Source organism: Ascaphus truei, chromosome 6 (assembly GCF_040206685.1).
Source record: "Ascaphus truei isolate aAscTru1 chromosome 6, aAscTru1.hap1, whole genome shotgun sequence".
NCBI lineage: Eukaryota > Metazoa > Chordata > Amphibia > Anura > Ascaphidae > Ascaphus > Ascaphus truei.
The window spans coordinates 66,612,036-66,754,658 of NC_134488.1; the positions used below are offsets into that span (position 1 = coordinate 66,612,036).

Consider the following 142,623-nt stretch of genomic DNA (forward strand, 5'->3'; position numbering starts at 1 on the left):
AGAAGCGGTTCGCACTCTATCAGACAATAAGGCAATTGTAATCAAAGCAGCTGATAAGGGGGGAGGACTAGTCATTATGGACACCAGTTACTATAAAGAAGAGTCATATAGGATTCTCAGTGATGTCGCCACTTATAGTAAACTAGGTAAGAATCCAACAGAACAGTTAAAAAATGAATTAGTAGTGATGGCCAATAGGGGTTTTGAGGATGAAGTAATCACTAAAAAGGAGTTAGACTTCATATTAGTAGAAGAACCTAGAATACCAGTATTCTATTTCATCCCCAAACTCCATAAAGACCCCATTAAACCTCCGGGGAGACCGATCATTTCGGGGATCGGTTCCCTCACATCAAACTTATCACAGTTTCTTGATTACATCCTACAGAGATATGTAGTACAGATCCGTTCCTATCTTAGGGATACCACTCGTGTTGAATATTATCAAAGAACTCACTTGGGATACCAATCTCATCTGGGTAACATGTGATGTGGTATCCCTTTATACCATCATCGAACACGAAACAGGACTCAGGGCCATTAAACTTACTTTGGAGAAAGATAGAAAAGTAGATGAGAAGCGGAGATCATTTGTCCTGGAGGGGATTAGGTACATCCTTCAGCATAATTATTTTAGCCATGAGGGCGAGTTCTTTCTCCAGACGCGCGGCACCGCGATGGGCACCAGGTTTGCACCAAGTTACGCGAATATTTTCATGGACATGTGGGAACAGGACCACATTTGGGGAGACAACCCATTTGGTGCAAACCTGGTGCTCTGAAAAAGATATATCGATGATGTGCTGTGCGTCTGGAGAGGCACCCCAGACACTTTAGCCCTTTTTTTAATCTATCTCAACCAAAACCCATACAATATTAGGTTCACTTCAAGTAGTGATCCAACAGTTATTAATTTCCTTGACCTCACCTTGTACATAGAAGATGGGGTGGTGCATACTAAAACGTATCACAAAGAGGTTGACGCCAATACGTACATATTGGCGTCTAGCCATCACCACCCCAAGTAGATTGACAATATCCCACAAGGTCAGGCATTACGAATAAAAATGAACTGTTCCCAGAAGCATATTTATGACCAACAAATATTTGAATTAAAAGACAAATTTAGGGAGTGTGATTATAATCCGTTTAAGGTCAATAAAGCTATTGCAAGGGTTAATAATGTAGATAGAACTGCACTAGTTAGTATGGGTAAGAAAAATAAGAAAGATAAAGAGGGAGAATTCATACCCTTTATTACTAGGTATAATAGTATGGCTCCTGAGATAATGACATTTTTTTAAAAAACATTGGGGAATTCTCCAGCGAGATCCCATTTTGAAATCTGTACTACCATCTCACCCGCAAATTGTGTATAAGAAGGCTAGGAACCTAAAAGACTCTCTAGCACCTAGTTGCCCCTTAGGTGGACCCAAACAGGGTAACAGTACATGGTTGGGTGATTTGAAAGGATACTTTACATGCGGCAAGTGTATTGGTTGTAATTACAGCAAAAAAGGTGACAAGTTCCATTCCACAGTCACCAACAAAACTTATGTAATTAACACCTTCATTAGCTGTAGAAGTACGTATTGTGTCTACTTATTACAATGTCCCTGCGGTCTCCAATACGTGGGGAGAACAGGGAGACACTCAAACGTAGGCTAGCCGAGCACGTGTACAATATTAAAATAGGGTTTGAAAATCACAGTGTCTCTAACCATTTTAAAATAGTCCACGGCCAGAACCCTGAAGGATTAATATGTAAAGGGATAGAGTGCCCTAAAATTAACTGGAGGGGAGGTGACAGACTTAGGAATTTGTCCAGAAGGGAAAGCTTCTGGATATATACACTAAGGACACTGACACCTAAAGGCTTAAACATAGAGTTCGATCTAGCCTCCTTCCTAAGGGATTAAATCACTCTTTATCAACTATGCATTTAATATCTTTATGTACTATCTGTTCCATTATACAAGCCAATAAATCCCAGGGTTAATCTCTTTTGACTTGTACTAATGTAAAACATCTGTATTAATTAATTCTATTGTGTTTTAATATGTATATGCAATGTAATTTGATACCAAGGGTTTAATTACTTCTTGGAGGTATAAATAGGGCATATCGGCAGTAGCTCCTTATCCTTTGAAAAAGTGACGTCCCCACGTCACAAAACGCGTTAGGGGGGAGGAGTTCTAGAGGCACCGTCTGCAGAGGAGGTTCCCAGTTGTTTGAACGGCGCTCAGGCAGTGACGTCAGCGGGACCAGCGCCGGAACACACCAGGGAGGGCGAAGAGAGTCCTGGGCACTGAGTTGCTGCTGAGAGGAGCCATACCGCTGTACTTGATTTGCGGCAAGCAAAAGGGATACCTTAGCAAGCTGCGGACGGCATCCTAGTATTGCACGTGTTACTGCATCCATATGTGAGTTTGCATTTGGCTGTTTTTATATATTTTAATAAATTGTTTTGTACTATCCACACTATCTTGCTGTATTCTCTCCTTATCATGCCTTCCGAATATCTACTTGGGAGAGGCTAAAGAAGAGGAGGATTGAGAAGATTCGCGTGGGATTCGTGATCACAGCAAGGAAGAGGTTAAAGCACAGATCCTTCAACTGAAAGTTACAAGATTTATCTTGTAAGTAGTTACACGGTGGTCGTACTGTCCTGTATGTATCTGTCCAGATATACGGCGCAATTTATGTTTTTTCTTTAACCCTTTATTAGGGGGACTAATGAATTAAACTGCAATCGTCATTTTGGTTGGGAACATCATTTGGACATTTAAAGGACTGCATTGTATGGACACTTTCAACTTTATTAAGCGCCAGGTATCCCATATGGTTTTTGTAAGCATTTAGGATAGATTGTAGGGGAGACAGGTGAGAGGCAGGAAGGCCGGACAGCAGGAGGTCACAGTAATCGAGACGGGAGAGAATGAGGGCCTGTGTCAGAGTTTTAGCAGTCAAGCAACAGAGGAAAGGGCATATCTGTGAGGATCGGGCGCAAGCTCCGCTCCAGAGTTTGATTCTGACTTGCTGCAGGCTTTCCTCATCAGCTCCTGCTGTGTGCACTCTGCACACCAACTAATCAACACTGTGGTTTCACTTTCAGCGTCTGCTGAACAGCTGTTCACCTATTGGCTGTTTCACCCTTTATAAGCTCAGTCTTTGCCTCTGCAATGTGGCTGAGCATAGCACTTTGTTTCTTGTGACGTTGTGCTGGTCGCAAGCACTCTGTTATTTCTAGTCCTGCCTTGCTTTGCCCTGTCTGTTCTGCCTTGCAGTTTCACCTGAACCTGGACCACGGATTAAGCCACTATTCTACCATTTCCTGTCCTCGACCTCGGCTACGTGACCTCTACTATCCTCCTATCTCCAACCCCTGACCACGGCGAGTATACCTACTACCCGACTTCTTCTACCCTGATCCGGTGCACGACTACGAACCTGCACACCGGATGTGGCCGCTCGGCTCCGGGTTGGTGTTTACCAACCCCCACCTCAGTCTCGCGGTCCTGTCTTGTTTGTGGCGAGCACTCGTTACAGTATCTTTGTAATATTGCTGAGGAAAAAGCGACAGGTTTTAGATACGTTCTGAATGTGAGAGGAGAATGTGAGAGAGGAGTCGAGTGTGACCCCTAGGCAGCGTGCTTGCTCTACTGGGTGTATGATAGTACTTCCAAAAGAAATGTGGAAGGTGGTAGTAGGGCCAGGTTTGGGAAGAAATATGAGGAGCTCTGTTTTTGACATGTTAAGTTTAAGGCGGCAGAGGGCCATCCAGGATGAGATCGCAGAGAGACATTCAGAAAATTTGGTCTGTACTGACGGTTTAAGGTCAGGTGTTGAAAAGTAAATTTGTATGTCGTCAGCATAGTGCTGATATTTGAACCCAAGAGATGTGATTAGATCACCTAGAGAGAGTGTGTACAGAGAAAAGAGGGAGGTCCCAGGACAGAGCCCTGGGATATCCCCATAGAGAGATCGATAAAGGAGGGAGGAGGTGTTAGCAGAAGAGACACTGAAAGTATGATGGGAGAGGTAAAAGGAGATCCAGGATAGAGCTTTGTTACGAATACCAAGAGTATGGAGAATGTGAAGAAGAAGAGGGTGGTCCACAGTATCAAATCCTGCAGAGACGTCAAGTAATATGAGCAGAGTGTAATGACCACTGTCTTTGGCAGCATGGAGGTCATTAGTTATTTTAGTGAGGGCTGTTTCAGTGGAGTGAGCAGTGTGGAAGCCAGATTGTAGAGGGTCTAGGAGAGGATAGGTGGTGAGAAAATGGAGCAAGTGAGAGAATAAAAGCCGTTCAAGGAGTTTAGAGGCAAAAGGCAGGGGGGAGACAGGCCAATAGTTAGAAAGACAGATAGGATCAAGCTTGCTGTTTTTGAGTAATGGTATGACTGTTGCATGTTTGAAGGAGGAGGGAAAGGTACCAGAGTAGAGGGAGGAGTTAAAAATGTGTGTGAGCATAGGGATTATAGTAGGAGCAAGAAGGCCAAGTAACTAGAAACAAATATAAAAGAATATAAAAAATGATATATTGGATGAAGTGGAACAGATCCCAGGGGTTTTAGCTTCTTCAGATGGAATAACTAGTTCCAGGAAGATTCTAAAATATAAAAAACAGAAACGCATGCCTCATAGGGTAATTCAATTTATTAAATTAGTGCTTTTAGAGAAACCATAAAAATGCATGCACACTGACAAGTGTAGTAGTTTAAAACGCAGTTTGTAAAACCTGATACAGGTGCAGATCAGCAGAACACGCCGGTACCGGAGTCCTCATGTGTCGCCGGAGCAATAATGGTACAATCTCATCAGCAGACACACAACATGGGCATAGCTGGCAGTCGCGGAGGGATCCGTAGTTCTGTTTCCACAGTGCTTCCTGGCACAAGCAGGCAATAGTGCTGAACTCCATGTTCGCTATTGGGCGAGGGGCTAGTCACAGCGTGTAACTGATGTCTCTACAGAATAATGTCCACTGAAATCAACCCGTGGTGAAATAGGAGATCCAGAGCACTACGGATTTTTGCAAAATAAATTTATTCTTTCAGTGGCACACACAATATTTCGAACTGCACAGAGTTCTTTCTCAAGTGACGGGCAAAGAAAAGATCAGAAAGTACAATATAAATAGTCCCAAGTAAAGTGATTAATTCAAAACCTCCCCTCTGTTATCCCATGTGATTCCAATAATGTCCTGATTGCTCTTCCGCATTGTTGAAAATGTCTGTATGGTGATTGACTGGGTGACGTCAGAACGCTGGGCGTTTTTCCTCTGCGACTACTGATTGGTGCTTGTCAGGCTTGTGTCTGGGCTGTGTACTTACGCATGTCACCTTGGTTGCTCTCTTCTCGTGAGAGTACTACTATGGTGACGTCACGTTCGACACAAAGTGTTGCTGCCTTGGCTTGAGTCTCTAGTTCCCTCTGTTTTCGCAGATGCGCTGGGCTAGTGCTGGGATGCTTACAACTCTGGGTGCTGGAGGGGGGGATACTCTGTGCCCAGGACATACTTGAAAACGAGAGGTAACTCTCAATGTATTACTTCCTGGTAAAATATTTTATAAATAAATAAATATTACTGCTGTCACGTTGGTTGTTGAGCTCCATGCAAAGAAGAGATGTATGCAATCAATAAAGGGCTCACATTGTGCTGTGAACACATCTCTATTGTGTCTATTATTTAAACCTATTAATGGGTCTTAAAGGTAATAACTAAATTAAAAATGCTAACTAAGTTAAAAAATGGAAGCAAAATCTAATACTAGCTATGGTACCAACCTTAACTGGACAGTTAGTAGAACTATATCTTGAACAGCAGCTTGTAGGTGCACTGTGAATAAGGCCGAGTTCAGGGTGCTTACTACACGACGTGCGATAGGAATCTCACTCACGAATTTCCAGTAAAAATGCGCATGCAGATAAATTCAAGTCAAATGTGTTGGTGTGTTGGCGTCTCTGTGGGTCTACGCAGTTCAGGCGCGGGCGCTCCGGTGTCAGTGTATAGTACTCCTGAGGAAGCGATCTGGTCTCGTGAAACGCGTTGAGTGACTGTCATTGCGCTGGACTGAGAGGTGTTTCTCTGGGGGAGTTGTGCGCCGTGCATGCGCAGGTGAAGTGGCGCATTGGAGTCTTTGGAGCAAGCTGAGCGCTCTGACGAGCGATCGCGGTACAACACGTGGTGCGCTTGTGTGCGTCATCACGCAAGCCGGCCCCGCTGGGAAACCCAGAAGCAGAGGAGAGCCCCGTGTAAAAGTCTGGCACTATACGCTGACACCGGAGCGCCCGCGCCTGAACTACGTAGACCCACAGAGACGCCAACACACCAGCACATTTGACTTGAATTTATCTACATGCGCATTTTTATTGGAAATTCGTGAGTGAGATTCGTATCATTTTTATTGGTATTATATTAAATGTCTTACGTTATTGTGCCATGAGAGTTTTTCTTTCTCTTCCCTCAATCCATGTTATTTCTGTTCGGACATCAATCATTCTCCATTCTTGGAGCTAAGTATATGCTCTTTTTTTGGATGATCTATTTATCTAATATCAATTTTATATTAGATTCAGTTAAGTACTGTATGTGTAAATTACATTCTTGGAAGACTTAAATTGTACAACATTTTTTCATTGCACTCTAACGCTCATAATACTGATGCAAAGTTTTATACAAACTGTGTGGCACCTAGCACAGATATAGTTAATTATACTTTTGTACTTGTGAGCCTTTTCAATGGGTATTATTTTAGGATTAGACTTATATCTACTGGTTATAGGCTTACTCCGGGGCTCCGCCGTCTGTCCGGGACTGTTAGAACACGGTCTTTTAGGGTAGGTTAAATGACGAGGCGTAACGTGCTGTTCCTTTAAACAGGCTACTGCCTGGTTTATTCAGTTCCAGGCACTGAGACTGCCACACGGAATACAAAATAATACATAAGCAAACACAACCCTGCTCACCTGAGCAATAACTTAACTAAGGTTTTCCCTGACTGGGGTTGGAGCGGCTTATCCACTTCCAACAACAAAAATAAGGAACTTTGCAGTTTTAGAAAAAAGGAACAGAATGATTTAACCTGTTTGGGGAGAGGCGTTTCCCCTCTCTGCTTCCAGAAGCCTTCCTGCCTCCAGGCTCTTGGGGAGAGAGGGAAGAGGAACCAGGAAATCAACCTTAAATACCTGATTTCTAACTAGCAGGACAGGCGACAGAAATCAGGCAGCAGACAAACTCTGGTCTGGATCCCTCATCCCTCAGTTCCAGCACTTGCCAAACTGTGGGATGGAGTGCAGGCATTCTGAGGCTGCACTTTTCAGCCTAAACAGGATAGAAACTGTTCAGTATCCTGGGAGCCCTATATATGGAATTTATTACCAACCCCTGGTTTCTGTCACAGCACATATGTCTCCAGCTTCTGTAGCCATCTAGAGCGCTCTGTCGCAGTTACTTCCTACTTCCGCGTCCCACTGCAGGACCGCAATATAGAACTCGTGGGTGCTACGGCAGCCTTCTGAGTCCAACTGGGTGCACGTACCGACAGGGAACAACGCGTTTCGGAAAAACTTTCCATCGTCAGGTTCCTGCCGGTGACGTGCTACTCATTCATTATTTATAACGTGTGCAATTGGTTATAACTTGCGCAATTAGATAGTGAAACAGATGTATTATAGGCGCCAATATGATAAAGGATATATCACACCAAATGCAGGGCCAAGGTGAGGCTCAGGATAGATGAGTTGTACTTGAAAAAGAAGAAGACAAAAATACAAAACATAGCGTGATACTGTAGGTATATAGGACGAACAACATACAATACTAAAAACTAACAGCTGAGATCAAGGTGAAAATTATCAAAATACATTTAATAAAACATTTAATCAATTACTATGACAATGGACATAAGAAAAATAAAAAATAAAAATACACAGACTGATAAAATGACCAAATGGTTAATGGTGAGGACCACCTCACTGCGACACCGGGTGAACTGCCCACTCACCGGACGAAAGATGGTAACGAGCGGTGGATAATTTAGAGAGTATCCCCTCTCAGCTGCTCAAACAGCTACTGCACCGGAACGGATCTGCAGAGGAGGCGCTGCACACGCCAGCCAGCGTGTGTGTGTGTGCTCTCACTGCCTGCTCGCGGGATGGATGCCGTGCAGATGATGGAGATTTCTCAGCAGCAGATTCGTCTGTCAGGATTATCAGCTGATTCGCCTCCAGGTCGACTCACGGGAGCAGCGGCAGTCTCGACGTCACTTTTGGGGGTCCTTGCAAGCCACCCTACGCGTTTCGAAAGCGATCTGCTTTCTTCCTCAGGGGTTATGCAAGAGTGTCCGTTAGTGTCCCTTAAATAGGTGTCTCAATCATTTTTTTCTCATTTCACCTGTAGCACGCTCGCACATGCGCAGTCAATGTTTCAAAATAGTCAATCAAGTTCGAATTGCACATGCGCAGGTGCTGCTATCTATTGAAAGTCAATGCTTTTCATAATATACACAACAAATGTATGCAAACTGATCTCAGCTGGACAAATAATTATAAAATAAGGAATGTATATATAGCCATTCTTAAAACAAGTGATATATAGCTAATGTGAAGTGAAAAAATGTGATGTATAAAGAAATAATAAAATAATAAATAAATAATTACTAAAAAATATATATATATAATACATTAATTATCTTTTATTTAAATATATAACTGTGATAGTGTAGTTATTATAAAATATCAAAAACTACTAGATAAATATATTTTATATTTTGTTAAGTGTGTGATACTTTGTGTATAATAATATATTCTTAGTGATATAATTTTAAATAATGAAATATAATATTAATATACAAAATCTAACGTGGTGGTGTGTATGTGTAGTAATAAGTCCCCTATATCATAAAGGGGTATTGGCATGCTTAGGCAATATATATAAAATTAAACATGTTACATAAAAGCATTATAACCTATATACCATATACAGTAAATTCTATATTTGATCAGTTATAACCCAAACATTATACATGGAAAATTAAAAAATTAAAAAATTAATTAATTAAAAAACAACCTGGATAAACTTCACGGAAAATCAAGTTACCAAAAAATGTTTCAAATCGAAGTCAACGTTGAGGCCCAATGGGGATAGGGTACGGAGTTCATATATCAAATAGGATTCCCTCCTCCCCAATAGGCTCACAACGTTTCCTCCTCTCCAATTTGGAGTAATGGTTTCGATAGCCTTGCATTTTAAACCTATAGGATTTTGTGCGTGCACCTGGAGAAAATGATGTGACACGTTGTGCGTAGTTAACCCTCTCTTAATGTTATATATATGCTCATATAGACGTCTTTGGACAGATCTAGTAGTCATACCCACATATTGCAGACCACATGGACATTCGAGCAAATAAACTACAAAAGAACTTTTGCAAGTGATGTGATGTTTAATGGAATAATTTTTTGAAGTGTTATTGGATGTAAAATTGGAAGATTTAATACTATATTTGCACGCAGTACACCTATTACATGGGAAATACCCCTTATATGTGACTTCATTACGTGGAGTGGCCTGTAAAATTGGACAGCTTGGAGCTAATTTACGTCCGATGTTGGGGGCTCTAGTGAATATAATCTGTGGTTGTTCAGGCAAAATGCCCTCTATCTCCTTGTCTTTTTTTAGAATGGGCCAATATTTTTTAAAGATTTTACGTATATTTGGTGCCATTTGGTTGTATTTTGTAACAAAGGCTAAGTTAGCAGAATTGTTCTTTTGTTTATTTTTATATTTCAATAGGCTGGATCTCTCCATTTTTGCAACTTCCATGATTGTGTTGTCTAGATCTTTAGAGGGATATTCCCTTTCCAAAAAAATTTTCTTCAGAATTTCTGCTTGAATATGAAAAGTTTCAACACTAGAGCTATTTCGTTTTAGTCTGATAAATTGACCCTTGGGTATATTTTTAACCCAACTAGGGTTATGGTGACTGCGTGCATGTAGATAATTGTTTGCTTGTACCGGTTTGAAATTTGTGCTGGTTTCTATGTTATTATTTTTAATTGAGATATTCAGATCTAAATATTCTATTGAGGAAGGGCTGGAATTGAAAGTGAATCCAAGATTGTAATTGTTACTATTCATATAGGTTTTGAACTCTTCTAATTGTGACAAAGTACCAGACCAAATAAAAATAATATCATCTATGTAGCGTCGCCATAGGACCAAATTTGCTCCATAGGGACAGCTGGACCAAATATGGTGTTTTTCCCAGCTGCCCATAAATAGATTTGCGTAACTTGGAGCAAACTTGGTACCCATGGCGGTGCCACATATCTGTAAAAAATAATCCTTATTGAAATGAAAAAAATTGTGAGTGAGTATAAATTTTATACCTGCAACAATAAATGAATTTAATTCTGCAGATACAGATGGATCATTATTTAGTGTTTCTGAAATGGCAGCCAACCCTTGATCATGTTTGATGACAGTATATAATGAATTGACATCAGCCGTTACAAAGTGATAATGAGGATGCCACTGAATGTCTTGGAGGGTCTGCAATATGTGGGTAGTGTCTCGTACATATGAGGGCAACTGCACAACGTATGGTTGTAATTTATTGTCTATATATTGGGATAAATGAGATGTTAGGGACTGTATACCCGATATTATTGGACGGCCGGGGGGAAATTTTAAACTTTTGTGTATTTTTGGTATTATATAAAACAAGGGTATACGGGGATGTATGTTATATAGAAAATCAAATTCGTGTTTTGTAATGATATTCTGATTTAAACCTATTGATAAAAAATTATAAAGTAACTTTTGATAATGTATAGTGGGGTCAGAGGGGAGGGGTTGGTAAGTGGACAAATCTCCCAAAATTCTCAAGGATTCTTTAATGTAATAGGACTTGTCCATAATTACCAACCCCCCCCCCCCCCCCTTATCAGCCGGTTTGATGATGATAGCATCATTTTCTCCAAGTGCACGCAGAGTATTTTTATCATCTATACTCAGGTTATCATGTTTTATCTTAAAATTACGGCTTTGCGTTTCCAGGTCGTCCGTGACCATGTTTGCAAAGGTGTCAACGAAAGGCCCGCTAACAAATTTGGGGAAAAACGTGGATGGATTTTTAAAAGTTTTATTAACTGGAGTAGTTGTTGAAATAGGCAAATTACTACTAGTGTCTGCTTTGGACAACGCATCTCTGAGGAAATATTTTTTAAGGCACAGTTTCCGTATGTACCTTTGGACGTCTATATAGAGTGTAAAACTATCTGGGCCCGTAACTGGTGCGAATGATAAACCCTTGGATAGTACTTTACTTTCCTTATCGGAAATGGGGTAATTGCTAATATTAAAGATGTTATTAAATGTTGTTTTAGATTTTAATGTTTTGTTACCTTTTCCATTCTTTCGCCCTCCTCTCGTTCCTCTAAGGTGTTTTTTCTTTTTTTGTTGTGTGATTCCCTTGTAGAACTCTCTTTTCCCAATAGGTCCCTTATTGCTTCCTTGGCGTTTTTTGGGTCCCTGGATTGTCTCCAATCTAAAAAAGAGAATGTGGCCCTCTCTTCCTCTCGACTAGATGTGGCTGTATGGCGTTCTTTATCTAAATCAATAAGTGGTTGGTATTTGTTATGATGGTTATATTGATCAAAGACATTTTCCATCTCTTTCTCTAATTGATTTAATGATGGCATGGGGGGAGCTACAACGTTAGACTTAGTAGGTTGGTTAGCCACATTGGTTTTGTGCTGCATAGAAATTTTTCTTTGTGGTTTTGGGGACACAAATTGTACCGGCTCAGTAGAGTTTTGTCTGAGACTAGAGACACTTTTTCTATAATTTGATGGTATTTTATGAGAATAATCCTTTGGATATTTCTCCTTGGTAGATTTGCATCTCTCAAAATCTTGTTTTGGTTTTTTCCAATTTCTATAGCAGCCTGTGGCGTAATCAACTTTGTCGCGTTGGAACTTAATTTGTTTTGAGGTAATGGTGTCCTTTTGGAGTTTATCCATTTTGTTCTTAATTCGAGTTTCTAATACAGGTAACTCACTGTGATCTTTATATTTCTCAAAATAACCCTTCATGTCATTTATTTCTTTGTCTAAAGTCTCCAGACAAACTTTGCGTTTTGAAATTAGCAGACGCATCAGTTCAAAAGAACAGTTGTCAAGGATGCGATTCCATTCAAGAATAAATGATTCACTCTGAAAATCAGTAGTGGGTTTTTTGAATAGCCTTAAACCTCGTGGTATACGTTTTTGTTCCATATATTTTTCAATTGTAATCGCATCCCACAACTGTTTATTTTCATTGATAAGCAGTTTTTCCAATTGGTCTGCCATTTCTTGTATATCAGTTTGAGCATTGTCTGCCACAATAGGAACATTCTCCTCAGAAAATATACGATTAATATCAATGTTTCTACTGACTCGCTGAGCGAACAGTAGAGACATATTATCACTAGAAAGCAGCTCACTTAAGGGGAAAGAACAATTGGAAACACAGAGCAGGTGAGCGCTAACTAGATGGTAAAAACACCCTATGTAAATACAAGGTAAAACCTTGCAAAGTAGATTGGACTCTTTGCAGGGGCTGCCTACATACTAAAACTGACCCCCTGGTCAGAATGAAATACAAAGTGAAACAGATGTATTATAGGCGCCATATGGTTATAACTTGCGCAATTAGCTACATGTGTGTGAACGCCAATCCTGCTTGTTATTTGCTGATTGGCAACAAGTAAAAGTATATGCGATATGATAGTCCCTTTATTGATGTTAAAATTATACTGCATATATTGAAGCTGATTAAAAGTATTGATACTGAAAATGACTCGTTGTGTAAACTCTTTTCTTTCTTATTTAAAGACAGTGATGCTTACTCCAAAGCCCAAAGCTCTTATTATATTGCATCAGAAAAACGCTCTTGTAGTAATCTGTCAAACTTAAACACACATTAGACCAGTATAATATATGGTGAAGTCAGAGGCTGCTATATGATAAGCCTGCTTACTAGAAAACTCTCATCAACATAGCTAGTTGTAGTTAGAAACGGACATGCATGTAGATGATCAGGTGAATACCTGATAAGTGAATGTCTCCTTCGGAACAAGGCAGTAATAAATGGCTCTCCCCAAGGAGACACATACAAAAAAATCTAAGTTATCGTAATATGCAACTGACCTCTCTAATAAGGCCTCTGGCATGGTCAGCAATTGGGCGCTGACCCGTGCTGAGGCGTGCTGCTGCTCGGCAGTGAGCCCCTGCAGCCGCAATGAGAGCGGCTTTAGCTAGGGGCTCGCGCATGCTTCTGCACGCTTGCGGAAGCGTGTGTCTTAACAAATGTTACGTTTCTGAGCTCGCCGGAGCGCAGGGCCGGTCACGTGAGCCGTTCGCCCAATGAGGGCGAACCAGCTCCGTGACGTCACAGCCCCCCCCCCTCCCCGACACGCCCCCGGACGGCGCGGTCTAAGGCCAGGGAAAGCACCCGCTTTCCCTCAGCCTCCGCATGCCACAGCACGGCTGAAGTCTGTATGGACTCAGCCTAAGGCCTCGTTCAGGGTGCCAGAGGCAAAAGTTGGAGGGCGGGCGTTCGCGTGTGCGAGCGGCAGTCTGCTGGGCGATGTGTGCACATCATCAAGGGGGCGGGGCTACAGACAGCAGCTTAGGGATCGGTGTTGCTGTCTTGAAAATCATTCTCAAGAATGATTTCATTGGCTGCCGAGGTCCCAGTGACGCTGCTGCAGCTTCAAAAAACAACTTGGGTTGTTAGGCCTCGTTCAGGGTGCAGGCTTCGGAGGGAGGGCGTGCTGCCGTGCGAGCTGCCATGGGACACAATGTTTTCAAATTGAATATTGGTTGTCAGGGTAGCAGCTGCCCTGTCTCCGAAGTACGGAGTTGACGCTGGCTACAGTTTCAATAAACAACCCAAGTCGTTTTTTGAAGCTGCAGCAGCGTCACTGGTACCTCGGCAGCCAATTAAATCATTCTTGAGAATGATTTCAAGACAGCAACACCGATCCCTAAGCTGCTGTCTGTAGCCCCGCCCCCTCCCCGCCTCCTCAACTCCTGAAAAAGTCAGCTGGGGAGGATGAAGACACATCGCCCAGCAGGCTGCCGCCCGCCCTCGCGAACGCCCGGCCTCCAACTCCTGCCTCTGGCAACCTGAACGAGGCCTTATTGAAACTGTAGCCAGCGTCAACTCCGTACTTCAGAGACAGGGCAGCTGCTACCCTGACAACCACAATTCACTTTCAATACATTGTTTCGGATGGCCGCCCCCACGTAAGCACGCCCTCCCTCCGAAGCCGGCACCCTGAACGAGGCCTAACGCTCATAATACTGATGCAAAGTTTTATACAAATGGTAAAACAGACGGCACACGCCATCTAGTGGATATAAGCTAGAAATACAGCAAAGTACAACACAGTTGACTAACCTTAGAGTGACACTATATTGCTGTATCATGACTGTGAGATATCTACACCATTACTCTATATTGCTGTATCATGACTGAGATAGATAAAACCATTAGATAGACAACTTACTGATATATGTCGGAATATCATAACCTTACATGCTAGGTGAATACATACAGGAGGTAAAACCGTCACTCATGACAAGAATACATTCCAGAGTGCCCAAAAGTACAAGAATTAATAAAAATTCATGAACTGATAAAACGACGCAAGTCTTGTCACCGAAAAGTGTAATCGGTATATAATCAGATCTAAAAAAGAAGGAGAACAACAACTTCAAGGTATGCTCATAGCACAAAAATATAAAAAATATATTAAAGGAAACTATTTAAAAAAACTATTTAAAACTCATTAGGAAAGGAATAGATACACATATATGCTACAAATGGCACTAGCTCAGATGGAGGCCCCAATGTCAATGTTGAGACCTAATGGAGACAGAGTCTTCAATTTAAAGTTCCAATAGGTCTCTCTTCGTGCCAACCTAGTGAGTTTATCTCCTCCTCTCCAATTTTGAGGAACCACCTCGATGGCCCTATAATTCAAGCCTTTGGGATTGCTGTTGTGTTTTAAAAATAAATGCTTTGACACATTGTGGGTCATAAGTGCCCTCCTAATATTGACCATGTGCTCCAGTATGCGGACTCTCAGTGGTCTACTAGTACGTCCAACATACCGGAGTCCACATGGTCACTGCAGCAGATACACAATAAAGGTAGAGCGACAGTTAATAAATTGGTCTGTTTTAAAATTCTCCCGTTACTGTTGATTTAAAATTGCTTTTCTCATTTGAACCCTGTATGCATGCTTTGCATGACAGACATTTGAAGAAACCTATCGGTTTGGGTAGCCATGTAACATTATTGGTTTCCCCTGTTCTTTTAAAAACGCCGGGTGCTAACTTGTTTTTAACATTAGCTGCCTTTCTAAATATTAACATTGGGTATTCATGCAAATGTTCCTTTAAATAGGATCCTTCTGCAGGAGTTGCCAATATTTCCTTATTATGGCCTGAGTTTAATTTGAACCCTGATTATATTTTGTGATTAAAGGGATTACATAATCACCACTCCTATCTCTGGGCTTGGTTTTCAGAATATCTGCTCTCTCAAGAGCACTGGTCTTCCTAATTGCTTACTTCAATGACCCATTGTCATAGTTCTTTTCTAAAAACCTCTCTTTTAATATTGCAGATTGTTCCTTAAATACAGATATATCGGTGCAATTTCTCCGTATTCTCCAGAATTAACCCGGTGGAATATTTTCCATATTTTACTTGCCATATAAAAATACATTATCTATGTATCTTCGTCAGAGGACCAGGTCTGCGCCAAATGGATGGGTGGACCATATATGGTCTCTTTCCCAAATGTCCATAAAAAAATGGCATAACTTGGCGCAAACCTGGTCCCCATGACCGTCCCGCACTTCTGAAGGTAATAGCTCCCATCAAAATTAAAAACATTATATTCAAGAACAAATGAAATGCAATCTAACAGAAACACTCTCTGTTCATCCACAATATCTGAATTGCCACTCAAAATCCTGCTGATGGCTTCGTATCCATCTCTACAGTTAATACATGTGTAAAGTGATGTTACATCACAGGTACCTAACATGTAGTTATTATCCCAATTTACCTCTGCCAACATATTGAGAACTTCTGTGGTATCTCTGAGATAGGACCTCATCCCCACAACATAGGTCTGAAGAAAGGTGTCGATGTATTCAGACAAGTTGGACGTAAGAGATCCTAGCCCAAAGATAATGGGTCTGCCTGGTGGCATAGTCATGCTCTTGTGGATCTTGGGTAGGAAATAGAAGATAGCCACAATCGGGTGTTTGTTATTTAAAAATGAAAATTCCTTTTATTTTAAAATACCCAAGGTCCTGCCTCACTCTTCTAAGAGATAGTTGTCAATGTCCATCACAACCACCCCTCCGCCCTTATTTGCTTGCTTAAAAATTATTGTTTTGTCATCAGTTAGTGTCTTTAGAGCTAACTTTTCTTTGATACTGAGGTTATCTCTAAATTTCTTATGTTTTATAGTTGTTAGTTTATCAAAATCCTCTTGTATCATCTGCTGAAAGATTTCTATGTGGAGTCCTTTACATCCACTCGGATAGAACTTTGATTTTGGTTTTAAAATCGAATGTTTAAAATGATCCTCTCTGGCTGCGTTCATGTTGGTATTCTGACTATTGGTTAAAATGTCTCTACTGAGGGCGTCTTTATTTAAAAAGAACCTCTTTATTGTCAACTGTCTTACATATTTATTGGCATCTATATAAAGATTAAAGACATCAGGGCCTTTCGCTGGGACAAAGTTTAGGCCTTTCGATATTAACCTGCATTCACCCTCATTGAATGATCTTTTGCTTTGGTTAAAAATATTTGTTATTTCATTTTTCTTTTTTGTTTGGTCAGTTGTGTGTGATCGTCTTCCTCCTCGCTTTCCTCTAACGGTCTTTTTTTGGGTCTGGTGTCGGGTGAATTTAGTTCCGACCTTTCCCCCAATAGTGAGAACTGATTTTGTGTTAAAAATAGGGAGGGAGGGGGGGGGGGGGCGGGAAGGCTGATCTAAAAAAACAAAACAAGGATGGTTAATCGTTGTATGTCTCTCCCAAGGTGGACTGTTATTAATGTTTCTCCTCTCTCTGGTACCACCTGGTGGTGTCCTTTTCCTCTCTCTGTTCATAATATTCATTACGCGGTGGGGTCTTTGCAATATGACTCCACTCCTCATCTCTGTGAGTTCTGTGGTGCCCTCTTTCCTCATCCCTTACGTATTCCTTAGTATCCTTTCTATGATACCTCTCATTCTCAGATTTGTGATAGTAAGAGGACTGTGCGTGACAGGAAGCAAGATCCTGGTTGGCAGCAGTTTTGCTGTGATAGGGGATGTAGAAAGAGTTCCCAATGTGATTCCCCTGGACCTCATTGGGAATTGGCGTTTCCCGACATGTGGGGCCAATAGAGTACCTGATGTCCGGGATTGCCACAGTACAGACAGAGACCGGTGTTGTGTCTACGCTGTTTCTCGCTGGAAGACAACTTGTTAGCCCCAAGTTGCATAGGCTCTGGAATCTCTGGTGGAAGAGGTTCAGCTGAAATGGCCAGGAAAGAAGGAACCCTCGAAGTAAGCTGCCGATGACGGGATCTTTCAGTTCTCCTCTCCTGCAGACTTTGATCGACGCGAATACATATGGCGATGAGTTCCTCGAGATTGGTGGGACGTTCATGTGCAGCGAGCTCATCCTTTAAAGTCTCCGTAAGGCCTTGCCAGAAGGCAGCTGCTAACATCTCGTTGTTCCATCCGGTCTCGGCGGCAATAGAGCGGGACTCCAAACCGTGTCTGGTGACGGATCGACTACCCTGAAAAATGTGAAAAAGGGAAGAAGGGGCAGTTACCTTATGACCAGGCGTATCAAAGACTCTTTGGAATTCCCGGGTAAACTGTCTGATATCCTGAGTGAGATCCAATCTTTGCTCCCAGACGGGAGAAGCGCAGGCCAGGGCATCGTCGGTGAGTAGCGATATAATGTACGCTACCTTAGATCTTGGCGAAATTAATCGAGAAGGCATTAGTTCGAACTGTATGAAACATTGATTCAGGAAACCCCTGCACCCATGGGGTCACCACCATATCGGTTGGGTGTGGGAAGTCAGGGTACAGATGAAGGAGACATAGGCATAGAAGCAATAGTTGCAGCACAAGGCCCCAAAGGGACAGGACTAGGAGAAGGGGTTTGTACCCGGTCAGTAAGGGACATGAGATGCTGGTGCAATAATTCCATGCGTTGGTCATTCTGTTCAAAGTATTTTTCAATTTTGGAGAACATGCTGGCGTGCGTGCTAAAGATTCGCCCCACCTCAGCGGAGTCCAAGTTTGCGGGGCTGAGCATACTGTAACGATGTGCTCACCACAAACAAGGCGTGACCGCAAAGCCGAGGTGGGGATTTGATAAAACGCCAACCCACAGCCAATCCCAAGGCGTCTGGAGTGTAGATTGGTCGGGGTAGGAGAGGTCAGGATGGTCAGTGATACTTGCCGAGGTCTGGATTGGAGAGGTACGGATCGTTGAAGGTACTTTAGCCAAGGTCAGGATTGGAGAGGTGCGAATCGTCGTTGGTAAGCCGGGGTCAGGAGCGTAGAAGTGCGGAATCCAAAAAGCAAGCATGGTCAGGCAAAACAGGACAAGATCAGGCAAAGGTCAGACAGGAGGCTAGGACTGTAGTGAACATAGCGCACAAACAAGAGATTATGCTCAGCCAATGTGCCAGAGGGAAGGCTGAGCATATAAAGCAAGGTAGTCCAATGAAAATGCAGCATACTCACGAGTATGCTTGGCTTTGGTTGGCTGGAGTGTATGAACACAGGTGTACCAGTTATGCAGAGGAGTGAGGAAGCTTCGGCGCGCATGCTGTGCATAGCGGGTGCGCGCTGCGTGACGGTGATGTCACCGCGCGAGCGTAGCCTGGAGGTGGGACCAGCGGGGACGGCATTTAGTGCCGAGTGTGATCCATGCGTCCCCTTAGATGGAACGCTGGCATTCGCCGGCCCGCGAGATGTGCTGCAGTAGGCAGATGAAGCGGGACACCCGATCGCGGGTCTGTGTAGGCTGGGAGCGCGCCGGGGGGAATGGCCAATCACGGATCCTCACAGTACCCCCTCCCCCCCTTTCAGGAGCGACCTCCGGGCGACTCCAGGAAGGTTTGTGAGGCTATCTCTGGTGGAAGAGTCGTAGGAGTCTGGGAGCATGGAGACGGTGGTGAAGAATCTAAGACCGTTCCTCAGGTCCGAAACCTTTTTAGTGCACTATGTACTGGGTCGATCCTCTGGAGACCCTGGAGGTCCAGGATGGACTGTACCTCGTAATCCTGTTGGCCCTGGACGAGGAGGGGAGGTGGAGGCGAGGACGAGTCGGAGAAATGGGGATTCAGAATAACCGGTTTCAAGAGGGAGACGTGGAACACAGAGGGTATCCTCATAGATGGAGGGAGGCGTAGTCGGTATGCAACCAGGTTGATTTTCTCTGTGATAGTAAATGGACCTAAGAATCTGGGGGCCAGTTTCAGCATAGGAACCTTGAGCTTGACATTCTTAGATGACAACCATACCTTGTCTCCTGGGTTAAACTCTTGGGTCTTTCTTCAGTGACGATCCGCCTGTGCTTTTTGTCTGGTAGTTGCCGTCTTGAGGTTCTCTTGGATCCTTTTCCACAGACTTTGAAGGCTATGGATTCTGTCATCTGCTGCTGGTACCCCAGAAGTGGGAGTAGAGATGGGTAGAGGCAATGGGTGAAATCCATAATTAATGAAGAAGGGCGACTCTGTGGTGGATTCATTGCGCAAATTGTTATGCAGGAACTCGGCCCAGGGAAGGAGCTCAGACGAGTGGTCTTGAGTGTCCGAGATGAAACACCGGATATTTTGCTCCAGACTGATTGGTAAGCTGGCCCGCGAGATGTGCTGCAGGAGGCAAACGAAGTGGGACACCCGATCGCGGGTCTGGGTAGGCTGGGAGCACAAATCATGGATCCTCACACGCCAGAACAAATATGTGTACCTTGATGTGCTGAAGAAACGTCCTCCTTGGCGCTGGTCCGCAGAGTGATGAATTATAGGGATACAACCAAAAATAAATCAGTTTAAACCTTCTAATACATCTACTAAAACAAAATCACCACTTGTGCATTATGTGATAACATAATCATATATAGACAAGTGCTTAAGGAAATTGCCCTTTTGAATCCTTGCCAGGACTGACATAGGGAAAGAAGTAGATAATGCACACTATTAAAGCAAACTAACTATGGTGATACCAAAATGAATGGAAATACACCTGAAGACCAAGAATGGCAATGCTATAACATGAATACTTAGCTCCAAATGTCAGGGTAGGTGCCCATGAGCATGGAAAGATGGTATGGATTATGTAGAAAAAACAAAAATAATCCTCATGGTACAATAACGTACAACAATTTATTACAACATAAAATAGAGAATTTAGTGGACTCTCACTCACGAATTACCCATAAACTTCATTATCCTATATCACTATTCATCATAATCACTCTGAGGACCAGCGCCAAGGAGGACTTTTCTTCAGCACATTACTGAAAAGGATTTTGGACAATCCAGGAGTCACACCGGCTGCAGGACTTCGGTCACCTAAGGTGTTTTTTTCATTAATATTTGGACACTGGTTCATTTCCATGATTGTTACTTCCTGTTTGAATTTAGCACTAAGTTCTGTAATTTTCCCATGTGTACCTTCATGATGCTGCCCATAGTGTGCGTGCGATCAAGCGCGATGGCGCGGACGTTTTTTCGCGAGACAATTTTGTGTGTGGCGCGACGGCCGGGTCACGTGTTTCAGCCAATAATGGCGAACTGCTCAGGGGACGTCACGGCCATGCCTCCCAGTCGCCGCAAACCTCAGTTTAGGTTTTGCGCGAGCGACAGGCGCACGGCCACTATTAACGCGGACTAATGCCGTGCTCATCACTAATTCCCAGTGTAAGGAGAGGAATGGAACAGTATTCATCAGTGTGTCAGCACTAACAAGCTGAGGGGAGCTCATACCCATAGCATGGGAGGAGAGTATAAGGAGGTGTGGGCATGGGGGGGAGGGGGGTATAAGGGAGTAGTGGGCCTGGGGGGAGTTTAAGCGGACAATGGGCTGGAGGGGGGGGGGTTAAAAGGGGGTAATGGGCCTGGGGGGTTTAAGGGGGTAATGAGCCTGGTGGGGTATAAGGAGGGAATGAGCCTGGTGGGGTATAAGGAGGTAATGAGCCTCGTGGGGTATAAAGGGGTAATGGGCCTGGGGGGACATAAGGGGGTAATGGAACTGGGGGGCATTGTGACGATAGCTTTGTGACAGGCTATTAATAATACACACCAAAAATATAACTGGGTTGAACTGAACGAGGCTTAGATATGATAAAATATAATTTATTCCTTGAAAAAGGTGAACACACGAGATATACAAATAACAGACAAAATATGGACACTTACATAAATGTTAGGACAAGAAAGCCATCAGGATACAGGATGGGCCCTTTCTTCCATAATTCAGGTTCAGGTGTGGACATCACGACAATGCATGAAGACAATTGAGTAAGGGTTGACTCTGGCTTATATACCATTTCAGCCCTTTACTCTTAACCCTAGGCGCCGAGCTGGCTAGGAAAATCTCTTTGAAGGTGATTTTAAGTGTGAAGTATGCCACTCACAAACCACTCAACTTCCTTTGTTCCTGACCCTAGTATAAACAATCAGGGCAGTTACCTTCTGATCACCGGGCTATGCTAAATCTTCAGGATGCTCTTCCTGCCCTATTAGCATAGCAGATGGAGTCTGCATTTTCAGAGCAGATCCAAAATCCCATATACACTTTAATATCTTCACATATTAATAAGTTCCGTTCTGGTGGGTCCAGTGGGTCGAAATCTGCCAGTTTTTAATGCCTACAGTGACCCTACATATTGGCCAAATTTCAACTCTCTGCGACCTCCAGAACCGGAGATACAGAAATGCACTTTAACACATTTTTAAAATACAGGATTCTTCCCTTTAAAAAATGAATCTCTGCTTTTCACTCTTTCCCCATTGAAATCAACGGGGTCCGCCGCCATAGCGTTGAATGGCGGTCTCCACCGTTGCCATCAATGGGGTTTCCCGCCATAGGCTTTCAATGGAGAAACCGCCGCCATTGAAGTCTATGGGAAAAAAACACAAATCTTTACATTCGCCCACACTCCATCTGGTTGGTCGGAGAGGGCTGGGAAGGGTCATGCATAAAAGCCGGAACCTTGGCTACATGCCACCCAAATCCCATTCCTCTGGTCATTCCAGAACCGGAGATATGGACTTACATTTTTCATCGTTTCACACTTAGTCGTTTTTACGCCACGCGGCTTTTCCCCATTGGAATCAATGGCCGGCGCCGCCATTGACAATGCATGGCGCACGCCGCCATTAGATTCAATGGGACCTCCGCTCCGCCATTGAAGTCAATGGCGCGACCCTCCTTCTCCGCTCGACCACTTACGGGGGTCTCTCATTCCTGGACCCGGTGTGGATCGTGTGTGGGGGTTCCTAGGAGCTAGGGGCAAAAAGTACTTTATTCCCAGGGGCCCTAGAACCTAAGATTCTCATGCCAATTGTCTTTGAACTTGACCGAAGTGATTAAACTCTTTTCAAGGACATTGTATCCGCTTTTGCGGTCTGCGGTTTGGATGGCTGCCAACCTGTTCCTCGAGGCCGGCGTTGAGGAATCTCCATTGAAGTCAATGAGCCCATTGACTTACAATGGGAAACCGCCGCTCCTCTCGGACGCCACCTGCTGGTCGTCGCTGGAAAACAGGTCCAAAAACACTACTTCTGCCATTAGAACGCATGGAGGCTCAATGGCGACCTATGGAAAGCTGCAAAATGGAGCCTGAAAAGGCGGGAAAAGGGAACAAAGGGCTATAATAACTAAATTAACATTAACCCCTTCCCTCCCGCATCAACCCTAGTGTATGTGTGAGTGCAAACACCAGGATGAGACATTACATTTATACAGTGGAATAAACATTTGGATACTGAAGCAAGGTAAAAAAACACATTACTGGACCTCAGTCCAGTTAACCCCTTGCTTCCCAGGTGAGAGTAGGGGGTGGCCAAATGGGGTGTAACCCTTTAATCCCAGGCCAAATCCCCTCTCTCTTGACAGGCATATAAGGGGATAATGGGCCTGGGGGGCCGGGAGTTTAAAGGGATAATGGTCTGGAGTAGGGAGATTACAAGAGGGTAATAGGCCTGGGGTGAGGGTATAATGGGGTAATAGGCCTGGGGGAGTATACAAAGTTAATGGGGCTGGGGAGAAAGTATAAGGAGGTAATGGGCATGGGGGTAATGGGCCTGGGGGGGGTTCTAAGAGGGTAAAGGGTCCGGGGGTATAGGGCCTGGGGGGGAAATAAGGGGGTAATGGGCTTACCTGGAGCCCTCTGATGGGCCTGCTGGAGGCCCCTGAAAGGGGTGACCATGCTGGAGAAAATGCGTGCGCCAAACGGGAGGGCCTTACAGGCCAACAAAGGGGAGGGCCCTACAGGCCCCCGGATTGGTAATGTGCAGCCCTTCTGAGTTATATCATGTTGCCTACATTAAAAATATCCCTGTTAAAAAAAACGGATCGGGCTAAAATGTTTTTTAGGCTCCCATTTCTTCTAAAGGTCATTCTAGGACATGGGTAGCCAGCTCTAGTCCTTTAGGGCCCCCAACCAGTCAGGTTTTACGGATATCCCTGCTGTCTGCACAGGTGGCTCAATGGGTCACCTGTGCTGAAGTAAGGATATCTTTAAAACGTGACCTGTTGGTGGCCCTTGAGGAATTGAGTTTGTCACTCCTGTCCTAGGGTTTGGAGTTACGAGTATCTGTAAAACTACGTCCCTTTGTAAAATTCCCCAATGTTTCCTAAGAATTTTTTTAATGTGATTTGCTGCATAATTGTACACTGTAATAAATGCAATTCCATGCTATTGAGGTGTCTGTTTTGTTTCACTTATTACTAAAAGGCTTTCCCTTTAAAGGGCAGCTGTTCTCCTGTAAGACTCTACAGTTAGATCTTGTGTATAGTTCCTATCCTGACATTTCTGTTTCAAAAGATTAGACTGTTTCACAAAACGAGTTGTTTTTTGCTTGTTTTAATTATTCCGAATCCTCTATTGGTAATACTGTACCTACTGTTGGCATTTAAACAGCCATTCCAGTCTGCAGCCTTTCTAAAAATGTTAGTGTGGATTTTACTATCATCAACATTGTTTTAATTTGGGTCCCAGAGCCTCAGTGCAGGAAGAACAATTTCACAAGGTGAAGAGCGCATGCAGCTTCTGTTACAAGCTCACACCTAAAGCTGATGATTTAAATGTAGAACACACAACACTCGGTATTTAGAAAAACAATCTGTGGCAGCAGAACCCAGCACAAAGAAAAACAGACATAAGCACAATGGCACCGAAAGTGTATTTTGACATTGACTGGAATAATACATTAAAGAGAAGCACACGAGATGTGATGTAATTATGCTTTGTACATCTGTGAGAAGGTGAGAACTGATACACAGTAAAGGCTGGTTGGTCCAATAAAATGTCGCATACAACATATTGTTTCCCACACTATATTATTGTTGGACAGAGCACCGTATGGTTTGTTATCTGCTGCTGTGCTGCTCTAAATAGATTTACTTATCCCAACCTACCCAGGATGCACACGGCTCCAGTCATTCCAAGAATGCGGGAACGATAGGGGTAACCTGTGACCACAGACCCACACAGTGGCTCTGGAGAGGGAGTCCAACCCTGCCCTATAGAATGTCAAGCAGCTTCCTCAGTCATCACAGGCTCAGCTCTCTTCGCTTTCCTCTCTCCCCGCAGGCACCGCTCTCCTCGCTTTCCTCTCTCCACACAGGCGCCGCTCTCCTCAGGCTCCACTCTCCTTGCTCCACTCTCCCCCCCCCCCGCAGGCTCTGCCCTCCTCAGGCTCTGTCCTCCTCAGGCTCCGCTCTCCTCAGGCTCCACTCTCCTCAGGCTCCGCGCTCCTCGCTTTCCTCTCTCCTCGCAGGCGCCACTCTCTCCACAGGCTCTTCTCTCCGCTCTCCCCGCAGGCTCTGCTCTCCTCAGGCTCCACTCTCCTTGCTCTCCTTTCTCGCCGCAGGCTCCGCTCTCCTCAGGCTCCACTCTCCTTTCTCCCCACAGGCTCCGCTCTCCTCTCACTCTCCTCAGGCCCCGCTATCCCCTCATTCTGGAGGGATCTCAGGCATTCACAGAACTTGCCACACACAGTGTAATTCCGAGCGAGGTGAGGAACAGCCCGAAAACAGCTTCTGAAAATAGTGAGTGAGGATTGAAAGCAGAATCTTCATCACACACTGCACCAACACTAACCAATTGTGTTCATATAGTGTTGACATGTACAGAGCTAAGTCCACTAAGTTATTTTCTGGATACAGTGACCTCCCAAAAATCATGAGGTGGGAGTGAGTTTCCTACATTACAAAGAGGGTGGTCCTGCTCATTGAAGTGGTTAGTAGCATCACTGATTACTTACCTCGCCCTCCGATGTCCTCGCCGAGAATCCTCCCTGTCACCAGTGTAAACACCAAGGCCAGAGAGTTACAGAGAGGGACAGCCAGGGACAGCTCTACGAAAATAAGAGATAAGCAGGGAGTGATCCTCCTCACTGTGCTAACACCCCAGAGAGGAGGGGCTCAGCACAGGGTCCTACCTGCAGAGGCCAACGTCATGTAGAACACCACCGAGCCACTCTGGTTCAGCAGGAACGGGATCACATACTGAGGAACAGGAAAAGGTCACAACATCACACGGCAGACAATGCGCTGCCTGTTCTAGATTTATATTACTCTGTTCAGAGAAGTTACAGATACAAGCCCATATTTACTAACCAGTTTTATACCATAAGACAGCGGTGCACAAACTGGGGGTGCTAGATTGTCTGGGGGGGGGGGGGGGCGCGGTAGTTGCAGAGGTCCCGTGCTCTCCTCCCAGCCATTTAAATTAAATGCCGGGGGATCGCCCGAGGCCTCTATACACTTACCTTCCCCTCCAGCGACGCGTAGTCCTGGTAACCCAAATTATGCCACGGGGTCACGAGATGTCACGTTACCATGACGCCGGGGTCTGCAGGGGGGGCGTGAGGCGCCGAGGAGAGCAGACAGGGGTGCACGCGTGGAAAAGTTTGCACACCGCTGCCATAAGACATCTTCCGGGATAGACGTGAATTGGCTGTATGGTGTCTTCCAGCACAGAAAGGTGCTTTATGGCAGAAGATTGCTTAGTAAATATGGCCCATAATGGTATCTGGGTTATCTACACATTGCTTTGCATTGTGCTGCTCGCCCCTCTGTGTGTTATAAGAGATATATCACTCTGTGTGCTATAGAGATAATGTTTGGTATATCATAGATATATATATAGATATATAATATTCTGTGTGTTATCTACATATTGCTTTAAAATATGTATTTAAGCAGCAAAAAAGTTTGTTATTAAAAGACCACATGCTGGCCCTGCTGAGTAGACCGGTTCCAGATATCCCAGGGCCGCCTCTAAGATGATTACCTATATGCTCTCTGCCACCAGATGCTGCATAGCAGCCTTCTGAAAAAAAACCAGGATGTTCCAACTATAAATATTGTCCAACGAAGGATCTGGCATGTTTCCTTAATGGAAAAACGTACTGCCTTCCTAAGAAAAAATGTTCATAAATACACCCTGGTGTGGGAGTCCTGGTTCATCTCTGAGGGCAGACGAGGTGGGAGCATGGAGATTTGAAGCCACCTTCGGGTGTGTCAGAGGCATGGAGGCGACTCTCTGGATAGCCACATAGCGGATCTGTTGAGCTGTACGTAGTGACCACCCTGCCTCCTTTTTTTGTTGTTTTGTTATTAGTTTATCCGGTGTCGTATATGATTACGCTGGATATATCATTGTATTTTATATCCCACTTGTTTTTTTTCTTCCTTTTTGTACCCCATCAAAAACTGTGAAGTTATTTAAAAAATAAAATAAAAAAAAGTTGCTAGATATGGATTATAACATTGTCAGCTCCTTTCCTGTGTGCGCAATACGTAATTATGGGCAGTGGTCGACAAATCACCAAAAAATCTACTCGCCGAACAAAAAAATCTACTCACCACCTAGTACCACACGTGTGCTGCTTGAGCCAATAGGAGCTCGCCACAATGTTAAATCCACTCGCCCATGGCGAGCAAATGTATAGGTTTGTCGAACACTGATTATGGGTAATATTCTATTTTTCTGCGCTGCATTATAAGTGACAATAATATAATCCATCTGACCCTCCTTGTGCACAAAGGGTCTCAATGTCCCCAGCCGCCCGGGTCTCACCCTGTAATTGGAGATTAGGAACCTGGCCTCAGAAAGCAGCTGCTGCAGGCGCCTCTCCTCCTTCACCCCCTCCAGACCCTCAGCTCCCCTCCTCAGGAATGGGTTGGTGGCTCCCCAGAGTACTGACACCAGAAGCAGCGAGCAGAGATCCCCTGCAGGGAGACACTGGGTGAGAGGAGAGACACTGCAGCAACACACACCAGGGGAGAGGAGCGACACTCTGCAGGAACAGAGATCGGGGTGAGGGGAAGGAGAGATCTGCAGAAACACAAGGCAGAGGAGCGATGCTCTGAAGTAACAGAGCATGGGTGCAGGATCAGTGTGATGCTCTGTAGGTCTTGACAGGGTGGTGGTTTAATAAGTGATACTCTTTACAGTTGGGAGGAAGTGTTGCTCTGCAGGGTAGTGGTTTGGGTGAGACATACCATCCAATTGTACTATTTAGCAGGCACTCTGCTTATTTTTTTTTAATGTCCTGTACCTGAAATCAGCTGTAGCTATTGTACCTATTTCTGCCCATGTGTGAGAGCCAAGTAGTGCTGCACTGCCTGCCTCCCATTTATTGAAGCTCGGAACCTTCAGCTAATTGTAGCAGCTTGGAGATCAAAGGCTGGTTTGACTAATAAACAGTGAGTTATGGGGAAATCACTACTATTGTATGTATATATTCGTATATATATATAAATACATTGAGAAATACACTGGTTTTATTGGTAAAATAATCCTTGTATATATTATAAGTGTTATGGTGCCTTACAATAGGACAAAGGACAACCAAAGCCTATAAATAAACAACGTTAAAAATAAAAAAACAAGAGTGAACAAGTGTTAAAATAACTGGCTATACACCAGCACAGGCGGAGGAGTAGGGCAGGTCTAACCTAGTTTACGTAAGCACTACAGAAGGGATCCAGAACCGATCTGAGTACATACCCTGCTGGGTGGAGGGGAGTGAAGTATAGGGACCCGCACAGACTCCGACTGCAAAACTCCACAGGAACAGTCACACGTGACCTCTGCGCGTTTCGCACGTAGTGCTTCGTCAGGAGGTCACGTGATGACGCTGTCCCTGGAGTTTAAGTAGAGAGCCGCAGCCAATGAATCTAACACTCAGCGAAGAAATACATACAGCTGTGATCAAATGGCCGTGCAATTGCGTCTCCTGAAGTATACATGAAAAGTTAAAAATACAATTCAAAAATGGATTTAAGCACTAATTAAAGTGACTGTGTCCTGTGTGTGTAACAAGGAGTAACTATTTAAACCTCTAAACATATTATAAAACACATACTAAAAACTATCATATGCACATCACATTAAAAGGATAAAACACACACACATATATATATATATATATATATATATATATATACATATATATATATATAGGAAAACCAGAGAACCCAATATTGATGGTCAACTAATGAATTATACTTTAAGGAAGGGAACCAATTCTATATAATCATTTAAACCATGTGGATGTCTAGTTTGCATGGTATAAATCCAAAATGGTTCCCTTCTACTTAAACGTAATTCTCTATTGCCTAAGCGCTTGTCTGCAATGATAACGTCAATGCCCATAAAAGAAATACCACCTGGGTCACATTGATGGCAATCTTTGAAATGTTTTAAAAGGTGGGTTAAGGGTATCGGTTCCGGATCCCTTCTGTAGTGCTTACGTGAACTAGGTTTGACCTGCCCTACTCCTCCGCCCGTGCTGGTGTATAGCCAGTTATTTTAACACTTGTTCACCCTTGTTTTTTGATTTTTAGCGTTGTTTATTTATAGGCTTTGGTTGTCCTTTGTCCTATTGTATTTTAAACATTAAAGGTTTCATTGTCCCTTAGAGCGCCTGCCTGTCACTTGTTTTTTCTTGCTTGTGAGCTCCTTTGCGGGAGCTCACCTTTTCAGGGGGTGTGTGGAGTCCCCCAGACTGACGGCTGCAAGAGGGACTATTTACAGTGATATCCCCAGCGAGAAGCGACACTTCTGCTCCGTTATGGTGCCTTCATAGGAAGCGCTCGCATGTAAACTCCTGTATACTACAATGCCAGAAGAACTATGTGTACATGTTCTCAATGTTGGAGGGTCTGGTGAAATGCTCTGCAGGTGGGGGTGACATGCTCTGAGGGGTAAGATACTGTAAAGATGCACTTACAGGCAGACACCATGACAACAGCCCCGCGTTACTTCCGCCTCCGAGAACCATGGAGAGGACTTGCAAGCTCAGCTCTATCACCCCGACTTCCGTTGCCGCTTCCGGTCTCTTCCTGCACGCGCCCCTGATCCGCGACCATGGTGAGTGACACATTGGGGTCCCGAATTCTGTGACACGGACCCCCCCATAGCCTGATCCCTGCCCCCCACCTATGTACCGTTAGTATGTTACATCCCCACGGCTCACCCGTCTCTCTCTCCCCCCCGTCCCCCAGAGACCCATCCTACTGCAGGGCCACGAGCGAGCCATCACCCAGATCAAGTACAACCGGGACGGGGACCTGATCTTCACTGTCGCCAAGGACCCGGTGAGTAGCCGCTCCCACACAGCCACACTGCACTGGCTCCCAGTACCAGCTGTGTGTTACCGTACGGAAACATGCGTGGAGCCTTGTGTATATATTATTGGATATACCTGGGGGTTATTAATTCAACTGCGATCTGCACTTCCTCCGTGTATTGCTGTGAGTCTGTTTTAGATCTGTGTGACAATGTAAATATATTGGTGTATGTGCATCGTTGTGTAGCTCGCAGGGTCTCTGTTTCACATCATGTGCTACTTCTGTCTCCAGGTGGTTAACGTTTGGTATTCTGTGAACGGGGAGCGCCTCGGGACATACAACGGGCATACCGGAGCTGTGTGGTGTGTGGACGTTGACTGTATCCTTCTCAGCCGGGACAGGGGCGTCACCCTGCCTGTGTGGTAATCGGTGTTTGGGGTAATGGGAGGGACTGAAAGGGGCACAAGGAAGCAATGTCTTAACCCTCAAGTAGTCATTATTATTTATACGGTGCAAACATATTCTGTAGCACAGTACAATGGGGAGACAATAAAAATATTAACATACAATGGTACAAACGGGTGTACAGCACGCACCTTGTCATGCAAGTGTTCAGCTTGTGTACTATTGGTACACACAGGGATAGGCACAACTCCTCTGGTACTGATGGCATCAAGTGCCCTCACTCTTAGGTCTATCTGTATTTTATCCCCGTCATATGCTGTGATTCTTAACTGCACCCCAAGGGGATACGCGTCATGTGCTCTCTGGATCTGCTGATAACTCATGCAGGCTGTGGGACTGTGAGACAGGTCAGTACTACAAGCAGCTTTGTCGTGCGCCCCATCCCATCCTTTCTCCTAGCTGCCTCCTGTGCTCACCTTCCATGCACTTCCAGGGAAGCAGCTGGCTCTGCTGGAAACAAACTCGGCCGTGAGGAGCTGCGGCTTTGACTTCGGAGGGAACATTATCATGTTCTCCACTGACAAACAGATGGGGTATCAGTGCTTCGTGAACTTCATTGACCTGCGCGACCCCAACCAGATCGGTGAGGACGGGTCTGGGTAACACCTCAGTGCCGGGTGGGGTATTAGGGGATCTTACACGTTTAACTAAAGACCCTACATGATACTACGGATCCTCTATGGACGTTTCTCTTTGCTCCGCTCTGTGACTGTCCCTTTGATGTGCCTTCTGCTTTCATCATCATATTCCCTTTTCCGACTGCCTCCCCTGCTCCCGTTGTGACTGTACCTTTTATTCTATCTGCCCTCTGCCTTTTTTCTCTCTGGACATGACATTTGTCACATGTCCCTGCTGTGGATCACTTTTTTGACCCCTTGAGTACATGGCTATATGCACTACACCATGTGTCTCTCTGGCAGTATATTGGTGAACCTCAGGCTTGAGCTCTCCCCCCTCCCTCCCGTAGAAAATAACGAGCCGTACATAAAGATTACGTGCAACGAATCCAAGATAACGAGCGCCGTTTGGGGGCCGCTGGGGGATTACATCATCGCAGGTCATGAGAACGGAGAGCTGCACCACTACAGTGCCAAGGTGAGATTACAGGGAAGACAGAAAGTGAGGGGGGGAGTTACATCAGTGCGGCAAACTCCAACTGCCCACCCAGTCTGCGATCCCTGGAGTGTTTTCATTGCTGTGCTCGTCATGCACATACTTTACCTCTCATAGATAAAGGGTCACATTTACTAAATGGTGGAAGTCTGGTCTGTAATGCATTAGATAGCGTCGTACAGAATAGGACTGAGTCTGTGTAGTGCACTGTTTTTCAATGGGTTCCTAGTAACCCTTGGGTTCCCCCGGTATCCCTATAGGGTTCCCTGCAATTTTCAGGTCATTTGAAAATTGTACCAAATACAGAAGGATTTACAATGCATCGGATCTCAGACACGCTATTAGAGAGGGTCGGGGTTCCTTACAATGCATCTGATCTCAGACGCGCAATTAGAGAGGGTTGGGGTTCCTTACAATGCATCTGATTTCGGACGCGCTATTAGAGAGGGTTGGGGTTCCTTACAATGCATCTGATCTCAGACGTGCAATTAGAGAGGGTTGGGGTTCCTTACAATGCATCTGATCTCAGACACGCTATTAGAGGTTTGGGGTTCCTTACAATGCATCTGATCTCAGACGCACTATTAGAGAGGGTTGGGGTTCCTTACAATGCATCTGATCTCTGACACGCTATTAGAGAGGGTTGGGGTTCCTTACAATGCATCTGATCTCTGACGTGCTATTAGAGAGGGTTGGGGTTCCTTACAATGCATCTGATCTCAGACGCGCAATTAGAGAGGGTTGGGGTTCCTTACAATGCATCTGATTTCGGACGCGCTATTAGAGAGTTTTCTTAGAATTTCATATATGGTTTCTTAACCAAAAAAAGTTGAAAACCACTGGTGTAGTGTTTCACCCTTCAGGCTCCTGCAGCAAAAGTTTGGTGCTCTGCAATGTAGTCCGGGGATTTGTATTAGGGGAGGGGACAGATGTGCCACCTGCAGTGTCCTGATTCCCCCTGACCTTGTCCTCCCCAGTCCGGTGAGATCATCAACACCGTCAAAGAACATACGAAACAGGTCAACGACATTCAGACATCCCATGACATGACGATGTTCATCACAGCATCTAAGGACAACACTGCCAAAGTGAGGGGGGATGGGGCTGGGGGACTTTTTTTTATATCTACCAGAAGAGCAGGCAAGACATGGGGAGGGGTCTTTAATCTACTGGAGCAGGATGGGTGGGAGGAGTAGGAAGGGGGTGGCTTTTAACCTCAGAGATGAAATAGTTTTAGTTTGCTCCTGTGGTGGGAGGTTGGCATAGAAATGTATCTGCCCCAGAGGCATTGATGCAGAATCTGAGCTGTGTTGTCTCTGCAGCTCTTTGACAGCTCATCACTAGAACATCAGAAAACCTTCCGCACAGAGAGACCGGTCAACTCTGCTGCACTGTCTCCCAACGACGACCACGTAAGGATAAGTGTGCGCCTGCCTCTGTGTGCAGAGCACATGACTGTTGTTCATGTGAAGAGGTTCTCTTGCTGCCTTCTGACATTTACCTTCTGCATGCAGGTAGTTCTGGGAGGAGGTCAGGAAGCCATGGATGTGACGACGACGTCAACCAGAATCGGCAAATTCGAGGCTAGGTGAGCTAGGTCACCCCAAAATAATCTCCATACTCCACCTACTGGGCCCATACATATTGTCCTCCTCCCCCCCCCCCCCCCCCTCACCCCCCCCCTCACAGCCAGGATCCTAAAGCCTACTCGCTCTTCTCCCCTATCTATCTTCTACAGGTTCTTCCACGTGGCTGTTGAGGAGGAGTTTGGGAGGGTGAAAGGTCATTTCGGACCCATTAACAGCTTGGCGTACCACCCCGACGGCAAGAGGTGAGTGTGAATGAAGTGAGCAGGCTCTGAGCTCCCTGTGTTACTTGTGCCATGTCTCAGCCTCTGTCTTTCTCTCTCCACAGTTACAGCAGCGGTGGTGAGGATGGATACGTGCGGATACATCCCTTTGATCAGCAATACTTCGACTTTGAGTTTGAATGCTGAGCAGGCTGACACATACACACCAAATGTTAGATGCACATACACCATGCATTACACATACTGCTTATACAGATCCCACAGACCCTATACGTAGGACACATTACACAGATCTAAAATAACCGTCGGGTTGTGATACACTTTACTGTAACAACCCAAGGCTTCCTCTTAAGCTCGGAGTATGTCGAGCTCCCCACAGCTCAGCCAGTCTGTGTACAAGGAAGCCTCATGTCTGTCTAGTGCAAGATTTTACTACCTGCAGAGATACCGGACTTCTCAACCTACAGCTGTTCAATACAACACAGCCAAAACCGTGCAGGATACCACAAGCAGACACAAGATACAACGCCCGTACAAGCAGACGCAAGATACAACGCCCGTGCATGAAAGGAGAGGTTCTCCCAGTGTCCCCTCCTTTTTGAGATCACACAAAACATTTACAACTTGAGAAATAAACATTTAATTCATAAATCTGTGAGCTTCTTTAGTTGTAATGTCCGCACCATCGGCATCTCCCCTTCTCCTGTGTAGCTCCCTCTGAGCAGCCAGGGGCAGTTGAATGTATCTGGGATACACCTCTCCCTCAGGATTGATGTGTCTGAGAGTCGCTGAGGTTCACCCTTCCCGCGAGCTCCACCATCCTCTCCCAGGCCAGCTCTGTATGTTCAGGGGGCCGCAAGTACCGAAGGAAGAAACCTGAGCGGAAAACAGCAGGAGATGGGAAACCCAGCTAGATCTCGTCCACGGCGCCCTCTGCCAGCCTGCGCTCTTCCACGGCGCCCTCTGCCAGCCTGCGCTCTTCCACGGCGCCCTCTGCCAGCCTGCGCTCTTCCACGGCGCCCTCTGCCAGCCTGCGCTCTTCCACGGCGCCCTCTGCCAGCCTGCGCTCTTCCACGGCGCCCTCCCGCTGCCAGCCCGCGCTTTTCCACGACACCCTCCCGTTGCCAGCCTGCACTCTTCCACGGCGCCCTCTCGCTGCCAGCCCATGCTTTTCCACGGCGCCCTCCCGATGCCAGCCCATGCTTTTCCACGGCGCCCTCCCGCTGCCAGCCCATGCTTTTCCACAGCGCCCTCCCGCTGTCAGCCTGCGCTTTTCCACGGCGCCCTCCCACAGCAACTTTTAAAATATATTTACTCTGCCACCCATATTCGCAGAGACGGACACTTTGTCCTGACCCCAATCAAAATCAGATGGTTGCAAACAGATCCTTTACTGCAGGAAAACTAAAAACCTCCAGTCATGCTGTCGGCACTCTCCTGCCCCTCAGCACCTCTGCTCTCACCTTCCCACAGCTGTAAGCTCTGCGGTTCCACAGACGGCCAGATGACCAGCGGGTTCGGTTCATATAGAGGGTTCAGCAGCTGCTGACACTCCGTGGGATCATTCAGGAAATCCCAGAGGGAATGAGTCATTTCCCGCACCTCATACAGACACCTGGGGGTAGAGACACGTGTAAGGCTGACCCTCCTCTCAGCCATTGCACTCTGTTTATCACCTGTTCTTCAATCCCCCTGCCCTTCACACTCCAGTGAACCCCTACTCTCACACTTTGCAACCCCGGCCTCTCCAGTGCTCCTCACTCCCGTCTCTGGATCGCCCCCCCCCCCATTCTCTCTTCTCACCTCTCTAATGCCCCCCACTACCCAGATCTGCCCCCCCCCCGCTATCCCCTCACCTCTCTGTATACTCCTCGCTCTCCCTGTCCCTATACCCCCCACTCTCCCCCTCACCTTTCTCTCTGCATCTCCTCCCCTCTATATCCCACTCCACTGTCCCTCACCTCTCTGTATCTCCCCGCTCTCATCTCTGTTTCTGTATACCCCTCGCTCCCCCCTCACCTCTCTCTCTCATTGTTGCACAAGAAGGTCCCATACTCAGAGCTGTAAGCGTGAGCCGCCAGCCTACACAGGAAGCGCTCGTTAAATTCCAACGATCGTGGGAACTGGTGCCCGATCTGCCAGCAGCAATCCAAGAACAGCAAGAAGAGCGGGGCCTCGTGTCGTGGCCGGTCACGTGACCACGCAGAATGGGCACATCGCAGCAGGAATGGGTGACCACCCTGCAACGAGCAGAGAGGGTACCGATAACTGAAACTCTCTGGAAATACTGTGGCCCATAACTAGAGTGTAAGCTCTGCAGAGCAGGACACTGAGCGCGGTGCAGGGCAGGACACTGAGCGCGGTGCAGGGCAGGACACTGAGCGCTGTGCAGGGCAGGACACTGAGCGCGGTGCAGGGCAGGACACTGAGCGCGGTGCAGGGCAGGACACTGAGCGCGGTGCAGGGCAGGACACTGAGCGCGGTGCAGGGCAGGACACTGAGCGCGGTGCAGGGCAGGACACAGCGCTGTGCAGGGCAGGACGCTGAGCGCGGTGCAGGGCAGGACACTGAGCGCGGTGCAGGGCAGGACTCTGAGCGCGGTGCAGGGCAGGACACTGAGCGCTGTGCAGGGCAGGACACTGAACGCTGTGCAGGACACTGAGCGCGGTGCAGGGCAGGACACTGAGCGCTGTGCAGGGCAGGACACTGAGCGCGGTGCAGGGCAGGACACTGAGCGCTGTGCAGGGCAGGACACTGAGCGCTGTGCAGGGCAGGACACTGAGCGCGGTGCAGGGCAGGGCACTGAGCGCTGTGCAGGGCACTGAACGCTCTGCAGGGCAGGACACTGAGCGCGGTGCAGGGCAGGACTCTGAGCGCGGTGCAGGGCAGGACACTGAGCGCGGTGCAGGGCAGGACACTGAGCGCGGTGCAGGGCAGGACACTGAGCGCTGTGCAGGGCAGGACACTGAGCGCTGTGCAGGGCACTGAACGCTCTGCAGGGCAGGACACTGAGCGCGGTGCAGGGCAGGACTCTGAGCGCGGTGCAGGGCAGGACACTGAGCGCGGTGCAGGGCAGGACACTGAGCGCTGTGCAGGGCACTGAACGCTCTGCAGGGCAGGACACTGAGCGCTGTGCAGGGCAGGGCACTGAGCGCTGTGCAGGGCACTGAACGCTCTGCAGGGCAGGACACTGAGCGCGGTGCAGGGCAGGACACTGAGCGCTGTGCAGGGCAGGACACTGAGTGCGGTGCAGGGCAGGACACTGAGCGCTGTGCAGGGCAGGACACTGAACGCTCTGCAGGGCAGGACACTGAGTGCGGTGCAGGGCAGGACACTGAGCGCGGTGCAGGGCACTGAACGCTCTGCAGGGCAGGACACTGAGCGCGGTGCAGGGCAGGACACTGAGCGCGGTGCAGGGCAGGACACTGAGCGCTGTGCAGGGCAGGACACTGAGCGCTGTGCAGGGCAGGACACTGAGCGCGGTGCAGGGCAGGACACTGAGCGCTGTGCAGGGCAGGACACTGAGCGCTGTGCAGGGCAGGACACTGAACGCTGTGCAGGGCAGGACACTGAGCGCGGTGCAGGGCAGGACACTGAGCGCTGTGCAGGGCAGGACACTGAGCGCTGTGCAGGGCAGGACACTGAGCGCGGTGCAGGGCAGGACACTGAGCGCTGTGCAGGGCAGGACACTGAGCGCGGTGCAGGGCAGGACACTGAGTGCGGTGCAGGGCAGGACACTGAGCGCGGTGCAGGGCAGGACACTGAGCGCTGTGCAGGGCAGGACACTGAGTGCGGTGCAGGGCAGGACACTGAGCGCTGTGCAGGGCAGGACACTGAACGCTCTGCAGGGCAGGACACTGAGTGCGGTGCAGGGCAGGACACTGAGCGCGGTGCAGGGCACTGAACGCTCTGCAGGGCAGGACACTGAGCGCGGTGCAGGGCAGGACACTGAGCGCTGTGCAGGGCAGGACACTGAACGCTCTGCAGGGCAGGACACTGAGCGCGGTGCAGGGCAGGACACTGAGCGCTGTGCAGGGCAGGACACTGAACGCTGTGCAGGGCAGGACACTGAGCGCGGTGCAGGGCAGGACACTGAGCGCTGTGCAGGGCAGGACACTGAGCGCTGTGCAGGGCAGGACACTGAGCGCTGTGCAGGGCAGGACACTGAGCGCGGTGCAGGGCAGGGCACTGAACGCTCTGCAGGGCAGGACACTGAGCGCTGTGCAGGGCAGGACTCTGAGCGCGGTGCAGGGCAGGACACTGAGCGCGGTGCAGGGCAGGACACTGAGCGCTGTGCAGGGCAGGACACTGAGCGCTGTGCAGGGCAGGACACTGAGCGCGGTGCAGGGCAGGGCACTGAACGCTCTGCAGGGCAGGACACTGAGCGCGGTGCAGGGCAGGACACTGAGCGCTGTGCAGGGCAGGACACTGAGCGCTGTGCAGGGCAGGACACTGAGCGCGGTGCAGGGCAGGGCACTGAGCGCGGTGCAGGGCAGGACACTGAGCGCGGTGCAGGGCCGGGCACTGAACGCTCTGCAGGGCAGGACACTGAGCGCTGTGCAGGGCAGGACTCTGAGCGCGGTGCAGGGCAGGACACTGAGCGCGGTGCAGGGCAGGACACTGAGCGCTGTGCAGGGCAGGACACTGAGCGCTGTGCAGGGCAGGACACTGAGCGCGGTGCAGGGCAGGGCACTGAACGCTCTGCAGGGCAGGGCACTGAGCGCTGTGCAGGGCAGGACACTGAGCGCTGTGCAGGGCAGGACACTGAGCGCGGTGCAGGGCAGGACACTGAGCGCGGTGCAGGGCAGGTCACTGAGCGCGGTGCAGGGCAGGACACTGAGCGCTGTGCAGGGCAGGACACTGAGCGCTGTGCAGGGCAGGACACTGAGCGCGGTGCAGGGCAGGACACTGAACGCGGTGCAGGGCAGGACACTGAGCGCGGTGCAGGGCAGGACACTGAGCGCTGTGCAGGGCAGGACACTGAGCGCGGTGCAGGGCAGGACACTGAGCGCGGTGCAGGGCAGGACACTGAGCGCGGTGCAGGGCACTGAACGCTCTGCAGGGCAGGACACTGAGCGCTCTGCAGGGCAGGACACTGAGCGCGGTGCAGGGCACTGAACGCTCTGCAGGGCAGGACACTGAGCGCTCTGCAGGGCAGGACACTGAGCGCTCTGCAGGGCAGGACACTGAGCGCGGTGCAGGGCAGGACACTGAACGCTTGTGATTCTGCCACACACAGCTGCCCAGTGCCAAAATTATCACGAAAAAAAACGAGCTTAACCTTATTCATTGCTCTGTCAGAGGGCACTAAGGCACTCGGGACGTGGGATACATTAAAACAATTAGGCCGGGGTAGCTTATGGCGGTAAAGCACACACAATGTGGGTACTAAGGAGCAATAAGACATTCATAAGGCAAGTACCCGTGTGCAATAAGCTGCAATAATGCATTACCCCCCCCCCCCTTTAATATGTGCCTCAATACAATCCACACAATGATAAGTCATTAGCTAAGTTGCCGATCGATCCGTTCTCCTGTGAAAAATTGGTGAAGATTCAGCTCGGGGGTTGGCTAAATGGCTGTCAGTGCAGCAGAAGAGGACCAAAGATGCAAAGTTCTGTGGGGAAGATCATGTGACCAGGCAGTCACTAGATACAACTGGTGCACTGCTAGACAGAGTTCAGAGCTCAAAAAGGGCTGTGTCAGATCCTATTTCAGAAGAGGAAGGGGATGTGACTTTGTTAAATGGTTGCTATAGAAACAAATTCTTGTTACATTATAATAAACACAAAATGACATTGAGTTGTTTAAAAAAATGCTACAAGTATTTTCTCATAGTACAGAACTGATATATTTATTTAAAAAAAAAAAAAAAAAACATGTAGGAAGGATATTGCTTGGTCTGCAGCTTTAATATGCAATATAACAACAGGAAGTGTGATACTTTTGGGCAATAGGGCACACATTAGCTCATGGTAAAAGGGAATCCACCGCCTTCAGGCCCTTATTACATTGTGACTTGTTATCCCAGCGTGTGTTACCTGCAGCCACTCGCGCTCAATCAAGTCCTGGAAACCAGCTAGTGTGCGGCAATCTGGGGACAGGACGAGCTGTGAGAGGGATGTCACCAGCAGTGTGTTGTCTGTTCCCTGCTCCCCATGCACCAGCACGCACGCTCCCTCCCTGCAAGAACATCGACACTAGGGGGGTTAGTGTGGGGACCTGCACTGACCTCAGATTCACTTCTCCCTGTTACACAGAGATTATTACTGGAATGGAGGATTTGCTCCATGAGAAGACTCTGGTTCTGTCCTCTCTTCCACAGCAAAGCTACAGGCGTTAGGTTTCCACTTCAAAGGACACAAGCAACGTCTTGTTCTATATCTGCATGTCCTGCACGCAACCCCTCTCTACCCTCTTCCTGTGTGCTCCCCCATTACCTCTCAATGTACTCACCCCCTCTACCACTCTATATTATTTTTTTCTGCTCTTCCCCCTCACAGTCTATTCTTACCTCTCTCCTAGGGTGACCAGATTTTCAAAATGAAAAACCGGGACACAATAAAAAATTATTTATAAAACAAATTACATCACGTGACGCACCCCGTTGCCATGACGAGACACTGCCGTCAGGCTGTGACATGTTGCCATGACAATGTGGCATCACGTGATGCCTCGGCACCATAATGCATCCCGTTGGTGGGGGCTGCAGTGTGTCTGTGTGTATATAAATAATGAAGACATTAATTAAAATTAAAATAATTAACAAATTAAAATTAAAAACATAATTAATTGACAAATTAAAATTAAATAAAAAAATGTAGGCATTCATTAAAATGTTAAGACTTTTAAAAATGTGACATTCCTGACCTTGTGTGTATATTACACTTTTCAAAATAGGGTCTCTTGCTCTCCTCGTGGCACTCAGTGACATCACTGCCATGCAGGGCCGCAGACAGCTTTTCCTGGGCCCGGGAACAACGTTTCCACCGGGGCCCCCTACCCACGTTTCGGCTGCCTTGCGAGAACCCCCCCTTTTCATACACCAACTCACGCTCACCCCACCTCACACTCCACAGTCACCCATTCCTTCCACCCCCCCTCTCTCTTACACCCCCACCCACATGTATTTTTCTCCCCTCCCCACACTCATCCTCCCTCCTCAATATACATGCACACACAGTGACACGCACACACAGTGACACACACACACACACACACACACACACACACACACACACACACACACACACACACACACACACACACACACACACACACACACACACACACACACACACAGCCCCTCCCCTCATACTTCCCTCTCCTCTCCTCATACCTGCCCCCTCATACTTCCCCCTCTTACCTCCCCCAACTCTCCATATACCTCGCCTCCTCTCCTCTCCTCGTAACTTCTGCTCCTCATACCTCTCCCTCCCCATCCTTTCCTCATACCTACCATCTTCCACCTCATATCTCCCTCCTCCTTATATCTCCTCATACCTTCCCCATCCCTCGCCCATCCCTTCTCATATCTGCCCCTCCTCATACCTTCCCCGCCCCTCCTCATACTTTCCCCGCCCCTCCTCATACCTTCCCCGCCCCTCCTCATACCTCCCCCTCCCTGAGGATAAGGAACTTCTAAGTTTTAAGGGTAGGGAAAGGGGAAAGGGAAAGGGGAATGGAGGCTCCCGCATCAGCTAGTAAAAATGGTAATGTGAATGAGGTAACTCACAGACTGGTGCAATAGAGGATATATATGGTTAACAACATAGACGAACAGGAAAGATCCTCCTAGAATGCACTCAGAAAGGTAAGTCAACGTGATATGGTTGATAATATTAAAAAAACCTTTTAATCACACATATAGTAAAACATCTTGTATAGAGGGAAATGGCAGAAAGTAATCCACGACCAGTCCCTATTGACAAACCAAGAAACAATCTTCCCAAATAAATACACGGGAGATAATGAGGTATGACACTACACCGCCAATATGTGGGCTAGAGAGCTCCCAGTAGTAATCACAGTGTAACTTCAGACTAGAAAATCTGTTCTATAAAGCAGATAATCTATTGTCAAAAAATCAGCACACCTAAATAAATGGTATGCTGATGCTGGATCTGAAGAGGTGTGTTAATAGGCAGTTAGTAGGTCAGAAATAAGTACCTACATGGATACATATAGACCACAAAGTATATAGGTGTATGTCTGCTCCTGAACGGGGTGAAATCAACATATAATGTGGAAGATAATACACACAACATTAAAAATATCTAAAACCACATACATAGCTAGTTGCTGCGTGGCTTGATGGTGTTTGACTTTGCATAGGGCAGGCACAAAATGTGCTCAACTGATGCCCTGAGGCACGGTTCTGAGACCGTATCCAGTTATAGCCTCAGAAAAGTAACGGTCATAAAATGCAAAGGTCACTAAATAACACTAAGTGGAACTTGCCAATGCTTTGCTAGTAATATAAAGCAAATACAGAAGGACTGAACCATAGTACATTAGCATAGTGTAATGTCGCCAGATATATATATATATTGTTATACCCTAATTGTGTCGGCGGCATTAACCCCCTGATAGTAGAATGATCAAGGGGTAGCCTGTCAGGGAGTGTACTATAATGCTTACAACTCCGCGGTGTAAGTAACCGCTCTCAATAGCAACTGACTGGCTAACCATAATATCTACTTAGCTTGGGGGAGAAAGGCTGTGGTCTGTTCCTGCGTCTCTCATTCCAACAGTGTGTAGATTGAGGGCAGGGTGCCGGGACAGGGAATTACAGCCTGCATGTTCAGCTGCTGCAACCGCGCCGGTCTCGTCCCACTGCTGGGAGGCGTCCGCTCAGCGTGATGACGTCACCACGTACCGCTGACCTCTGACCTGACGTACGTTTCGCGCATGCTCGCGCTTTTTCAAAGGTACCTGCCCGCAGTCAACGAGCACTTAAATAGCTCATGGTTGTCATGACAGCCTGCGGGGGAGTGTCTACCCCGGGCTGTTAGCTGGATACACTGCCGCACTCTCTGACCTGCGGCATGTGAAGTGTATAAATAAAAGTCTAATATGCTTAGTGATAGACTGCTGTTGTAGCAGATTAAGCACATACAGTAGCACCAATCAATGTAAATGCAGGCATACGTGAATGCTGTAGTTGTATGCACAGAATGTACATAGAAGAGTGGTAAACAGATAATGCCCCAACCTCCATAAACACATCAGTGGTCTAGATCAATGAGAGAGGGGGGGGGGCAGTAGTAGTGTGGATAGAGAAGGTAGATTGCACTAATTAAGTGCTCACTGAAATAGGAAGGATAGTATGTCCCCAGCATGTAGTTCCCTGGTGCAAGAGTGTGATATTACAACTGCACATTAATGGCAATATGTGCTCAAGCTTAAACAGGGAATGAATATCCATAACTGAATAGAGGTGACAATACTTCAGATGAATGGAGAGAAAAGGAATTCCTCGTTCAGTCCCTTGGGGGCCAGGGTACCCAAGGTGTAGATCCATCGGGATTCACGTTTCAGGATCTTATTGTCCCAATCTCCACCTCTGCTATGGTTAGACACTGCCTCAATACCCACAAATTTAAGAGCTGTAGACATTCCCTGGTGTCTATTATGGACGTGGTTGGCAACAGGGGTATCGCGATGGTTGCGAATATCCCCTAAGTGCTCGAGTATCCTGTGTCTTAGTTGCCGTTTGGTCTTACCTATGTACTTTTTGTTGCACATGCAGATAATCTGATACACCACGCCCATAGTTCTACAGTTAATGAACTGTCGGATATTGAAGCTATGTGTGTCATCCCAATTATGGAAGATCTTTGTAGGCATGCAGGAGGAGCAAGCTCGACATTTATGACATTTGTAGAAGCCATTGGATCTGTTGGCTAGCCACGTGCCTGTAGAAGGTTTTTCATAATGGCTATGTACCAACAGATCCCGGAGATTGGAGGCTCTTCTGCTCACCAGTGATGCCCTCTCGTTCAGGACCTCTCTAAGGTCAACATCTTCACGCAATACGTGCCAGTGTGTGTTAATGATGTTATTTATCTCGGGCCATTGGTTATTAAATCGACCAATGAAACGTATAACTTGTTTATCATTGTGTGGGGTGACCTTTTCATCTAGCAGTGTATTCCTGTCTGTCCGCCTAGCCCTTTGGTAGGCTTTTTTAATAATCCTGTTACTGTATCCCCTCTGCTGAAATCTAAGTTTCATGGCTACCGCCTGAGTCTCAAAGTCATCGTTAGATGAACAGTTCCTCCTCAGGCGTAGAAACTGACCAGTAGGTATACCCCTTATAAGGTGTTTCGGGTGGTGACTATCTGCTCTGAGGAGGCTGTTAGTGGCAGTAGACTTACGATGAAGGGACGTGGATAAAGTCCCATGTGTAGTCTTAGAAATCAGGAGGTCGAGGAACACAATATTCATCTGATCAACCTCAGAGGTGAGTCTGAGGTTGAGGGGATTATTATTAAGTTCACCAATGAACTCATCAAAGTGTGTCTTCGTGCCCTTCCAAAGGACAAAGATATCGTCCATAAACCTAATCCATAAAAGGATTTGAGAGGTATATTGTCGATGACGCTCTTGGAATACCACCTCCGCCTCCCACCAGCCCAAATAAAGATTGGCATAGGTGGGGGCGCAGGTGGTCCCCATGGCTGTGCCCCGGAGTTGGTGGTATAGTTTACCGTCAAAGGTGAACACGTTATGCGAATAAACCTCAGTAGGTCCAGTATCAGTGTGTTGTGACTACCGAACTCACTGGGCCTTGTGTTGAGGTAATACTCTACAGCCTGGATGCCCCTCTCATGTATTATAGAAGTATACAGAGATTCTACATCCAGGCTGATAAGTAACGTGTCATCCCTGATCTGCACCTCATTCAGTTTGTTAAGAGCGTCCTTTGTATCCCGCAAGTAAGAGGGTAGTGTGACTACAAAGGGAAGAAGCACCTTATCGACGTAGATACTGCTCTGTTCAGTGATGTTCGAGATCCCTGATACGATTGGGCGCCCTGGTGGCGCTTCCAGGCTTTTGTGCACTTTGGGGAGGGAGTAGAAAGTGGCCATCCTAGGATTTTTGTTAAGAAGTGCCATGCTTTCTTTGAGGGTGAGGGCCTTGGTCTGTACACCCTCATCCAGAATGAGTTTAAGGTCACGTAGGAACTCATTTGTTGGATCAGTTCTCAATATCGCGAAACAATCGCGATCGGATAGTAGGCACAAGTTCTCATTGACGTAGTCTATTGTATTGACTATCACGATGTTGCCCCCTTTGTCTGAGGGTTTAATCGTGATAGTCGTGTTAAGTTTCAATTCTAACAAAGACTGTCTCTCCAAGTGGGTCAAATTAGTGTTGGAGTGTCTGGGCTTAAGGTGTTCAATGTCCGCAACAACTAGAGCAATAAAGGTTGCCACATTATGGCACGTCTCAAGTGCCGGTGTAAACCGTGATTTAGGTTTCATGGTGGTGAATGGGCCTTCGCCCGGTGCCCTAAGTGACTCCTCTTCTAGTGCTGCTAAGTTGTTTATGGCTTCTAAATATTGATCATCAAACTCTTCCTGACCTATAGCCCTAAGTTGGTTCTGCGCCCTTCTTTTAAAGAACTTGTGCAATAATAATTTGCGGCCAAACAAATGTGTCCTTAATCCAGTCAAATCTGGAAAAGTCCTCCGTAGGAGAGAAGGACAGTCCCTTTTGTAGGACTGCTACTTGACTCCTACTCAGGACCATATCCGATAGATTAATCACCTGGCTAAAGTCGTCCGTAACATTAATTAACGACGGCGGCGTGATCGTCGCTTGGGCCCCCCCCTGTATGCCCAGGTGTCTCTGTCACGCAGCCCACCCCATCTGGCCTCTTCGGGTCTTGCACGTTCTGGGGGTGGCTGATGGCGGGGGTCTTGGTCTAAAAAACCCACCCTGGAAGTGTCGACTGGTCCCTGTTCTCTCCTTTCCCCACCGTCACTCTCCTCGTTAGAAGTGTCCCAGTCAGTCGAGGACTCAGGGTGACGAAAACGGACTTTTTTAGGGTTTTCCTTTTTTTGTTTGTAAATTTTACCTTCCTTAAAGTCCTTTGTGTCTCGAATGTATTTGCGCTGTTTTCTTTCTTTTAATTCGCGCGTGAATCTACCTATTGTCTCTTCTAATCTGTTCTCCAAGCTAATGAACTCAGAGTTACCACGCCATTTCTCTGCGTCGTTGCGTTGCTCTGCTAGTTCTATATTAACAGTTGATAGTGTGTTATTATCTGTTTCAACTAACAGTTTCATAAGAGAAGCAGAACAAATGCCTAGAATTTCATTCCATTTGATGAGGAATTCTGGGTCAGAGTTTGGAGTTGAGGGGGGGTAGGTCTACTCTTAAACCCCTCGGAATGAGTTCAGTAGATATGTACTTTTCAAGACTCGCTACCTCCCACCATAATTTAGCCCTCCTCTTATATATTTTCTCCAAACCTGAAAAGTAGGTATTTATACTGGTGACCCCACTGTCAGATAAATCCCCATCTAGTGAAAAGACATTGTCCGCCTCCGATCTCCATGCAGCAAAGTCAGGCAATTGCGACAGGAAGCCAGCCATAATAGTGTACTAAAAATAATTAGTGAGAGGTAAGTAGGTGTGCGAGCTGGGAGCAAGAGTGGACATACAACCACATGTGTATAGACTAAACCGGGACGAATGGTCACCCTGAGGATAAGGAACTTCCAATGTAAAGTAAGCTGTGTGTTGGAAGGCTTAGGCTGCGGCCACTTGGCGAGGTTAGTTTAGGCAAGTGAAATTGTCCCGTCCCCGCTCACGCTCGTGCGCGGGCACGGACGCTCACCCACGTTTGGCACTTGCGTAAACAAAGAAAAGAGACCTTCAAGCACGCTCAATTTACCCGCAATGCCACTCTGAGCGCGCTTGAGAAATAGGCAGGACACCTGGCTCTCATGCTTGGAGAGTTGGTGACGTCACCGCTCTCAGGCATGAGTGCGGTCAGCGCTAGCGGGCCGCAGCCTTATAGACACAGCCGGAATAATGCATACTGCTTTTATTACTGGCTAGTTATAAGTATATACCTAAATGAGGAATAAATATTGCTTTAATTCCTGGCTTACCATCAAGTTTCGGATCACCTACAAAGTTCTCCGCCTTACCTCTAAGGCTGTGCTTATAGTGCCGGCAACGGCGACACCCACAGTCACTCATACAGTACCACCCATTGTGGCCAAGCACTCCCATCTACTGCACTTATTCCCTCACCTGCTGTCTCTGTAACTCTCCCAACATTCCACTTAGATTGTAAGCTCTCCGGGGCAGGGATTTCCTTTCCTATTGCCTTTTGTAAAGTACTGAGTACATTGTGGGCGCTATATAAATAAAGATATACAGTACAAACATTGTTTGCACTTACTACAGGTATGTGGTACTGCACCTGTTGAACTACACTACTCTTCTTAAGATAAGTTGCTGACAAAGCAGAACTCTTTTTGGCCATGTAGACGAACCCATTATAAATATAATCCCAACACTAGGTACAGAGATAAAGTCTGAGGTAATGTAGTTTCTGTACAGTACAGACAAGCTGCCTCTCACTACCCTTACCCATAGGAGGCGCAAAGCAATTGTTATATTAAGTAAGCTGAGGGTAGTTGGGACATCTTTAGCCTGTCGTCCCATATCATGTAAGTTTTAAAGGTCTAATCCATGGAGCGCAAACGTTTGAATCTGCGCCCCCCTGCCTTGCCTCCCCCTCCGGTCTCGCGCCCCCTCTCCTACCTGCCAGCTGCGTCAAATGACGCTCCAGGGTTGCGTGTGACATGACCCTGCGGCATCAAATGATTTTGCGTTACCATGGAGACGCGTCTGAATCCCGGTAAGTGTTACTGTTGCAGAGGCCTCACGCGATCCTCGGCATTTAATTTAAATGCCTTGGGGAGGAGTGCGGGACCTCTGCCACCGCCCGTGCCCCCCCAGACAAATCTCCCCCCCCCCTGAGGGGGGCGACTCCCATTTTGCGCACCACCGGTCTAATCTAGTGTCTAATGTGCTACAGACAGTAGGTGCCGTTATTTATAGAAAGCCAGTTATCTGAAGTGGCGTGTGCTGGTATTACTCCTTTAAGTTGTACTCAGAAGAAACTGCAGCTCTCCAAACATATTCTAGGAATAACTCTGTAAGCAGATAACAATGTTTGTGTCAGTGGTTGTCAGGATGTCTTCTACATTAGCCCTGATGAGACAATTACTATCATTGGTAGTAGAGAGATGCCCTCTGTGACAGTCTTATCTTATCCTAAAAATTTGTATGACATCATTAATGGTGTCACAGTTAATCGTGCACTGTACCTCAGCGCTTTGTGACAACTTGGTAAATTCAGCCATGTTGCTATACTCTTAAGAATTAGCCCCCTCTCTGGCTTCTGTAATCCATCGTAATGTGTGGACATTATCTGCTATCTGCGCACTAATGACTCTTGTTTGCTGTTTATGGACAGCTCCATTTTATAGGGTCGGCACCAACGTCTCGGCATCCTGCCAAGTATGTTATTCAGCCTTTTGGTATATGGAAAACTGGCTTCCTTTTAGTGTAATTAGCACAGATCTTTCTCAGGATAATTATCTTGGATCAGCAGCACTGCTTTCTGGCAACGTGAAGATAGTTTATTACTTGGATGGCAATGTTATTTATTTATATAGTGTTTTACCAGGAAGTAATACATTGAGAGTTACCGCTCGTTTTCAAGTATGTCCTGGGCACAGAGTTATAATGACCAGAGTTATGGTTACATGAAATGAACGGAGGTTATACATCATATATAAAGACATTGCAATGTGAGCACAATATAAATGTCACAGAGGCTGTAAAGCAAAGTGCTGCAAAGCAAGAACCTCTTAAAGATTATGGAGCCCGAATGCTAAAACTAAACTGTCCTTGTAGCTTCTGATACATTTAATTTGGGCAGCATGAAAGTAATATATCGGTGACATCTGAGACAGGGACTATCACCATCTGAGGAACACACTTTTAGCCACTATGCTTTTTAATGATGTAGGTCAGTCTCTCCCCCTCACACACTCCATTGTTACCCCTCACACTCCGTTCTTACCTCTCACCCCTGATACTCCCCCTCTCACACAATCTCCTTTTTCTCTCCTTTTTTTCTGCTCTGTCCCGTCACTCTTTCCTCTCGCACCCCCCTATCTCTCCTCTTTCCCCTGCCCAGCCTTCCTCTCCTCTCCCCCCCCTCATCTATCCTTCCCCTCCCCCCCCTCCTCACCTCTCCATACACTGGGCTGTGAGTCCCACGCTGGTCAGAGCCTCCATGACATGTGACATCCAGCGCGCAGCCTGTAACCTGTTGAGCCAGCGACTCATCCCCAGTGTGGTCTCATGGCACGCGCCAACCAACCGTGAAAGGCTATCCTGCAAGGCCCGGCCCCTGAGAGACCACAATGACAGACAGAGACTGCTCAGTGCCAGACAGACCCGCACAGCTATCTCTTATGGGGAATACTGCACAGCCATCTCTCGCTAATGCCCCCACAGCTATCCTCACCTCTCCAGCCGGCGGTGCAGCACCCTCCACTTGACGTATCCGGCTTCACTCTCAGTTCCACCCCCCAGACTTTGCGACTGTTTAGCCTCCTGGGCAGAGCGAGTGTCAATGATATATCCGCATGATCGCCCGGTCAGCACTGCTTCCAACATAGCCTCATCCTGCTCACAGCGACGGCGAGTAGAGCCAACCAGGGGCTGGGCAGAGCGCAGCAACGCCTGGGCACAGGGAGGCACAGGTCACTGCCAGGAAGGGGGCAACAGGGCACTGCCAAGGAGAGGGCACCCGGAGGCGCACCACCAAGGAGAAGACACGACATGGGGCATTGGGAGGGGACACAGGGCACTGCCAGGGGGGTCTTACCGTTTTGTTGCTCCTGTGGTAGTAGCTCAGGACGGGGAATCTGCCTCCGTGTCTGAATGTCGCTGCCCCACGCAGGGTGTCATCGGGGCAGGATCTGGGCACAATGACTTTTAGTGGGTAACTGGGGCAAACCCCAAAATCTGTGTTCACCTGAGTCAGCCTCCAGGCGTCTGTCTGAGGCGAAGAGACACAGAGATACAACCATCTTCACACTGTCACAGCTATGTTCCATGGTCACAATTATATCATGAGGTCACAGTGATTTCGCACACAGTCACAATAATGTCATACAGTAAAAGTGATGTCACCTCATCTGCGATCTTATGGTAAAAGTTTTCGGTGGTGTCTCGGGGCCACCCCTCCCCCAACTTGCGCCCAAGCGGCCTGAAGAAGAACGGGTAACTCACGGTGATGGCGTCCAGTGAGGAGAGAGCCTGTGGGCAGAGAATCAATGTCATTCACACCCGGAGGCAAACAGCCAATGTCACACAGTGCACAGCATGTCCTTGCCCATTGGGCACAGGCTGCCCCTCACACCCTGTTGGCACAGGCTGCCGCTCACACCCTATTGGCACAGGCTGCCGCTCACACTCTGTTGGCACAGGCTGCCGCTCACACCCTGTTGGCACAGGCTGCCACTCACACCCTGTTGGCACAGGCTGCCCCTCACACCCTGTTGGCACAGGCTGCCGCTCACACCCTGTTGGCACAGGCTGACGCTCACACCCTGTTGGCACAGGCTGACTCTTACACCCCTTGGGCACAGACTGCCCCTCACACCCTGTTGGCACAGCCTGCCCCTCACACCCTGTTAGGGGCAGGCTGACTCTTACACCCCTTGGGCACAGACTGCCCCTCACACCCTGTTGGCACAGTCTGCCCCTCACACCCTGTTGGCACAGGCTGCCGCTCACACCTTGTTGGCACAGGCTGCCCCTCACACCCTGTTGGCACAGGCTGCCCCTCACACCCTGTTGGCACAGGCTGCCCCTCACACCCTGTTGGCACAGGCTGCCGCTCACACCCTGTTGGCACAGGCTGACTCTTACACCCCTTGGGCACAGACTGCCCCTCACACCCTGTTGGCACAGGCTGCCCCTCACACCCTGTTGGCACAGGCTGCCCCTCACACCCTGTTGGCACAGGCTGCCCCTCACACCCTGTTGGCACAGGCTGCCCCTCACACCCTGTTGGCATTGTTACTGACCTGCACAGAGCGGGCTACATTCAGTGTCTCCTCCATGCCTGGGATCTCCAGCTGCACGACTCGCAGGTCCTTACATCTCAGTGTGACCGTCCCCGAGCCAGACCTGCTCTCTGATTCTTGGCCGCTGCTCTCCCTTCTCTGGTATCGGCCCATGTTCTGAACGCTGCAGCAGGAAATGGGTCAGACAAGGGGACGCCAAACCAAAAACATCACCCATCAACAGACCTATGCTGGTACACTGCTCCCTTTGTCCCATACTTTCCCTTCTATCCCTTCTCACCTTGTGTTCCATGCTTTGTGACTCCCTGCTCACAATGTGTTCCATGCTTTGTGACTCCCTTCTCACCATGTGTTCCATGCTTTGTGACTCCCTGCTCACCCTGTGTTCCATGCTTTGTGACTCCCTGCTCACCCTGTGTTCCATGCTTTGTGACTCCCTGCTCACCCTGTGTTCCATGCTTTGTGACTCCCTGCTCCCCTTGTGTTCCATGCTTTGTGACTCCCTGCTCACCCTGTGTTCCATGCTTTGTGACTCCCTGCTCACCCTGTGTTCCATGCTTTGTGACTCCCTGCTCACCCTGTGTTCCATGCTTTGTGACTCCCTGCTCACCCTGTGTTCCATGCTTTGTGACTCCCTACTCACCTTGTGTTCCATGCTTTGTGACTCCCTGCTCACCTTGTGTTCCATGCTTTGTGACTCCCTGCTCACCCTGTGTTCCATGCTTTGTGACTCCCTGCTCACCCTGTGTTCCATGCTTTGTGACTCCCTGCTCACCCTGTGTTCCATGCTTTGTGACTCCCTGCTCACCCTGTGTTCCATGCTTTGTGACTCCCTTCTCACCCTGTGTTCCATGCTTTGTGACTCCCTTCTCACCCTGTGTTCCATGCTTTGTGACTCCCTGCTCACCCTGTGTTCCATGCTTTGTGACTCCCTGCTCACCCTGTGTTCCATGCTTTGTGACTCCCTTCTCACCCTGTGTTCCATGCTTTGTGACTCCCTGCTCACACTGTGTTCCATGCTTTGTGACTCCCTGCTCACCCTGTGTTCCATGCTTTGTGACTCCCTGCTCACCCTGTGTTCCATGCTTTGTGACTCCCTGCTCACCCTGTGTTCCATGCTTTGTGACTCCCTGGTCACCCTGTGTTCCATGCTTTGTGACTCCCTGGTCACCCTGTGTTCCATGCTTTGTGACTCCCTGCTCACCCTGTGTTCCATGCTTTGTGACTCCCTGTTCACCTTGTGTTCCATGCTTTGTGACTCCCTGCTCCCCTTGTGTTCCATGCTTTGTGACTCCCTGCTCACCCTGTGTTCCATGCTTTGTGACTCCCTGCTCACCTTGTGTTCCATGCCTTGTGACTCCCTGCTCACCCTGTGTTCCATGCTTTGTGACTCCCTGCTCACCCTGTGTTCCATGCTTTGTGACTCCCTGCTCACCCTGTGTTCCATGCTTTGTGACTCCCTACTCACCTTGTGTTCCATGCTTTGTGACTCCCTGCTCACCTTGTGTTCCATGCTTTGTGACTCCCTGCTCACCCTGTGTTCCATGCTTTGTGACTCCCTGCTCACCCTGTGTTCCATGCTTTGTGACTCCCTGCTCACCCTGTGTTCCATGCTTTGTGACTCCCTGGTCACCCTGTGTTCCATGCTTTGTGACTCCCTGCTCACCCTGTGTTCCATGCTTTGTGACTTCTTGCTCACCCTGTGTTCCATGCTTTGTGACTCCCTTCTCACCCTGTGTTCCATGCTTTGTGACTCCCTGCTCACCCTGTGTTCCATGCTTTGTGACTCCCTGGTCACCCTGTGTTCCATGCTTTGTGACTCCCTGCTCACCCTGTGTTCCATGCTTTGTGACTCCCTGGTCACCCTGTGTTCCATGCTTTGTGACTCCTTGCTCACCCTGTGTTCCATGCTTTGTGACTCCCTGCTCACCCTGTGTTCCATGCTTTGTGACTCCCTGCTCACCCTGTGTTCCATGCTTTGTGACTCCCTGCTCACCCTGTGTTCCATGCTTTGTGACTCCCTGCTCACCCTGTGTTCCATGCTTTGTGACTCTCTGCTCACCTTGTGTTCCATGCTTTGTGACTCAATATAAGGCATATACATAATACTAGAGGTCATATATATATATTTTCCTTATTATAAGGGTTTTGTTGTGGATGGTATGTTTTATAATATATGAGCGATTTATTACCTTTTGTATGAGCTGTATAATACTCAGTTGCTTATTATCTACCTTATCTTTATCATCTGTATTGAGTAAGAGGGTTTTTTTACGATCGCAACAATCAGGCATATCAAGGGTGTCAGTTTTGGGGGCCGTCCCATCTGACTGTGTGCCGCCTATAAATGCGCGCGGATGACGTTGTACGTGACCTCCTGACGAAGCACGTGGTGCGAAACGCGTAGAGGTCACGACAGGTCATCCTGCGCGTGTTTCCTGACAAGCTGAGACGGAGCCTGCAAGAGGCACAAGCGGTGTTTTCCATCTTCACGGTGCCGAGATCCGGATCCTTTTGCGGTCACCGTGAACCGGCGTTCTGCCTCAGTGTAAGTGTCCGTCTCCCCTTGCCAGTTGTTCATTTTTCTATGGCGGTTTCATTCTAAATCGTTAGATAGACTTTTCACTATATTTGTTTTATATTTTCCATGTATTTTATTGTGGTTGTTTGCTGTGCCGCTTAGAGCTTAGGTAGCATTGGAGGTACTCTCTAATAATACTGAGTTTTTAGCTGTTTAGCATTTGTAGCTGAGGTGGGGTTGGATCCTCTCAGTACTTGTGTATTTTTTAATAAATTACCATCAACTAATCCCTGGTGCGCATTTGTGCATTTTTTCTTACTCTGTTTTTCAGGGTGCCATCCCCCTCCTCTAGGGGGGACCACCTTGAAGTAGGAGCCTTTGGGGAGACGCTCCATGCGCGTGCTGCAAAGGGATTGTCCACATTTTACTACTGCACGAGCGCTGAATATCCTGCTTTTTCTGACTCCCTGCTCACCCTGAGTTCTCCACTCTGTTCTCCCTGCTTAGTTTTCAGTTCTAGATGAAGCTGATTGTCTACCACACATGACCACTGAAACAAAAAGGCCCCAATGCACATCTAATGTGATAAATTATCTTGTTCTGGTCGTACACAGCACTGTATGCACCCCGGGCTCTGATTTGTACCTCTTCTCCACCGCATCCACAACACGATGCAAGAGCCATATCTCTGAGAACCCCCCCTCCTGCACCGCTGCACCCCCTTCCTGCCCCACCTCTCTCATGGGAGGGGCAGATAGCAGCAGGTGGTGGCTGCTGACACACAGGGTCCCGGTCAGGGGGGGCATTAAGGGGCAGGACACACAGACTTTCTCCACCTTGGAGGTTTGGATGAGCTCGGACAGCTCCATGTAGGAGAAGGGAGTGACAGCGAAGGTGAGGAGGTCACAGTCACTGCAAGACAGGAAATCAGGGGGTGAGTCCATGCGATGAATGGGAGAGAGAATGGGACAGACTGAGTGGGTGGGTGAGTGAAGAAGAGAGTAAGAGGAAAGTGTGACAACTGAGAACATTGGGGTGCAAAATAGGGAGAAAGGCCAAGAGAAGAAAAATAGGAGAAACGGTGCAAGTAAAAGAAACGCAGAGGGAGATCAAAGAAAAGACAGGTTTTTATTCAATATGCCTTGAAGTGTCTTCCCAGTGCAGGAGAAGAGACGAGCTGCATTGAAATGAATGGGGACTAAAACCTTCCCCAGTGCAGGGAAGCTGCTTCGCAGAGTGGAGAGCGGAGAGAAACAAAGAACAAAGTAAGGCTGCGTCCCTGCTGGCGCTGAGCGTGCTGTGCGCTCAGCGCTTGCTGCTTTTACTTACATAAATCTATATGTGCAAGTCCCCGCTCACGCGGTGCGCGCTCATGTGCGGGCACGCACGCTCACCCAAGCTTGGTGCTTGAGCAGACAAAAAAAAGTGACTTTGAAGCGCTCTCAACTTGCCCGCAATGCCCCCCCCCCCCCGTGCGCGCTTGCGAAATAGGCAGGACACGCGGCACTCATGCTTAGAGAGTTGGTAACATCACCTCTCTCAAGCGCGGTCAGTGCCGGAAGGGACGCAGCCTTAGGCTAAGTCCCCGCAGGCACTGAGCGCGCTCATGCTTGGAGAGCGCTCCAAGCATGAGCGCCGGGTGTCCTGTTGTACGCGGGGGAGGGGGCATTGCGGGCCAGCTGAGCGCGCGATATGTATAGGTTTTTTGTTTTGCTAAGCGCCGATCGCAGCTGAGCGTGTTTGCACGCGCACGAGCGCTGCACGCACCGTGTGAGCAGGGACTTACATATATCTATATATGTAAGTCTCCTCCGCAAGTGCCGCCCCAACCAGCGCTAGCGGGGACGCAGCCTTAGACACAGTTAACGTCTCATGATTTTATCTGCACCATAAACCCCCAGTGATTTAGGATAATCTCCCGCCCCCCTGTACCTCCTCTGCTCAGTCACACAGGGTCGTGCGGTCTGTGTCGCTGTCCCCAGGATGTGATGACACTTCTCTCTCCAGCAGAACACCCGGCACCGCAGTTTCTGTCACTGAGACCCCAGAACACGGTGACAGAGGTGGGGCAAACGCATGTCGGTGGGTGGGGGGGACGCATGTCCCTCGCTGTCACAGTGAGGAAGTAGCGGTCTGTGTCACAAAAAATTTGGTGAGGCCACGCTGTGCAATAACTTAACCCTCTCCCTGCCTGATCTTAACCCTCCTATTCTTCTCAGCTTAACTTTGCCACACTAACCACTTCCCTGCACAAGACCTTCAGACCAACACTCCACTTCCCTGATATAAGCTGCAGAGCATCTCACACTCATGTTATACTGCAGAGCATCTCACACTCATGTTACACTGCAGAGCATCTCACACTCATGTTACACTGCAGAGCATCTCACACTCATGTTACACTGCAGAGCGTCTCACACTCATGTTACACTGCAGAGCGTCTCACGCCTCTTATATTACACTGCAGAGCGTCTCACCGCTCCAAAGTTACACACTGCCGAGCGTCTCACCCCGCTCATGTTAAACACTGTAGAGTGTCTCACCTCTAGTCATGCTGAGCCACTAATTCAGCCAGCTGTGCTAAAGTAGGGATATCAAGAAAACCTGGCCTGGTTGCGGCCCTCGAGGACTGGAGTTGTGCAGGCCTGGCTTAGGGTATATCAACCCCGCCCAGCCTGCTAGATGTTGCTTGTCAACTTATTTGTTCCTGAGCAGCAGTCTGGCTATTCTCTTGCCCCTGCTCTGTCTTTCCCTGGCTACCATTACCTTGCATCTAACGCTGCAGGCTTTACAGGTACCTTTTTGTTTTGCCTTGTGTTCCCCTTGCACTTCTTGCCCCCTGATCTTTGTCTCTACCTGGCTACCTCACTTTTTGCACCTTGCTCTACGGATTTTAAAGATCCCTTTTGTTTTACCTTTTTCATTAACTACCTTGGTGTGAGCATTGAACACTATCTATTTAACTTATATCAGTCTCTTGTTGTTTTGGGGGTTCCGTGTTACCGCAAAGGTTTCCATGTTCCTGATAGAGAGAGAGAGGGAGGGAAACAGAGGAAGGGCGAGAGAGACACGGAGGAAGAGAGACAGGGAGACACAGAGGGAATGAGAGAGACACGGAGGGAGGGAGACACGGAGGGGGAGAGACAGGGAGACACAAAGAGAGGGAGAGAGGCAGGGAGACACAGAGGGATAGAGACAGGGAGGGAGAGAGAGACCGCACCAAATGTTTGGTAACAAAATAAACAATCGCAAATGTGCTCAAATTTGTTTTCCATTGCAAATGACAGTTGGTGGGGGGCTGGACTCTGTAACCCCTCAACTGGCTTTGACTTTAACTATAGCATCCACCATAGGGGCCCGGCTGCCAGAGTGCCACCTTGGGCCCCGCAAAGTCTAAGGCCGGGCCTGCCTGTGACTCTCTGTCTGTCTCTGTCTTGTGTGACTGAGGGAGAACCTTTCTACAGTTTTTCAAGCAATTTATCCGGTCCCATTCTAACCCAGGAAATGACAACGGGACACAGTGAAGGAGCATACTGGGCCCCACACGCAGAGGACAACACCGGCCAAAGAACAGCATACATCCCATTTACCCAGAGGACTCTTTGACCGGTCAGCACGAGTGGAGACGAAATGCGACGTCCTTTAGGATAGCAGATCCCAAGTATTCATTATCTTTCAACCATGGTATGATCGGCACCTGAAGCATCTGCCGTGCCCAGTCAGGGTACCCCCCCACAGTATACAAAAGATAAATTGAAAGGTGACCTTTTGTGGGACATAGTAGGACCCACTGCTATAATAGACAGACCCCCTCATGGACGATATCCATGAGGGCTGTTTGTAAAGAGTGGAGTACTGTCCGTACCCACAAAGAAAATGGAGAGGGCTGTAGTGGAAGTAAAAAACGAGACTGCCCATGATGTGCTGGTACAAAGAGGCACTGTGGTGGCCCACCTGTACAGTGCCAAAGTAATGGGTCCAGCCCGGCAGAAAAGAACTGACGGCGGTAAGCTGACCCCAGATATGTTTCACTTTGGCGACAGTACTGCCCCTGAACAATGGAAGAGGCGTATGGCCCGAAAGCCTGAAGTGTTCTCTACCCATGAGTGGAACATAGGATGGGCAAAGGGAGTGGAGCACCGGATACGCATTTATGATACCCACCCTTTTAGAGAAAGGTCGCAGAGATTGGCCCCCGGCTGACATACAAGATATACTATGCCAAGCATAGAAAATGCATTGGACTGTCTCACAGGGAGCAAGTGGTTCTCGTCCTCGACCTACGTAGCGGAAACTATCAGATTCCTATGTGTGTGCAAGAAAAGGAGACAGCCTTAATATGCCCTTTGGGGTTTCATCAATTTGAACGCATGCCCCAAGGAGTGTCAGGGCCCCAGCCACATTCCAGAAACTGATGGAACGAGTTGTGTGGGACATGAACTTGCTAGATGTGTTAGTATATTTGGGTCGACTTAATCATTTTTTGAAGAGCATGAGAACATAGAGGTGCCACCAGACGGATCAGTCGGGTGGACACGCCAACAGGATCGAGTGAATTCCTGTACTGGACTACAAAGAACCCATCATAATTTCTGATCTTTATGCACAGCTATTTTGTAAGAGCATTTTTACTTTTTGTGACTAGTAAAGCTAATATTACTGCGCTTCTCTCCTTTTTTATCTTTAAAGAGCATGAGACCCACCTGATGAAGGTAGTGGATCGGCTGAGTGAGAGCAGGCTGAAGCTATCACTGGACAAATGTCAGTTCTGTCAAACGTCCATCACATATGTGGGACACACGTATTTAAAGAAGGGGTGGCTACCGATCCGTCCAAACTGGAGGCTATTGCATCTTGGCACAGACCCAGGCAGTTGACAGAACTACGATCATTCTTAGGGTCCTGCGGATTTTATAGGCGATTTGTGAAAAACTTCTTGGCCATAGTATAGCCATTGACCCAACTGATTACAGGTTACCCGTCGACTCAAAGGCACAGCATGGCCCCTGGAACCACCAGCCAAGATTACTTCAAGATGAATGAACCATTTGGACGTAGGTGCGAGGAGGACTTCAAAGCCGTCAAGGCTCACCTCACTAATGTACCAGTACTAGCGCTTGCCGATTAACAAAAGCCCTGTGTATTATATGTGGTCACCAGCCTAGAAGGACTAGGGACCGTGTTATATAGTGAACATTCCTGATATAATACCTGTGAGCAGGGGGTTAGCCCCATCAGAAAATTATTACCCGGTGCATAAACTTGAGTTTATGGCCTTTAAATGGGCAGTAGTTGAAAGGCTGCACGACTTCCTGTATGGAGCAATGTTTGTAGTACACATGGACAACAACCCGCTCATATCCGCTCGTCGGTTAAATTTGATGCCACTGGTCATAGGTGATTAGCTGCATTGGCTAAGTACAATTTTAGCCTGAAATATAGAGAGGAAGACAGAAAATTGACGCTGATGCGTTGTCTCGGATTCGCAGTGATACCCGGGGACTGATAGTCAGTGGGACATTACAGCCAGGGTATGAACCACGTGCAAAAAAATGGAGACATCCAGATATATGATGACAGCAACGCTGATAGTACGGGGATATCCCCCACTGCTATAGCCCTTGCTTATACCTTTCCTGCGTAAGTAGCCATGGAGGGGTTGCAACCATTAAACAGCCAGGACCTTCGGGAGGTGCAGAAGACAGATACATGCCTAAAAGAAGTATGCTTGGCAAGAAGTCGGCCTTGGCCGTCAGAGGAGCGCACCCTGAGCCAATGGCCAAATCTAGTAATAAAATGTGGAGTGCAGTTTCGCGTCAACAAGAAATCTCAACACTTGGTAACTAAACAGTTGATACTCCCTGTAAGACACGTGTGCAGAGGTATGCAAATGGAGACTTTTTAGGGTGAAATTAATATAAGGCTTTATTGCCTGTTCCTTTAACAATATAAACACAAAACATAAAAGAAAAACCTGCTCCACTTTGGAGAATAACTAGACAGCACTGTATATGCCCTATCTAACTGAGTGGGTAGCTAGGCTGATTACCACCCCATATATATATATATATATATATATATATATATAATGGCAGTAAGATCCCCAACTTTAACTCATAAATGTATCTCCCTACAAAGATACTACTGTTGCTTTTTGTAGCACAATTTTTAGTAATACTGTGCATCTGGAGTATATATTTTCACCTCTTCATGTGTTTTTAATACTGCACTTTCATTTTGGTTAAGTGTAAACAGAGGAGTGGTGAGGCTGAGCTGCTGCACAGTGATGACAGGGCTCCCATGCGCCTACAGTACTCCCGTTTTTAATTACAATCAGCTGGTTCTTGATTATGCACACAGGTGGTGATGGGTATATATGTTTTCCTTGGGCAGTGTTCTCCAGCACGCCCCTGAGGAAGGTCCTATACAGGACCGAAACGTTGGATTTATATGTGCCTGCTTTTTTTCAAATACACTTTTGCAATATACCTTGAGTGCTGTTTTTTGTCTCCTTGGTGGGACACCTGGCTTCCTGTTATTTTTGTTGAACAAGCACCTATTTCTTTGGAGCCTTTGAAGTGCCTGCTGTTATCTTTATATATATATATATATATATATATATATATATATATATATATATATATATATATACATACACACACACACACACACACACACACACACACTAGTCCAACAAGAAAGTCTCTTATCTGTTTCTGTTGTAGCTGTAGGGGAAGGCCTCTCTGTTCTCCTGGGTCAGCATCCTTGTGTGCTATGGCACTCTATGTCCAGGTATAGAGAGGTCTTGTCTCATTGTCCTGCTGTCAGCATACAGTCCTGTGTGTATCAAGACATCATATTTTCCTCAGGTCATCCCAGTTGTGGGCTAAGGAAATATCTGCAGTCCTCCTTCTCCTTATATCAGCCTAAATATGAGCTAAGGAATCTCTCTCCTGTTTCCAGCAGGAGGCTTTTCTTAAAGCTCTAATGTGTCCAGGTGGAGTCTAGTTAATTGCCTGTCTGCAATTAACCAGCACACTGCTGTATTTAGAGGCAGATTCTCTCAAACAGTGATAAGTCGCTGTTACACTCCCCTACAAATACAGACAGGTGGTACTAAGCTCACTCCACGACACCCATGTCAATCTGGGTACCAACAAGATGTTGGGACTAGTAAAAGGCTGGTTCTACTGGCCCCGAATGGCCAGAGATGTTGAAGAATACTGCATGAATTGCGATCGGTGTGTACTAGGGATGACCCTTCCTAAGAGGGCCGCCCGTTAGTAAATATAACCAGCAATGGGCCATTGGATTCCGTTTGCATGGACTTTCTGTCATTGGAACCTGATAGAAAAAACACTGTCAATATTCTAGTGGTCACTGACCACTTTACAAGGTATGCACAGGCGTTTCCGACCAAAGACCAGCGAGCTGTTATAGTCGCCAAGGTGCTGTGGGACAAATACTTTGTTCATTATGGACTACCTGCTAGTATCCATTTTGACCAGGGACGAGATTTTGAAAGCCGCCTCATCAAGGAGCTGCTATGCCTTTGTGGGATAAAGAAATCCAGAACAATGCCATACCATCCACAGGGGGACCTGAGAGGTTTAATAGGACACTATTGAACATGATGGGCACATTGAATACCCAGAGAAAAGAACAGTGGAGTCAACATGTGCATCACCTGTTGCATGCATATAATTGTACCCGGAATGACAGTACTATCCATATTATCTGATGTTCGGGCAGGAAGCCAGTTTGCCAATCAACTTGTGCTTTGGAGTGGCAGAAGATGGTACGTCCCCTACAACCTACTGTAGATGCAATTTGTGTTAAGGCTCAAAGAACAGTTGCAAGAGGCGTATGTGTATATATTGGCTACTACTACGACTGACACCACAAACCAGGGAAATAAAGGCAGGTATGGTAAAAGGGTACATGGCCAAGAATCACAAGTGCACGACTTACTTCTCATCAGAAATCTGGGTATACCGGGCAAGCATAAGATAGCCAACCACTGGAAACCAGAGCCCTATGTCGTAGTAAAGAAACTAAAAGGGCTTCCTATACACCGAGTGAAACCTGAAAAGGGAAGTGGATCAGAAAAAAATCTGCATAGGAATCACCTACTGGTCATAAGTCAGCTTGTAAGGTGCCCTGTGAGGGAAGAGACTCCGGGGGTAGATACCCAGCCTAGAAGAAGTGACAGGTTAAACAGAGAATGGGGTCCAACCTGTATTCACCTAAAACTATACACAAATGAAAGTGATGATGAGTCTGATGAGGAATACAGAGGAGAAAGGAAGTAAGGCCACCTGTCTGAGATCTTGTATTCTGATGAGATAAATCCTCCACAAGAGGATTCTCCGATACGACCAGCAGGATCACGAGACATATGGAGAGATAGATTCCTGAGTTGGATCCAGAATTCACCCCTTTTAATCTCTTAGAGCAGAATGATGAAACTGAAGATGAGCATGGGGTAGACCACTGTGAGCACCACTCTAGTGTAGGGACAGCTGAACAAGAGCTACCTGTATCCTGTGGATCCTGTGACAGGGTGAAGTCAATTACTGATGAGTATGCCTGGGAAACATACATCTGCCTGCTGAAACCATCAGTCAGAGGGTTAACATAGCTAGAGGTACCTGAGCAATCAGGGCCGAATTAAGACAGCTGTCAGGCAGCTTGATAAGGAGGCTACTACTGGTAGTGTAACGCGTAGCTCACCACAAACGAGGCGCGACCGCGGGGACTGCGCATGCGCAAAGAGCGCTTGCCGGCCACACATGTGCAATCGGCATTTGCCAGTCGCTCATGCGCGTGCCTGATCGGAGCCTGACGATCGCGCATGCGCACAAGCAGCCGGCAAGCGCCAATTGTGCATGTGCGGCCAGCAGCATAGAAAACCAGGACAGCACCCCAAAAAGTCGAGACAGAGGCCTAAAACCGAGACATCTGGTCACCCTAATCAGGCCCCCACCTCAGAAAGGAACGCATTAAGCTGACGGGAGTTCTACGGGTCCAGACCTGCTACATCTACTCCTTCGCACCCTTTAAAGCTAGTTGTAAGCGTTATATTGTTATATTGTAATGTCGTTTTATTATTGTTCTATTATGTATGGTCCTGTCGTGGGACATTTTTATTTTTATAACTTGATTTTTTATTCATCAGATGTTTTGGGGAAGGGGGTACAGAAAGGAAGACGGGGAGTGGAGGGTATGTGGACATTTAAAGACAATAATACATATCATAATAAAGATACAGACTGACAAAAATAATCAAAGCAAAAGGGGTTGGGTACATTTCAGGTGCAACTTCATGTAAACATACTTAATTGAAAGGTTGGTACTTTGCATTGTCCCGGTCACACGCTTTCTGAACACAGGTCAGCCACAGCCTGATATGTTTTTCTTGGGCACATGATTTGGTGAGCTAACTTTATTTAAACTGTGACTTTATTTGTGGGACCTCTCCGGTGAGGGTTTTACAGATACTTATATTGTAAGCACTTGATGATCAGAGGCATGGGGATCATTTCTCACCATCCAAGGTCCCCAGACTGCCTCCAACTGAGCCACTTAATCATTAAGAATGGCTGTCAGTTTTTCTTTCAGGTGGGTCCTCCATAGTCTTTTTTTCTACCTCTAATATAGTTGGACATTTTAGTCGCCAAGAGGCTGCAATACAGCAACTGGTTGCTGTTAGGATATGTTTAATTAGCTTAAGGGTTTTATTAAGGAGGGCTTGCCAATGGTTTTGAGCAATTCTTAGGCCCAACAAGTCATATCTGAGGTCATAGGACTTTTTCCAAAGGGATTCCACCCCAGGGCATCTCCACCATATGTGGTACATTGTACCCTCACCTCCGCAAACTCTAAAGCACAGTGGGGATAGGGTTTGATATATTTTGTTTAACCGCGAGGGGCAAAGGTACCACCTGTACAAAACCCTGTATCCATTTTCTTTGGTAATCACATTGATCGAGGCTGCTGCCAGCTCATCCCAAATCTTTGGCTACTGTTTTTATTTAGTGAATTTTGTTTTTGTTTTTGTGTTTTTGAATGTTTTATTATTTTGTGTTTTGTGCATTAATGTATTTTGATTAGGGTGCCCATTGAGTGCTATAGTGGCTTATCAGGCCCATATTATTATATGGGTATGATGTACCACTATACTACTCAATGGGTTACAGGGTGGGTATAGTGGGTCCGGGGTGGGTGCTTAGGCCTCCTGGGGGGGTAGCGGGGCAGGGTGGGTTAACCCCTTAATTACTATAGCGGTTATTAACCGCTAAGGTGATTGAGGGGTTAGGCGACATTAGATTGTATTTTTTATGTATGTATGCTTTCTGGCAATGGAGGACAAGGACCTGCACTATCCTGATGAGGACGCTCTTCATATTGGCTGTGGTAAGTAGAACTGTATTTATTAACTTTATTTATGCTGGCTAATGTTGTGTTTAATAATGGGCAAATAATCTATTATCCATATCTGGATAATAGTTATTTTGCCCATTACTGTACTGTGTGTATTTGGTGGTGGTGGTGGTGGTGGTGGTGGGTGTATTTATTTAAATGTAAGCCATGTTTTATTTTTTTACATACAGGATTGGTACCGCCGGGTAAGCGGGGACCTATGGAGACCGCCTGAGGACCCCCGGATGCCCACGGTACCACCTGCGGACCCATGGGGTACACCTGTGGGGAAGAACCAGGGGCTCCACAGCTGTGGGGGCCCGTGGACCCGCAGGGACCACCCGAGGGCCCCAGACCCCTGTGGGAACCACCCGAGGGTCCCCAGATACCTGTGGGAATGACCTGGGGACCCCCAGACACCCGCGGGGACCAGCCGTGGACCCCATTGGGGCACGCCGAGACCTGCAGGTACCACCTGGAGGCCCACGGCGCCTAGCGGGGACCACCCGGATGACCCCAGACACCCGTGGGTACCAACGAGGTGCACTGTGGGGCCTGCGGATACCCGTCCGGACCGCAGTGGATACCCGCAGGCCTGGGGTATTAATCCTGAATGTAAAATAATAAATATTGGTTTTATGGGGGGGCACGGGGGGTGAGTGCTGTATTGGTGCTTACTAAATATTTTTACATTTAAAATGTATTCATAGTATAGATGTGCAGGGGATCTCCAGAGCAGAACCACGTTAGTTTGAAGTCCAGGGAGAAAGAATATCATGCTAGAGAAAATAAAGATATAGCCTCTAAAGATCATCAGTATAGAGAGGATAGAGGCTACGAGGGGAGTAATCAGAATGAGAGAAGAGACTATGAAAGGTTTAGATCACCATGGAGAAAAGACAATCAACATCAGAACCGAGAACCTCCTTTTTTAGAACAGAGGAGAGGATGGGAACGAGACAGAGAACATGAGGGATATTACCCACGGATGTGGAGAGCAAATTCAGGAGTAACATCCAGGGAAAGAAGAGATGGAGGAAGAAGAGAGGCTGTAGAGGGGGGAAGAAGGGAGCAATGAAGATAGATAAACCCAGCACCAAATTAGGAATATTTAACCTTAGCAAGTATAATCTAAACAAAGAAGAAGAAGGTATTTTAAGCAGAGGCCTAAATTTTGCTCCTTCAAACAGAGCATCCGCATTTCAAACATTTATGGATGCCCAAAAATATGTAAGGAGATTGACTCTAAAAAGGTACTTTGAAAAAACCAAGAAGGACCAGAGAGATACAAGTATGACGAGTGTAGAGGATAACAACAATCACTTTGTACACACGTCATTAAAAAAAACCTCGACCTTCTATCCAAGCTTCTGTAAGGGTCCCTATTTAGAGACCTTCCAGAGATTGGTGGAAGAAGATCTAAAAACAATAGGGGATAGAAAGACTAAAATGAGACCCAATTTCACAAAGAAAGAAAGAGCAGTTTTGGATGATCTAGCTGATAATAAGGAGCTAGTAATTAAACCGGCAGATAAAGGGGGCGGGGTGTTGATCTTAGACACCGCAGATTACATAGAAGAGGCGGAGAGGCTATTGGGAGATACAACTACGTATGCTAAATTAAAATCAAACCCAACTACATTATATATTAAAGAATTATCAACATTGCTAGATGAAGGCCTCGAGAACGGGATTCTTCTAAAAAAAGAACACGAGTTTATAACAACATCAAATCCAAGAATGCCGGTATTCTATTATCTGCCAAAACTCCATAAATCTCTAATTAAGCCCCCAGGAAGACCAATAATATCTGGGATCGGCTCCCTAACGCAGAATTTCTCAGCATACATAGACACCATATTACAACCTGCAGTGAAAAAATTGCTTTCTTACCTGAAAGATACAACACAGGTGATACAATCACTAGACAGTATTGTGTGGCAGTCAGACTATATACTCGCCACATGTGACATCACATCACTCTACACATGCATAGATCATGTGCAGGGGTGTGATGCCACAATGTACTGCCTGGAGAAGTATCTGGAATTAGAAGATATACCGAAGAATTTTTTAATAGACGGAATTGGTTTTATTCTTAACCATAATGTCTTTTGGTTTGGAGGTGATTATTATCTGCAAAAAAGAGGGACCGCAATGGGCACCAGGTTTGCTCCCAGTTATGCAAATCTCTTTCTTGGATGGTGGGAAGATCCAGTAATCTGGCCCAACAAGACGTGGGAGGCAAACCTGGTGCTCTACAAACGCTACATAGATGATATTATCATTGTATGGAAAGGCGACCTCGAATCGTTGCAAACCTTTTTTACTACCATCAACACCAATAATTTAAATCTAAATTTTACTTATAACACAAGCATATCGGATGTGACATTTTTAGATCTAGAAATTTTTATCGAATTAGGAGTGATTAACACTAGAACACATTTTAAAACAGTTAATTGCAACAATTTTATCAAGGCGAATAGTTGTCATAAGAAGAATTGGCTGGAGAACGTTCCCTATGGTGAATTTAGACGCCTGAAGCGTAACTGCACAAAACAGAGTGACTATGAAAAACAAATAATACCAATGAAGGAAAAGTTTTTAGAGAAAGAATACAAAGCACAAACAATTGACAATGCAATACAAAAGGTAGGGGAGATAAATAGAAAGGATATGAAGACAAATAGCCAATCAGATGTTTTTATTCCTTTTATCACAACATACAGTACAAATTCAAGACAAATAGAAGGGATTTTAAAAAAACATTGGCATATTCTAAGACAAGATGATTTTTTAAAAGAAGTAATTGGGGATAAACCCGCTGTAATTTACTCAAAAGCCCCAAACATTAAGCAGAGATTAGTACCAAGTTTTCTGCCTCCAAAGACTACAAGCTGCTGGTTAGATCAACTGTCCAAGGGCTTCAAAAAATGTTTAAACTGTAAGGCCTGTAGGAACAACACATCAACCAGTAGCAAAACAACTTCCTTCAACTGCACTATGTCTAACTTAGACTACGACATCAAATCACACATTACCTGTGATAGTAAAGGTGTGATTTATGTATTACAGTGTGGTTGTAACCTACAGTATGTAGGTAGGACAATACGTAAACTGAAAACGAGAGTGGGAGAACATATAAGAAACATATGCAATGGTTTAGAGACCCACAGTGTCTCAAACCATTATAAAACGAAACATAACCAGAATCCATCCCGCTTAAAAAAAAATGGCATTGAAACAGTTAAATCAGATTGGAGGGGAGGAGACTATATTAAAAAGATCAATAAGAGAGAATCCTTTTGGATTTTCACTCTCCAAACCCTGGCACCAAAAGGGTTAAATTTAGAAATGGAGGTAACTGCATTTCTCCCATAACGATAATAAACTCTACCACATAAGCTAATAACCTCCACTGCTTATGCAAAATAGATCAGCTGGTTATCACATTACCAACATATAATAACCGATATTGGAGTAGCAAATTTAAATATAAATCATCTTTCTGTAAATTAGGGTCTAAGACTCAATTTTCTGGCTCATATGTAACTACCCATTGATATGTGTGTAAACAGATGGCATTCTCAAAAGTTTTTGGGGCTCTAAACTTTAGTTACCAGCCAACAAATTCCACTTCGTCTTATGTTGAATAATACACTCACCCCTAATAATATTGATATGTCTTATTTTAACAGTAACATCTATTATTCATCTTCTTCCAAGATCAACACATTTAATATTTTAAAAGACCTTTTATAGAAGTAATTATTTATATTTTTAAAGCACATCTTAAGTATAGAATTTTGACAAAGTCCCTGTGAATAGATAAGCCTCTCTCCAAACGTCCAATTTTATCTTCCATTTTTATCTTTCAAATCAATTCCATACATGGGGCTTGTAACTTTTAAGTATGCCACTTGTCTATAAAGTTTTAAGTTGTTGAAATTAAAATGTTCAATTTTATTATATTATATCTATTGCCCAAGATGCATTCACTGTTGCAAACATGGATGAGACATGCCCAACTGAGTGTAGCGACCCAATTAAAGTGGCCTGCCAAAAATCAGCACACCCAGAGTTAAACGACGAAATTACAAGGTATAAAAGACTGCTACTACCCTGATCCTGTCTACGTCACTGAGGAAGCAATAGCGAAACGCGTCTGACGTTTTTTGGTTACCACAAGCCACCGTAGTGAGGAGTTTGACTTCCCTGTTTTTTGGACCAGCATCTCGCCGGTTGCGCGGGCGCATGCGCAACGGAACAGGGGCTGTGTATCGTGTGTGCGGAAAGGAAAGGCAGACGGAGAAAGACCCAGCCTGTGCACGGGCTTTTGGACATCTTTTCTGCAGTCAGCTGAACTCGACGCACGGACAGGAAGAACCTGCCAGCAGGGAACCAGCCAAGACAAGACACCCTAACCCGGAAAGGGACGCTCTTTGGAGTCTGGCTACATCTCCTCCCTATGCCAATAGATATTGGCCGCTTGTGAGTTTTTAATCTCTTTTGTTTACATGTTAATAAATTGTATTGCACTATTTTTTCCCCCTTTTTTCTTATTTCCTTGAGGAAGATACCAGGAGGCATCCCCTCACCCTCAACCCATCCCATCACCTATAGAGGAGAAGTCATCTAATCAAGATTAGAGACTTGATGTGAGTGTGTCTCCTCCCACATTGAATATCCACTGTCTACCCCCCTAAATGAAGAAGTGAGTTGTGTATGACTATTGTGTTGTTTTCTCACTGTGGTTCCCCTCTCTTCCCTTTTTATTTCCTACGTTTACATGCCGTGGAGCCACAAGCAGAATAACGCGCCTGAGGACCCTTCCCCCTTTTCTACCATATATTTACACAGAGGTTGGTGAATCACCTCTGAGAGACTCGGGCAGCGGAACTGCATTGTGGAAAGGACTGAAGTTACATATTGAAAAGTAGGATATTCCTTTTTGGCGCAACTTCTCTATTTTCCCTAAAAATGTATACAGGTGTAGCCAGGTCCCCTTTGGCTCCCCGGTTCACCATTGAGAAAGCAGAGAGGCAGGGAGGCCCTCTAGAGGTCGCGCAGACGCAGTTAAGCATAACGGCAGTAAAGATAGCGCACGCGGTCCCAATGCTAAAGAGGTCCTGATGTAAGGAATCTGGTGTCTCAGCGCCGTCAGCGCGACCATTACTCACCTCCCGTCGGTACTCAGGCGTCCAAGCGCCTGCAGCGCAAATCCCACATACCTCCGTTGTCTGCCACTGGAACTCAGGCTCCTCTCCATCACAGGATTGCACCAACCGAAGAGGTGCCTGTTGAACCGCAGCCTCTGCGTGTGTCTCCGGCTCCGCGCTCTATGCGCACACGTGCGTCTGTCACTGACCCCATGCGCATACGCGTGTCAGTCACCGAATCCACGCACACACGCACGCACGCCAGCCCCAGACGTTATGCGCATGCATTCCCAGCTTACAGAGCACACGCCTAACAGAGCACCTTTAACCACTGTTCCTGCAGTGAGGCGTCGCCCCCAAGCATCACACAGTTCCATGCAAATCAATGACTACACTCAGCTGGGCTGTAACACCTCCCTCCTATCAGGGTGGACTCCTTGCAGTCCTCCAGGCCTGCCTCCTTTCCCCATTGGCCTGCCCAGCCTTATTATGCCTGTGCGTCCCATCACTCGTTGCTCGACATAGTTCTGTATGGAAGTATTTGACTACTCTCTCAGTGACTCCTCAGGTATTGACGCGGATTGGACGACTACCCCCTCTGGCTCTCGACTTCGGCTCTACTTGGACTTCGTGACTTCTGGCATCCCTGACACACGGTTTATACCTTCGACCTTCCGCAACTCTCCAATCCCTGGCCTTGGCAACCCCAATAACTACTCTTCCTCTACTACCGGTACTGGCAAGTATTGTCTTCCTTACTATACCTGGCCTGGCAACACTAACACCACACTCCGGACGCGCTCCCTTTGCTGCGGGTGCGTGTATCCCTACGTCCCACCTCAGCATAGGGGACGGGTCTGGTCTGCGGGCAGCACTGTCGTAACACCTGAGTGGACTACATTTCCCAGCAGCCTCTGGTGACTGCCCTTTCACCCACATCACGTGCAGCCAGCCAGCAAATAGAGTTTGCAGCTTCTCCTGTGGGAGAAGGATACAATGTTGCAGGGACCACGCTAGTCAGTTGGAGCTGGGAGAAGGAAGGGGGAGGAAGTGTGTAAGGAGCAAGTGGCTCTTACACTAGACCAGGTTACCCCCAGGCCCCAGGTAGGTCCCACTCCCCACTAGGTTAGTGGGTAGTTCATAGGGTAGGCCCCTTAGGTAGGGACCCTGCCCTTAGGTGTGTGTAAGTCTAGTCAGTGACACAGCTGCAGTGCTGTGTGCTCTGACTAGAAAAGACAGTGTGGCTTTGGAGTGCAGCGACAGCAGTTAGTTTGACTGTGTCAGTGAGAGGCCCCTCATAGGAAGAAGGGGGTTTGCTTAATAAGTTATACAGTGTGTAATATCACCAGTGCCAGTTGCACGTGGTGGGCTGCCAGAGTCTGGGATCAGACAGAATCTACAGTAAGAGATCTTCTGCATGCAGGGACTAGGGTAGAGGTATATCCCCAGGGCCCAGTTAGTCCCCTGAGACACTAGAGGAATACTGTATGTGATAGGGACTGCCATAAGACAGGGACTCCTTCATCATAGCCAGAAGAGGAAGAGACATTGCTGCAGGACAGTGCCTGAATGCCTGTGCAGCCTGAGTGCAGAAAGTGTATCTATTCCTGCAGAGAGCAGCGCAGTGCGGCGTGGGATCACTGTGCAGTGTTGCTGAGTCCAAGGATTATCCTGATCAGGAGCAGTGATTAGGGAGGTAGTAGAATAAGTGCACCACCGGGCCCCAACACAGGGAAGCGCTATCCCTCACACTCACACTCTCATTATGATTGTGGACACTCACATTATTATCAAAGGAACTGAGGGTGATGTGCTGATGGACATGTGGGTGAGGGGATGGTATGCATTCAGGGTGATGCAATGTTATTCATATGATGTATTGATGTTATGCAAAGAGAGTTTCATGGAAGTTATCGTTCATGCTCAGTAAATACTGTTTATTCACATTGTGTGTATTTTTCTGTATGTGGGTTCTGGTGAGGGCACACTCCCACCCCGTTGGGATCCCTCATCAGTGGAGGCGCTGCACCAAGTGTAAGTATATACCCCAGGTTCCCCGTGGCAGAAGCTCAGCCCTCCTGGTTGCCAAACAGGTACAGCACCACACTGATAAGTAGTCAGATACACCTACCCACCTCAATCTCACGTAGGGTGGAGGAAAGAGGGCTACACAGGGAAACGTTGATAGTATGAATAAACTCAAGTCTGGTGTGCTAATCTCCCCATATGCAGCTAGAAATGACTGTGACATTGGGGCCTTTGAACTAAGCATCACCAATGGCCTTTGTGATGCAAAATTGACGCATGACAATCTCATTTTATATTGCAGAGTCATGAAAGAGTTTTTCATTTTTGGGGACACACAAAAATGGACTGTTCTAGGCGTACAGAAGTTAATGGTATGTACTAAAAAATAATGTTTCTGTGCAACAAAAAAAGTAAAAAGAGCGTAAAAATCATCCGCCAAAAAGTCTGTTTAAATTGTTAACGAATAATTAGGTTGCAATGTATGAGCCAAAAATGTATTTGATGCGCAGCATCAATGTTTAATTATATGGGTTACCAACGTGTATTATTTTCCCAGTATGTTTATTATAAATAATATTACACTAATACTTAATATTTACTAATACTGGTTGTAAATAAATACAAATACACACAATTCTGTTTTAATTTAAATGGTACCAATTAAGTTGCAATGTATCAAAATAAATTTCAAGCAACAAATATCGAAGAATATGAAGCCTTCACACATACAACGCACAATTTATGAAGGTGAGTACCTGGGCCCCATTATCTCCTTGGCGCCACATGAAGTGGAAGAGGCTCGTTATGATACGTTATCAATCCTTAGCCCGGGAGATTGATGCCACCTGAGACCTGGCAGAATTCCCAGAGTCAAGAAAATACATTTACAGAGCCAGATTAATCTCCACTTTAACATTGTGTGAAGCTGTAACGGAGTTCCCACCACAAACAAGGCGTGACCGCGAGGCCGAGGCGGGGATAGATATATAACGTCACCCACAGCTGCGTGAGCGCGTCTGGAGTGTAGATTGGTCGAGGTAGCCGGGTCGGGGTTGGAGAGGTCAGGATAGTCAAGATACTTGCGGAGGTCTGGGTTGGAGAGGTGCGGATCATTGCAGGTACTATTAGCCGTGTCAGGATTGGAGAGATGAGGATAGTCTTGGTACGTTTGCCGAGGTCGGGGTTGGAGAGGTGCGGTTCGTCGTTGGTAGCCGGGGTCAAGAGTATAGAAGGGAGAAGTCCAAGAGATAGCCGGGTCAGGAACAGAGTAGCTAGAAACCAAGATTTCAAGACAAGACTGTGGAGGGAAGGGTAGCAGTGAACACTTCGAAACAACAAAGGTTTATGCCCAGCGCAGGGCGGCGTGACTCACGGATCCTTACACTAGCAACTCCTATAGCCCCAGTTCAGAAGCCACATAGAAAGCTCCTTCACACGTCCACACAGCAAGAACTCACGCATGTCTTTGTGTTATATGCAGTGTGTGGTGTATACACGCCTGCTGTATTGATATATCCACACGTGTGAAAGTTTGGAGCTGACTGACCCCTGCCGCTGATTGTTCTATTCTGCACCTCTCACCCATCCTGTCACCGCCCTTCCCCTTCCTGCTCCAGATCTCCTTGCAGGCTGGTTGCAAGAGGGCAGCGGGATCTTAAAATAGATCTGAGTTTGTGTTTCTGGTATTGACCTTTCACCCCTCAGATGGCGCAGGAGGGGGGGTGTTATTGTTCTCCTGCAGGTCTCCTGCACATTGGGACATTTTATCTGCTGGGTGCAGTTTCCTGTAGAACTGGGAGGCTCCTTTAGCCATAATAATAAAACCTAGAGACTCATAAACCAGACAGAGTGTGCGACACAGAGCACAGGACAGGGACACAGAGTACAGGACAGGGACACAGAGCACAGGACAGGCACACAGAGCACAGGACAGGGACACAGAGCACAGGACAGGGACACAGAGCACAGGACAGGGACACAAAGCACAGGACAGGGACACAGAGCACAGGGCAGGGACACAGAGCACAGGACAGGGACACAGAGCACAGGACAGGGACACAGAGCACAGGACAGGGACACAAAGCACAGGACAGGGACACAGAGCACAGGACAGGGACACAGAGCACAGGACAGGGACACAGAGCCCAGGACAGGACACAGAGCACAGGACAGGGACACAGAGCACAGGGCAGGGACACAGAGCACAGGGCAGGGACACCGAGCACAGGACAGGGACACAGAGCACAGGACAGGGACACAGAGCCCAGGACAGGACACAGAGCCCAGGACAGGGACACAGAGCACAGGACAGGGACACAGAGCACAGGACAGGGACACAGAGCACAGGACAGGGACACAGAGCCCAGGACAGGGACACAGAGCCCAGGACAGGGACACAGAGCCCAGGACAGGGACACAGAGCACAGGACAGGGACACAGAGCACAGGACAGGGACACAGAGCACAGGACAGGGACACAGAGCACAGGACAGGGACACAGGACAGGGACACAGAGCACAGGACAGGGACACAAAGCACAGGACAGGGACACAGAGCACAGGACAGGGACACAGAGCACAGGACAGGGACACAGGACAGGGACACAGGACAGGGACACAGGACAGGGACACAGAGCACAGGACAGGGACATAGGACAGGGACACAGGACAGGGACACAGAGCACAGGACAGGGACACAGAGCACAGGACAGGGACACAGAGCACAGGACAGGGACACAGGACACAGGACAGGGACACAGGACACAGGACAGGGACACAGGGCACAGGACAGGGACACAGGGCACAGGACAGGGACACAGGGCACAGGACAGGGACACAGGGCACAGGACAGGGACACAGAGCACAGGACAGGGACACAGAGCACAGGACACAGAGAACAAGACAGCGACACAGAGCATATGACAGGCGAGCACAGAACAGGGACACAGAGAACAGCAAAGAGGCACAGAGAACGGGACAGAGAGAACATGACTGAGACAAGGAGAACAGAGCATCATTAAAGAGCACCTACCGGCAGCACCTCAAATACACCTTAGCCTCACACTCACACTGCCTCCCCCGGGAATTCACAGAACCACTTTTACTTGCATTGCACTTCTGCTCACACTCACTCACTGAGCTCTCACTTCTGCACCAATTCCTTTGCACGCCCAGCCCAAGAAATTCCTGCATGCTGAGTTGTGTGAGAACCAATCCATCACATCCCTGATCTCCTTGCACTCCCACCCTGAGCTCACTCTCCTCGCACGCCTGTCCTGAGCTCACTCTCCTCGCACGCCTGTCCTGAGCTCACTCTCCTTGCTCACCCGCCCTGATCTCGCCCTGTGTGATGTCGTTCAGCTCAGTGAGATTCTGTGAGCTGGGCGAGGAGGAGGGTGAGAGGGCCCCAGACTTGGAATCTGTGAAGGCTCTGACTGCCAGGCTTAATCTACAGACACGCCGGCCCTCATACCAGGAGTGGGCACTACGGCTGCAGGAGCAGCCATGGGGGAGGAGCCAGGGAACGGACACTCAGAAAAGCAGCACCCCCAAACGGGACCGAGACCCCACCACAAGTAGCGTGTGTGGATTTAACTCAATGGATGAAGCGCTGGAGTGGCTGAGAAAAGAGCTGGTGAGTGAACACAAAGTTTAAGTGTGTCACATCGCAGTGTCTCTGTGTCACCCTGTCACTATTACCATGTGCACCCAGTGCCCCCCTGCAGTGTACCCATGCCCCCCTGTACTGTTACCTATGCCATGTCTTGTAATCTTGCAGCGCCTGGATTAGCCTCCTGTGCGTCCCTCTGTCACTCTGCAGTGCCCTCCCCTGTCACATTCCAGTGTCACAATATCAAAAATAATAGGCGGAAATAGATACTTTAATAAATCAGTGGAATGCAGGAATAAATACCTCGGGCGAAAAAACATACATGGGCCCTGATTGGTGCATTCTAGAGAACGTGAGAGATAAGAGGCTGCACAATCTTGTATATAATCAGCCAAGGTAGAACAAATGGTCAGCGCGCTCCCAGAAACCTCTCGCAGAAATACTCATCCATCTAATACATCATTACGTCAACATTTGCGGGTGTCCCTGTATCACTGTGCAGTATGTGTCCCTGTATCACTGTGCAGTATGTGTCCCTGTATCACTGTGCAGTATGTGTCCCTGTATCACTGTGCAGTATGTGTCCCTGTATCACTGTGCAGTATGTGTCCCTGTATCACTGTGCAGTATGTGTCCCTGTGTCACATTGCGTGTGTCCCTGTATCACTGTGCAGTATGTGTCCCTGTATCACTGTGCAGTATGTGTCCCTGTATCACTGTGCAGTATGTGTCCCTGTATCACTGTGCAGTATGTGTCCCTGTATCACTGTGCAGTATGTGTCCCTGTATCACTGTGCAGTATGTGTCCCTGTATCACTGTGCAGTATGTGTCCCTGTATCACTGTGCAGTATGTGTCCATGTATCACTGTGCAGTATGTGTCCCTGTATCACTGTGCAGTATGTGTCCCTGTATCACATTGCGTGTGTCCCTGTATCACTGTGCAGTATGTGTCCCTGTATCACTGTGCAGTGTGTGTCCCTGTATCACTGTGCAGTGTGTGACCCTGTATCACATTGCGTGTGTCCCTGTATCACTGTGCAGTGTGTGTCCCTGTATCACATTGCGTGTGTCCCTGTATCACTGTGCAGTATGTGTCCCTGTATCACTGTGCAGTATGTGTCCCTGTATCACTGTGCAGTATGTGTCCCTGTATCACTGTGCAGTATGTGACCCTGTATCACTGTGCAGTATGTGTCCCTGTATCACTGTGCAGTATGTGTCCCTGTATCACTGTGCAGTATGTGTCCCTGTATCACTGTGCAGTGTGTGTCCCTGTATCACATTGCGTGTGTCCCTGTATCACTGTGCAGTATGTGTCCCTGTATCACTGTGCAGTATGTGTCCCTGTATCACTGTGCAGTGTGTGTCCCTGTATCACTGTGCAGTGTGTGTCCCTGTATCACATTGCGTGTGTCCCTGTATCACTGTGCAGTATGTGTCCCTGTATCACTGTGCAGTGTGTGTCCCTGTATCACTGTGCAGTGTGTGTCCCTGTATCACATTGCGTGTGTCCCTGTATCACTGTGCAGTATGTGTCCCTGTATCACTGTGCAGTGTGTGTCCCTGTATCACATTGCGTGTGTCCCTGTATCACTGTGCAGTGTGTCCCTGTATCACATTGCGTGTGTCCCTGTATCACTGTGCAGTATGTGTCCCTGTATCACTGTGCAGTATGTGTCCCTGTATCACTGTGCAGTATGTGTCCCTGTATCACTGTGCAGTATGTGTCCCTGTATCACTGTGCAGTATGTGTCCCTGTATCACTGTGCAGTATGTGTCCCTGTATCACTGTGCAGTATGTGTCCCTGTATCACTGTGCAGTGTGTGTCCCTGTATCACATTGCGTGTGTCCCTGTATCACTGTGCAGTATGTGTCCCTGTATCACTGTGCAGTATATGTCCCTGTATCACTGTGCAGTGTGTGTCCCTGTATCACTGTGCAGTGTGTGTCCCTGTATCACATTGCGTGTGTCCCTGTATCACTGTGCAGTATGTGTCCCTGTATCACTGTGCTGTGTGTGTCCCTGTATCACTGTGCAGTGTGTGTCCCTGTATCACATTGCGTGTGTCCCTGTATCACTGTGCAGTATGTGTCCCTGTATCACTGTGCAGTGTGTGTCCCTGTATCACATTGCGTGTGTCCCTGTATCACTGTGCAGTGTGTGTCCCTGTATCACATTGCGTGTGTCCCTGTATCACTGTGCAGTATGTGTCCCTGTATCACTGTGCAGTATGTGTCCCTGTATCACTGTGCAGTATGTGTCCCTGTATCACTGTGCAGTATGTGTCCCTGTATCACTGTGCAGTATGTGTCCCTGTATCACTGTGCAGTATGTGTCCCTGTATCACTGTGCAGTATGTGTCCCTGTATCACTGTGCAGTGTGTGTCCCTGTATCACATTGCGTGTGTCCCTGTATCACTGTGCAGTATGTGTCCCTGTATCACTGTGCAGTATGTGTCCCTGTATCACTGTGCAGTGTGTGTCCCTGTATCACTGTGCAGTGTGTGTCCCTGTATCACATTGCGTGTGTCCCTGTATCACTGTGCAGTATGTGTCCCTGTATCACTGTGCAGTGTGTGTCCCTGTATCACTGTGCAGTGTGTGTCCCTGTATCACATTGCGTGTGTCCCTGTATCACTGTGCAGTATGTGTCCCTGTATCACTGTGCAGTGTGTGTCCCTGTATCACATTGCGTGTGTCCCTGTATCACTGTGCAGTATGTGTCCCTGTATCACTGTGCAGTATGTGTCCCTGTATCACTGTGCAGTATGTGTCCCTGTATCACTGTGCAGTATGTGTCCCTGTATCACTGTGCAGTATGTGTCCCTGTATCAAATTGCGTGTGTCCCTGTATCACATTGCGTGTGTTCCTGTATCACCCTGCGTGTGTCCCTGTATCACTGTGCAGTATTTGTCCCTGTATCACTGTGCAGTATGTGTCCCTGTATCACTGTGCAGTGTGTGTCCCTGTATCACTGTGCAGTATGTGTCCCTGTATCACATTGCGTGTGTCCCTGTATCACTGTGCAGTATGTGTCCCTGTATCACTCTGCAGTATGTGTCCCTGTATCACTGTGCAGTATGTGTCCCTGTATCACTGTGCAGTATGTGTCCCTGTATCACTGTGCAGTATGTGTCCCTGTATCACTGTGCAGTATGTGTCCCTGTATCACATTGCGTGTGTCCCTGTATCACATTGCGTGTGTCCCTGTATCACTGTGCAGTGTGTGTCCCTGTATCACATTGCGTGTGTCCCTGTATCACTGTGCAGTATGTGTCCCTGTATCACCCTGCGTGTGTCCCTGTATCACTGTGCAGTATGTGTCCCTGTATCACTGTGCAGTATGTGTCCCTGTATCACTGTGCAGTATGTGTCCCTGTATCACTGTGCAGTATGTGTCCCTGTATCACTGTGCAGTATGTGTCCCTGTATCACATTGCGTGTGTCCCTGTATCACATTGCGTGTGTCCCTGTATCACTGTGCAGTATGTGTCCCTGTATCACTGTGCAGTATGTGTCCCTGTATCACTGTGCAGTATGTGTCCCTGTATCACATTGCGTGTGTCCCTGTATCACATTGTGTGTGTCCCTGTATCACTGTGCAGTATGTGTCCCTGTATCACTGTGCAGTGTGTGTCCCTGTATCACTGTGCAGTATGTGTCCCTGTATCACATTGCGTGTGTCCCTGTATCACATTGTGTGTGTCCCTGTGTCACTGTGCAGTATGTGTCCCTGTATCACTGTGCAGTATGTGTCCCTGTATCACTGTGCAGTATGTGTCCCTGTATCACTGTGCAGTATGTGTCCCTGTATCACATTGCGTGTGTCCCTGTATCACTGTGCAGTATGTGTCCCTGTATCACTGTGCAGTATGTGTCCCTGTATCACAGTGCAGTATGTGTCCCTGTATCACTGTGCAGTATGTGTCCCTGTAGCACTGTGCAGTATGTGTCCCTGTATCACTGTGCAGTATGTGTCCCTGTATCACATTGCGTGTGTCCCTGTATCACTGTGCAGTATGTGTCCCTGTATCACTCTGCAGTATGTGTCCCTGTATCACTGTGCAGTATGTGTCCCTGTATCACTGTGCAGTATGTGTCCCTGTATCACTGTGCAGTAGGTGTCCCTGTATCACTGTGCAGTATGTGTCCCTGTATCACTGTGCAGTGTGTGTCCCTGTATCACTGTGCAGTGTGTGTCCCTGTATCACTGTGCAGTGTGTGTCCCTGTATCACTGTGCAGTGTGTGTCCCTGTATCACTGTGCAGTGTGTGTCCCTGTATCACTGTGCAGTGTGTGTCCCTGTATCACTGTGCAGTGTGTGTCCCTGTATCACTGTGCAGTATGTGTCCCTGTATCACTGTGCAGTATGTGTCCCTGTATCACTGTGCAGTATGTGTCCCTGTATCACTGTGCAGTATGTGTCCCTGTATCACTGTGCAGTGTGTGTCCCTGTATCACTGTGCAGTGTGTGTCCCTGTATCACTGTGCAGTGTGTGTCCCTGTATCACTGTGCAGTGTGTGTCCCTGTATCACTGTGCAGTGTGTGTCCCTGTATCACTGTGCAGTATGTGTCCCTGTATCACTGTGCAGTATGTGTCCCTGTATCACTGTGCAGTGTGTGTCCCTGTATCACTGTGCAGTGTGTGTCCCTGTATCACTGTGCAGTATGTGTCCCTGTATCACTGTGCAGTATGTGTCCCTGTATCACTGTGCAGTGTGTGTCCCTGTATCACATTGCGTGTGTCCCTGTATCAATGTGCAGTATGTGTCCCTGTATCACTGTGCAGTATGTGTCCCTGTATCACATTGCGTGTGTCCCTGTATCACTGTGCAGTATGTGTCCCTGTATCACTCTGCAGTATGTGTCCCTGTATCACTGTGCAGTATGTGTCCCTGTATCACTGTGCAGTATGTGTCCCTGTATCACTGTGCAGTATGTGTCCCTGTATCACTGTGCAGTGTGTGTCCCTGTATCACTGTGCAGTGTGTGTCCCTGTATCACTGTGCAGTATGTGTCCCTGTATCACTGTGCAGTATGTGTCCCTGTATCACTGTGCAGTATGTGTCCCTGTATCACTGTGCAGTATGTGTCCCTGTATCACTGTGCAGTATGTGTCCCTGTATCACTGTGCAGTATGTGTCCCTGTATCACTGTGCAGTGTGTCCCTGTATCACTGTGCAGTATGTGTCCCTGTATCACTGTGCAGTATGTGTCCCTGTATCACTGTGCAGTGTGTGTCCCTGTATCACTGTGCAGTGTGTGTCCCTGTATCACTGTGCAGTATGTGTCCCTGTATCACTGTGCAGTATGTGTCCCTGTATCACTGTGCAGTGTGTGTCCCTGTATCACCTTGCGTGTGTCCCTGTATCACTGTGCAGTATGTGTCCCTGTATCACTGTGCAGTATGTGTCCCTGTATCACTGTGCAGTATGTGTCCCTGTATCACATTGCGTGTGTCCCTGTATCACTGTGCAGTATGTGTCCCTGTATCACTCTGCAGTATGTGTCCCTGTATCACTGTGCAGTATGTGTCCCTGTATCACTGTGCAGTATGTGTCCCTGTATCACTGTGCAGTATGTGTCCCTGTATCACTGTGCAGTATGTGTCCCTGTATCACTGTGCAGTGTGTGTCCCTGTATCACTGTGCAGTATGTGTTCCTGTATCACTGTGCAGTATGTGTCCCTGTATCACTGTGCAGTATGTGTCCCTGTATCACTGTGCAGTATGTGTCCCTGTATCACTGTGCAGTATGTGTCCCTGTATCACTGTGCAGTATGTGTCCCTGTATCACTGTGCAGTGTGTCCCTGTATCACTGTGCAGTATGTGTCCCTGTATCACTGTGCAGTATGTGTCCCTGTATCACTGTGCAGTGTGTGTCCCTGTATCACTGTGCAGTGTGTGTCCCTGTATCACTGTGCAGTATGTGTCCCTGTATCACTGTGCAGTATGTGTCCCTGTATCACTGTGCAGTGTGTGTCCCTGTATCACCTTGCGTGTGTCCCTGTATCACTGTGCAGTATGTGTCCCTGTATCACTGTGCAGTATGTGTCCCTGTATCACTGTGCAGTATGTGTCCCTGTATCACTGTGCAGTGTGTGTCCCTGTATCACTGTGCAGTATGTGTCCCTGTATCACTGTGCAGTGTGTGTCCCTGTATCACTGTGCAGTATGTGTCCCTGTATCACTGTGCAGTGTGTGTCCCTGTATCACTGTGCAGTGTGTGTCCCTGTATCACTGTGCAATATGTGTCCCTGTATCACTGTGCAGTATGTGTCCCTGTATCACTGTGCAGTATGTGTCCCTGTATCACTGTGCAGTATGTGTCCCTGTATCACTGTGCGTGTGTCCCTGTATCACTGTGCGTGTGTCCCTGTATCACTGTGCAGTATGTGTCCCTGTATCACTGTGCAGTATGTGTCCCTGTATCACTGTGCAGTATGTGTCCCTGTATCACTGTGCAGTATGTGTCCCTGTATCACTGTGCAGTATGTGTCCCTGTATCACATTGCGTGTGTCCCTGTATCACTGTGCAGTATGTGTCCCTGTATCACTGTGCAGTATGTGTCCCTGTATCACTGTGCAGTATGTGTCCCTGTATCACTGTGCAGTATGTGTCCCTGTATCACTGTGCGTGTGTCCCTGTATCACTGTGCGTGTGTCCCTGTATCACTGTGCAGTATGTGTCCCTGTATCACTGTGCAGTATGTGTCCCTGTATCACTGTGCAGTATGTGTCCCTGTATCACTGTGCAGTATGTGTCCCTGTATCACTGTGCAGTATGTGTCCCTGTATCACATTGCGTGTGTCCCTGTATCACTGTGCAGTATGTGTCCCTGTATCACTGTGCAGTATGTGTCCCTGTATGACAGTGCAGTATGTGTCCCTGTATCACTGTGCAGTATGTGTCCTGTATCACATTGCGTGTGTCCCTGTATCACATTGCGTGTGTCCCTGTATCACTGTGCAGTATGTGTCCCTGTAGCACTGTGCAGTATGTGTCCCTGTATCACTGTGCAGTATGTGTCCCTGTATCATATTGCGTGTGTCCCTGTATCACTGTGCAGTATGTGTCCCTGTATCACTCTGCAGTATGTGTCCCTGTATCACTGTGCAGTATGTGTCCCTGTATCACTGTGCAGTATGTGTCCCTGTATCACTGTGCAGTATGTGTCCCTGTATCACTGTGCAGTGTGGGTCCCTGTATCACTGTGCAGTGTGTGTCCCTGTATCACTGTGCAGTGTGTGTCCCTGTATCACTGTGCAGTGTGTGTCCCTGTATCACTGTGCAGTGTGTGTCCCTGTATCACTGTGCAGTGTGTGTCCCTGTATCACTGTGCAGTGTGTGTCCCTGTATCACTGTGCAGTATGTGTCCCTGTATCACTGTGCAGTATGTGTCCCTGTATCACTGTGCAGTATGTGTCCCTGTATCACTGTGCAGTATGTGTCCCTGTATCACTGTGCAGTATGTGTCCCTGTATCACTGTGCAGTGTGTGTCCCTGTATCACTGTGCAGTGTGTGTCCTTGTATCACTGTGCAGTGTGTGTCCCTGTATCACTGTGCAGTGTGTGTCCCTGTATCACTGTGCAGTGTGTGTCCCTGTATCACTGTGCAGTGTGTGTCCCTGTATCACTGTGCAGTATGTGTCCCTGTATCACTGTGCAGTGTGTGTCCCTGTATCACTGTGCAGTATGTGTCCCTGTATCACTGTGCAGTGTGTGTCCCTGTATCACATTGCGTGTGTCCCTGTATCACTGTGCAGTATGTGTCCCTGTATCACTGTGCAGTATGTGTCCCTGTATCACATTGCGTGTGTCCCTGTATCACTGTGCAGTATGTGTCCCTGTATCACTCTGCAGTATGTGTCCCTGTATCACTGTGCAGTATGTGTCCCTGTATCACTGTGCAGTATGTGTCCCTGTATCACTGTGCAGTATGTGTCCCTGTATCACTGTGCAGTATGTGTCCCTGTATCACTGTGCAGTGTGTGTCCCTGTATCACTGTGCAGTATGTGTCCCTGTATCACTGTGCAGTATGTGTCCCTGTATCACTGTGCAGTATGTGTCCCTGTATCACTGTGCAGTATGTGTCCCTGTATCACTGTGCAGTATGTGTCCCTGTATCACTGTGCAGTATGTGTCCCTGTATCACTGTGCAGTATGTGTCCCTGTATCACTGTGCAGTGTGTCCCTGTATCACTGTGCAGTATGTGTCCCTGTATCACTGTGCAGTATGTGTCCCTGTATCACTGTGCAGTGTGTGTCCCTGTATCACTGTGCAGTGTGTGTCCCTGTATCACTGTGCAGTATGTGTCCCTGTATCACTGTGCAGTATGTGTCCCTGTATCACTGTGCAGTGTGTGTCCCTGTATCACCTTGCGTGTGTCCCTGTATCACTGTGCAGTATGTGTCCCTGTATCACTGTGCAGTATGTGTCCCTGTATCACATTGCGTGTGTCCCTGTATCACTGTGCAGTATGTGTCCCTGTATCACTCTGCAGTATGTGTTCCTGTATCACTGTGCAGTATGTGTCCCTGTATCACTGTGCAGTATGTGTCCCTGTATCACTGTGCAGTATGTGTCCCTGTATCACTGTGCAGTATGTGTCCCTGTATCACTGTGCAGTGTGTGTCCCTGTATCACTGTGCAGTATGTGTCCCTGTATCACTGTGCAGTATGTGTCCCTGTATCACTGTGCAGTATGTGTCCCTGTATCACTGTGCAGTATGTGTCCTTGTATCACTGTGCAGTGTGTCCCTGTATCACTGTTCAGTATGTGTCCCTGTATCACTGTGCAGTATGTGTCCCTGTATCACTGTGCAGTGTGTGTCCCTGTATCACTGTGCAGTGTGTGTCCCTGTATCACTGTGCAGTATGTGTCCCTGTATCACTGTGCAGTATGTGTCCCTGTATCACTGTGCAGTGTGTGTCCCTGTATCACCTTGCGTGTGTCCCTGTATCACTGTGCAGTATGTGTCCCTGTATCACTGTGCAGTATGTGTCCCTGTATCACTGTGCAGTATGTGTCCCTGTATCACTGTGCAGTGTGTGTCCCTGTATCACTGTGCAGTGTGTGTCCCTGTATCACTGTGCAGTGTGTGTCCCTGTATCACTGTGCAGTATGTGTCCCTGTATCACTGTGTAGTGTGTGTCCCTGTATCACTGTGCAGTGTGTGTCCCTGTATCACTGTGCAATGTGTGTCCCTGTATCACTGTGCAGTATGTGTCCCTGTATCACTGTGCAGTATGTGTCCCTGTATCACTGTGCAGTATGTGTCCCTGTATCACTGTGCGTGTGTCCCTGTATCACTGTGCGTGTGTCCCTGTATCACTGTGCAGTATGTGTCCCTGTATCACTGTGCAGTATGTGTCCCTGTATCACTGTGCAGTATGTGTCCCTGTATCACTGTGCAGTGTGTGTCCCTGTATCACCTTGCGTGTGTCCCTGTATCACTGTGCAGTATGTGTCCCTGTATCACTGTGCAGTATGTGTCCCTGTATCACTGTGCAGTATGTGTCCCTGTATCACTGTGCAGTATGTGTCCCTGTATCACTGTGCAGTATGTGTCCCTGTATCACTGTGCAGTATGTGTCCCTGTATCACTGTGCAGTGTGTGTCCCTGTATCACTGTGCAGTGTGTGTCCCTGTATCACTGTGCAGTATGTGTCCCTGTATCACTGTGCAGTATGTGTCCCTGTATCACTGTGCGTGTGTCCCTGTATCACCTTGTGTGCGTGTGTCCCTGTATCACCTTGTGTGCGTGTGTCCCTGTATCACCTTGCGTGTGTCCCCCTTTATCACCGTGTGCGTGTGTCCCTGTATCACCTTGTGTGTGTCCCTCTATCACCTTGCGTGTGTGTCCCTATATCACCTTGCGTGTGTGTCCCTGTATCACCTTGCGTGTGTGTCCCTGTATCACCTTGCATGTGTGTCCCTCTATCACCTTGTGTGTGTCCCTCTATCACCTTGCGTGTGTCCCTCTATCACCTTGTGTGTGTGTGTCCCTCTATCACCTTGCGTGTATCCCTGTATCACCTTGAATTGAGTGCACTGTGTCACCCCGTCCCTTGCTGTCCCCCCAGAGGGAGATGAAGGCCTCCGATCAGCTCCTCGCTCGGCAGCTCATGCTCCTGCGATCCCGCATCTCACAGCTGAAGGTGGAGCAAGCCTGTGAGCGGCACAAGGAGATGCTGGATAATGCCACCTTCGACCTGGAGGGATGTGATGAGGATTCCGACCTGCTCTGCAACATCCCACCGCGGGCCGCCTTCTCCCTCTCCACTCCCCTCAAACACATCGGGGTCACTCGCATGAACATCAACTCCCGACGCTTCTCCCTGTGCTGAGACAAGAACCCCAAGACCCGCGTCGTGTGACCTGACACCCCCAAGGCTGACCCCCAAAAGATCCCAAACTGACATAAAAAATACTGTTGCTTATATATCGTTTTGTAAATAAAATAATAGCTATTTGTATCATAAAAGTACTAATGTTACAGCAGAACATTTAATAACATTTTTTAATTCTTTACATTTATTAAAAATGGCAAGTTGCAATTATTGGGTCTGGAAATGGAAAATATGCAGCACCGTTACCCCATTTTTCTCAAGTATCCCCCAGGAAGAAGCTAAAACACATGTGACGTGCTCTGTGTTATGGTACAAACGGCACCATTTTCATACAAGTCCCTTCTCATTAGCTGAGATGAAGTGCTGTAAGTTGGCACCCCTCCGCCGTAATAAGGCACCTAGAAGGTGGGTAACCATCAGAGCCAAGAGGCAGAGAGCTAGAGATGTTAGTATGATAGTGCTGGGGCCGTGTGCTCTCACATGTGAATGTATGTGCAAGCGGATCGGTGTGAATGTGTGTCATTGGGTATATGTCAGTGGTTGCGTGACTGTGTGTGTGTCATTGTGTTTCCGTGTGTTGCAGGAAGGGGTTGATGGAAATTATGGCCTTAGAGCTGCACATGGGGGTGGAAATATTTGTGCAAAGACAGTGATGAAGAGAGGAATGGAGGCTGCAGGAGGGAGAGAGAGTAAGAAAGCAACAGAGAGAACAAGAGAGAGAGAATGAGAGTAAGGCTGAGCTCAGACAGAAGGCGATGCGACGTGCGCATGTCCGTCGCAAATTTGGGTTGTGCGGTGGGAGTTTTCAAACTGAAAACTCCACCGGCGGCAAAGTGCCGGCACAACCCAAATTGACATTTGGGGCTACAGTTGCGTGACGCGAGCTGGTTCAGCCAATAAAGCCGAACCAGATTTGTGACGTGTTCGTTACACGCCCCCGCCACACCCCCAAACGCCGCGTTCTGCTTCCTGTACATTGAGCACAGATCGCTGGGCTGCAGGAGCGAGCAACGCTAGCAAGTAGGCGTAGCGCCCTGTCTGAGCGAGCCCTAACCCATAACCCTCACACAAGACAACCATCCGGGCACGATCCCAAGTCCTGAATCGTCCTGCTCGCTTGTCCATGTTTCACCCGCAGGCAAAAAGGTTATGGGACAAAGGTTGACTGTATTTTTCATGCTCTTGCAAACCATGTGTATGCTACCTCTTGCTTTGGGAACTCGCCACTTTTGAGTCTCTCACTATGCTATAGGATCCCGCAGGATACTATACCATAGGCTCAATCAGATCCCGCCGCTGCCACCAGAAAAAAGCCTGTCACGGGAGACCAATGCTTTTAACACCAAAATACCCAGATCCTTTGATTGAGCAAAGCAAGAGATAAAATAAATTTTGATTTATTTACAGAATGAACATACACAGCTTGATTTACAATTACAACAAAAAATACACTTACTAGTTACGCTGTTAAGTCTGGTTACAGGATGGATCTTTCACTGCATGATGAATCTTGTTACATGATGAAACTGCTTCCCCGTGGGCTACAGGGTTTTTTATGCACTAAACAGGCCTATGCTTAACCCATGCAGCCAATCTACTCCATAGAAATAATGCCTTCCCCCTATCATGGAGCTGCCACAACTTTGCAAACCTGGCGGAGGGGCTTCTCAGTCTGCTCTGGGCATGTGCCAACTTTGCACCTTGGCCGCTTAGCATATACCTTCTTCCCCTCTACCTGGCGCCACTCAGTCTGGGCAGAACAGCCATTTACTAGGGTGGCTTTGAAATTCTCTTCCTTTCCCCCTCCTTGCTAACAAAAGGTTTAACACCTCCATATCCTGGATCACCTTTGAAGCTTAGAGGCGGAGTAGCTACTCTGTCTCTGGCGTGTTAGATGAAAATCCCCAAATGCCTAACATGTTGGTACAATTAAAATAGGGGAACTTTAATTCATCCATTTTTTATAACTCTATAAAAATTGCGTGACATGATAGTTCCTGATTTTACCCGAACAGTGCTCACAGCAAATCTCACGGCGCTAGGAGCTTCCTAGCGAAAGTTAGCAAAAAGCCACCTGCTAGGCTGCTAGCTGCTGGGTTTTAAAACCATTTTTCCTTTCACACGCTTACACGAAAACACTGCCACAGTTATACACATAATCTTAAAAATGACTTTACTCTGAACCCCCCCTGGTTCTGGGGTTCGTGGGCATATACCAGGGGACCTGAATGTAATTAATTCCCCTGCCCGGTCTTACTATTCTGGTCTGTGCTGAAGCAGGAAATGTCCGCTGCTTAACACTCCTGGAATAATAAGACATACGTACACAGTTTTATCACAAAACACAGTGTTTCTGCCATGATTGGGTTGCAGAGCTGACAATCACAATTCCCCAATATGGCTCAGGGGCACCCTGCCGGGCCAAATACCTTTATTTACTGGCCTATGTACCCCTTCACAGTCATAAGGGGCTACAATGACATAATGGAAGGAGGGCTGAGAGAGATATAGCGAATGGGGAGCATATGAGTGGGAAGAGATCTGCAGAGAGAGAGAGAAGAGAAGAATGGTCCTGAGGAGCCTGGCGAGAGATAGTGTGGTGATAGAGCCGTCCCAGACTGACAGAGCAGCACGTACGAGCGAGTGAAGAGTACATAATCCAGTAAAGGGGACCTGTGTAACCTGGGGTCCTGAAGCTGTGAGTAGATCAAACGGAAACACATTCAAGGGATCGGCACTAGAGAACTTCAGTATCTTTTTCATCATACACATCTACCACCATTCTTTGCGAAGTACCAGGACTACACCTATTAACACACCAACATTTCAAATGAGCTCCAGCAGTGTGCCGGCACCAACAGTGGCCCATTAGTTAGCATCTGGTCCACCTGGACAGAGACACTGAGGGAAACTTGCACAGCACGGTACACTTCTAAAAAATATTGTGTATGGTCTTCCGATTCCGAGGTGTGATCACTGCATCTCATATATATATATATACATAAAGTACATATATATATATATACATAAAGTATTCTTGTGGTATCATATATATATATACACATAAAGTATTGTGATCCAAAAGATATCTCTCTCTGCGTTGTCTGACCCCAGCCTGCATTGTTGTGACGTAGGACCTATATATTGACTGAATCACACAAGCAGCTTCTTTTATTTTCCTGTAGCATCTTTGCTGCAGACACTTCCTAAGACGTGACTGGACCACAATTACCGATTGTTTCAAATGTTCATACTGCTTCCTTTGTAGTTGCATTCTCCACATTGATTGGAGAAGGCAAGCTGCTTTATTTTAGCAAGAAAGCTAGTGAGTTTTCATTCCTCAGTAAGCAGCCTGTATGACGAGTGGTGCGGAGAGTTTTTCGCAGGTACCTACCTCTCTCCAATCTTCCTTGCATGAGCGCTCAGCCATATTTCTGGAGGGTTAGCACTCTTCTCTTCTTTCTTTCAGAGTCTGCTCTTATCTGAGAGAGTTGCAATAGCAGACACAGGGATTTGCTCTTTTGCTGGTGAAGACCGCCCTCTTCTTCTACCAGTGCTAACTGTACTTCCAACTTTCCTTGTTGAAGTTGTTGCTTCTCCTTTACTTCTTTGTGAAGCTTCTCTTCTCTTTTACTGCCTTGATCTGTCAGATATGAAACCTCCTCGGTCAGGTTTCTATTCTTTCTTTCCACAGTCTCTATAACTCTCAGGGCCCTCTCGTAGTTCCCCTTCCATTTACACACTTCTTCTGAACCTCCTCATACCTCTGCTTCCTGTCAGCAATAACTTCGTCAGAGCAACTCTGTTTCTTGACCATGTCGGTAATAATGGCGTTTGCCATCTTCAGCTCAGTCATCAGGTATTCGAAGTCACTACATAAGCGACGCTTGGTGTTCATCACAGTCCTACAGTCAAAGGCGAGTGTGAGCAGACCACTCTGTAGCTCGGCATTAGCTTCTACCTCCTTTTCCAATCGTTCACGGAGGAGATTACAGCCATGTCTCACAGTTTGCAGGACATCTTCAGGGCAGGTCAAGGGATCGTCACTTATTGCTTCCGGCTCCGCTTCCCTGGTATTGTTTGTTGAGGGTTTCTCACCGTCATAACCAGAGAGGCACCACTTTGGGGTACACGCCTTGGGCCCTATGAAGATTTACCGCCATTCCTGGAATGAATCTTCCATACACTCTATGCTGCAAAACATCTCTGCCTCCTTCTGATGTCACACGGTCATCTGCGGACATGTCCACAAGTTCGACGGTAAGATGAGAACATCTATTCTTTTTCTACCTTTTTGCTTTGGACGACTCTGTCCCATCAGGGATACTGGCGTCTCCTTCTTAGGTGCTATTACAGTGGTTGTCTATGTATATGCTAGAACCCCAGTTGGTAGTTCTACAGGTGGACAGACTTCCTTTGTAGAGTTTGTAGCTCTTACAGGTGTCTCCGTACTCTTTATTTTTCTTAGCGGCCGTTTTAAAAACCTATTTTTTTTCTTTTCTTCGCACACATGGTGGGGTAGAGTTTGATCACAGAGTCAGTACCTTGTGTGAATCACCGTCTGTCGCAGTCCCCCCAGTGAGATTGTGGCGTTGTGGCTTTCTCCAGCGCAGTGTAGCTTTCCTGCCTGGATGCTTTCCTGCCCTTTAATTCAGGTCACTTCTGTAAGTAGCTCTTTTGTCCTTGCTTTTGTTACTCAAGCTGTTGCAGGAACTGTAGGCAAACAAAAGAACAACTATTTTTCCGGACGGTTTCCGGGGCCCCTTTTAAATTCAACGGCTTCCTTTCATCCCACCTCTAACACCATATGTAGGAGATGAGCGCAGAGGTATAACCAAGAAGACATAGATTTGGGGGAAATAAACATTGGCTTTTATTTAGTCCAATGAGGTATCTGTTATCAGGGGCTCTTCCCATCAGTCCGGGTCTTCGTTGGTGTCTGTGGGGTGCACCTTCTTGTTGGTTCCATGGACCGCTGTGTCCTGGAATAGAGTCTGGTTCCTTTTGATCTCTCTCTGATCAGCACCCACCTCCCATGTACTAGAGCGATCCCTTGCAGTTTAAACATGGGGCTTTCCTACATGACTGTTGAGCCAGATGGAGACTGGCTAATTGTCTGTAGCTTAAATTAACCAGCTCCCTGCTGGACTCATCAACCAGATACAGGCTTTCTGTTTGGAGCCCTATTAGACGGGAGTTAAGGCCCTATCACACTCCCCCATCTCCATAATAGGGCAATAAGGCACTCTGGAATTGGGCCACCATTCATGATACAACCCCAAGGTGTTGTGCGAGTTGCCTTGTTTTTAGGGGATAGGAGATCAGTGGCGCTTGTGTTATGTGTGAGCAAGTGACACGTGGATGTTAAAGTCGCCTTTGCACTGCGGATGTGACTACAGCTTCATAACGCTCAGTCTTTGTTTGTGGTTGTACCACGGGCGTCGAGAGATGTAGGGGCAGGAAGTCAGGTAACAATGAGAGAGAGAAAGAGTTAGAGACAAAGTGAAAGGCAGGGAGGCAGAGAAGGCGAGAGGCAGAATTATATAGAGAGAAGAAAGGAGAGAAGAAAACCAGTGGGAGACTGAGAAAACGATTAGGAGAAAGAAAGAAAGAAAGAAAGAAAGAAAGAAAGACAGGAAGAGAGGGAGAAAGAGCATAAGAGGAAGGGAAGGAGTCACAATATATGAGATAAGGAGGGAAATAGATACAGTACAAAGAGATACAGTACAGAGAAATATAGAAACACAGAAAGTTAGAGTGAGTTATGAATAGATAGAGGGACACAGAGCAAGAGAGGGAGAGACAAGTTAGAAAGAAGGGGAGAAAACTGAAGATAAATATAAGTGGGAGTAGAGACGACATCGGAGCGATGAAGATCACAAGCTAATCTGAGAGATTTCTCCACAACGTCTCCACTCACAGGTACATCTTCTTCTCATGTCCACAAATACAAACCCCATAGCATGTCCATTCAAGGACACATGCATGCATCTCTTGTTCTATGCCCCCTACCCTCTTATCCAAAGACCCTCAATCTTATATGGCATGGGTCGTATTTGTAATGTCTTGTGTCCAGTCCTCCTATGACCTGGGTCGATCCCCTTACAACCACCTTTGTCCCATCCTATAACTTAGCCTCTTGGCTGCCCCCTCTTATGACCTGTACTCTCTCTTCTGCTGTCCTCCATCATATAACCCCATTTCACTTATCCTATGACCTGTGTCCTCTCTCCTCCTGCCCCCTTTCTATAGCCCCTTCTCTCCCCTCTTATATCCTGAGCTTTGTTTTCTCCTATCCCCCTATTATGACCCCATCTCCCGCCTCTTATGGCCTGAGTCCTCTTTTCTACTGTCCCCCTCCTATAACTCCGTCCCCCTTTATATGACTTGTAACCTCTCTTTTCTTACCCCTCCTTGCCCTGTTTCCCTTTCACAAACAGTTTGCTCAGTGTGGCCTCATTACAATATAAGATGGCATTCGCCTCTGTCAGCGCTTCCTCTGATTCTTCTCATGAAATGGCTGAACAAAAAGCACTTTTGACACCTACAGTTTTGTGGATTCCACCTGAACATGGTATCACTTACCCATTTACCTGTACCAAAGGGGCCACAACCAAGGGAATATCACCCCACCCAGAACAGATCCCCCAACTGAACCTCAGAGGCTAAAGTGTATGTTTAAGAGCGCATTCTATCAGTCTACGAGGACACGTCATTTCTTATAAAGGGTATCCTGTCAATGTCTATGAGGATAAATCATTTCTTGTAGATGGCGTTTCCTATAAAAGTTTATCCGGACTAATCATTTCTCGTAGAGGGGGTTTCCCCATGATAGTCTAAGGGAACAAATATTTTTTGGGCAGTAGGGGGGATCCAATCAAAGTCATTATTTTTTTAGAGGGGGGTCCAGGTAAAGGAGTGTTGTTGAGGAGCGCTGCCCATGAGAAAAATATTGACATTCGTTGCATGCACTGACTGGTTCTCTGTAATGTTAGGAGCCTCAGTGTTGCTGTGGTCCTTGGGTACCTCCTCACTGTGGAGGTCTCTGTGTCTGTAGGTATCATGGGGTGCGCCTGCAGCTCTGAGTATGAAGATGACTGGATAGAAAACTTTGATGTGTGCGAGCACTGCAATCTGCCCACGGAAAGGAAAGCTCAGGTCAGTACTGCTCGCCCAGACGGGGAGGAGGTGGGGGAGAGGGTGGAAGACAGAGCAAGAGCTGCCAGGTGAGTGAGGGGCTCTGCTCGGAATCATGCAGAGAAGGCCCATCCAAGACACATACTGGAAAACTCAAGGCGGGTCCTATTATGTTGGGAGTCACAGGCACCGGAGCCATAGAGACTCCCAAGTTCCCAGTTGGGGGGGAAACATATTGACTTGTGTGTACAATAAACATAGCATTAGTTATGTCTGGATCTGATCTACACACACTTTATTTAGAGGGTAGATCTGACCTCAGAGAGTGAGACACTACTGAAGTCTACAGATCATTGAGAAGGGTCTGTTCCAATACACAAGACTGACTTCCAATGAGTTAGACTGCCCTCCAGTACATTAGACTGTCCCCCAATGATTGAGACAGCTCAGTCAATGAGTGAGACTGCCCCCCAATGAGAGAAATTGTCCTCAATGAGAGAGACTACCCTCTCCAATGAGTAAGACTGCCCCCAAATGAGAGAGACTGCTCCGCCAATGAGTTAGACTACCCTCCAACATGAGACTCAGTCCTAATGAGTCTCACTCCCATTGGGACAATGTGTGACCAACGAGTGTTTAATGGACTGCCTGTGTGTCTCCCTCTCAGATTACCACAAGTTATGATGTTCAGGACCCCCTGGTGTCATACGAGGGTGAAATCCCACCCAGCTCCCCTCTGCACGGTAAGCGGAGAAGTTAGAGGGAAGCCCCCCCACCTATCAGCATTGAAAGGGTTAAAGCAGAAATCACAGTAAAAGAGATTCACAAACAGAGTTTTTGGCTAAAAATATAAACTCAGTTTTAATTGTGCTTGTGTGCTAAGATCAAATTTGCCCATCATCCCCAGCTGTGTCAAAAATGATTATTTTCATTTGTTTTTGTGCACAGAAACGGACATACGGAGATGTAAATGGTATTTATTTAAAAAAAAAAACAATTCTTTTTTTGTGTTCGCCACAAAATTCATTTTAAAAAAGTGCCTCAAAATCATCCGGTAACTTCAACTTGGCGTAAAAGCCGAGATGACTCATAGCACAGAACTTGCTATGTATAATTTTGTTATATAGGTTAAAAAAAAAATTATTACTGTATATTCACAGCATGGCTATTTAAAATAATATAACACTAATAATTGATATTTATTAATAGTGGTTATAAAAGCAATGCGTCAACATTTATTTCAAAGGCACAAACTATGCGCCCTATGTGTGAATTCTTTATACATTTATTATATCTATTGAAGGTTTGTATCACTTTTTAGCACTGAAATTTTTCCGCACAAACAAATGTCAAATAAAATCTTAGTCCGTGGGCTGTCATTATATCCTTTGCACTGCGAAAACGATTCATCTTTTTTTTTCCCGTCGACTTTGCTAAATGACATTATTAGCGTTTCATCCGAAATCTGCAAATCCAGAACTTCCGCTATATAGATCGGAAGTTAGGCTTAAAATTGCTTAAATGTCTAACATTTTGCAGCAGATACATCTGAACAGTAAGTAGTTTTTAAAAAAAATGGAAGGTAATTACTATTTAACTACAATATAAAGAATAAAAATGCTGGTGTCAAAGTGCAACAACAGCAATTCAAGTAAGTGTGTGCAATGCTTTAATCTCCTGGAGTCCCCGCCTAACATCTACTTATTCTCCTCCATGCACCAGCTTCTGTAGGGACAGCAGAGGGGACACTCAGGGGACACGATGCCTTAAACCAGGGGTTCTTAACTCCAGGCCTTAAGACCCGCCAACAGGTCAGGTTTTCAGGATATCCCTGCTTCAGTACAGGTGGCTTAATCAGTGCCTCAGTCGGAGACTGCACCACCTTTGCTGAAGCAGGGATATCCTTAAGGACTGGAGTTGAGCACCCCTGCATTAAACCCTGGGATCTGCCCTGTAGCTTAGCATGTGCTACCAAGCTTCCCTTACCTGTGCATGTGTCTTCATTAATGTTGCTGCACTGCATTATGGGTCATGCATTGTGCCATTCTGCTCATTGACCCTTTCTGTGCCAGTCCCTTGCGCAGAGCTGCACTCCCCTAGGCCAGGGGTGCTCAACTCCAGTCCTCAATGCCCCCAACAGGTCAGGTTTTCAGGATATCCCTACTCAGCACAGATGGCTCAATCAGTGGCTCAGTTGAAGACTGACCCACCTGTGCTGAAGTCTTGAGGTCTGGAGTTGCGCACCACTGCCCTAAGAATTAAAGAGCCTCAGAGATAAGGTTGCCAGGTGTCCAGTATTGAACCGGACTGTCCTGTATTTGGAAACTATGCCCAGTAAGAAATTAGAGGTGATACTGGACTTGTATTACCTCTCTGGACATAGTAACCTGACTGGCTTGGGGGGCCATGGGATTTCCTCGAGCTGGGAGGGAGCATGGCTGTTGCTAGGGGGCTGGGCAGCTTCCTTCATCATTACTGGCTTCTGGGTAATGCATCCAATCAGGAGGAGGTGTCAGGGCCCTGGAGGTGGAGCGAGGAGAAACAGCATGGAGAGGGGAGTGTAGGTGTGTGTGTCTCTAGCGCGTGTGTGTCTCGAGCATGCGTGTGTCTCGAGCATGCGTGTGTGTCTCGAGCATGCGTGTGTGTGTTGAGCGTGTCGCGCCTTTCACCATTGTGTCCAGTATATTTGGAGAAGCCACCTGGCAACCCTACTCAGAGCAGATCAGCACACATGTTAATATAGATATCACAGTCCCATTCTCCTGCACAATCTCTGCTCTCTTCCCATTTCTGGTCCCGGCCTCCGAACCTCCGCAGCTGTTATGTTCTCAGAACTGCTCTCGCTCTGAGACACCGTCACTCAATTGTGTGGACACAGAAATATGACCCAAAGATTTCTTCATCCTGCCACAAACCTCAGGGCTGCACACAGTGACACCAGAAACTAACACAAGAGGATGGGCGGTGACAGAGAGGGACTGGCCAGTGACAGAGAGGACGACGGGCGGTGACAGGGAGGGACAGCGGCCAGTGGCAGGAACAGACCAGTCAGTGACATACAGGGACACCAGCCAATAACAAAGAGGGTCACCAGAGAGTGACAGAGAGGGACACCAGCCAATAACAGAGAGGGACACCAGAGAGTGACAGAGAGGGACATAAGAGTGACAGAGAAGGATACCAGAGAGGGACAGCAGACACTGATAGAAAAGGGACACCAGAGAGTGACAGAGAGGGACCCAGAGATGGACACCAGACAGTAACAGAGAGGGACACCAGACACTGACAGAGAGGGAAACCAGAAAGTGACAGGAAGAGACACCAGGAAGTGTCAGAGAGGGAAATCAGACAGTGACAGAGAGGGACACCAGACAGTGACAGAGAGGGACACCAGACAGTGACAGAGAGGGACACCAGGCAGTGACAGAAAGGGACACCAGAGAGGGACACCAGACAGTGACAGAGGGAGACACCAGGCGGTGACAGAAAGGGACATCAGACAGTGACAGAAAGGGACACCAGAGAGTGACAGAGAGGGACACCAGAGATGGACATCAGACCATAACAGAGAGGGACATCAGACAGTGACAGAAATGGACACCAGACAGTGACAGAGAGAGACACCAGGAAGTGACAGAGAGGGACATCAGACAGTGACAGAGAGGGACACCAGACAGTGACAGAGAAGGAAATCAGACAGTGACAGAGAGGGACACCAGATAGTGACTGAGAGGGACATCAGATAGTGACAGAGAGGGACACCAGATAGTGACTGAGAGGGACATCAGATAGTGACAGAGAGGGGCAAGAGAGGGACATCAGACAGTTACAGAGAGGGACACTAGATAGTTACAGAGCGGGACACTAGATAGTTACAGAGCGGGTTCCTGAACTTCACACTGAATAACTCGTTAGGTGTCAGATGGAAGCCACCTCATTATCGTGCCACTTACACAAGAAGCTGTTGCATGATCTTTGCATGTCAGATAGAGACTACTCTTTATCACGCACACCCAATGTGTATTCACACAGCTTATTAATGAGTGTGCAGACACGCCTGTGCAACGTGCTCCTGGTCCTGCACACATACATGTAACACGCTCCTTCCTGGTCCTGCACACATATGTAACACGCTGCCTGTCCTGCACACATATACGTAACACACTGTTTGTGCTGCAGATAACCTGGTGGTCGCCTTGTACAATTATGAGCCGGCCCATGAAGGTGACCTTGGATTCCAGGAAGGTGACAAGCTGCGCATCCTGGAGAAGTGAGTGATGTGTCAAACAGCAGGTCCCCACAGCATGTCACACGGGATGTCCCCACAGCATGTCACACGAGAGGTCCCCACATCATGTCACATGGGAGGTCCCCACAGCATGTCACACAAGAGGTGCCCACATTATACCACACGAGAGGTCCCCACATCATGTGACATGGGATGTCACACGGGAGGTCCCCACAGCATGTCACACAGGAGGTCCATGAAGGTGACCTTGGGTTCCAGAAAGGTGACAAGCTGCGCATCCTGGAAAGTGAGTGATTTGTCATATGGGAGGTCCCCACATCATGGGACAGGGGAGGTCTCCACAGCATGTCACACGGGATGTCCCCACAGTATGTCACATGGGAGGTCCTCACATCATGTCACAAGGGATGTCCCCAGATCATGTCACACAGGAGGTCCCACATCATTTGACACAGGAGGTCCGCACATCATGTGACACGGGAGGTCCCCACATCATGTCACATGGGAGGTCCCCACATCATGTCACACAGGAGGTCGCCACATCATGTCACACGGGAGGTCCCCACATCATGGGACAGGGGAGGTCTCCAGCGCATGTCACACGGGATGTCCCCACAGTATGTCACATGGGAGGTCCTCACATCATGTCACAAGGGATGTCCCCACATCATGTCACACAGGAGGTCCCACATCATTTGACACAGGAGGTCCGCACATCATGTGACACGGGAGGTCCCCACATCATGTCACAAGGGAGGTCCCCACATCATGTCACACAGGAGGTCGCCACATCATGTCACACGGGAGGTCCCCACATCATGTGACACACGAGATCATGTGACACGGGAGGTCCCCACATCATGTTACATGGGAGGTCCCCCCGGCATGTCATACGGGAGGTCAGCACATGTCACACAGGAGGTCCCGAGATCATGTTACACGGGAGGTCCCCACATCATGTTACACGGGAGGTCCCCATATCATGTTACACGGGAGGTCCCCCCGACATGTCATACGGGAGGTCGCCACATGTCACACGGGAGGTCCCCAGATCATGTGATACGGGAGATCATGTGACACGGGAGGTCGCCACATCATGTCACACGGGAGGTCCCCACATCATGTGACACGGAGATCATGTGACACGGGAGGTCCCCACATCATGTCACACGGGAGGTCCCCACATCATATCACACGGGAGGTCGCCCCATCATGTCACACGGGAGGTCCCCACATCATGTGACACGGGAGATCATGTGACACGGGAGGTCGCCACATCATGTGACACGGGAGGTCCCCACATCATGTGACACGGGAGATCATGTGACACGGGAGGTCCCCACATCATGTCACACGGGAGGTCGCCACATCATGTCACACGGGAGGTCCCCACATCATGTGACACGGGAGATCATGTGACATGGGAGGTCCCCACATCATGTGACATTGGAGATCATGTGACACGGGATGTCCCCACATCATGTCACACGGGAGGTCGCCACATCATGTCACACGGGAGGTCCCCACATCATGTCACACGGGATATCATGTGACATGGGATGTCCCCACATCATGTGACATGGGAGGTCCCCACATCATGTGACACGGGAGATCATGTTACACGGGAGGTCCCCACATTTCCCTGATAAATACTTTTTCTGTTTTATCCTGAAAAGTAACATTTTTGATCAATAATCTCCCTATGTATTACTCTGATCAATAATCTCCCTATGTATTACTCTGATCAATAATCTCCCTATGTATTACTCTTATCAATAATCTCCCTATGTATTACTTTGATCAATATTCTCCCTATGTATTACTCTGATCAATAATCTGCCTATGTAGTATCCTAATCAATCAGATCTCTTCCTGATCAAAATGATACCTATGTAATAACTTTTTTAAATTAATAATAATAACTTTATTTCATATAGCGCTTTTCTCCCAATGGGACACACAGCGCGTTACAATGACAGTACAGTGCGCAGTACGCAGCACGCAGGAATGTTACAGACACAGACGCTGCCCAGATGATTTTAAAATCTCTGTTTTTGGTGCCTGAGGCACAGGGAGTTAAAGTGACTTGATTCAAGCTGAAACATTTCCCTGTATCTGCCGTCACAGGCACTAAACCTCACACTGTCACTGTCCTGTCTTATTGTACAGCACTTAGGGTGGAGAGTTCCCTTGCAGGGTGATTTTTATAAGATAATGTCCTTGTCATTGCTTGTGATGAGTGCTGTCACTCCCCAGGCAGGCTGTCAGTGTCACAGTGTCACAGTGTTTATGGCTCAAACCTTGTCCCCTGCAGGCTCGGTGAGTGGTGGAAGGCTCAGTCGCTTTGCACAGGACAGCATGGATTTATACCGTATAACTTTGTGGCTGCCTTAAACACCCTGGAACCTGAGCCGTGAGTATCCGAAGACAGGGGGGGGTCTGAAGAGAGACATGAGTATGAAGATAGACATGAGTATGAAGATAGACATGAGTATGAAGATAGACATGAGTATGAAGAGAGTGACATCAGTATGGAGAGAGAGTGACATGCATATGGTGAGAGACAGAGAGAGAGCGAGAGACATGAGTATGAAGAGAGACATGAGTATGGAGAGAGAGACATGAGTATGGAGAGAGAGAGAGACATGAGTATGGAGAGAGAGAGAGACATGAGTATGGAGAGAGAGAGAGACATGAGTATGGAGAGAGATGAATATGGAGAGAGAGACATGAATATATACAGAGAGCGGGAGATGAGTTTGGAAAGATAGAAAGAAATATGAGTGTGCTGAGACAGGCTGTGCACCTAGCTAGTTATTCCTAAGGCTTGTAATATAGTATGCGCTGGTGCGCCTGCGGGCGCGGCGTTGCGCATGCATGTGGCACGCACATTTAGTTTCTATGTTGCAAGCGGTGACGTGCGCGGCTAGGGGGCGTGGCTCTGACGTTACAGTGTTAGGCCGTGCTGTGATTGGCTCGCAGCGTCACTTGGCACGGCAGCAGTGCGAAAATATAAATTTCTTGTATTTGCTCTGATCTGCCGCACCACCACTCACGGCCGCGCACGCACCTCAACTGTAGCAACGCCAGCCTCACATAGTCAATTATCATTGGCGCGCGCACTATATTACAGGCCTAACACACGGCGTGGCTGGGGCGTTACGAGGAGAGGGCTGATCACACACCTGACATGCTGGTTTAGAGCCGTAGAACTTATTCAAACAAAGAAAAAGGGAAACATTATAGTTTGGAGTCGGGTGTTTCCTCCCAACTGCACGATCGCAGTCTCATGAATGATGAATGGTGTCTGTGTGAGGTTTGGGAGTATCACCTCCTCATATCATGGAGAGAAGAATTAGAGATACTATTATCAGTGTCAGGGCTGGTATAATACAGTCTGACAAGGTCTATCGCAGATGTGTTAAGAACTGAAATACTCAGGATATTTCCGTAGTGACATACTGTACAGCTTGTCATTATATGGGGAACAGTCCCTGCATGAGACACACACACATACACACTCATACGCATCCACATACAGTACACTCAGACACGGTGCATCCTGGCACATACACACACACTGTATCCTGACACACACACACTGTATCCTGGCACATACACACACTGTATCCTGGCACGTACACACACACACATTCTGCATCCTGGCACATACATACACACACACATTCTGCATCCTGGCACACACACACACACACATTCTGCATCCTGGCACATACATACACACGCAGACATTCTGCATCCTGGCACATACATACACACACATTATGCATCTTGGCACATACACACACACACACACACACACACACACACACACACACACACACACACACACACACACATTCTGCATCCTGGCACATACATACACACACTGTATCCTGGCACATACACACTCTGCATCCTGGCACATACATACACACAGACACACTGCATCCTGGCACATACACACACACAGTGTATCCTGGCACATACATACACACACATTCTGCATCTTAGCACATACATACTGTAGGCGGACGCTCACAGAGGTATGCAAGGGAGACTGATTATAGTGAAATTAAATAAGCCTTTTATTGCGCCTGTTTCCTTAACATCAGGAAACCATCCAAACAAGGGGTAAACAAAGCTTCTATTCACTTGGGAGTATTTCTAGTGAAATACTATGCAGTTCACAACTCCCTTAGATAAGCATGTCTCCCAGCCCCAAACATATAGCATGAAATGAACAGATATAAAAAGTCTTGTAAATAAAAGTCTTATCTGTTCCTTGTGGTTTGGAGGGAAAATCTTCTCTGTCCCTGGTTCAGCTCCCTTGTCTTCAGGGTTTGTCAGCATTCAGGTTTAGAAGTTTCCCCTGTGTCTTGAAAGCAGCTCCGCTGTTTCTTCTGGCAGGGCTCAAGACAAGTGTCTCCAAGTTCAGCTCAGGTGTGAGCTAAGGAGTCTCTCTTCCTGTCTCAAAAGACAGGCTTTTCTAAGCCATCTAATCAGGCAGGTGGTGTTTGTTAATTGACTACCAGCAGTTAACCACCACACTGCTGGATTAGAGGCACATTACCTGAACAGGGATAACTCCCCTGTTACACATACACACACACATTCTGCAATTTGGGGCATATGGTACACTGCATCCTGGCACATACATACTGTACACACAGTGTATCCTGGCATTCTGCATCTTGGCACATACATACACACACACATTCTGCAATCTGGGGCATACGGTACATACACACACTGCATCCTGGCACATACATACACACACACACACACACACACACACACACACACACACACACACACTGTATCCAGGGACACACACACTCTGCGTCTTGGCACATATATACATACACACATTCTGTATCTTGGCACATACATGTACACACACTGTATCCTGGCACATACATACACACACACTGCATCCTAGCACATATATACACACACTCTGTATCCTGGGACACACACACACTGTGCATCCTGGCACACCGATAAACACACACACTGCATCATGGCACACGCATGTACTTGCACACATACACACACACTGCATCCTGGTATACAGACATACACACTCTGCATCCTTGCTCATACATGCACACACACTGCTTCATGGGGGACACACACAGTTGCGTACACACTGCTCACACAGCCTGTTCTGCCTCAGATGGTTCTTTAAAGATCTTGGTCGGAAAGACGCAGAACGTCAGCTTCTCATCCCAGGAAATGAGCAAGGATCCTTCCTCGTGCGAGAGAGCGAGACCAACAAAGGTAACACGTCCCAGGGAGAGAGTGGGAGCCACACACGGCACCTCGTACTACTCTCTCCCCTCACACACGGCACCTCGTACTGCTCTCTCTCTCTCCCCTCACACACGGCACCTCGTACTGCTCTCTCTCTCCCCTCACACACGGCACCTCATACTGCTCTCTCTCTCCCCTCAGTACCTTATCTCTTCTTTTTACCCTCTCTACCTCCCGTTTCAGCGCGCTCTCTCTTCTCTCCCTCCTGGCAGTTCACCCTGTGTCAGTGCCCACTCTCAACTCTCCTACATTGCTTTCTACCCCTGTATCAGGGCCCTCTTTCCTCCTGTCTCAGTGCCCACTCGCCTCTCTCCCCTTCTCAGAACCCGCTCCCTCTCTCCCTGTCTTGGTGCACGCTCTCCTCATCTCATTTCCCTCTCTCCCCCTGACTCACTACTCTCACCCCCCCTTATTCAGTGCCCTCTCTTCCCTCTAACCCCCAGGCTCGTACTCTCTCTCGGTGAGGGATCTAGATCAGAATCAGGGTGAGGTGGTGAAACATTACAAGATCAGGAATATGGACAATGGTGGATTCTACATCTCCCCGCGCATCTCGTTCAACGCACTGCAGGAGCTAGTGCAGCATTACTCAAGTGAGAAGGGGGCATGGGGCATGAGAGGGGAGCATGGGGGACTGAGGCAACCAGCTCATAGGTCATCCAAGGTCATGGTGTTGTCACAAGTTACAGAATTGTCTAGGGCTCACAGGCCAGCGAATCAACATGGCAGTCATGATAGGACTATGCTGTGATCACCAGGCTCACAGGTCAGATGGTCGCTTTTGGGTCACATCTCAGAGCCCTTCATTAAGGAGTTTGGATGTCACAAGTCAGCGAGTGGTCCTGAGGTGACAAGTCAGAGGGTTTTCATGAGGGCACAGGTCAGAGGGACCCCTGAAGTCACATGTCAGAGGCTCGTCCTGGGCACAGGAATGTCCTGGGTCACAGGTCAGAAGGTTCCACTGAGCTGACAGGCCACCTGGATGTCCTGAGGTCCCAGTTCAGAAAGTCATATTTTGTGTCCCACCCAGATTCCTCGGATGGGCTGTGCACCTTCCTGAAGGAGCCCTGTCTGACCCAGCGCCCACAGAAACCATGGTGGGGCGACGAGTGGGAGATCTCCCGCACCAAGCTGCAGCTCATCAGGAAGCTCGGAGCCGGACAATTCGGGGAGGTGTGGATGGGTGAGTGCTCTCTCTAGGAGGTGTAGGTGGGTAAGTGCTGTATCTTCAAAGTGTGGGTGGGTGGGTGAGTGGTCTCTCTCTCTGGGAGGTGTAGGTCTCTCACGTGATCTCTCTGGGAGGTGTGAATGGGTGTGGGCTCTCTCTCATTGAAGTGTGGTTGGGTTAGTGCCCTCACTAGGAACTGTGGGTGGGTAAGTGCCATCTCTCCAAGGTGTGGGTGGATGGGTGAGTGCTCACTCACTCTCTGGGAGGTGTGGGTGGGTGAGTGCTCTCTCTCCCTGGGAGGTTTGGATGGGTATGGGTAGGTAAGTGGTGTGTGTGGGTAAGTGCTGTCTATTGATGGTGTGGGTGGGTGCGGTGCTCTCTCTCTGGTTGGTGTGAATGGGTATGTTTCCTCATTGGGAGGTGTGGGTGGATAGGTGTCCTCTCTGGGAGGTGTGGGTGGGTGAGTTCCCTCTCTGGGAGGTGTCGGTGGGTGAACTCTCGGTCTCTCTCTGGGAGATTTGGATGGGTATGGGTAGGCAAGTAGTGTGGGTGGGTAAGTGCTTTCTCTTTGACGTTTGTGTGGATAAGTGCTGTCTCTTCATGGTGTGGATGAGTGCTCTCTCTTTCTCTCTCTCTCTCTGGGAGGTGTGAATTTGTAAGTGTCCTCCCTGGGAGATGTGGGGGGATAGGTGTCCTCTCTGGGGGGTTGTGGGTGGGTGATTTCCCTTGCGGTGAGGTGTTAATATGTGAGTGGTTGAGTAAATGTCCTCTCTTAGAGGTGTGGTTGAGTAAGAGTCGTCTCTGGGAGGTGTGGTTGAGTAAGTTTCCTCTCAGGGAGGTGTGGTTGAGTAAGTGTCCTCTCTGGGAGGTGTGGTTGGGTGTGCCCTCTCTGGGAGGTGTGGGTGGGTGCCCTCTCTTGGAGGTGTGGGTGGTTGAGTGCCCTCTCTGGGAGGTGTGAGTGGTTGAGTGCCCAATCTGGGTGGTGTGGTTGATTAAGTGTCCTCTCTTGGAGGTGTGGGTGGTTGAGTGCCCTCTCTGGGAGGTGTAAGTGGTTGAGTGCCCTCTCTGGGAGGTGTGGTTGAGTAAGTGTCCTCTCTTGGAGGTATGGGTGATTGAGTGCCCTTGCTGGGAGGTGTGAGTGGGTGAATGTCCTGTCCAGGAAGTGTGGTTAAATGTCCTCTATGGGAGGTGTGGTTGGGTTTGTCCTCTCTGGGAAATGTTGGTGGGTGAGTACTCTCCCTGGAAGGTGTGGGCGGGTAAGTGCTTTCTCCCACTGTGAGGTGTCGGTGGGTGAGAGCTCTTTCTCTGGTAGTTGTGGGTGAGTGCTCTTTTTGGTTGATGTGCCCCCTCTAGGAGTTGTGGGTGGGTAAGTCCCCAGGTGTCTCTCTCTGGGAGGTGAGGATGGCTGAGTGCTCTTTCTGGGAGGTGTGGGTGGGTGGGTGCTCCTTCTGGGAGGTGTGGTGGGGTAGTGCCCTGTGCTCACTCTCTGAGAGGTGTAGATGTGTGAGTCTTCTCTCTCTGGAAGGTGTGTATGGCTGAGTGATCTCCCTGGGAAGTGTGGGTGAGTGCTCTTTCTTGGAAGTTGAGTATCTGCTCTAGGATGTGTGGATGGCTGAGTGCTCTCTCTGGGAAGTGTGGGTGAGTGCTCTTTCTTGGAGGCGTGGGTGGGTGAGTGCTCTTTCTGAGAGGTGTGTGTGTGTGGGTGGGTGAGTGCCCTCTTTTCAAGGTGTAAGTGGGTGAGCGCCCTGTCTGGGAAGGGAGGTACACAGTACAGGCAGTACATAGGTAGTTACACAGCACACGGGCAATTACACAGCATATAAGCAGTTATACAACACTGGGGCAGTTACACGGCCCAGCAGCAATTACACAACATAGGGGCAATTTAACAGCACTGAAAACATTATGCCGTACAGGGGCATTATACGGCACAGAGATATAACACACCCTGCTCCCCTACTGATAAGAATCTGCAGCTCACAGGAAATGAAGCCTTGTGGTTTCAGATCTGGGTGAGACATTTCTGTGTACTGTATGTGTGTGAGAAAGACAGTAAGGACTCGGAGCCTACTTACTAATATTATATGTTTTTTACATGTGTGCGGCAACATTTTAGTACCTTCGGAAAATATGTGTGAATGACGACTTCATACAAACGAGACGCATAGTTTGTTGTTTAAAATGAATTAAAATGCATTGCGTCACGTTGAATACCTGAATGATACACTTTAATTAAAAAGAGAATGATGTGTATTTATTCTTTTAGAACTACCGTTATACAGTTGTGTGAAAAAGAAAGTACACCCTCTTTGAATTCTATGGTTTTACATATCAGGACATAATAACAATCATCTGTTCCTTTGCAGGTCTTAAAATTAGGTCCAGCCACAGCATTTCAATCGGGTTGAGCTCTGGACTTTGACTGGGCCATTGCAACACCTTGATTCTTTTCTTTTTCAGCCATTCTGTTGTAGATTTGCTGGTGTGCTTGGGATCCTTGTCCTGTTGCATGACCCAATTTCGGCCAAGCTTTAGCTGTCAGACATATGGCCTCACATTTGACTCTAGAATACTTTGGTATACAGAGGAGTTAATGGTCGACTCAATGACTGCAAGGCTCCCAGGTCCTGTGGCTGCAAAACAAGCCCAAATCATCACCCCTTCATCACCGTGCTTGACAGTTGGTATGAGGTGTTTGTGCTGATATGCTGTGTTTGGTTTTCGCCAAACGTGGCACTGTGCATTATGGCCAAACATCTCCACTTTGGTCTCGTCTGTCCAAAGGACATTGTTCCAGAAGTCTTGTGGTTTGTTCAGATGCAACGTTGCAAACCTAAGCCGTGTTGCCATATTCTTTTTAGAGAGAAGAGGCTTTCTCCTGGCAACCCTTCCAAACAAACCATACTTGTTCAGTCTTTTTCTAATTGTACTGTCATGAACTTCAACATTTAACATGCTAACTGAGGCCTATAGAGTCTGAGATGTAACTCTTGTTTTTTTTGCAATTTCTCTGAGCATTGCACGGTTTGACCTTGGGGTGAATTTGCTGGGACATCCACTCCTGGGAAGATTGGCAACTGTCTTGAATGTTTTCCACTTTTGAATAATCTTTCTCATTGTAGAATGATGGACTTTAAATTGTTTGAAAATGGCCTTATAACCCTTCCCAGATTGATGGGCAGCAACAATTGCTTCTGTAAGATCATTGCTGATGTCTTTCCTCCTTGGCATTGTGTTAATACACACATAAATGCTCCAGACCAGCAAACTGCAAAAACTTCGGCTTTTATAGAGGTGGTCACACTTGCTGGTGATCAATTAATCAAGGGTATTTGATTAGCAGCACATGTCTGCTACTTAGCATCTTAATTCCTATGGAAGCAGTAAGGGTGTACTTAGTTTTCACACATAGCTTCTCCATTTTGGCTTTATTTTTGTTAAATAAATCATGACACGGTGTAATATGTCATGCGTTGTTGTTCATCTGAGGTTGTATTTACCTAATTTTTAGACCTGCTAAGGAACAGATGATTGTTATTATGTCCTGATACAGGTACATAAAACCATAGATTCATAGAGGGTGTATTTTCTTTTTCACATGACTATATATATAAATATACATTATTAGTGTAATAATATTTAGAATAGCCATACTGTGAAAATAATACATTTAGTTAACCTATAATATAATGAAGCATCTGTGCTGTGTCAAATAATAGATTTTTAGATTGATATTGAGCAATTTAATTAATGTACTAACAATTTTTTATGCACTCTCTTTTTTTGGTGACAGAAACAGTATTTTTTAGTACTTACTATTTACATCTGTATGCCTAGCACAGTCCGTTTCTGTGCACCAAAAAATAAACAAAGAAGTTGTTACCGTTAATGGTGCAGGTGAAGACATTTTAGATTAGTACAGAGGTGCTCAACTCCAGTCCTCAAGCCCCCTCAAGAGGTCAGGTTTCCAGGATATCCCTGCTTCAGCACAAGTGGCTAAATCAGTCCCTGCTTCAGCACAGGTGGCTCAATCAGTCCCCGCTTCAGCACAGGTGGCTCAATCAGTTCCTGCTTCAGCACAGCTGGCTTAGAGGCTCAGACTGAGCCTCTGATTGAACCATAATGTGCTGAAGCTGGGAAATCCTGAAAACCTGACCTGTTGTGGGGGCTTGTGGACTGGAGTTGAGCTCCCCTGGATTAGTACATAGGTGCACACAATCGCAATTTAAATTAAATTCCCCTGTGCCAATTTTGCACCAAAAAAAAAAAGCTGAGAGAGAGAGGAGGAGCTTCCACTTCTGGTGTGCGGCGGGGCTCTCTGACGTCAGCGCGCGGTGCACCGGACACTGGGCCAAGCTTACTTCCGCCGTGCTGACGTCAGAGAGCCCCGTCGCACGCCGGAAGCGGAAGCTCGGCGGCGTGGGACAGAAAAAGGAAAGGTCCTGCAGGCAGCTGAGAGTGGAAGCCCAGCCGCAACCGGCAGCAGGGCCTGGCCAGAGGTCGGGGGTAATTTGCAGCGCTGGCCGGGCCCCCCCCCAGCCAGCGGGACTGGGACACCAGCCCCGGCTGTCCCCCCCCTCTTGGCGGCCCTGCTCCTTGTACTTGGAGAAGGTGTTTGCAGAATTCCAGATGCAGTATTTCGGGTGGGCTAGTATGCTATTTTGTAAAGTCTGGGTATGTCACAAGACCCCACATCTCACTGCCATATAGCAGGATAGGCATAAAGATGCTGTGGAATATTTTCATCCAGACTCCTATTGCTGGTTTGAGGTGGTACAGCTGTTTCCTTATTGCATACAATTCTCTGCGGGCCTTCTACTTCATTGTATTTATGGCCAGTTTGAATTTCCCTGATGAGCTGATTATTAGACCAAGGTATGTGTAGCTCGCTGTCTGCTCCAGTGTATTATCATTCAGTGTGAATAGAGATTTGGTTGGATGTTTTTTAGATTTTTTTCTGGAATACCATTATTCTGGTTTTGTCTAGGTTCACAGACAGTGCCCAGGTCTGGCTGGAATGTTCTAGTATCCCAGGTTCTGTTAAAGGCCCTGTTCTGTTGGTAGCAGGAGCAGATCGTCTGCATATAGTTGAGACTTATTCTCCATGCCAGCCCGTGCAGAGGAGGATTCTAGGGCTGCTGCAAGCACATTAATGTATATATTAAATAGTGTGGCACTCAGAATGCAGCCCTGTCTCACTCCACGGCCTTGATGGAAGAAGTCTGTCCTTTTGTTATTTATTTTCACACCGTATTTGTTTTCGGAGTACATGCTTTTGATACTGTCATGTTCTCCCCCCGATTCCGCTCTCTAATATTTTCAGCAATAGACCTGTATGCCAGATGGAGTCGAAGGCCTTTTTAAAGTACACAACGCAAGCAAATATTTTGCCCCTGTTGGTATTGTGGACGTTCTTATTGATCAGGCTGTGTAGGGTGTAGATGTGATCCGTGGTGCGTTGGTTTGCCAGGAAGCCTGTCTGGCTCTTACTCAGTACACTCTGCTCTGTCAGGAAAGTGAGGATTCTGCTGTTCAAGATGCTGTTGAGCAGTTTCCTCTGGGTGCTGCTGACACAGATGCCTCTGTAATTGGATGGGTCCAGCCTGTCTCCTTTCTTGTGGATAGGGGTTACCATTCTTTCTACCCACAGTTCAGGGAAGTAGCCAGTAGTAAGGACCAGGTTGAACATTTTCAGCAGAGCTTCTTGTATAGATGGATTGCTGTACTTCAGCATCTCATGTAGAATGCCATCTGGTCAACTGGCTTTCTTGGTTTTTATTAGTTTTCTCTGGATTGTGATTGGTATGTCCAGGGGGGGTTTGGTTATCTTTTATAATGTTCTCCAGTGTTTATTTGGTGTTTGGTGAGGATTTGTTTTTGTTGTTTCAGGTTTTCTTCTGGGATTTCTTGGTAAAGGTCCTCAAAGTAGTTTTTCCAGATGTTGCCATTCTGAATGGCCAGGTGTCTGTTATTCTGTTTTGTATCCAGATGTTTCCAAGTTTGCCAAAAAGTATTTTCATCCAATGCTTCTTCAATTCTTTCTAGTTTTTTGGCAATGTGGTTTTGTTTTTTCTTCCTTAGGGTGTGCCTGTAGTGCTTTAGGTGTTGGTGGTACCTCATTCGTAGTTCTGTATTGTTTAGGTCTCTGTGTTTTTGGTTGAAATTGTTCGCAGGCTTTTTCTAAGGGTGCTGCATTCCTTATCAAACCATTTTTCTTTGATTTTGGCATTTGTTGTTGGTCTATTAGGGCTAGTTTTTTTCAGGTTTGATTTCTTGCTATTAGATGGAATATTTTGTTGAGATTTCTTACTGCCAGGTTTACACCGTGTTTGTTCTGCTCGTAGTTTGTGTCCTGGAAGCTTTGGAGTAGGATTCCGGCTTCTGAGCTGTTGATTATTTCTGTGTATGTCGCGAGGCACTGTTTTGTCCATTTGTACTTGGCTTTCAGGCTATGAAGGTTGGAGAGGGTTTTTTGCGTTGTGCTTGTTTGGTCTTGTCTCTTAATAAAGAGCAGGGTTTGATTGTGGTCTGATAGGGGTGATGCCGGTGTAACTATGAAAGCACTGATGGCTTGTGATTGCGTAATCTACTACGCTGCTGCCCAGCACAGAGCTGTATGTGTATCTACCCAAAGACTCTCCCCTTGTCAGTCCATTGATAATGTACCGTCCCAGACCGCGACACAGGTTTAGGAGCGCTTTACCATTCTTGTTTATTGCGCTGTCATAGCTGGTTCTTTGGCGTGTCACAGGGCTATGACAGCAAGTGTCATTTCCAAAGATGTAGTTATTTCCATCTGTAGATATGTAGTCCTGTTCTCTGCGTGTTCTGGCGTTGAGGTCTCCACATATCAGCACTTTATCCAGGGTCTGAAAGTGGATTGCCTCTGTCTGGAGGATCTCGAAGATGTCTGGTTTGTAGTATGGGGAGTCGGAGGGGGGATGTTTGCTGCACATAGGTTTGTGTAATTTTGATGGGTGAACATGGAGCCTTTTATTTGTAGCCACAAGCGGGTATCTCCTCTTTTTATTGGGTTTATTTGGCTTTTAAGCCCCTCCTTGTACCATATTATGATTCCTCCTGAATGGTGGCCTCGTTTCACACCTTTGTGCTTATGGACTGGTACTAAGAGCTGCCTATAACCCATAGGTATGAGAGACATCTCCTCTGATTGGATCCATGTTTCGTGGAGGATAAAAATGTCTACGTTCGTCAAATTGTTTATGAAGTCCGGATCTTGTGGTTTAGAACCAAATGCTGACGCATTCAGGCCCTGAATGTTCCAGCTGCTAATTTTAAAAGATCCCATCTTGGATACAGTATAAATGATATATCTCATGCCTTTCAGTGAGCCAATTTGAAAGTGGTTTTTTTTGTTACAAGTCTTTGTTGATACTGTAAATGTGGTTACATTCATTCTTAGCATTTATGTACTTCTCTTTCTCTGCATATAGTGGTGTATGCTTGTTTGTAGTAATGATGTTGGTAGAATTATGCATACTTACATCAGTCTGGTGCAGATAGTAGTGAGCAGTTCCCGGATTTGCTTTAGTTCATTGCTAGCAGTTACTCTGGTTCTGGAGGTTGTTGGTGTGATGCGTTTCTGTGAAGCTGGGTGGTTGTCCCAATGCTGTTGTCAATGTGGGTATCTCTGTGTCTCATGAGATCTGTGTAGTCTGGGTCCATGATGCAGTGTCCTGTCCTGCAGTGGGTATTAATGCTCTCTCTCTCACTCTCTGTATCTCTCTCTCTCTCACTGCTGTATCTCTCTCTCTCTCTCTCTCTCTCTCTCTCTCTCTCTCTCTCTGCTGTATCTTGCTCTCTCTCACCCCACCCCCCTGTATCTCTTTCTCTGTATTGTATGTCTCTGTTATTTCTCACTCTCTCCCCTTTCTCCCACCCCTTCTCACCCCCCCCTCTCTCTTTCTCTCCCCTCTCTCTTTGCTGGCACAGGGTTCTATAACGGGCACAGAAAGGTTGCCATAAAGAGCCTGAAGCAGGGCACCATGTCCCCTGGGGCTTTCCTGGCAGAGGCCAACCTCATGAAGCAGCTGCAGCACCCGCGCCTCGTGCGCCTACATGCTGTGGTCACAGAGGAGCCCATGTATATTGTCACTGAGTACATGGAGAACGGTGAGTGAGGAGAGCAACTCCTGAAGGTAACCTAACTCCTGAGCGGATTCCAATGAGCTCGCTGTATTATATAACGAAACTGAGTATATCCACACTTTCAGACCTTCCTAATGAACACGCTGCATTGTATAATTATCCTGAGTACATCTATACACTGATAATGAACATGCTGCGTTGTATATGGATCTTGAGTATCTCTATACACTGATAATGAACATGCTTCACTGTATAATTATACTGATGATCTGTATACACTTATAATGAACACGCTGCGCTGTATATATTGAGTATTTCTAAATACTGAATGAACAAGCTATGCTGTATAATGACACTGAATAGCTCTATACAGTAATGAACATGTTGTAGTGTATAATAATGACAAGTATCTATATATACTGGCATTTCATAATGAACATGCTGCACTGTATAATTACACTGAGTATCTCTATACACTGATAATGAACATGCTGCCCTGTATAATCATGCAGAGTACTGTACCTCTATACACCTCCAGCTCCTGATAATGAACATGCCATGCTGTATAATGATGTCGACTATCTCTATCGGATAAAAAGGAGGCGGCACTGTATTTTCATGCTGAGTATCTTTAAGCACTTCCACCCCCTTGATGATTAAGGGAATGTTGCCTGTGTGTTGCAGGGAGCCTGGTGGATTATCTGAAGACTGCAGAAGGCCTTAAACTGACTACCTATCAACTTATAGACATGTCAGCACAGGTGAGAAGCGCAGGGGGAGCAGCCAGGAGACACAAGCTCCACCAGGGGGAGGTTTGGAGGATAAGGATCAAATGTCTTATAGTAGACATAAGACAGCTAAAAATGGTAAAAACAATAACTCCCCCCTTCCCCTCTCTCCCCCCTTCCCCTCTCTCCCCCCGTCTCTCTCCCTCTTTATCATCCTCTCTCTCCCTCTTTATCCCCGCCTCTCTCTCCCTCCTTATCCCCCCTCTTTATCCCCCGTCTCTCCACCCCCACCTCTTTCCTTCTTTATCCCCCCTCTTTATCCCCCGTCTCTCCACCCCCACCTCTTTCCTTCTTTATCCCCCCTCTATCTCCCTATTTATCCCCCCACTCTCTCGCTCTCTATTTACCCCCCCCTCGCTATCCCTCTCCTTCTTTACCAACCCCCCCCTCTCGCTCTCCATCCCCTTCCCTCCCAGGTGGCAGAGGGCATGGCATTCCTAGAGCGTAAGAATTACATCCACCGGGACCTGAGAGCTGCTAACATCCTGGTGTCTGAGACTTCAAGATGCAAGATCGCAGACTTCGGACTGGCTCGGGTGATAGAGAACAATGAGTACACGGCTACAGAGGGTAAGAGGGTGTATACATGGAGAGGGGAGGGGTATAAAAGCTCCCAAAAAAGTATAAAGAGGCAAAAAGGTGACATAAATATACGGAGAGATTGAGATAAGCAGGTAAAAAGGGGAGGTTTGTTAAGGAAACTCTTTGGCTCTGATTGGTCTTTGTGCTCTATACCAGCGGTCCCCAACCTTTTACACTGTGTACCCCCTGCTAGAAAGTATTTGTTCTGCGAACCCCTAATTATTAATTATTGTCGCCTACTCACCAGACTATTGCTAATAAAACTGTGTGTCCGATCCCAGGCAGTATAGTGTCCTGAGCTTGTGGGGAGAACACGCTTAATAAGGTCCCCAACTGCACCTCTGTGTGCGAAGACAGAGGCAAAGTCATACCCCATACTGCCACGCGCTGTGGATGCAAAGCATTGTGGAGAGTGACTTTGGAAGTTGCTGCTGTAACAGACATCTATACCACTGTAGCCCCCCTCTGGGAACTACTAAGTAATCTAAGGGGTTAACAGCCTTAATGGGTTAAACGGGTGGGATCACTCTGGTATTGCCCCTCCCATCATATGATGTAGAATGAATTTGTGTAGAAGGAATTGCCACTCCCATGTAGGTCTTGTGACCAGTGATGTCCCTACAGGGAGATAGATGGGTATATAAACTTCCGTCCAATGCTCTAGAAGCAGGTTCCTCAGACTTCAGGTAGAGGGCTGACCATGAGTCCGGTATATATGTTTATTGTTTTCAGTTAAGGAACGTGCCCTATATAGTTAACGCCCATAGTAATGGCGCAAGAATGTTTTCATGCAGAAAGAGGCGTAAGCAAGTGCTCAGCAGAAGTTATCAGAGTAGTTGCTCCGGAGCATAATCAGATCTGCACCAAAGGAAGGTCTATGATAAACTCCTGATCCAAGATGTATGCTGTACACAGCAACAAGATACTGATCCCGTAGAGAGAGCAGTGTGCATCTCCTACATGGGCCCACCTGAGATGTGGCATTATTATTAACGCTATGAAGGAGGTTGACAATCAAACCAATACTAATGAAAACAAGCAAAAGTTCCTCCCCAGCGTAGGAGTGAAAGCTGTAAGAAGCACAGAGTAACCAGGTTTGCCACCAGAAGTGAAGTCTCTTGTTTGTATGGCGAGCATTATAAAAGGATGTGAACAAAGCTCTTGTTTGTACTATAAAAGTTCCTGGCTCCCATCCTTATTCTATCTGCATATCCACAACTGTATTGTATGTCTTTATTTATATAGCGCCATTAATGTACATAGCGCTTCACAGCAGTAATACACGTGACAATCATATAAATAACAAATAATACAAACAACAGATCATGGGAATAAGTGCCTCAGACATAAAAGTAACATTTCAGAAGAGGAGTCCCTGCTCTGAAGAGCTTACAATCTAATTGGTAGGTAGGAAGAACATTCAGAGACAGTAGGGGGGAATTCTGGTAAGAAAGCTAGGGTCAAACTTGCTGTTTTTGAGTAATGATATAACTGTTGCATGTTTGAAGGAGGGAAAGGTACCAGAGTAGAGGGAGGAGTTAAAAATGTGTGTGAGCGAAGGGATTATAGTAGGAGCAAGAGGTTTTAGGAGATGGGAGGGAATGGGGTGAAGAGGGCAAGTGGTAGAGGGAGAAGAGGAGATCAGCAGTGACACATCCTCCTCAGAAAAAGAGTCAAGGAAGGCAGGAGGAGAGTTACTGTAGGAAGCAGTGTAGGATGGGAGGAGGAAATAGAGAGGGGATGTTCTGATGTATGGATGCCACTTTTTCCTTAAAATAGTCAGCAGAGTCCTGAGGTGAGATGGAGGAAGAAGAAGAGGCAGCTGAGGGTGGTTTTAGTAGAGAGTCCAAGACAGAGAAGAGTTGTCGTGGGTTACATTTGTGCGTGTTGATTAGTGAAGAAAAGTAGGTTTGTTTAGCTTAGAGAGGGCAGAGTTGAAACAGGATAGCATCAATTTGTAGTGAAGGAAGTCTGCGAGAGTGTGAGATTTCTTCCAGAGGCTTTCAGAGGAACAAGTGAAGGAATGCGGCATGCGCGTGTGGGAATTTAGCCAACGTCTGGGGTTAGGGTCTGGGGTTAGAAGGGCGAGGCGGCAGAGAGAAAGCGGGGCATGTAGATCAAGAGAGGAGGATAAGCAGAGTTGTAGTTCCTGACCAGGTTGTCAGGGTCCAGAGCAGAGCTGAGAGAGGAGAGGGAGTAGCATAAAGTGGAATCAAAGGCTGGTAGGTTAATAAAGCGCAGGTTTCTGCAGAACCGAGGGCTAGATTGAGAGGGGGAGAAGCGAGAGAGAGAAAATGAGATGAGGTGATGGTCAGAGAGAGGAAAGAGGGAAATGGAGAAATCTGAGAGAAAAGTTTTTAGTGAAAACCAGGTCTAGGTAGTGGCCATCCTTGTTGGTGCTGGCTGCAGTCCACTGTTGAAGGCCAAAAGAAGAGGTTAGAGAGAGAAAGCCGGAAGCCCAAGGGAAAGAGTGGTCATCACTGTTTCAGTTGAAGTCCCCAAGGAGAAGAACAGGGGAGTCTGAGGAGAGAGAGAAAGAGAGCCAGGATTCAAAGTGAGAGAGAAAGGCAGAAGGGGGATGAGTAGAGGTAGGTGGGCGATAGATGACCACCATGTTGACAAGGAGAGGAGAGAAGATCTGGACAGTGTGAGCCTCAAAGGAGGGAAAAGGAAGAGGGGGCAGCATCGGAAGAGTTCGGTAACGGCAGAGAGAGGAGAGGAGGAGCCCCACGCCTCCACACCTGCCATCAGGGCGTGGAGTGTGGGAGAAAGAAAGGCCACCATAAGAGAGGGCAGCTTCCAGAGCATAGCCAGGTGAGCCAGGTCTCAGTTATAGCAAATAAGAGCAGAGGGCGAGAGTGAAAGAAGTCATGTACACAGAGGAACTTGTTAGAAAGGGAGCAAGCATTCCAAAGGACACAGGAGAAAGACAGAGAGGAGGGAGGGTGACAGGGGATGAGTATGAGGTTGGAGGGGTTGACACCTGAAGGAGTGGAAGTTGCATTTGGCAGGCGAGGATGGGACCATGTAGAAATTAGACAGGGACCATGATTGGGAGAGATATCCCCAGAAGCAAGGAGGAGAAGCATGGATAGAAAGAGAATGTGTGATGATGTTTTGTAGGGGTGTGTTTTAGTGCAGGCGATATAGCTATGTAGTGTCAGAGGGCGCAGGTAAGAAAGGAGTTCATGTGAACTGAGAAGTTGCAAAGAAAGGAGAGATGGAGATATATTAATAGCTTTGGAGACATAATGAGGCTGGTAGAAGAGCATCATTTGAAAAGAAGTGAGGTCATAGCAAATATAAATAGTAAAGGCGGCATCACAGCAATAGTAAAGTGCTGAGATGTGCAGTCTGGGATAGATAATATCCTCCTTTCCAGCGTAGATCAAATCCAGGAATCAGGGCCAGTAGGTGTTGTCCACTTTTTCACTCCTTTTGAACACCCTTTTAAACCCTAGCACTGCATGCTACTTAAAATGGGCTGCTTTAAATATGGACAGCTTTAAAATCAGACTGCAATACAGCATAAGTGACCGTTCTGTTCTGACTGGCAGATTAAATCTGTCAGTGGTGATATTGGATACCGAGGCTTGAGCCTCATTACTCCAAGTTCTCTTGTTGAGTGTATTGTCGCACTCTTTAGGAAGCTTCTTGAACAATACAGCATAAGGCTGCTGTGCTTTGTTATATAGCTCTAAAATGTAACCTGACTGAATCAAGTTCAGCCCAGCCTCCTTAATTAGCACATGTGAGGCACATTAAAACAGATGTTTTTTCTAAACAGGGTGTTGTCCTGCCTAAGTGTAAAAGCTGAATTTAATTAAGAGACACATCAAGGGGTGAATTGGATACAGGATACAAGTATGGGATTTACCTAGGATTGTTACAAGATGCATTTACTAAAATACACACATCAGGGGGTGAATTGGAGACAATCAGCCTGTGTGGATCCAGCACCCTGAACAGGTATGAGAGACTAAGCATTGCCATGTATATAGTTCAACTCAATGTAAACTCCTTTAGAGTCGGGCAAGGAAGGTTACACCATCTATGCCAAGGTGCAGTTTGGGGACTTACTAGCTGTGTAGTCCCCACACGGGTTCAGGAACCAACTATACTGCCTGGGATTCGCCATTAAATGTTTTTTTTTGGCACACTCCTTCGAGACACCTCCCATACCCCTAGATGTTCCCGAAACCCGTGTTGGGAATCACTTCCCTATAAAAATAAGTATTACAAGCTCACTCTGCCTGTAAACATCTGGTTGTTCCAGGTGCAGCTGGTTTTCCGTGTGTGAGTTTGGGGAGTTGGATCTGTTTGTATAGTGTTTGATTTGCTGGAAAGTTAACTGTATTTTTTTTCTCTCTTGTGTCATTGCTAAGATTGTGCTAGGGATAAGATAATTGCAAATTGCCCACAAATTGGTCTGTCCTTGTTTGGACCTGGTTGGTCTGTCTGCTCTATATAAAGAAGTATCCCAAGCTCACCTTGGAGCTTACTCACCCTGTCTGTAAAACATCTGGTTGTTCCAAATGCCGCTGATTTTGCAAGTGTGAGTTGCAAACAAGCAGGGTTTGAATGCAGCATTGTCAAAAGCATTAGCAGTACATCTGCTACCATGTAAGGTGTTGTACAGTGCAATGGCTGTACGGTGGTAGTTTTCTGTGAGATATTCTGCACGTTAATGGGCTGTCCCATCCGTAGGCACTTTTCTGTTCTGAGAAGAGATTGCAATGCTGCAGTTGAAATAGGTAGGATATGTGTATCCTCTTACCCCTGTCAGGCACCACGTGAGAGGCTACCGATGCCTCAGAGGCCTCCCTGGAGGAGGTCGGTCTGGGCTAATGTGGGAGTATGAGGGTTCTAGATCACAGGCATGACGCACATCCCATAAACTCGCACAACTTCTATGCTGCACTAGAAGGGCAGAACTGTACCATAGTATCGCTTACTACAGTTGAGGAGCGGTGGGGGGAGGTTCTAGTATTACTAGTAGGAATCCCGCAGGCAGGAAAATTGGATCCCATAAAAGGCAACTCCTCTTGGGGGATTCAATTGTAAAAGGTATAGATTTGGGAGCAGGTAGTGAGGAAAGAGGGAGGTAAAATGCCTACTGTATCTGGAGCTACAACTCAGAGGAATAAGAGGCACATTCTGGCAACCGTTAAGGCAGTAAGTTTGAAAAGTCTTTTTCAGGGGTATTGCCAGTATTTAGGGTTAGGGAAGGCAGGACTCGTCACACCAGACACTTTAATGTATGGTCGATGAAATGGTGTGAGGAGTTCTTTAGAGATACTGAACATAGCTGGAGGGACATGGACCTATATAAGGGATGGCTTTCATCCATCTTGGATACTAGGATACATTGGTAAAATCCCCAAAAGAGTGCTAAGCTTTAGCCCGCCTTTACTGAATGGGAACTGAGGCGTGCTAAAGCTAACATCAGGATAAATCCCTCTGTCGTCGTCCCTTGCAAGAGGCAGCGATTTTGGGGGGCTTTGCAGAAGGAACCTTATCCAGGGGAACAGAAGTCAGCTGAAAAAAACAAAGATCAATGACCCAGGCAGGGGCAGGTATATGGAAGAAACTGGAAGGATTCGGAAAAGGAGTAACAAAAGTCTTCAGGCTTTGTGTACAAATGCTCCTCGTTTGGGAAATCTGGTGCCGCGGCCCCTCCAGTGCACAAAGGGTTAAGCTGGTTGAATGGATACGACATTGCTTGAAGTGCAGGTAAATGGAGACTATTGAGAGCAGGGGAAGGTGACCAGTGGAGAAGCTGAGATCTGCACTGGGACCAGTGCACTTTAATATCTTTATCTGTGATATTACAAATGGTTTGGAGGGGAAAGTAAAGTATGTCCTTTTAGGGATGAAGCTCCAGCCACACAGAGACTGCTTGGTTACAGAAGCTAGTGGAGGTTTTGTCTGCCTTATAGATAAGCATCATTTATTTTATGCCTGTGAGAGCATTTTAACTGTACTAAAGTGAACTCAACACTATGGAGGGTTGTTTTTGTGCCTTTGTTTTATAGATCTATACACAGGGCAGAGAGGCGCTGTGTATAACACTGTTATTTCCCCCATTCCTTGTCGCAGGAGCCAAGTTCCCCATTAAATGGACAGCCCCAGAAGCTATAAACTATGGGACGTTCACTATCAAGTCTGACGTGTGGTCATTTGGGATCCTGCTCAGCGAGATTGTCACATACGGACGGATCCCGTACCCTGGTGAGAGGGACCCCTGAGCACATCAGGGGGCATGGGAATGTTGGGTGTGGAAGAGCAGTACTGTATAGGAATTCTGGGAATGGGGGAGAGCAGTGTAAGAGCGCTGGGTGTAGGAGGGGAGCAGTGTAAGCACGCTGGGTGTAGGAGGGGAGCAGTGTAAGAGCGCTGGGTGTAGGAGGGGAGCAGTGTAAGAGCGCTGGGTGTAGGAGGGGAGCAGTGTAAGAGCGCTGGGTGTAGGAGGGGAGCAGTGTAAGAGCGCTGGGTGTAACAGGAGAGCAGTGTAAGAGCGCTGGGTGTAACAGGGGAGCAGTGTAAGAGCGCTGGGTGTAACAGGGGAGCAGTGTAAGAGCGCTGGGTGTAACAGGGGAGCAGTGTAAGAGCGCTGGGTGTAAAAGGGGAGCAGTGTAGTGTAAGAGTGCTGGGTGTAGCAGGGGAGCAGTCTCAGAGCGCTGGGTGTAGGAGGGGAGCTGTCTCAGAGCGCTGGGTGTAGGAGGGGAGCAGTGTAAGAGCGCTGGGTGTAGGAGGGGAGCAGTGTAAGAGCGCTGGGTGTAGCAGGGGAGCAGTGTAAGAGCGCTGGGTGTAGGAGGGGAGCAGTGTAAGAGCGCTGGGTGGAACAGGGGAGCAGTGTAAGAGCGCTGGGTGGAACAGGGGAGCAGTGTAGTGTAAGAGTGCTGGGTGTAGCAGGGGAGCAGTCTCAGAGCACTGGGTGTAGGAGGGGAGCTGTCTCAGAGTGCTGGGTGTAGGAGGGGAGCTGTCTCAGAGCACTGGGTGTAGGAGGGGAGCAGTGTAAGAGTGCTGGGTGTAGCAGGGGAGCAGTGTAAGAGCGCTGGGTGTAGGAGGGGAGCAGTGTAAGATCGCTGGGTGTAGGAGGGGAGCAGTGTAAGAGCGCTGGTTGTAGGAGGGGAGCAGTGTAAGAGCGCTGGGTGTAGGAGGGGAGCAGTGTCAGAGCGCTGGGTGTAGGAGGGGAGCAGTGTAAGAGCGCTGGGTGTAGGAGGGGAGCAGTGTAAGAGCGCTGGGTGTAGGAAGGGAGCAGTGTAAGAGCGCTGGGTGTAGGAGGGGAGCAGTGTAAGAGTGCTGGGTGTAGGAGGGGAGCAATGTAAGAGTGCTGGGTGTAGGAGGGGAGCAGTGTAAGAGTGCTGGGTGTAGGAGGGGAGCAGTGTAAGAGTGCTGGGTTTAGGAGGGGAGCAGTGTAAGAGCGCTGGGTGTAGGAGGGGAGCAGTGTAAGAGCGCTGGGTGTAGGAGGGGAACAGTGTAAGAGCTCTGGGTGTAGGAGGGGAACAGTGTAAGAGCGCTGGGTGTAGGAGGGGAACAGTGTAAGAGCGCTGGGTGTAGGAGGGGAGCAGTGTAAGAGCGCTGAGTGTAGCAGGGGAGCAGTGTAAGAGCGCTGGGTGTAGGAGGGGAACAGTGTAAGAGTGCTGGGTGTAGAAGGGGAGAAGTGTAAGAGCGCTGGGTGTAGGAGGGGAGCATTGTAAGAGCGCTGGGTGTAGCAGAGGGGCAGTGTAAGAGCGCTGGGTGTAGGAGGGGAGCCGTGTAAGAGCGCTGGGTGTAGCAGGGGAGCAGTGTAAGAGCGCTCGGTGTAGGAGGGGAGCAGTGTAAGAGCGCTGGGTGTAGCGCTGGGTGTAGGAGGGGAGCAGTGTAAGAGCGCTGGGTGTAGCAGGGGAGCAGTGTAAGAGCGCTCGGTGTAGGAGGGGAGCAGTGTAAGAGCGCTGGGTGTAGAAGTGGAACAGTGTAAGAGCGCTAGGTGTAGGAGGGGAGCAGTGTAAGAGTGCTGGGTGTAGGAGGGGAGCAGTCTCAGAGCGCTGGGTGTAGGAGGGGAGCAGTGTAAGAGCACTGGGTGTAGGAGGGGAGCAGTATAAGAGCGCTGGGTGTAGGAGGGGAGCAGTGTGAGAGCGCTGGGGGTAGGAGGGGAGCAGTGTAAGAGCGCTTGGTGTAGGAGGGGAGCAGTGTAAGAGCGCTGGGTGTAGGAGGGGAGCAGTGTAAGAGCGCTGGGTGTAGGAGGGAAGCAGTGTAAGAGCGCTGGGTGTAGGAGGGGAGCAGTGTAAGAGCGCTGGGTGTAGGAGGGGAGCAGTGTAAGAGCGCTGGGTGTAGGAGGGGAACTGTGTAAGAGCGCTAGGTGTAGGAGGGGAGCAGTGTAAGAGCGCTGGGTGTAGGAGGGGAGTAGTGTAAGAGTGCTGGGTGTAGGAGGGGAGCAGTGTAAGAGTGCTGGGTGTAGGAGGGGAGCAGTGTAAGAGCGCTGGGTGTAGGAGGGGAACAGTGTAGGAGGAGAGCAGTGTAAGAGCGCTGGGTGTATGAGGGGAGCAGTGTAAAAGCGCTGGGTGTAGGAGGGGAGCAGTGTAAGAGCGCTGGGTGTAGGAGGGGAGCAGTGTAAGAGCGCTGGGTGTAGGAGGGGAGCAGTGTAAGAGCGCTGGGTGTAGGAGGGGAGTAGTGTAACAGTGCTGGGTGTAGGAGGGGAGTAGTGTAAGAGTGCTGGGTGTAGGAGGGGAGCAGTGTAAGAGCGCTGGGTGTAGGAGGGGAGCAGTGTAAGAGCGCTTGGTGTAGGAGGGGAGCAGTGTAAGAGCGCTGGGTGTAGGAGGGGAACAGTGTAAGAGCGCTGGGTGTAGGAGGGGAGCAGTGTAAGAGCGCTGGGTGTAGGAGGGGAACAGTGTAAGAGCGCTGGGTGTAAGAGGGGAGCAGTGTAAGAGCGCTGGGTGTAGGAGGGGAGCAGTGTAAGAGCGCTGGGTGTAGGAGGGGAGCAGTGTAAGAGCGCTGGGTGCAAGAGGGGAGCAGTGTAAGAGCGCTGGGTGTAGGAGGGGAGCAGTGTAAGAGTGCTGGGTGCAAGAGGGGAGCAGTGTAATAGCGCTGGGTGTAGGAGGGGAACAGTGTAAGAGCGCTGGGTGCAGGAGGGGAGTAGTGTAAGAGCGCTGGGTGTAGGAGGGGAGCAGTGTAAGAGCACTGGGTGTAGGAGGGGAGAAGTGTAAGAGCGCTGGGTGTAGGAGGGGAACAGTGTAAGAGCGCTGGGTGTAGGAGGGGAACAGTGTAAGAGCGCTGGGTGTAGGAGGGGAGCAGTGTAAGAGTGCTGGGTGTAGGAGGGGAGCAGTGTAAGAGCGCTGGGTGTAGGAGGGGAACAGTGTAAGAGCGCTAGGTGTAGGAGGGGAGCAGTGTAAGAGCGCTGGGTGTAGGAGGGGAGAAGTGTAAGAGCGCTGGGTGTAGGAGGGGAGAAGTGTAAGAGCGCTGGGTGTAGGAGGGGAGAAGTGTAAGAGCGCTGGGTGTAGTAGGGGAACAGTGTAAGAGCACTGGGTGTAGGAGGAGAGCAGTGTAAGAGCGCTGGGTGTATGAGGGGAGCAGTGTAATAGCGCTGGGTGTAGGAGGGGAGCAGTGTAAGAGCGCTGGGTGTAGGAGGGGAGCAGTGTAAGAGCGCTGGGTGTAGGAGGGGAGCAGTGTAAGAGCGCTGGGTGTAGGAGGGGAGTAGTGTAAGAGTGCTGGGTGTAGGAGGGGAGTAGTGTAAGACTGCTGGGTGTAGGAGGGGAGCAGTGTAAGAGCGCTGGGTGTAGGAGGGGAGCAGTGTAAGAGCGCTGGGTGTAGGAGGGGAGCAGTGTAAGAGCGCTGGGTGTAGGAGGGGAACAGTGTAAGAGCGCTGGGTGTAGGAGGGGAGCAGTGTAAGAGCGCTGGGTGTAGGAGGGGAACAGTGTAAGAGCGCTGGGTGTAGGAGGGGAGCAGTGTAAGAGTGCTGGGTGTAGGAGGGGAGCAGTGTAAGAGCGCTGGGTGTAGGAGGGGAGCAGTGTAAGAGCGCTGGGTGTAGGAGGGGAGCTGTCTCAGAGCGCTGGGTGTAGGAGGGGAGCTGTCTCAGAGCACTGGGTGTAGGAGGGGAGCAGTGTAAGAGCGCTGGGTGTAGGAGGGGAGCAGTGTAAGAGCGCTGGGTGTAGGAGGGGAGCAGTGTAAGAGCGCTGGGTGGAACAGGGGAGCAGTGTAAGAGCGCTGGGTGGAACAGGGGAGCAGTGTAGTGTAAGAGTGCTGGGTGTAGCAGGGGAGCAGTCTCAGAGCACTGGGTGTAGGAGGGGAGCTGTCTCAGAGTGCTGGGTGTAGGAGGGGAGCTGTCTCAGAGCGCTGGGTGTAGGAGGGGAGCAGTGTAAGAGCGCTGGGTGGAACAGGGGAGCAGTGTAAGAGCGCTGGGTGGAACAGGGGAGCAGTGTAAGAGCGCTGGGTGGAACAGGGGAGCAGTGTAGTGTAAGAGTGCTGGGTGTAGCAGGGGAGCAGTCTCAGAGCACTGGGTGTAGGAGGGGAGCTGTCTCAGAGTGCTGGGTGTAGGAGGGGAGCTGTCTCAGAGCACTGGGTGTAGGAGGGGAGCAGTGTAAGAGTGCTGGGTGTAGCAGGGGAGCAGTGTAAGAGCGCTTGGTGTAGGAGGGGAGCAGTGTAAGATCGCTGGGTGTAGGAGGGGAGCAGTGTAAGAGCGCTGGGTGTAGGAGGGGAGCAGTGTAAGAGCGCTGGGTGTAGGAGGGGAGCAGTGTCAGAGCGCTGGGTGTAGGAGGGGAGCAGTGTAAGAGCGCTGGGTGTAGGAGGGGAGCAGTGTAAGAGCGCTGGGTGTAGGAAGGGAGCAGTGTAAGAGCGCTGGGTGTAGGAGGGGAGCAGTGTAAGAGTGCTGGGTGTAGGAGGGGAGCAGTGTAAGAGTGCTGGGTGTAGGAGGGGAGCAGTGTAAGAGCGCTGGGTGTAGGAGGGGAGCAGTGTAAGAGCGCTGGGTGTAGCAGGGGAGCAGTGTAAGAGCGCTGGGTGTAGGAGGGGAGCAGTGTAAGAGCGCTGGGTGGAACAGGGGAGCAGTGTAAGAGCGCTGGGTGGAACAGGGGAGCAGTGTAGTGTAAGAGTGCTGGGTGTAGCAGGGGAGCAGTCTCAGAGCACTGGGTGTAGGAGGGGAGCTGTCTCAGAGTGCTGGGTGTAGGAGGGGAGCTGTCTCAGAGCGCTGGGTGTAGGAGGGGAGCAGTGTAAGAGCGCTGGGTGGAACAGGGGAGCAGTGTAAGAGCGCTGGGTGGAACAGGGGAGCAGTGTAAGAGCGCTGGGTGGAACAGGGGAGCAGTGTAGTGTAAGAGTGCTGGGTGTAGCAGGGGAGCAGTCTCAGAGCACTGGGTGTAGGAGGGGAGCTGTCTCAGAGTGCTGGGTGTAGGAGAGGAGCTGTCTCAGAGCACTGGGTGTAGGAGGGGAGCAGTGTAAGAGTGCTGGGTGTAGCAGGGGAGCAGTGTAAGAGCGCTGGGTGTAGGAGGGGAGCAGTGTAAGAGCGCTGGGTGTAGGAGGGGAGCAGTGTCAGAGCGCTGGGTGTAGGAGGGGAGCAGTGTAAGAGCGCTGGGTGTAGGAGGGGAGCAGTGTAAGAGCGCTGGGTGTAGGAAGGGAGCAGTGTAAGAGCGCTGGGTGTAGGAGGGGAGCAGTGTAAGAGTGCTGGGTGTAGGAGGGGAGCAGTGTAAGAGTGCTGGGTGTAGGAGGGGAGCAGTGTAAGAGCGCTGGGTGTAGGAGGGGAGCAGTGTAAGAGCGCTGGGTGTAGCAGGGGAGCAGTGTAAGAGCGCTGGGTGTAGGAGGGGAGCAGTGTAAGAGCGCTGGGTGGAACAGGGGAGCAGTGTAAGAGCGCTGGGTGGAACAGGGGAGCAGTGTAGTGTAAGAGTGCTGGGTGTAGTAGGGGAGCAGTCTCAGAGCACTGGGTGTAGGAGGGGAGCTGTCTCAGAGTGCTGGGTGTAGGAGGGGAGCTGTCTCAGAGCGCTGGGTGTAGGAGGGGAGCAGTGTAAGAGCGCTGGGTGGAACAGGGGAGCAGTGTAAGAGCGCTGGGTGGAACAGGGGAGCAGTGTAGTGTAAGAGTGCTGGGTGTAGGAGGGGAGCTGTCTCAGAGCACTGGGTGTAGGAGGGGAGCTGTCTCAGAGTGCTGGGTGTAGGAGGGGAGCTGTCTCAGAGCACTGGGTGTAGGAGGGGAGCAGTGTAAGAGTGCTGGGTGTAGCAGGGGAGCAGTGTAAGAGCGCTGGGTGTAGGAGGGGAGCAGTGTAAGATCGCTGGGTGTAGGAGGGGAGCAGTGTAAGAGCGCTGGGTGTAGGAGGGGAGCAGTGTAAGAGCGCTGGGTGTAGGAGGGGAGCAGTGTCAGAGCGCTGGGTGTAGGAGGGGAGCAGTGTAAGAGCGCTGGGTGTAGGAGGGGAGCAGTGTAAGAGCGCTGGGTGTAGGAAGGGAGCAGTGTAAGAGCGCTGGGTGTAGGAGGGGAGCAGTGTAAGAGTGCTGGGTGTAGGAGGGGAGCAGTGTAAGAGTGCTGGGTGTAGGAGGGGAGCAGTGTAAGAGTGCTGGGTGTAGGAGGGGAGCAGTGTAAGAGTGCTGGGTGTAGGAGGGGAGCAGTGTAAGAGCGCTGGGTGTAGTAGGGGACTAGTGTAAGAGCGCTGGGTGTAGGAGGGGAACAGTGTAAGAGCGCTGGGTGTAGGAGGGGAACAGTGTAAGAGCGCTGGGTGTAGGAGGGGAACAGTGTAAGAGCGCTGGGTGTAGGAGGGGAGCAGTGTAAGAGCGCTGGGTGTAGGAGGGGAACAGTGTAAGAGTGCTGGGTGTAGAAGGGGAGAAGTGTAAGAGCGCTGGGTGTAGGAGGGGAGCATTGTAAGAGCGCTGGGTGTAGCAGAGGGGCAGTGTAAGAGCGCTGGGTGTAGGAGGGGAGCCGTGTAAGAGCGCTGGGTGTAGGAGGGGAGCAGTGTAAGAGCGCTGGGTGTAGGAGGGGAGCAGTGTAAGAGCGCTGGTTGGAGGAGGGGAGCTGTCACTGAGCGCTGGGTGTAGGAGGGGAGCTGTCTCAGAGCACTGGGTGTAGGAGGGGAGCAGTGTAAGAGCGCTGGGTGTAGGAGGGGAGCAGTGTAAGAGCGCTGGGTGTAGGAGGGGAGCAGTGTAAGAGCGCTGGGTGTAGCAGGGGAGCAGTGTAAGAGCGCTGGGTGTAGGAGGGGAGCAGTGTAAGAGCGCTGGGTGGAACAGGGGAGCAGTGTAAGAGCGCTGGGTGGAACAGGGGAGCAGTCTAGTGTAAGAGTGCTGGGTGTAGCAGGGGAGCAGTCTCAGAGCACTGGGTGTAGGAGGGGAGCTGTCTCAGAGTGCTGGGTGTAGGAGGGGAGCTGTCTCAGAGCGCTGGGTGTAGGAGGGGAGCAGTGTAAGAGCGCTGGGTGGAACAGGGGAGCAGTGTAAGAGCTCTGGGTGGAACAGGGGAGCAGTGTAAGAGCGCTGGGTGGAACAGGGGAGCAGTGTAGTGTAAGAGTGCTGGGTGTAGCAGGGGAGCAGTCTCAGAGCACTGGGTGTAGGAGGGGAGCTGTCTCAGAGTGCTGGGTGTAGGAGGGGAGCTGTCTCAGAGCACTGGGTGTAGGAGGGGAGCAGTGTAAGAGTGCTGGGTGTAGCAGGGGAGCAGTGTAAGAGCGCTGGGTGTAGGAGGGGAGCAGTGTAAGATCGCTGGGTGTAGGAGGGGAGCAGTGTAAGAGTGCTGGGTGTAGGAGGGGAGCAGTGTAAGAGCGCTGGGTGTAGGAGGGGAGCAGTGTCAGAGCGCTGGGTGTAGGAGGGGAGCAGTGTAAGAGCGCTGGGTGTAGGAGGGGAGCAGTGTAAGAGCGCTGGGTGTAGGAAGGGAGCAGTGTAAGAGTGCTGGGTGTAGGAGGGGAGCAGTGTAAGAGTGCTGGGTGTAGGAGGGGAGCAGTGTAAGAGTGCTGGGTGTAGCAGGGGAGCAGTGTAAGAGTGCTGGGTGTAGGAGGGGAGCAGTGTAAGAGTGCTGGGTGTAGGAGGGGAGCAGTGTAAGAGCGCTGGGTGTAGGAGGGGAGCAGTGTAAGAGCGCTGGGTGTAGGAGGGGAACAGTGTAAGAGCGCTGGGTGTAGGAGGGGAACAGTGTAAGAGCGCTGGGTGTAGGAGGGGAACAGTGTAAGAGCGCTGAGTGTAGGAGGGGAGCAGTGTAAGAGCGCTGGGTGTAGCAGGGGAGCAGTGTAAGAGCGCTGGGTGTAGGAGGGGAACAGTGTAAGAGTGCTGGGTGTAGAAGGGGAGAAGTGTAAGAGCGCTGGGTGTAGGAGGGGAGCATTGTAAGAGCGCTGGGTGTAGCAGAGGGGCAGTGTAAGAGCGCTGGGTGTAGGAGGGGAGCCGTGTAAGAGCGCTGGGTGTAGCAGGGGAGCAGTGTAAGAGCGCTCGGTGTAGGAGGGGAGCAGTGTAAGAGCGCTGGGTGTAGAAGTGGAACAGTGTAAGAGCGCTGGGTGGAACAGGGGAGCAGTGTAAGAGCGCTGGGTGGAACAGGGGAGCAGTGTAAGAGCGCTGGGTGGAACAGGGGAGCAGTGTAGTGTAAGAGTGCTGGGTGTAGCAGGGGAGCAGTCTCAGAGCACTGGGTGTAGGAGGGGAGCTGTCTCAGAGTGCTGGGTGTAGGAGGGGAGCTGTCTCAGAGCACTGGGTGTAGGAGGGGAGCAGTGTAAGAGTGCTGGGTGTAGCAGGGGAGCAGTGTAAGAGCGCTGGGTGTAGGAGGGGAGCAGTGTAAGATCGCTGGGTGTAGGAGGGGAGCAGTGTAAGAGTGCTGGGTGTAGGAGGGGAGCAGTGTAAGAGCGCTGGGTGTAGGAGGGGAGCAGTGTCAGAGCGCTGGGTGTAGGAGGGGAGCAGTGTAAGAGCGCTGGGTGTAGGAGGGGAGCAGTGTAAGAGCGCTGGGTGTAGGAAGGGAGCAGTGTAAGAGTGCTGGGTGTAGGAGGGGAGCAGTGTAAGAGTGCTGGGTGTAGGAGGGGAGCAGTGTAAGAGTGCTGGGTGTAGGAGGGGAGCAGTGTAAGAGTGCTGGGTGTAGGAGGGGAGCAGTGTAAGAGTGCTGGGTGTAGGAGGGGAGCAGTGTAAGAGCGCTGGGTGTAGGAGGGGAGTAGTGTAAGAGTGCTGGGTGTAGGAGGGGAGTAGTGTAAGACTGCTGGGTGTAGGAGGGGAGCAGTGTAAGAGCGCTGGGTGTAGGAGGGGAGCAGTGTAAGAGTGCTGGGTGTAGGAGGGGAGCAGTGTAAGAGCGCTGGGTGTAGGAGGGGAACAGTGTAAGAGCGCTGGGTGTAGGAGGGGAGCAGTGTAAGAGAGCTGGGTGTAGGAGGGGAACAGTGTAAGAGCGCTGGGTGTAGGAAGGGAGCAGTGTAAGAGTGCTGGGTGTAGGAGGGGAGCAGTGTAAGAGCGCTGGGTGTAGGAGGGGAGCAGTGTAAGAGCGCTGGGTGCAAGAGGGGAGCAGTGTAAGAGCGCTGGGTGTAGGAGGGGAGCAGTGTAAGAGCGCTGGGTGCAAGAGGGGAGCAGTGTAAGAGCGCTGGGTGTAGGAGGGGAGCAGTGTAAGAGCGCTGGTTGTAGGAGGGGAGCAGTGTAAGAGCGCTGGGTGTAGGAGGGGAGCAGTGTAAGAGCGCTGGGTGCAAGAGGGGAGCAGTGTAAGAGCGCTGGGTGTAGGAGGGGAGCAGTGTAAGAGCGCTGGGTGCAAGAGGGGAGCAGTGTAAGAGCGCTGGGTGTAGGAGGGGAACAGTGTAAGAGCGCTGGGTGTAGGAGGGGAGCAGTGTAAGAGCGCTGGGTGCAGGAGGGGAGCAGTGTAAGAGTGCTGGGTGTAGGAGGGGAGCAGTGTAAGAGCGCTGGGTGTAGGAGGGGAGCAGTGTAAGAGTGCTGGGTGTAGGAGGGGAGCAGTGTAAGAGCGCTGGGTGTAGGAGGGGAGCAGTGTAAGAGCGCTGGGTGTAGGAAGGGAGCAGTGTAAGAGTGCTGGGTGTAGGAGGGGAGCAGTGTAAGGCTAAGTCCATAGTGCGGAGGCGCGCTGAGGCTGAGGGAAAGTGGGTGCTTTCCCTGGCCTCAGTTCGCGCGCAGTCCGGGGGTGTGTCGGGGGGCGGGCCAGTGACGTCATGAAGCGAACCGCTCACGTGACCAGCCCTGCACTCCCATCAGCGCCAAAACTAAAATTAACTTGTCGGCTACGCTTCCGCACGCCTTCGGACGCGTGCGCGAGCCCCTGCTAAAGCCGCTCTCATTGCGGCTGCAGGGGCTCACTGCCGAGCATGAGCGCGGCTCAGCACGGGTCAGCGCCTAAGCGCTGACCATGCCCGCGGCCTTAGAGCGCTGGGTGTAGGAGGGGAGCAGTGTAAGAGCGCTGGGTGTAGGAGGGGAGAAGGTAAGAGCGCTGGGTGTAGGAGGGGAGAAGTGTAAGAGCGCTGGGTGTAGGAGGGGAATAGTGTAAGAGCGCTGGGTGTAGGAGAGGAGCAGTGTAAGAGCGCTGGGTGTAGGAGGGGAGCAGTGTAAGAGCGCTGGGTGTAAGAGGGGAGCTGTCTCAGAGCGCTGGGTGTAGGAGGGGAGCTGTCTCAGAGCGCTGGGTGTAGGAGGGGAGCAGTGTCAGAGTTCTGGGTGTAGGAGGGGAGCAGTGTAAGAGCGCTGGGTGTAGAAGGGGAGCAGTATAAGAGCGCTGGGTGTAGGAGGGGAGCAGTGTAAGAGTGCTGGGTGTAGGAGGGGAGCAGTTTCAAAGCGCTGGATGTAGGAGGGGAGCAGAGCGACAGTGGTGGGTGTAGGAGGGGAGCAGTGTAAGAGCGCTGGATGTAGGAGGGGAGCAGTATAAGAGCGCTGGGTGTAGGAGGGGAGCAGTGTAAGAGCGCTGGGTGTAGAAGGGGAGCAGTGTAAGAGCGCTGGGCGTAGGAGGGGAGCAGTGTAAGAGCGCTGGGTGTAGGAGGGGAGCAGTGTAAGAGCACTGGGTGTAGGAGGGGAGCAGTGTAAGAGCGCTGGGTGTAAAAGGAGAGCAGTGTAAGAGCACTGGGTGTAGGAGGGGAGCAGTCTCAGAGCGCTGGGTGTTGTCGGGGAGCAGTCTCAAAGCACAAGGTAACATGCCCCCACTCTTGTGCCAGGCATGACTAACCCGGAGGTTATAGATCATCTGGAGCGTGGGTATCGCATGCCACAGCCTGAGCTGTGCCCCTGCGAGCTGTACGAGGTGATGGTTCGATGCTGGAGGAACAATCCCGAAGAGAGGCCCACGTTTGAATATCTCCGCTCCGTGCTGGATGACTTCTTCACAGCTACTGAGGGCCAGTACCAGCCCCAGCTCTGAGCAGGCGCTGCCAAAGGGCACGCCGAGTTTGATCCCCAGCCCTAAGCGGACACTGCTACTGGGCACCCCCAGTAAGACAGACAGCCCTAAAGCTGGCACTGCCAAGGGGCATTTCAAGTATGATACTCAGCCCTGAGCGGGCAGTGTCATGGAGCACCCCAAGTATTATTCGCAGCCCTGAGCAGACACTGCTAGGGGCCACGCCCAGTATTACCAACCACATTCATGAGTAGGTAGCCCTGTGAGCACCCACAGTTATGAGTGGGCATCTCTTTGAGGCAATACCCTCCAAGGGGAAAACCAACCAGACCGGGCACAACCAGCCATTGCCAGACCCCTCCAGGGGCACAACCAGCCATTGCCAGACCCCTCCAGGTGCACAACCAGCCATTGCCAGACCCCTCCAGGGGCACAACCAGCCATTGCCAGACCCCTCCAGGGGCACAACCAGCCATTGCCAGACCCCTCCAGGGGCACAACCTGCCATTCCCAGACCTCTCCAGGGGCACAACCAGCCATTCCCAGACCCCTCCAGGGGCACAACCAGCCATTCCCAGACCCCTCCAGGGGCACAACCAGCCATTGCCAGACCCCTCCAGGGGCACAACCAGCCATTGCCAGACCCCTCCAGGGGCACAACCAGCCATTCCCAGACCCCTCCAGGGGCACAACCAGCCATTCCCAGACCCCTCCAGGGGCACAACCAGCCATTCCCAGACCCCTCCAGGGGCACAACCAGCCATTCCCAGACCCCTCCAGGGGCACAACCAGCCATTGCCAGACCCCTCCAGTATTGCTCCCTCCAGCCCTGCGAGTGAAGGAATGTTTCTGTTTTATGTTGAAATATTGTAACATGTACAAATATATCACAAAGACTGTCAGTGAGTCTGTTCTTAATTACAGGGCAATTAGTCCACAAAGCTGGCAATCTAACTTGGGATACCTAGGGTCCAGGGAGTTACAGAGCAAAAGAAGCGAAAGCACTTACCCAGGCAACACCTTGCTGTGCGCATCATGCCTCGGTGGAAAACCTAAGTCCAAATGGCATCTCGTGCTGATTTCACCAAATAAGTCTACGAGGAAGGAGAGATGATCGATCCCTGGAAAAAGCGCAGGGGACGGAGCTAGAAACTGCAAAGGCACAAGGGCAGACATCTATTATATGCCCTGCAAATTTTATTTACGCATATGTAACTATAGAATATGGAGTCTCGCATTGTTCTGCATATTGCTATATATCGCTGTGTATATGTAACGGGTGCTCACCACAAACAGGACGGGACCGCGAGGCTGAGGTGGGGATGTTGGTAACCACCGCCCTACAACCAGCAAGCATGTCTGGAGTGCAGAGTGAAGGTCGTGTAGCCGGGCCAGGGTAGGAGAGGCCAGAAAGGTGATACTCGCCGTGGTCTAGGGTTGGAGAAAACGGATAGTCGTAGTGAGGAGCCGGGGTCCAGGAGCAGAGAAGGTAGAAGTCCAATTGCAAGCCGAAGTCAGGGGTCAGAGAAGGTGGAGGTCCAGATACAAGCCGAGGTCAAAACAGGAGAAAAAAAAACAAGACAAGTTCAGGCAAGGTAACAGCAAGGCAGCAGGGTGCTTTGGGGCAAGCACTTCGTCACAACACATGTTTATGCTCATCCAAATTGGAGGAGGACCTGGTGAGCATAAATAGGGCAGGCAGCCAATAGCAGGTCAGTACAAGGCTTCAGGGTAATGAATGAGAACCGCCCCCTCAGATGTATTAAGTACACCGATAGGCAGGGGCGGGGAGGAGAGCAGGTGTAGAATAATTGTTGAGAGCAAGACTTCTTAGGGCCGTGCGGCGCCTGCGCGTAACTTGCGTGCGATGCTCCTCACCCGTGACGTCACAGGGGCGGAGCCTGAGCACAGTGCATGCAGTGTCCCCCAGCCTTGTAGCGCGACGCGCGTCACCCGTTTCGTCACGGGTCCCATCACGGGAGGCGGAGCCTGAGCGCGTTGCATGTGGTGTCCCCCAGTCTGGTAGTGCAACGCACGTCACCCGTCTCGTCACGGGATGTGTCACGGGGGCGGAGTTGAGGCCCAATCCTCACAGTATACATACACACCACTATATAATCACTGTACCATATATGATATACATATTGTTATTAAATTGTGTGGTGTTTTTGTATGATATGTGCTGGATCTCTCAGCAAAGAAACTGCAGTTATTAATGAAATGACTTAAAGCTACAGTTCAAGGTGCCGTTTAAAAAAATAAATCAAATAAAATTGAATATGTGCATCAATACAAGCTGCACACTGCTAAGTTGCCGATCGATCCGTTCTCCTGTAATCGATCGCTGAAGATTCGGCTTGGGTTCTTTGTATCACTATTAGAGCTACAGAAGATTACCCAAGATGCAAAGTTCTGCGTGGAAGATCATGTGACCAGGCAGGTACTAGATACAATTCACGCACTACTAGTGAGAGGGCAGGGCTCAAGATCCAGAGCCTGTCCCAGACGAGGAAGGGGATGTGACTTTGTAAATGGTTGCTATAGGAACAAAAATGTTTGTCACAGTGGAATACAACAAATGTCTTTTAAAAATGTCTTATTTAAAAAAAAATGCGACAAGTATTTTCACATAGTACAGAACTGATTTTTTTTTAAAATACACATGTAGGATATTGCTTGAACTGCAGCTTTAAAGCAGCAACCCCACCGAAAATAGCTTATTTGTTGTTTTTCTTTAACCAGAGCTGAACCGCATTATTTTTAGCTCCGGGGACTCTTCTGTTCCAGTAATACTTACCGGTGAAGTTACCGCTGTTACTTTCCCTGATTTCTCACAGAAATATAAATGGCTGTCCAACAAAAAGCTGCAACGAATGACATGCCGCTCCTGTTAAAAATAAATAGTGCATTAAAGAAAATGACCAGTCGGAACGGCTGCTTTAAGCTTGTGATGGTGGGGCCGGCTGTAGGCCACTCCCACAATTGATTTGTACCTCAGTGCCTTCATTTTGTCAGTAACCAACACCCCCCGTCTATCAATTTTATAACTTCTACTGCGGACCCTCTTTCTGGCTCAACTTGTTCATCACCCACACCAAAAGCCTTATCTACTTCAGTCCACCTACCCTTAGGGCGAACACACAATTCAGTTTTAAAGAAATAAAGAAAAAGTATGGAGCCTCTCCCGATCACTATCCAAACCCATTCCTAATTATGTCACAATCACCATATGGAGTTTCTTGATCACTAAACAGTACCAGAACTAAGTTCCCCATAAAAATAACTCTGTGTGTGTGTGTGTGTGTGTGTGTGTATGTATGTATGTATGTATGTATGTATGTATGTATGTATGTATGTATGTATGTATGTATATATAGTGACAGAAACCAGGGGATGGTAATAAATTCCGTATATAGGGCTCCCAGGATACTAAACAGTTTCTATCCTGTTTGGCCTGGGAGTGCAGCCTTATAATACATACACTCCATCCCACAGTTTGGCAAGCGCTGGAACTGAGGGATGAGAGATCCAGACCAGAGTTTGTCTGCTGCCTGATTTCTGTCACCTGTCATGCTAATTAGGAATCAGGTATGTAAGACTGTTTTCCTGTTTGCTCTGGTCTCTCCACAAGAGCCAGGAGGCTGGAAGGCTGCTGAACTACAGAGGGGAGAAGCCTCTTCCCCAAACAGGTTCAATCTTTCTGTTCATTTGTATAAGACTGCAAAAGTACCTTGTTTTGTTGTTGGGAGTGGAAAAGCCACTTCCAACCCTGAGTCAGGGATATCTAAGTTAAGTTATCGCTCAGATGAGCAGCTTTTGTTTTGATCTGTTTTCTGTTGTATGCACTGTGGCAGTCTCAGTGCCTGGGACTGAATAAACCAGGCATAGCCTGTTTAAAGGAACAGTACGTGACGCCTCATCATTTAACCTACCCTAAAAGACCGTGTTCTAAACAGTCCCGGACAAACGACGGAGCCCCGGAGTAAGCCGTTTGTCACATATGGTGGAGAATGCGGGCAGAACACTAAAAGGTCTGCGGGTTAAAGAACTTTGAAAGAAAAAAAAAAAAAAAGTTTTTTCATCCTCTGCAAACAAGATGGAAGACGTGGTGGGTGCGCTGGTACGCAATGTCGCTGCCCAGAAAGACGCGAATGAAACCCAGCAACAGCTGTTAATAGCCCAGCAAGAAACTAATGCAAACCAGCAGCAGACGAATGCAGCCCAGCAACAGCTGCTAATAGCCCAGCAAGAGATTAATGCAAACCAGCAACAGGCGAATGCAAACCAGCAACAGACGAATGAAGCCCTGCAAAACGCGAATGCAAACCAGCAAGAGACAAACCGCTTGCTGAGAGAGGAGCAACAGCGGTTCGCTCAGGGCTTACAGCAGGAACTCGAGATCCTGAGGGGGACTATCAGTAACCTTCCACTGGCAGTGGCTGCCCAAGTTCCGAAAATGACCAGGGCAAGCCACTACCTTCAGAAGATGGGACCCTCGGATGATGTGGAAGCCTATCTTCTCACGTTTGAACGCACGGCACAGAGAGAGGGATGGCCAGAAGCTGAGTGGGCTGGTCTAATCGCACCCTTCCTAAGCGGCGAACCCCAGAAGGCTTACTTTGATCTAGAGCCAGCCGAAGCTAACGTCTATGCAAAATTGAAGTTCGAGATCCTCGCCCGCCTCGGCGTAACCACGGCTGTTCGCGCCCAAAGGTTTCACGCATGGTCCTTCACGATGGATAAAGCCACCCGAAGCCAGATGTATGACCTCATCCACCTCGCCCGGAAGTGGCTACAACCCGAGATCAACTCAGCCAGCCACATCGTGGAACGGTTGGTCATGGACCAGTTCTTGAGGAAACTTCCCTCTGCCTTACGCCGTTGGGTCAGTCGGAGTGACCCCCACAATGCGGATGAGCTTGTGGCCCTCGTAGAAAGGTACAATGCAGCAGAAGAGCACCCGCAACCCACAGTCGTGGTGCAACCCCACTACCCGAGGTTCCAGGACTCTTCCAGAGACGGTAAAAGGGTACCGGGGTTAAGGGGCGCTGAAGAGCGGCGACCACCTTCACGCAGCACCAGCAACAGTGGTTCGCACACTAAGGGCAATAGCCAACATGGGGAGCCGGGAAAAGGCTCTAAGTGGGACACAGACTATGTACCTAAATGTGTAAATTGTCATGAGAGGGGCCACACAGCAAAAATCTGCCCACTAAATGATGAGCCCATGCAATGCAACAGCGTGGAACCTTATTCGCTGTTGTCCCAATGTATGGGCCCTAGCCCAGAGGACCCCTTGAATAACCATCTGTGGGCATTTGTAAAGGTTAATGGTAAGAGGGTTCGGGCACTTCTTGACTCTGGGAGCATGGTCACACTAGTGTCCGAATACCTCTTGCCCATTAAGAAGAAACAGGGAAACAGTTCACAAAGAGTGGCAATTTGTTGTATACATGGGGATAATCATGAATATTCCACTGTTGATGTTTTTTTTGAAACAGAGTTTGGTTCTTTAGATTTCAAGGTGGGTATTGTACCCAAACTGGCACATGATGTGTTAATAGGGACCGACTTTCCCCATTTTCTAAAAATGTGGTCCCCCGCTCAGAATAGCGCCCAGAGTTCAATAGCGGACCATAACGAAGTATTAGAAGAAACAAATCCTTTCCCTTTTTCAGAAATGGAGGTTGACGAGGGCCCAAATAAGAAGGGGGAAAAGGAGGAGTGCTGTAAAATTCCCTTCCCCATCACTACTTTGGTAGGGAATACCCCAAATCAAGATGTTGAGCAGACACTTACCACCCCAGAACCGGATAAGACCCTCGCTGACCTAGAGGTCAGTCCTGGGAGTTTTAAGAAGGCCCAGTGGGAGGACCCCACATTAGCGGTAGCAAGGGGAAATATACGGGACCAGAATAGTACTCCTGGCCAACCAGATAGGTCACTTGCTTACCCCTACTTCGAGGTAGAGAACGACCTATTATATCGGGTTGATAAAAGGAAATCAGTTACAACTAAACAATTGTTGGTACCACGGACATTCCGTAACGTAGTATTACACCTCGCACATAGTCATCCATTGGGGGGACACCTAGGGGTGGAAAAGACAAAAGAAAAGGTTCTCCGAAGCTTCTATTGGCCTGGGGTTCTGGCAGAAATTACGAATTATTGTTCCTCATGCCCAGAATGTCAGATCACCGCCCCGTTCAAGGCGTACCGCAGCCCATTGGTACCCCTTCCCATAATAGAGGTACCATTTGACCGGATTGCTATGGATCTAGTAGGACCCCTAATAAAGTCTGCTAGGGGACATCAGCATATATTGGTAATATTAGATTATGCCACCCGATATCCGGAGGCAGTTCCCCTACGTAGCACGTCTGCTAAAAACATAGCAAAAGAGTTAGTAGTTCTGTTTTCCCGGGTCGGGATTCCTAAAGAGATTCTATCTGACCAGGGAACACCATTTATGTCCCAAGTAACAAAAGAGCTATGTAAACTCCTAAAAATCAAGCATCTCAGAACCTCAGTCTATCATCCACAAACAGATGGTTTAGTGGAAAGGTTCAATAAAACCTTAAAGAGCATGTTACGGCGGGCGGTTGATAAAGATGGGAAAAACTGGGATTGTTTGTTACCGTACCTGTTATTTGCCATTAGGGAAGTTCCCCAATCATCCACAGGCTTCTCCCCGTTTGAACTATTGTATGGCCGACACCCAAGGGGCTTACTGGATATAGCCAAAGAGACTTGGGAACACGAGGTTACCCCTTACAGAAGTGTAATAGAGCATGTTGCCCAGATGCAGGACCGCATTGCTGCAGTCCTACCCATAGTGAGGGAACACATGGAGAAAGCTCAAGAAGCACAGAGGAATATGTATAATAAGGGTGCTAGGGTCAGAATTTTTTTTCCAGGTGATAGGGTACTAGTTCTGGTTCCCACCGTGGAGAGTAAATTCCTTGCTAAATGGCATGGGCCATATGAGGTCTTGGAAAGAGTGGGAGAAGTAAATTATAAGGTAAGACAGCCAGGTAGGAGGAAACCTGAGCAAATTTACCATATAAACCTACTCAAGCCCTGGAAAGATAGAGAAGTCTTGTTAACCCTAGTACCCCCAGGTCCGTCAGAGAATCAAGAAACTGACCCAGAGGTTAGCATAGCTGAAACCCTGTCTGTTCATCAGAAACGAGAGGTTCAGAATTTAGTGAGAAGAAACAAAGAAATCTTCTCTATACGGCCAGGTAGAACTAGCGTAATTGAACATGACCTAGTCTCTGAACCGGGGGTCCGAGTTAACCTTAAACCGTACCGAATCCCAGAGGCCAAAAGAAAGGCTATAAGTTTAGAGGTTAAAAAAAATGCTAAAACTAGGTGTAATTGAGGAATCCCAAAGTGGGTGGAACAGCCCTATAGTCTTAGTCCCAAAGCCAGATGGTACAACAAGGTTTTGTAATGACTACCGGAAACTAAACGCGGTGTCAAAATTTGATACTTATCCTATGCCCAGGGTAGATGAACTTGTAGAGAGACTGGGCAAAGCCCGATATCTCACAACCCTAGACCTAACAAAAGGGTACTGGCAGGTTCCCCTCACAGAAAGGGCAAAAGAAAAGACAGCCTTCTCAACCCCAGACGGCCTCTTTCAGTATAAGGTGTTGCCTTTTGGCTTACATGGAGCTCCCGCCACATTCCAAAGAATGATGGATAAAATTTTAAAACCACATGCTCGGTATGCTGCCGCCTACCTGGATGATGTGGTAATCCATAGTGAAGATTGGCAATCCCACCTTCCAAAGGTCCAAGCTGTGCTTGACGCAGTCCGGTCTGCTGGACTAACTGCTAACCCCGCTAAATGCACTATTGGTCTGGAGGAGGCCAAGTATCTGGGATATTCTATTGGCAGAGGTTTACTCAAACCCCAAACACTCAAAGTGGAGGCAATACAAAATTGGCCAAGGCCAGTTACAAAAAAACAAGTAAGGACCTTTTTGGGGTTAATTGGGTACTATAGAAGGTTTATTCCCAATTTTGCAACTAAGGCAACCCCACTAACTGACCTCACAAAAGCAAGAGGACCACTAATGGTAAAGTGGTCCCCCGAAACCGAACAAGCCTTTAGAAGCCTGAAAGAAGCTCTCTGTGCCCAACCAGTGCTGGTCACACCTGACTTCTCCAAAGAGTTCGTAGTCCAAACCGACGCATCTGAGGTAGGGCTGGGGGCGGTACTCTCCCAGGAGTCTCAAGGTGAGGAGCACCCCATCCTTTATTTAAGTAGGAAACTAAATCCCCAGGAGAAAAATTACTCCATAGTAGAGAAAGAGTGTCTCGCAATAAAGTGGGCTGTAGAGACGCTCAAATACTACCTGTTGGGGAGAAAATTCCGGTTGGTCACAGATCATGCACCCCTTACCTGGATGTGTCAAAACAGGGAAAAGAATGCTAGAGTGACCAGGTGGTTCCTAAGCCTACAACCCTTTAAAAATTTCTGTGGAACACAGGTCAGGGCACAAACATGGCAATGCTGACGGGTTGTCAAGGATGCACTCCCTAATATCCATGGTCGCTCATCCCTCGAGGTCTGAGCTGGGGGGGAGGATATGTGACAGAAACCAGGGGATGGTAATAAATTCCGTATATAGGGCTCCCAGGATACTAAACAGTTTCTATCCTGTTTGGCCTGGGAGTGCAGCCTTATAATACATACACTCCATCCCACAGTTTGGCAAGCGCTGGAACTGAGGGATGAGAGATCCAGACCAGAGTTTGTCTGCTGCCTGATTTCTGTCACCTGTCATGCTAATTAGGAATCAGGTATGTAAGACTGTTTTCCTGTTTGCTCTGGTCTCTCCACAAGAGCCAGGAGGCTGGAAGGCTGCTGAACTACAGAGGGGAGAAGCCTCTTCCCCAAACAGGTTCAATCTTTCTGTTCATTTGTATAAGACTGCAAAAGTACCTTGTTTTGTTGTTGGGAGTGGAAAAGCCACTTCCAACCCTGAGTCAGGGATATCTAAGTTAAGTTATCGCTCAGATGAGCAGCTTTTGTTTTGATCTGTTTTCTGTTGTATGCACTGTGGCAGTCTCAGTGCCTGGGACTGAATAAACCAGGCATAGCCTGTTTAAAGGAACAGTACGTGACGCCTCATCATTTAACCTACCCTAAAAGACCGTGTTCTAAACAGTCCCGGACAAACGACGGAGCCCCGGAGTAAGCCGTTTGTCACAATATATATGAGAACAACAGAGAGAAAGCAACCTTGTAAAAAGCACACGGACATAAATTAAAGTGTAACAAAAGAGAATTTATTAAGGTGAGTAAAACAGGGGATAAAGTTTAAAAGAAGAGGGGGGCTCAACACTACCAGACAATGAGACAACGAGAAACTTCACTCCCCGAAGAAGACAGTTTCTCGTCGAAACGCGTTGGAGTGGGAGTCTTGTTGAGGGGGGCCCCTACCTTCTTTCACCTGACATGGAGTTTTGACCTACCTTTCTGCCTGTGACATCCATACACTGAGTGGTGACGTATATCTCACTTTGCTATAATACAACTTGTGTATCCACACCATGCAACCATTGTACAGCTTATATGGTGATTCTCAATGTGGTTACATTATCTCAGTGTAGGTTGATTATTATACAGGTGTGCTCATACAGAGCCCCCTATGTCCTGTGCATGTCTTGTTTTGGATCTATGTTTAGACCCTTGCCTCCAGGTCCACATTGTCTGGTAGTGTTGAGAGCTGTGCATAAACAAATGCCCACAAATCTCAATGAACTGAAGCAACGTTGTAAAGGAGAGTGGGCCAAAATTCCTACACAACGATGTGAGAGACTGATAAAGTCATACAGAAAGCAATTACTTTAAGTTATTGCTGCTAAAGGTGGTTCTACAAGCTATTGAATTATAAGAAATACTTAGTTTTTCACACATGGCTTCTCCATTTTCGCTTTATTTTTGTTAAATAAATCATGACATGGTGTAATATGTCATGTGTTGTTGTTCATCTGAGGTTGTATTTACCTAATTTTAAGACCTGCTAAGGAACAGATGATTGTTATTATGTCCTGATATGTAAAACCATGGAATTCCAAGAGGGTGTACTTTCTTTTTCACACCACTGCGTGTGTGTGTGTGTGTGTGTGTGTGTGTATATATATATATATATATACAGTGTTCGACAAACCTATACATTTGCACGCCCCGGGCGAGTGGATTTAACATCGTGGCGAGCTCCTATTGGCCCAAGCAGCACAGGTGTGGTACTAGGTGGCGAGTAGATTTTTTTGTTCGGCGAGTAGATTTTTTGGTGATTTGTCCACCACTGTGTGTGTGTGTGTGTGTGTGTATATTGTGACAAACGCCCCTCTTTTGTAGTGCTGACGTCTGTCTGGGTTCTTCCCGACACAGTCTTCTAGTGTTAATTATACAACAAACAGGATCATGCAAAGTATTATGCTGCTTAACTCAGGCTTCTGCCTGCTTTATTTTCATCCAAGTAAGGTACTGCAGCTTTAACATGTGAAGGTTAGAGGTACTCAGATACTTTCATTCAGCAGTTCACATATTTCAGTGTTACAATATTTCCCACACTGTTATTTCAAGAAATAAAACCAAAATCATATAAGCAAAATCCTATCCCTTTCAGGGATCTAACTACACATCAGAATCAGTCTCTCTAACAGCTGCTGGCCAACTAAACTGGTTCCCCAGCTTAAAACAATGCTCTCTCATTTAGGGTCACAAGATACAGCATAGTCTTTTAGCAACAGCATTAACCATTTGTTTTGTCTTATCTGCTTGTGGTGTCCAGGCAAATCCTCTGGTACTGTGATACGTGGAGGAGCCGTCAACCCCGACACTGGAAACAGGGGAGCAGCGATACCCCCAGCCTCCAGGCTCTAAGGAGAGAGAATGAAATGCAAAACCTCTCTGCTCTAAGTACCTGTGCATGTGATTAGAAGAGCAGGTGAGGGAGAACTAGAGCCATTGTAATCTGTGGTCTGGATTTTCCATCCAGCTGCCTGAGTTAATGGGAAGATGTGGAACGGATCATTTTTAGCTATTCCTGCACTTTCTGCTCTAAAATGGGGCAGAAAGCTGCCTAACATCTTTGGACTATGTCACATATCCCCCTCCCCAGCTCACACCTACTGGGGTGAGCGGCCATGGACCTCACTGGGGTGAGCGTCCTACCTGAAATACTTGAGCTAACTCCTCAGTACAACATTAAGTATTCACATGACACGAATATGAACTTTTTCTATATTGTAAGCTACCACTATTTTTTTTATTTTTATTTTTTATACTACAGCCTTGTAATCTTAAGGGCCATCAACCCTGAATATTAATTTGTAGTTTCCTACATTTTCAATGAAGAGAAAAAAAAATACAACATTGCAATATTTACAAAAATGCTTTTCTAAAGGCATAGTATAGCATATACTGTAGTAGTGACATAGTCCACTCGTATAACATAAAAATCGGTCAGTTCCCAAACATTTTTCCTTTTTTTTTTTTTTCTTGACTTCCAGTCCATTACACCCTCTGACTTTATTTCAACACCCGCTGCAGCCTGCAAATGACTGGACTGTTTCTTCAGCCACTGACGAGACCCTCGGTCCGGATTCTCCTTGGCTCCACAGTGTGGTCCAGAGTGGCGAGATCTGGAACTATTCAGGCGCCGTGTTGACCTTTGTTGCTTTTTCTTTTCAATCTTTGATTTCCCTTTTGGGGCCATTACCAGGCCTTTGCGTTTTGAAGACCTAGTTGCCTCTGTACAAACGTAGTCCATATTAACAACGTCATCAGGATCTGTCAACAAGTTTGTGTTTTCAGGAACTGCCACCCACTTGGCTAAAACATCTTCTGTGGTGGCCTGGCTGCGTTCACTAGTTTGATAATCTTCTGGACAACGTAAATGAAATTGAGGATCTGGATTTTTGAATCCCAGATCAGGGAGAATATTCTCAGGAGGGTGCCTATCTGTTTCTGGAATAACAGCAGCACAATCAAAGTCAATTCTTTCTCCTTCCTCTTTGTCATCAGTGAGGACATTGACTTTAAGTGTATAGGAACGTACAGCTTGCTTGGTTAGGAGGTAGGATTGATAGCCCGACTGAACCACTTTAGCAGCTTCTCCCATGTCCTGGTAGCGTCTTTGTTGCTGTCCTTTATTTCTTTTTCCACTCAGTGCAGCTGCTAATTCAACTTCTTTGGAGTTGAGTTGCGACTCCATGTCTGTCATTTGTTTCAGAGCAAAGTTTAACTCTGTTTCATTTTTTCTATTCTTGACCTGCAGCTGCAGGTGCTCCTCTCGGGTCTTGTTCAGCTCCAGCAGCAGCCGGGCCCCCTCATTTGCCGTGTGGTCCAGCTGCTTGTGGATATCGGCCATCTCGCTTTCATAGCGCAATGTCAGGCAGACCACCTGACGGACGGACACCTCCTCCATTTCGGCGCACTGTATCTCGCGCTCAGCCATCTGCTTCTGCAGCTCTTCCTGTATTTCTAGCTTTTCCTGGATCAATTGCTTCTCCACTTTTGCTGCTTGGTGAAGCTTCTTATCACCTTCACTGATCTGGTCAGTCAAGTCTGAATTTTTCTGTTTCAGAATTACATTCTCTCTCTTTACAGTCTCTAAATTACTCAGGGCATTCTCATAGGTTTCTTTCAATATTCCCAGCTCTGTGTTCAGACCGTGGCCCTCCAGGAGTGAGTTTTGAACCTCTGTGCTGAGCGTGTGAACCTCTTGCAGAGCCTTCCCGTATTTCTGTTTTAGGATAGCAATCGATTTGTCAGACTTAATCTGTTTTTCCTCTATGGTGGCAATTACGGTGTTGGCCTTTTTCAGACTAGTCGTCACCTCTTCCAGCTCACTCCGTAAGAGAGACTCTGTTTTCTTCAAAGTCTCGTGCTCTTGTAAAGCTGGAAGTATACACCTCTGTAACTCGGCGTTCGCTTCTCGCTCCTTGTTCCAACATTCTCGCACCTTATTGTTAGATTCTTGTTCCTTCTTCCAACATTCTCGCTCCTTCATCAATCCCTGCCGCAGGACTTCATAATCATGGCGGGCAGCTTGGAGTGCAGAAACCAAAGCCTCTTTATCCTGGTTCAAGGATTCAGCTTCCCTTTTCTCCTCCTTTTCCTTTGCCACGGTTCCCGTGACAATTCTGCTAGTCACTCCGGTCTGCAGCACATCTCGGCGCCTTTCTGACGCATGTCCTGACAGCGCAGGTTCAAGTGGCTCGGTCACTTCCCCTGTGACTTGAGGAACAGTTTTCTTTTTCTTCTTTCTTTTTGCTTTATTAGCTCCAGAGATATCAGTGGTACTGGGCACACGCTCACTGGTATCAGCTTCCACATCTTGCTTGCACTCACAGGGCGTTGCTTGTTTTTGCAGCTGTTTGTCTTTGAAAATTTTGGGGCACACATCTTCCATGTGACCTACTTTATGACAGGCCCAGCATACTAAATTCATCTGTGGGTACGGCTCTCCTCCAGGGGCCACATATGAGTCGTCATCAT

At 48.3% G+C, this 142,623-nt stretch overlaps 5 protein-coding genes across 9 annotated transcripts; 3 read left to right on the top strand and 2 right to left on the bottom strand.

Moving 5' to 3' along the window:
• Positions 1–24,492: 24,492 nt before the first annotated feature.
• TMEM234 (transmembrane protein 234) lies at positions 24,493–29,650 on the bottom strand. Of its 2 annotated transcripts, XM_075604685.1 has the most exons (5): positions 29,572–29,650; positions 27,414–27,565; positions 25,771–25,837; positions 25,594–25,686; positions 24,493–25,369 (listed from the first exon to the last, which is right to left on the bottom strand). In XM_075604685.1, exons 1-5 carry the CDS (start codon positions 29,582–29,584, stop codon positions 25,299–25,301), a joined length of 396 nt encoding a protein of 131 aa, XP_075460800.1. In that variant the 5' UTR covers positions 29,585–29,650; the 3' UTR covers positions 24,493–25,298. The 2 variants fall into 2 exon arrangements, with proteins under 2 accessions (XP_075460800.1, XP_075460798.1); XM_075604683.1 differs by lacking the exon at positions 29,572–29,650 and having other exon boundaries at positions 27,414–28,190.
• EIF3I (eukaryotic translation initiation factor 3 subunit I) lies at positions 29,581–33,950 on the top strand. Its single transcript, XM_075604681.1, has 11 exons — positions 29,581–29,711; positions 29,846–29,938; positions 30,203–30,290; positions 30,658–30,723; positions 30,810–30,959; positions 31,344–31,471; positions 32,467–32,577; positions 32,812–32,901; positions 33,004–33,077; positions 33,228–33,320; positions 33,404–33,950. Exons 1-11 carry the CDS (start codon positions 29,709–29,711, stop codon positions 33,483–33,485), a joined length of 978 nt encoding a protein of 325 aa, XP_075460796.1. The 5' UTR covers positions 29,581–29,708; the 3' UTR covers positions 33,486–33,950.
• LOC142497197 (myotubularin-related protein 9-like) lies at positions 33,924–74,421 on the bottom strand. 4 transcript variants are annotated; one of them, XM_075604678.1, is made up of 12 exons: positions 74,321–74,421; positions 54,891–55,091; positions 53,604–53,870; positions 50,438–50,600; positions 49,539–49,664; positions 49,231–49,404; positions 48,868–49,085; positions 48,589–48,750; positions 39,341–39,482; positions 35,355–35,539; positions 34,763–34,914; positions 33,924–34,175 (listed from the first exon to the last, which is right to left on the bottom strand). In XM_075604678.1, the coding sequence occupies exons 3-12, from the start codon at positions 53,825–53,827 to the stop codon at positions 34,063–34,065; spliced, it is 1,659 nt and encodes a 552-aa protein (XP_075460793.1). In that variant the 5' UTR covers positions 53,828–53,870; positions 54,891–55,091; positions 74,321–74,421; the 3' UTR covers positions 33,924–34,062. The 4 variants fall into 4 exon arrangements, with proteins under 4 accessions (XP_075460793.1, XP_075460792.1, XP_075460794.1 ...); XM_075604677.1 differs by having other exon boundaries at positions 35,319–35,539; XM_075604679.1 differs by lacking the exon at positions 53,604–53,870 and having other exon boundaries at positions 35,319–35,539.
• On the top strand, positions 73,283–84,677 carry FAM167B (family with sequence similarity 167 member B). Its single transcript, XM_075604682.1, has 2 exons — positions 73,283–74,202; positions 84,274–84,677. The coding sequence occupies exons 1-2, from the start codon at positions 73,918–73,920 to the stop codon at positions 84,535–84,537; spliced, it is 549 nt and encodes a 182-aa protein (XP_075460797.1). The 5' UTR covers positions 73,283–73,917; the 3' UTR covers positions 84,538–84,677.
• Positions 84,678–87,725: 3,048 nt separating this feature from the next.
• LCK (LCK proto-oncogene, Src family tyrosine kinase) lies at positions 87,726–131,253 on the top strand. Its single transcript, XM_075604686.1, has 13 exons — positions 87,726–90,462; positions 91,598–91,698; positions 92,345–92,420; positions 95,857–95,947; positions 98,241–98,339; positions 101,106–101,209; positions 101,686–101,835; positions 102,273–102,425; positions 110,364–110,543; positions 111,204–111,280; positions 111,724–111,877; positions 117,989–118,120; positions 128,917–131,253. The coding sequence occupies exons 2-13, from the start codon at positions 91,603–91,605 to the stop codon at positions 129,117–129,119; spliced, it is 1,515 nt and encodes a 504-aa protein (XP_075460801.1). The 5' UTR covers positions 87,726–90,462; positions 91,598–91,602; the 3' UTR covers positions 129,120–131,253.
• The last annotated feature ends 11,370 nt before the right edge of the window (positions 131,254–142,623 follow it).

Bases quoted from the DNA above. Each gene is read 5' to 3' on its own strand.
- TMEM234 (XM_075604683.1), bottom strand. From the start codon at position 27,719: ATGCTCTGTTACTTCAGAGCATCGCTCCTCTGCCTTGTGTTTCTGCAG. The intron at 25,838-27,413 runs GTGAGACCCGGG...CCTGTTCCTCAG, and splicing joins TCCTAATCTCCAATTACAGG to TATGTGATCCCGTTCCTGCT. The intron at 25,687-25,770 runs GTAGGACCCTGT...TTATTTTCGTAG, and splicing joins CATGACGTTGGCCTCTGCAG to AGCTGTCCCTGGCTGTCCCT.
- FAM167B (XM_075604682.1), top strand. From the start codon at position 73,918: ATGTCGTTCAGCTCAGTGAGATTCTGTGAGCTGGGCGAGGAGGAGGGT. The intron at 74,203-84,273 runs GTGAGTGAACAC...CTGTCCCCCCAG, and splicing joins AGTGGCTGAGAAAAGAGCTG to AGGGAGATGAAGGCCTCCGA.
- LOC142497197 (XM_075604677.1), bottom strand. From the start codon at position 53,827: ATGGAGCTGTCCGAGCTCATCCAAACCTCCAAGGTGGAGAAAGTCTGT. The intron at 49,405-49,538 runs GTGACATCACTT...TCTTCGCCTCAG, and splicing joins ACCATAAGATCGCAGATGAG to ACAGACGCCTGGAGGCTGAC. The intron at 39,483-48,588 runs GTGAGGAGGGGG...ATGTTCTTGCAG, and splicing joins ACAGCCCAGTGTATGGAGAG to GGAGGGAGCGTGCGTGCTGG.
- EIF3I (XM_075604681.1), top strand. The intron at 31,472-32,466 runs GTGAGATTACAG...TGTCCTCCCCAG, and splicing joins TGCACCACTACAGTGCCAAG to TCCGGTGAGATCATCAACAC. The intron at 33,321-33,403 runs GTGAGTGTGAAT...CTCTCTCCACAG, and splicing joins TACCACCCCGACGGCAAGAG to TTACAGCAGCGGTGGTGAGG.
- LCK (XM_075604686.1), top strand. From the start codon at position 91,603: ATGGGGTGCGCCTGCAGCTCTGAGTATGAAGATGACTGGATAGAAAAC. The intron at 92,421-95,856 runs GTAAGCGGAGAA...TTTGTGCTGCAG, and splicing joins ACCCAGCTCCCCTCTGCACG to ATAACCTGGTGGTCGCCTTG. The intron at 111,281-111,723 runs GTGAGAAGCGCA...CTTCCCTCCCAG, and splicing joins TTATAGACATGTCAGCACAG to GTGGCAGAGGGCATGGCATT.